At 37.8% G+C, this 121,896-nt stretch overlaps 1 protein-coding gene across 3 annotated transcripts; it reads left to right on the forward strand.

Moving 5' to 3' along the window:
- The first annotated feature begins 48,586 nt into the window (after positions 1-48,586).
- Positions 48,587-121,429, forward strand: ELL2 (elongation factor for RNA polymerase II 2). 3 transcript variants are annotated; one of them, XM_025436925.3, is made up of 12 exons: positions 48,587-48,877; positions 65,142-65,189; positions 90,945-91,066; positions 96,102-96,265; positions 103,050-103,309; positions 106,428-106,552; positions 106,708-106,795; positions 108,752-109,322; positions 111,853-111,919; positions 115,278-115,449; positions 117,389-117,433; positions 117,526-121,429. In XM_025436925.3, the coding sequence occupies exons 1-12, from the start codon at positions 48,731-48,733 to the stop codon at positions 117,640-117,642; spliced, it is 1,926 nt and encodes a 641-aa protein (XP_025292710.1). In that variant the 5' UTR covers positions 48,587-48,730; the 3' UTR covers positions 117,643-121,429. The 3 variants fall into 3 exon arrangements, with proteins under 3 accessions (XP_025292710.1, XP_048964154.1, XP_025292711.1); XM_049108197.1 differs by lacking the exon at positions 65,142-65,189; XM_025436926.3 differs by lacking the exons at positions 48,587-48,877; positions 65,142-65,189 and adding an exon at positions 90,360-90,380.
- The last annotated feature ends 467 nt before the right edge of the window (positions 121,430-121,896 follow it).

Genomic DNA, 121,896 nt, shown 5'->3' on the forward strand with positions numbered 1-121,896 from the left:
AAAAAAAAGACTACTGTATTTGGACTTGCTATTTAAAACACCTCAATGTAATTCTCTCCTTCATGTGTGTTTTGGAATTTTCCCCTATCAGAAAGCTTATCAGGGTCAAGATCTGAGAATTAAAAGGAAGGGAAATGTGGTTTACTGGAAGCTTATAACTCTGGTCACTTAAAAGTTCTTTTCTAGGGGCGCCTGGGTGGCTTGACAGTTGAGCGTCTACCTTCGGCTCAGGGCGTGATCCTGGGGTCCTGGGACTGAGCCCCACATCAGGCTCCCTGTGAGGAGCCTGCTTCTTTCTCTGCCTGTGTCTGCCTCTCTTTGTGTGTCTCTCATGAAGAAATAAATAAAATATTCAAAAAAAATCCTCTAATCTAGTCTTTAAGTAAAGATTTGAAACAAATTCCATCCAAAATTTTTTTTAATTCTACATAACCAACACCATTAACACACCCAAATAATCTAAGAACTGCCTTTTAAATAATCTCTCTCAACTAAAATACCTGTGATTTTTACTGTGAAATAAACATAGTTTGTGCAAGTAATCACAATGAGAATATGTACAAAAATTTGATGATTTGAAAGTTAATTTCAAGAACTGATGATGAATGTTAATTCAGTAAAAAGGCATTTGTTTGTAAGATCAAGTAAGTACTGTAAGTAAGATCAAGTTCTCTCTTGAGTTATATAGATCTTGAGATGGTTTCAAAGATAAATACGTATTGCAACATGATTAGTAGCAGCTTTAGGTTTTTGTGGCAAACAAAAGCCAGTGCTCTTTGCACTTAAAAGTGTTTAGTAACACCTTACCAAATGCAGTGGACATCTGTTGTTTGTGCCTACCTGGCATCTACTAGGGATCTGCTCTTCTCTCACCCCATGTGGATTTGGAGAATTTGTCAGAGATGGCTTTACTCTGACCTGACTTCATGAGCTGGGACAGCTCCAGGGCTAGTCAATCTTTATACCTTCTGTGTTCACAAATTGGTACATGGGGATGAACATATGACCCAAGAATAACCAGAGTCCCCTGATGAGAAGCAATATATGGACTCCAGAGTCTTCCTCTGAACTCAACTTATAAAAGACCAGAGGAGCCTGGACGTGCCAGTGGCCATCACTGACTACCACACACACAGAATCTGCTAAAGAATGATGTCAATACCCAGAGGAATATGAATTGAGTGACGGGTCAAGAGAGCCAAGAAGTCTGTCGAGTCCCTGGATTCAGCTGTGCCAAGGCTAGTTCCACACTGGGACTTTCTAGTGAAAAGAGCCAATAAGTTCTCTTTTTGATGGACTTAATTTGAGTTGATTTTCTGTGTATTGTAACCAAGCAGCCTGACTAACACACAATGGCAAGGCCTTTTCAAAACACAATGTATAGGTAAGGCATGTCTAAGTACACCTGAACTATGGTTGCCCCTAAATAGTACATCTACCAAGTAAAGATTATGAAGTTATATGAATGGAATGGAATGTTAGCTTATTTATTTTATAACTTTGCAAACATTTTCACTAATTACATACAAACAGCCCCAGACTATCTACTGTCAAAAAGAGAAAACATACATGTGTGTGGAGGTAAACTGGAAAACTGGATGATAAACTCAAGCCAAAAGAGCATAGACACCCCTAATCTGGAAAACTTTTCAAAAGTCAGAGGTTTCATGTCTTTACATTATGCAAAAGACTATTAGATAATTTAGGTTCAAGTCTGAAGGTACTGTAGTTATAAAGAGAAGTTTAGAAAATTTACTGAAGAATGCAACTCAGAAGCTAAAAGACAAGTCTTGAAAACAGGGGCATGAAGTTGATTTATATCACATTCATGTTCTTGCACTACATTAAAAACATACTTCTTAACAAAATGTCTCATACTATAGATTTGCTCTTTAGGAAAACCTGAGATACAAGAAGTTCCCATTATAATCTTTAGTACAATAAAGAGAATTACATACCAATGTCTACCAAGTTCTTTATGTAGTCCTGAGTGTTATATACCTTTCCCTTTTACTTCTCTTAGGGAAATAAATATACTTTTTTACCACAATGTAAAGAAATCTCATTGTACAAAGATAGGTTGCAGTTATAGAGTCTGGAACTCACCTGTCACATGTCTAACACGTGAATTCTTTCCTATAGAGCACATTCTGGAAGCTGATTTTTGGAGTTGTTTTCTGTCTTGTTTTATTTTCCCCAGTCAACTCCCCAGTCAGGAGAGATATGTAATTCTAGACCAGGGAAATCATAGATGTGCAACATTATCTTCTAATTTGTTTTCTCAGTTCTCTCTATAAAAGCATCTGGCTTCTTTGTCTTACCTTTTCTTAATAGTGCCTCACAGTGCCTGGCACAAAGTGAGTACTCAATAAATGTTAACTAAATGAACAAGTAGAACATTCCAAGGTAAAGAGCTTGAAAATGAACTGCCATGTTAAACTGGGAGCAAACTGAAGGTCTCAGATGTTCTGTAATGTTCCAACAACACAAAGCCATTAGGCTAGTCCCAGACTAACTCTCGATTCCTAATCTAATGTTCAACCACTAAACCAGAATTTGTGGACATTTTTTAAAAATAATGTCCAAATGGGAAACATGTTCTCAGGGTATAAACTGAGATGTAATGAATTCTAAAATATCACTCACTATAACCCCCACTATAAAAATATCAAATGTTTTTTTAAAAAAATAATTAGCAAACACATCTGTATCTGAACTTTTCATTAATCATAAATTTTTGGAGATACATCTTAAAACAGATGGTGACAAACTAGTGTGTTAAGAGATCAAAGAAGTAGAAATCATTACACTAGACTGGGCTAATATGTACAGGTCTTTTCCCTAAGGACATCAGAGCCATCTCCTTGATTTTAACTCTGAGTTATTCTTCTTGAAGTCACCAGATCTTGAGATGATGTGTTCCTCCATTCTATACTCCTTGGTTATGCTATATTCCTCCCTAGAATGTACTGGGAATTGGAAATCATATCATCCATTTTTGTATCACCAGTGCCTACCTTAAAGTCAAGTACTCAATAGAGGTCAGTTTATTTTTATTTTATTTTTAAATATTTTATTTATTCATTCATTAGGGACACAGAGAGAGAGGCAGAGACATAGGCAGAGGAAGAAGCAGGCTCCCTGTGGGGAGCCTGATGTGGAACTCGATCCCAGGACCTGCGCTGAAGGCACACACTCAACCACTGAAGGCACCCCTAGAAGTCAGTTTATAAGACAAGTTAGTACAATTAGTTATCCACATGCCCAATGATGAACTTAGACCCCCACCTCACACCATATACAACAATTAACTCAAAAGGATCACAGACTTAAATGTAAGAAATAAATAGAAAAACTGTAGGAGGAAATCTCTGAGACCTTGAGTAAGAGAAAAGAATTTTAGATATTATGCTAAAGCACATTCCATAAAAGAAAAAATTGATAAATGGACCTTAACCAACTTTAAAACTTCTGCACTACAAAAGACAGCTTTAAGAAAATAAAAAAAGACAAGGACTAGACTATAAGAAAATATTTACAAAACATATATCTGATGAAGAATTTATACCCAAAATATACAAATAACTCATACAATTCAATTATAAAAAGACAACTCATTTTTTTTAAGAGAGGGAAACAGTATGTGCATGTGAGTGGGATGTGTGAGGGGCAGAGGGAGAAGAGAGAGAAAATTTCAAGCAGCCTCCGCTTTCAGCATGAGGCTTGATCTTATGACCTCTAGATCATGACCTGAGCTAAACCTGAAAGTTAGACACTTAACCAACTGAGCCACCCAGGTCCTCCAAAAGACAGCCCAATTTTAAAATGGGCAAAATATATGAGTTGGTTTTTCACTATAAAGAAGATATGCAAGTGGTTAATGGCTAATAAAGTCATGAAAAGATGTGCAGCATCTGTAGTCATTAGGAAAATGTAACTTAAAATAAGAATGAGATACCTTTTCACACCCATTAGGATGGTTATATAAATAAGGCAGACGATAACAAATGTTGGTGAGGATGTGGAGAAATGGGACCCCTCATACACTGCTAGTAAGAATATAAAATGCTGCAGACACTTTAAAAAACACTTTGGAAGTTTCTCAAAAAACTAAACATAAAACTACCAAATTACCCAGCAATTCCACTCCTAGATATCAGTATAAGAAAAATTAAAACATATGTCTACACCATGACTAGTATAGAAATTTTCAGTAAAAAAAAAAGAAAAGGAAATTTTCATTGCTGAATAGCAGACCTGTTGATAATAGTCCCAAACTGGAAACAACCTGAATGTCAATCAACCAGTAAATGGATATGCTAAGTGTGGTACATCCATATAATAGAATACTATTTCACAATAGAAAGGAAGAACTACCAACACATGCTACATCACACAAAAACCTCAAAAACATTATGCAAAGAGAAAGAAGCCAGACACAAGAGACCACATATTGCATGCTTCCATTTATATGAAGTGCCCGAAAAGGCAAATTTATAGACATAAAACAGATTGGTAGGTGCCTGGGCCTGGGAGTATTAATAGGATTAACTATAAATGGCCATAAGGGATCTTGTTGGGAAAATGAAAATGCTCTAAAACTGATGTATGGTGATGGTTGCACCGCTCAGTAAAGTTACTAATAATCATTGAATTGTACACTTGAAATGGATGGATTTAATATGTAAAATACATCTTAGCAAGTTGTTTTTAAGTAGGAAAAGTGAATGAATCATTGCCTCATTTATAGCCCTTGCAAAGATCCTTCTCTTCATTGTTGTTTAGTATTTCATTAAATAGGTACATCACCAATTCCCAGAAGTTCTCTACTCTTATTTTTAAGGTTCTTACCCTCCTTCTCCCCAGCTCTCCAAAAAAAAAAAAAAAAAAAAAAAAAAAAAAAAAAAAAACCCTCTCTCAAAAGCCCTTAGTACATTTTAGCATATTTGTCCTATTCCTTCCATTCATAGCAGGAAAACATGGGCCCTTTGCAAGAAGCCCATTCACATTTTTGTGGAGTCCTTATTCAGTTCACTTACCTTGCCCCAGGATGCTAACAGTTTGGCAGAACAGATAAAGGATTCATAGAAATAACTATGAAATAGAGGTTTCTGACAAGATCCTACTGGATACAGATGTGGAAAAATATTTAAAAAGTCTTTCTTGTAAGAGGTGCCATCCAAATGAGACAATGCATGACGGTCAGAATCTCTACAAGTGGAAATGAACAGTATAAGACTTCCATGACCAGGGCCAACAATGAGTACACCCATTTCTGAGTGCTTTCAGCTATAGTTCCTGATCTTTCTCTTCTCAAGCCATGTTCACCTGCTATTGGCTGTTATTGTGCCTAACTAGTCAAACTTCAGCAGACAAAGAACCAAAGCTAAAGAAATAAATAAGCTTTCATCTGAGCCCTGTGATTGTCATCTCCACATCAATACATTAATGGTACCTCAGAAGTTACTATTTCACAAATGCTGTTTTTCTCAAACTTAAGCTCCTGACACCCAGAGAAAGTGTCACAGAGGGGAGGGCTAGAAGAACAGCAGGAGGCAAAGTCCTGCTAGAACTCAAGCATTAAAGTTCTAGGGAAAAAAAACCTTGTTCAATAATAAACAAATCAGATGTATGGATACAATCTTCCCTGATAAATATGCAAACCAAAAATTAGTATGTAGAATCTTATGTTTGATCATACATTAAAATTGAATCCTGGTTTTAGTGGGAAATCCACTGAACCAGAAGTTTAATGATAGAGAATCTGTTGAATCCCTGTACAGAAAAATATTATTCAATTTGCTTAATTCCAAAGCATTCTTAGGGAATCCCTGGGTGGCGCAGCGGTTTGGCGCCTGCCTTTGGCCCAGGGCGCGATCCTGGAGACCCGGGATCGAATCCCACGTCGGGCTCCCGGTGCATGGAGCCTGCTTCTCCCTCTGCCTATGTCTCTGCCTCTCTCTCTCTCTCTCTCTCTCTCTCTGTGACTATCATAAATAAATAAGAATTAAAAAATAAAAAAATCTTTAAAAAAAAAAAAAAAACAAAGCATTCTTAGATTTTGAGCAACATGTATATGTAAAGTGTGACTGTTTTAAATATTTCTGTCCTTTGTTATTCGTTATGCAGTAAAGAGATTCAGCCATTAAGCAAATACTTACAGAGTATCTACCATGTATCAGACATGGGACTAACATTGATGAATGAGGGTAGATACAGGTAAAGATGCGTAAGGAGTTTCAACTATAGTCCAATATTTATAAAAGTATGGTCTGTGGGCTAGCTGCCTCTGAATCAGCTGAAATGTTATTAAAATGCAGATTGTTGGGCCCCACATCAAACCAAACGAATCAGAATCTCTGGGTAGAGCTCAGGAATACACATCTTAACAAGCTCTACAGGTGACTGTACACACTGAGTTTTAAGAATCATTACTGGGCTGAGTCCTAGAAAGACTCATTCATATCACAAACAAGTATGATACAGTAGAAAAATAGATGTCTCCATTAGATTCAGTGGTAATTATGTGCCAGAATGATCTTGTATAGTATTCTCAGTTCCAATAATTTTTACATGAGCTTTTAGAATAAAGTTTGCAAAGAAACTAATATAAAATTATAAATATTATAAAATTAATTATCACTGTTAAAGGAAGGCACAAAAGAGGATGAGACTGACTCACCAGAGTCAAGAAATTTCGAAAAAAATTTTGAGTTGGGTCTTAAGTTAGAGCTTTAAGCTGGGCCAGTAGCACACTCAAGAACTCCATGAATGAAACTGCTGCTACCACTGATCCTACAAAGGGTTGGTTTCTGCCATCCACTCTAAAGCCAGCAAAATAATGCCTTGTGACCAGCCTGTTTCCTTCTACAGATCACTTATGACTCAAGGTCTTCCTTAGGGCATCAAATTCCTAACTTAAATTTAAGTTACCTATCTGGACATTAGCTATAGGAAAACTGGGGAAAGCAGCTTGTTTTTATGCTACCGTGGGAGAGGTAAAATTCACAACACAGGAAACTATCAAACATGGAGTGGATGGTCAAGAGATACTAAGCTGCCTTGATGTCATTTGTCTACCACACAGTCCATTTCCAGAACCTAGGCTTTTAGCCATTCTGCTGTCCTGTTTATGATGGTGGCCAAGGAGCCAGGGGAAAGCAACTGTCTCATTTACCAGATCTGAGTCATGCATAGAAATTAAGAGGTTTTTCTTACTCATTCTAGCTGTCATAACAAAAATACCATAAACTGGGTGCCATATAAACAACAAAAATTTATTTCTCACAGTCTGGAAGCTAATAAGTCCAAGATCAAGGCACCAGCAGATTCGGTGTCCAATTAAGAGTGCACTTCATAGTATTCAGACTGTCTTTCTGCTATGTCCTCATACCGATGAGGGATCATCCTGTGGTCTCTTTTATAAGGGCACTAATCCAATGCAGCCATCATGACCTAATCACTTCCCAAAGGCCCTGCTTCCTAATACCATCACCGTGGGGATTAGGATTTAACATATGAATTTTGGAGAGACATAACCATTCAGTCCATTGCAGAGGCATCTGAAAGTGGCAGGGATGAAGATTTCACAAAGCATATTCCAAACCTCAAAGGGATTTAATGTAACTGTTTCCAAATCCTGTACCTCTACCTAAATAGTCTCAACTGGGTCCTGACACAGGAGGTAGGAATGAGAGAATATTTCCCACAGGAAGTAACTGAATCTGTTGATCTGCTGCTTCAGAAATCAACAACAATCCAACATCAAGTATGCTAGGACCCAAATCTTCATTTTTCACATGTAAATTTCAGCAGCACTCAAATGGAAAATACTAAATAATTCAACAGGTCAACCAATGTCATTACCTAAGGTTATATCTTGAAGGTAACTTGGCAAGCTTATTAGGCTGCAGACCAGCCCAAATCAAAACATTGTACATGGTCCTTATTAGAGTTCTATCGAACAAGTTCTAACCATTGATTCTTATCAGTGGAATTTGTCTTCTCTGCTTGTGATATAAAAACTAGGAATTCAGGACACTGGATTGGCTCAGTCGGTTAACTGTCTGCCTTTGCTTGCTCAGGTCATGATCTCAAGGTCCTGGGATAGAGCCTCCCATCAGGCTCTCCGCTCAGTAGGGAGCCTGCTTCTCCCTCTGCCTGCCACACCCCTGCTTGTACTCATTTTCTCTCTCTCTCTCTCTCTCTCTCTCTCTCTTTCCGTCAAATAAATAAATAAAATCTTTTTAAAAAATAAAATTAAAATTAAAAAAATAAAAATTCAGAATTCAACAGAATGCTTGTCTAAACATTTAAAGACATAAACTCTACGCAGGGTGGGATGAGTTCTCCTGGGGTTAGGTGTTGAATTCTTATAAAAATGTCAACATCTGCAAGTTTCATAGATTATACACAGTCTTCCTCTGTGAACTTCAACATACCTCCTTCACCCTTGAGCTCACATAAACTTGTCTTGGTCAGATTACTGATATCTGAAAAGCTGCTCCTAAGGGTAGAATAACAAGAAGATACTTTGGCTCCTAGGGGGAAAAATGGATAACTCATGATCAATGTAACTAAGAATCAACCATACAATCATATAAAGAATATTTTCAACTTTTTCAACTTTTTCTAGTCCTTTAAAAAATACTGTCCAGTGTGGTATTTAATGTTCTGATGTGAAGATCCTCAAAAATAATTACTTTTTCCCATGTAGTCTTCAGACAGGCAAATACTCTTCCATTTATGACATAATAAAAAGTAAGTAGCACGTGAAGTTTTCATTTTTGTATTATCTACTAGGGAACTTGAAGCTAAAATTAGTGCTCAACTGCAATAATTACTGTTAGCTGGTTTTTAGATATAATTAACTTTTTCCTTTATTATTTTGCTTCTATTCTTTTAATAGTGTGTTATTAATTTCAAAGGCTCAAATTCTTTTTTTCAATTTACATTTCTATTGAATTTAACATAAAGTCACTTACTTTAAATGTAGTTTACGTTTTCACAATTGTATGTAATCATATAAACCATCACCACAATCAAGTTGTAGAATATTTCCAATCAGCCTAAAAAAATTTCCTCTCTGCAGTTGATCCCTTCCCAGCCTCAAGCAACCACTGATCTACTTTACTATAGTTTTATCTTTCCCAGAATTTCATATGAACAGAATAATACAGAATATAATTTTATGACTTCTCTTACTTAGCATAAAGTTTTTGAAATTCATCCATGCTGTTGTATTATCAGCATTTTGTTTCTTTTTTATTGTCAGCATTTCATGGCAGGGTTATATCACAACTTCTTTATCCATTAACCAGTTGATAGATAATTGGATTGTTTCATTTGAGGCTATAAATAAATAAATAAATGTGGCTATAAATATTCGCATATAGGCCTTTGAATGAATACATACTTTCATTTCTCTTGGGTATATTACTATGAAGTATCAATGCTAGGTCCTATGATAAGTATATGCTTACTGTCTAAGACAGCAGTCAAGCTGTTTTCAGTCAAGTTGTTTTCCAAAGTAGCTGACCCATTTTGCAATTCTACCTACAATGTATGAAGAGTTTCAGTTGCTCCAAATCTTTGTCAATACTTGAGGTTGCCAGGGTTTTAATATTAGTCTTTCTAATGAATGTGTGGTGGTATCTCATTATGATTTTAATTTGCATTTCCCTGATGACTAGTGATGTTAAGCACCTTTTCAAGTGCTTATTGGTCATATTTGCATATTCTTTTTTGGATTGTCTGTTCCAACCCTTTGCCTATTTTTTGTTAGGTTGTTGTCTTATTATTGGTCATAAGAGTTCTCTTTATATTCTGAATCCAAGCCTTTTGTCAGATATATGCTTGGCAAATATCTTCCCTCAGTCTATGGTGCCTTTTCATGGCCTCAACTGTGTCTTTCACAAAGTGGGTCTAAATTTGTATTTACAATTTTTATTTATTTTTATTTAAATATTTAGTTTTCTTTTAAGATTCATGATTTCTATATCTATTTAAGAAATCTTTGCTTAGGGCAGCCCCAGTGGCTCAGCGGTTTAGTGCCGCCTTCGGCCCAGGATGGGATCCTGGAGTCCTGGGACTGAGTCCCAAGTCGAGCTCCCTGCATGGAGCCTGCTTCTCCCTCTGCCTGTGTCTCTGCCTCTCTCTCTCTCTCTCTCTCTCTCTCTCATGAATAAATAAATAAAATCTTAAAAAAGAAAAGAAAAGAAGAAAGAAAAGAAAAGAAAAGAAAAGAAAAGAAAAGAAAAGAAAAGAGAAAAAAAGAGAAAAAAGAAAAAGAAAAGAAAGAAAAGAAAAATCTTTGCTTAACCCAGGGTTTCCCCTATTTGGGGGGAAGGAGGAGGTTAGGAGCATTAAACTCTTAAATTTAGGTCTACAGTCCATATCAAGTTAATTTCTATATAAGGTTGAGGTGAGGGAAAAAAAATGAAAAGTTCATTTTTTCCACAGATATTTAGTTCTTCTAACACCTTTGTTGAAAAGATTGTCCTTTCCCCCACTGGATTACCTGGGCACTTTAATTGAAAATTAATTAATCTTGAGGCACCTGGGTGGCTCAGATGCTTAAGCATCTTGTCCCAGGGTTCTGGGATCAAGCCCCATATCAGGCTCCCCCCTCAGAGAGGAGCCTACTTTTCCCTCTCCTTCTACCCTTACCCTGCTTGTGCTCACTTGCTCTTTCTCATTTTCAGTCTCTCTCTCTCTCAAATAAATAAATCTTTTTAAAAAATAGAAAATCAATTAATTTTATAAAAGGGGATATATTCTAAGCTATTATCTTCCATTTCTATGTGTCTACCCGTATGTCAATACCACATGGTCTTTGTTATTGTAGTTTTGTAATAAGTCCTAAAATGAGTCCAAATACTTCATTCTTCTTTTTCAAAATCATTTTGGCTGTTCTAGGTCCCTTGCCTTTCCATAATTTTTAGAATAACCTTGTCAACTTATTTTCTTTAATAAAATTTTCATTTTGGAATAATTTTATATTTGCAGGGAAAGTGCAAAGATAATATGAAGAGTTCCCATATACTGCTCACCTAATTTGTTTCCCAGTGTTACCATCTTACATTACTGTGGTATATCTATCAAAACTAAGAAACCAACACTTGCATATTGCTATTAACTGATGGCTTTATTTGGATTCCACCAGTTTTTAAATGAATGTCCTCTTCCTGTTCCAAGATACCATCTAGAATATCACATTGCATTTAATCATCATGTCTTCCCTTTCTCCTCTAGTCTGTGATAGTATTTAGCCTTTTTCTTGTTTTTCGTGCATGACTTTTATGGTCTTGAGGAGTACTGATTAGATATTTTGTAAAATGTCCCATAATTTGGTTTATTTGATTTTTCCTCATGATTAGACTACACTCATGGTTTTCAGAAAGAATGCCACAGAAGCTCAGTATACTCACCACATGATGTCAGGAGATATCTGCTATCCACATGGCATTACAAAGAAGGTTAAACTTGAAGTCATGCAACCTCATGGGTCTCCAGGATCACGCCCTGGGCTGCAGGCGGCGCTAAACCGCTGAGCCACCGGGGCTGCCCATCTCCCTACTTATTTAAGTCTTCTTTAATCTCCTTTGCCTCCTCCAAGCATGGATTTCTCAGCAGGATCTGTCTGCCTGTCTACTCTCCTGTACCTTCAGTAGCTGCTTTTTATTATTATTATCCACATATTCCAGAGTCTATAGTTATCACCTGGTAAAGATCAATTCAATAAGATCTAAGCCACTGAAAGAAAAATTTAACATTATCTCAGATACATTTTAAGGTACACAGGGAAAAATAATTTATATTATTATCTTTAAAATACCTAGAGAGACTAGAATCTTAATCACAATCTGTGCTACATCAACTTGCAATCTTAAAGTTTACCACCAATTAGCAGACATACAGTCTACTATCTGAAAGACAGCTTTTCTCTATGTCAAAGGAATTTGATTATATGAAATTATGACTTCATACTTAGTTAAAATTCCAAACTCTAAAAGATCAAACATGAGAGAATCATATTAAAATTTTAGTAAAATTATTCAGTGTTATCCAGTGTTATTCAGTGTAAAATGGGCATAATCCTATAGAGTAATAATATTTTTAATGATAATATAATTTTAACTATTTTGGAAAGCAAATGTATATGAGCCTTAAAAATATTCATAACTTTGACCAAGTAATCCCACTTCTGAGACTCTGCCCTATGGAAATAACGCTAAATAGAGTCAGAGGATAGAGTGACTCTTATGCACAAAGATTTCTATCAAAGTGTTATTTATAATGTGAAAAAAACTTGATAGTACTTAAATGTCCAATAAGAAATTAGTATATTCATAAGCCACAAGCTTTAGTAACCCTATAGAATTAAGCAAATGTGTATGTTGTATGAAGTCAACTCTTAATTTTTTTTATGTATGGAACAAAAACCTAGAAGTTAATATAACGTATTCCTAATGATGGCTAGTAGAACTACAGATGTTTTCTTTTTCTTCTTCCTGCTTGCTCTTTTTCAATACTGAGCCAAAAAAAAAAAATATATCTTTTTTAATCTTATAAATATTCACCTTATTCTTTAATTTTTGAACTGCAAAATTTAGAAAACTGGTTCAGCCTCTGTGCTTCATTGGTAAGGAAATTTTTGTTGTATTCCAGAGTCTATTTCTAAGGCTAAGGAAATGGCCACAGTTCACATTGGTAATATTTAATCAAAATGCTTTTTAAATTATTAGTCTCAAATAAGGTTAACTTTAATATGAATGGTCTAGAACCTGGAATATGAAAGAATTTTAAAGTTATGTTTCCAATGTCTTTTTTTTTTTTAAGATTTTTTTTATTTATTTGAGAGAGAGAGTGAGCAAGAGAGAGAACACTAGCAAGGGGAGAAGCAGAAGCAGAAGGAGAAGCAGACTCCCCACCGGCCAGGGAGCCTGATACTGGGCTCAATTTGAGGACTCCAGGATCATGACCTAAGCTGAAGGCAGACACTTAACTGGCTGAGCCACCCAGGTGCCCCACAGTGAATATTTCAAATACTGAATTTAAAAAAGTAGAATTGTATTCTAAGTACTTTTCTAGTTATGAGATTTAAGATGCCTAGTGAACCTGTAAGACATTTTATTTATTAAAAGCTCCTTGTTCCCTTGTTATGGTTACTACTATTTGTTTGTAGTTGCCCAAATAGAAATGACAAAGTACAATGTGATCTACATCAGGACTTTCTGTTATAACTAGTCCACCTTTACTGTTCAACTCTAATGAGCTAATGATACAGTACTAGCATTGCTGATTCATTATCTACTGAATCATACACTGAAAGTAATGACTTTTAACTTGGTTTTAAATATCCCAAACAATTTTGCCTGATACCTCTCTAAATATAAAAATAAATAAATAACATTTTTAGTTTAACATTTCATACTATTGGAAGATAATCTAGATGGAATGTTTAGGGTTAGTAGAGTGTTTATCTTATCAAAAGTGGTCTGGTCTGTTTGGGTTACCGTTTGGATTCCGGCTAATCAGGTCTATTTACTAAGTTTAAGAACTTTCAACAATTAACAGTGTTCAAACAGCACCAATCTGCTATGTTATTTCAGCTGGGAAAGCAGCTATATGAACCAGTACAGCTTCCTTACTAAAAATAAATGATAGCACTTTCCACTCACTGGGGAGTTAGTTTTAGGTATGTCACACTGTCACACTGCATAACAAAACAAAAGAGTGTGAAACATCTAAATATTAAAATACCCAAAAGACATGCCATGTTTCTGGATTTAAAAAAATAATAAAGTAACTTTGCCAATAGAAACATCATTGCAGGAAGACAAAACAAATATAAAGTGAGTTTAAGAGGCAAATTATGGTCCTTTTCTATCAAGAACCATGACTTTCCTTATTTTTAAAGACTGCTTAGTTATATTAGCAATTTTTAACACATGGTAGCTCAAATCAACAATACATTTGTTCTTCAGACTTTGACACTTCCCAAGCTGCTAGGCCTATGCTTAACCAAACAAGTACAGTAGCACAAGTGGAACATTTATGTAACACAGAAACTATAAATGTTCTTTGAGGAACAAAGAGGCCTACTCATTCTAGAAGATATGACAAAGGGATAAGAACATCAAATTTTAAAACAGATTTAAAACTCCTGAGGAGAATATACTTAGCTTATACTTGTTGTAGTCAAAAGTATCACACCACTTGTTTACTGAAAATATTCTTTCTTTTCTCTAAATAATTTTTAAAAATTCATTGATCTTTTATCTGGTGTTATACTCTATACTAAGGACTTTCATATATACTCTCATTGAATCCTTGTGATAATACTAAAAAGTGTAGATACTAACATTTATCTTCATTTTGCAGATAGAAAAACAGTCTAAAATTAAGTAATCTGCCCAAGGTCACTCAGGTAGTTCACACTGCAGTATGGTCTGAACACAGGAGGTCTAATTTAAGAGCCTGTGCTCTTACCCACTATAGGTAAATGAAAATGACACTAAAGAATTTTTAGGATATCAAAATACCTGAAATAAACATTCCTGCTAACAAAATCATAAAACATACTCTATCTGTAGCCTTTCTTTTCCCACTGACAGATATTTCCAGCTCTTTCTCCCCACTACTGCCCCTTCTTCTTCCACTTTCCAGCAAACACACACACACACACACACACACACACACACACACACACACCGGCAGTAGCTTTGCTGATAGTACCTGTGATACTAAAAAATAGAGCAGGAAAAAGTTAATATTCTACTTCAAAAGTAGACTGAATGGTTAAGTGAGGCCTCAGAACTGGCAAGGGTGAGGAGGGGAGGAGACACCATTATTTGAACAATCGATTGGATGTTCCCACTTGTTTGTTTACTTGAGGTAAACTCATTTACAGGTATATAGGAACATGAAAAAAGTCTCCATAGAAGAGGTGGTTCCCGGATTTCTTTCACTTTTCTGCTCAACCCAAAAAGCCTGCTGTTTACCTAACAGAAACGAATATAAAAGGTTTTCCACAACAGAGTTTAAAAGGACATTTCTCTGCACAAAGTTAGGCCTTACTGAAGCAGACATTACAAACAGTGTTTTCCAATCTATAGAACTTTCTACAATGAAGGAAATGTTTGACATTTCTAATATCTGATATGTGGCTGTTGAGCAGTAGGAGTTAGGGACAAATTTTTAACTTCCTCTAAATTAAATATTCACATATGGCTAATGACTATCATATTAGACAAAATACCTATAGTCTTATCTCAATACCTACTATTCATTGAGTATCTCCTATGCGTTACTTACCTCTGAAGAAGGTACAATTTTGTCCCCATTTCACAGATTAGGAAACTGACAGGCAGAGAGCCTCATGGATTTAAATTCTGGATTTTATACCTACATCTGTCCCTCTCAAGGCCTGATACTTTCATTACCAGTGGTTTTTAATACCAGCAGCATATTAGATGGCAAGCTTTTAAAAAACACTCATCCTCAGGTCCCACTTCCCATAATTTATTTAATTGGTCTGGGACAGGGTCCAGGCACATACATATCATCGAAACTGCCAGTGTGTAACACCACTGGTGTGACTGAAGCCCCCTGTTACTGGACAGCCTTTTCCAACAGGGAGCTGCAAAGAAGTTCTACCTCTACTTCTCTTAGGCATGGTTAACACTTAATGCTTAAAAAGAGTTCTCCTTCTTTATTGCATATCAGAGTAAATGACCAAGAGCAGCAACTCCTAGTTATGATATCACATAGCTGGTGTTTTGATAGAGCTGAGACCGGGACCCAGGTGTGGGTTCTATGTAAATGCTCCAGTTTCTGGAGCTGTAGAGACAGCAAATGAGCGAAGGTCAAGAAAGATCTAAAGCCCCATGCAGCAAACCAGAGGCTGCAGGTGCTGTTTGACTATTTCTAGAGGTGGGAACACTCAGCAATCCCAGTCTTGTCAACTTTTGTCCTCTCCACCCTGTTTGCCACTCTGAAAGTCCTCTGTGCAGTATTTTTCACTTAGCCATGGTTATTTCCAACAGATATAACCCCAACCTGTCACACAGCTGGTGCTTAAAATTGTTAACTGTGAAATGAATGAGTGAGGATTTTGGAATTCAAGAGGCTGGGACCACTCAGCTTCCAGACGGGTGCACATATCTGAGTATGTGTTTGATTCAAAAAATCAAGTCAAAAAGTCCCTTCAAACCAACAGTTACCAGAAAACGGGGATAGGAGGATAAGCCAAATTGGTGAGAGGGAGTGGGAAATACAAGCTTTCAGTTACAAAATGAGATCATGAGAATAAAAGGCACAGTGTTTTATGGTGACAGATGGTAGCTACACTTGTGGTGAACCTAACATAAGGTACAGAGATGCAGAATCACTATGTTGTCCACCTGAAACTAATGTAACTTAATGTGTCAACGATACTAAAAATAATGTTAACAAAAATAATTCTTTATTTTTTAAAAAAGAAATTCAGTGTCCAATATAAATAGAAAGGACATTGGAAATAAAGTACCTGGTATAATTATCAAAAGAGATCGGTCACCAAACAGTAACTTTTTAACAGTTAAAAAAATACTTTGTACTTTAAAATAAAAACCGGTTTTCAACAGTTAAAAAAAAAAGTTCCTTTAGAACCTTTGTACTTGCCTCAGAAAAGTGGGTAGAGAAGAAGACCTCAGTCTCCAAGACAGGATTATTTTTTGTTTCAGAGGCTAAAAGCTTGAAAGGGATGAAATAAGAAGAAATAAGAATATCGACAAAAAGTTAAACAGGAATATATACCATACCCATACATATTCCAAGAGGCCTTTCAAGCACAGGCAACCTGCATTTACCCTTGCTTGGTCTAGGAAACCACAAAATCAAGTTCTAGGGTTCAGAAAGAAAGTCAACAAAGCAAGGGCCTGAAGGAAACTGCCACAAAAATAGAAAATGCTGCTGTAAACATTACTCCTCAGACTAGCCAAATATGTCTTTCTCTCCTACAATGAAGGAGTAAAAATAAAAATAATCTGTGTTTGAGATTATGCTCAGGAATGGTGTGTGGCTATAAAACACACTGTGGAAATCATCTCTCCATTCAGAAACTCAGCACAGCTGCTCCAATAAGGAGCCTGTGTATGTTCTGAAGCTAAATGAACTTGTGTTCTAAGAATCTGTCTTTAGAGGTAATAGCTCTGGATGCCATGAGCAAAAATCTCAAGGATGATTGTAGCAAATGGCTTCAAACAGAAACATCTAGTCTGTTGGGAAGTGCCCTTTAGAATGGAGGACTTCAATTCTCTTGAAACAAAATCACCAACCATTCTTGCTGGCCTGCTGCTTATTAAAGTAGGGAAAACGTAGGTTTTTCAAGCTACAGCTGCAGATCAAGAATTAGTTTGCACCAGTTGATTTTGCTTTAGTAATGTAAAAAGTAAACCACCCAGAGAGAGCAGAAAGAATTAACCAAGGGCATCTAGAGATGTGAAAGAAGATAATGGTAGAAAAAGCCACTTCAAATATCTCCAAATTTGAATTTCAAACCATGGTTTCTTTTGAACCTTATCTATCTGCTTCATCCTCCATCTCAACCTGCCTTTTTCTTTTCTTTCTTTCTTCCTTCCTTCCTAGTAATATAAGCCCAAGTTTTTTTTTAATATTTTATTTATTTATTCATAAGATACACAGGCAGAGACAGAGGGAGAAGCAGGCTTCATTCAGGGAGCCTGATGTGGGACTCAATACCAGCATGATACTGGGATCACGCCCTGAGCCAAAAGCAGACTCTCAACCACTGAGCCACCCAGGCGTCCCTATATGCCCAAGTTTTAAAAATAACACAGAGGTGTGTAAAATTACATGTTAGTCTTCTAACTTCTATCTATTCTCAATCCTATTCCAAATCCCTAGAATTTTTTTTTTTAAATCATTGCCTAGCTCTTAAATGTTAAAGAAATATAATGTCCCATGGGTAGATGTCCTAAGGAAGTTTGCCTGCTTTCAAATTTTCCATCAGGAGCCAGCTGTGTAAGGAGATAGAGAATCAAAAGATGGAGGTTCTACTCCGTACTTCTTCCCAACTATGTGTGTGCCTTTGAAGAAATCTCTTTCCTCTGTGGAATTATTTTCCCTGTGTGGAATATAAGCTGACTTTGGTTCACCTCTAATTCAAACCTTCTATACCAGCACCATCTAACATAAGTGAGCTACAAGGGTGAGCCACACTGATAATTTAAAAATTTTTAGTAACTATATTAAAAAATAAGAAACAGATTAAACTAATTTTAATACTCTTTATTTATCCTAATATATCCATATTATTAACATTTCAACATAGAATCAATATTAAAACATCAATATTTTAATATTATTATTAATGGTTTACAACCAAAAACTAAATCTTCAAATCTGGTGTGAATTTAACACAAGACATCTTAACTGAGACTAGCCATATTTCAAGGGCTCAGTAGTCACATGTCAATTAGTTGCTACTGTCTCAGGCAGCACATTTTTATACTGGCATTGGGACATTATTCCAAAAAAGCTCTATTTCAGTGTGGAACTAACTTCTACATCTCTATATTTGATCGCCTCTGTTACCAAAAAAAATTATTATTATTTGTGGCAATATCTACCAGGAACAAATTGTTAAATCTACTTAGATTACTCACTAGGTACAGTATCAGAGCTTTGATTAATATCAGTGCTGCTTCTCTATAATACCATTAGTCTTTGAGTGAATTTTTATTGTCTGGTTGAGTCCTTCTTACTGAATTTTAAATCATTACCCTGAGCTTCATAATGACTAGGATAGAATATCACTGTTAATGAACAAGTTTAATTTTTATTTAAATTCAATTAATTAACATGTAATGTATTATTAGTTTCAGAAGTAGAGTTCAGTGATTCATCAGTCTTATATAACACCCTGTGCTCATTACATCATGTGCCCTCCTTAATGCTCATCACCCAGTTACCCCATTCCCCCACATTACTCCCCTCAAGCAAACCTCACTTTGTTTCCTATGATTAAGAATCTCTTGGGATGCCTGGGGGGCTCAGTGGTTAAGCGTCCCCCTTTAGCTCAGGGTGTGATTCCAGGGTGAGTCCTGCATCAAGCTCCTTGCAGGGAGACTGCTTCTCCCTCTTCCTAGGTCTCTGCTTCTCTCTTTCTGTGTCTCAAATGAATAAATAAATAAATAAAATCTTTTTTTTTTAATTTAAAAAAAGAATCTCTTATGGTTTGTCTCTCTCTCTCTCTCTCTCTCTGATTTCTTGTTTTATTTTTCCTTCCCTTCCACTATGATCCTCTGTTTTGTTTCTTAAATTCCACATGAGTGAGATCATATGGTAATTATCTTTCTCTAATTGACTTACTTCACTTAACATAATACCCAGAGTTCCATCTACATCATTGCAAATGACAAGATGTCATCTTTTTTGATGGCTGAGTAGTATTCCATTGTGTGTGTGTGTATTATATATATACCACATATACAATATATACCACATCTTCTTTTTTTTTTTAAGATATCATTTATTTATTCATGAGAAACACAGAGAGAGAGAGGCAGAGACACAGGCAGTGGGAGAAGCAGGCTCCATGCAGGGAGCCCAACGCGGAGCCTGATCCCGGGTCTCCAGGATCATGTTCTGGGCTGAAGGCAGGTGCTAAACCACTGAGCAACCCAGGCGTCCCTATACCACATCTTCTTTATCCATTCGTCAATTGATATCTGGACTCCTTCCGGAGTTTGGCTATTGTGGAATTGGTGCTTTAAGTATTGGGGTGAAAGTGCCCCTTAGGATCACTACATTTGTATCTTTGGGGTAAATACCCAGTAGTGCAATTGCTAGGTGGTAGGGTAGCTTTATTTTCAACTATTTGAGGAACCTCCATACTATTTTCCAGAGTGGCTGCACCAGCTTGCATTCCCACCAACAATATAAGAGGGTTCCTCTTTCTCTGCATCATCACCACATCTGTTGCTTCCTAAGTTGTTCATCTTAGCCATTCTGACTGGTGTGAGGCGGTATCTATTGCAGTTTTGATATGTATTAACCTGATGCCAAGTGCTATGGAGCATTTTTTGATGTGTCGGTTGGCCATTTGTATGTCTTCTTTGGAGAAATGTCTGTCTTCTGCCCATTTCTTGACTATTTATTTTGGGGGTCTTGATTGTGATAAGTTAGACACATCTTGAGACGTGCCTCTTTGGGTTAGGTTTATTCCTAAGAATCTTAAAGACATTTTGGTGCAAATGTAACTGGGATCAATTCCTTAATTGCTCCTTCTTCTCTCTCATTGTTAGTGTAGAGAAATGCAACTGATTCCTGTGCATTGATTTTATATCTGCCACACTGCTGAATTGCTGTATGAGTTCTAGCAATTTGGGGGTGGAGTCTTGTGGGTTTTCCACATAAAGTATCATGTCATCTGCAAAGAGAGAGAGTTTGACTTCTTCTTTGTCAATTTGAATGCCTTTTATTTCTTTTTGTTGTCTGATTGCTGAGGCTAGTACTATGTTAAACAGCAGTTGTGAAAGTGACATCCCTGTCATGTTCCTGATCTTAGGGGAAAAGCTTCAGTGTTTCCCCACGAAGAAGGATATTCACTGTGGACTTTTCATAGATGGCTTTTCTGATATTGAGGTATGTTCCCTCTATCCCTACACTGTGGAGAGTTTTAATCAAGAAAGGATGCTATATTTTGTCAAATGCTTTTTCTGCAGCAAATGAGAAGGTCATATGTCCTCTCTTTTATTAACGTAGTGTATCACCTTGATTGATTTGTGATTGTTGAACCCTGCAGCCCAGGAATAAATCCCACTTGGTAGGGGTGAATAATCCTTTTCATGTACTGTTGGATCCTGCTAGCTAGTATCTTGGTATTTTGGCATCCATATTTCATCAGGGACATTAGTCTGTAATTCTCCTTTTTGTTGGGGTCTTTGTCTGGTTTTGGAGTCAAGGTAATGTTGGCCTCATAGAAAGAGTTTGGGAGTTTTCCTTCCACTTCTATTTTGAAACAGCTTCAGAAAAATAGGTATTATTTCTTCTTTAAATGTTTGGTTGAATTCCCCTGGGAGCTATCCAGCCCTGGGCTTTTGTTTCTTGGGAGATTTTTGATTACTGCTTCAATTTCCTTGTTAGTTATGAGTCTGTTCCAATTTTCTATTTCTTCCTATTTCAGTAGTCTTTAAGTTTCCAGGAATGCATCCATTTCTTCCAGATTGCACAGTTTGTTGGCATATAGTTGCTCATATGTTCTTATAATCGTTTGTATTTCTTCAGTGTTGGTTGTGATCTCTCCTCTTTCATTCATAATTTTATTTGGGTCCTTTCTCTTTTCTTTTTGACAAATCTGTCCAGGGGTTTACCAATCATATTCTTTCAGAGAACAAGCTCTTAGTTTTGTTGATCTGTTCTACTGTTCTTTCGATCTCTATTTCATTGATTTCTGCTCTAATATTTATTAATTCTCTTCTCCTGCTGGGCTTAGACTTTATTTGCTGTTCTTTCCCCAGAATCTTTAGGAGTAAGGTTAGGTTGTGCATTTGAGACTTTCTTGGTTCTTGAGAAAGGCTGTATTGATACGTACTTCCTTCTTAGACCTGCCTTTGCTGCATCCCAAAGGTTTTGAGCAGTTGTGTTTTTGTTTTCATTTGTTTCCATGAATTTTTAAAATTCTTTAATTTCCTGGATGACCCATTCATTCTTTAGTAGGATGGTCTTTAATCTCCATGTATTTGAGTTCCTTCCAAATTTCCTCTTGTGATTGAGTTCAAGTTTCAAAGCACTGTAGTCTGAAAATATGCAGTGAATGATCCCAATCTTTGAATACTGCTTGAGACCTGATTTGTGACCCAGTACATGATCTGTTCTGGAAAATGCTCCATGTGCATTTGAGAAGAATTTGTATTCTGTTGCTTTAGGATGGAATACTCCAAATATATCCATATATCTGAATGCATCTGGTCCAGTGTGTCATTCAAAGCCCTTGTTTCATTGTTGATCTTCTAGTTAGATGATCTACCTCTCCATTGCAGTGAGCAGGGTGTTAAAGTTCCCTTCTATGTATTATTATCAATGTATTTAATTTTGTTATTAATTGGTTTATATAATTGGCTGCTCCCACATTGAGAGCAAAAATATTTAAAATTCTTAGATCTTGTTGGATACACCCTTTAGTTATGATATAGTGTGGTTCCTCATCTCTTATTACAGTCTTTGGTTTAAAATCTAATTTGTCTGATATACGGATTGCCACTCCAGCTTTCTTATGAAGTCCATTACCATGTTAAATGGTTTTCCACCCCCTCACTTTCCATTGGAGGTGTCTTTGGGTCTAAAGTGAGTCTTTTGCAGACAGCATATTGATGGGTCATGTTTTTTTATCCAATCTGATACTCTATGTCTTTTGATTGGGACATTTAGCCCACTTATATTCAGAGCAACTATTGAAAGATGTGAATTCAATGCCATTATTACCTGTAAGGCCAATGTTTCTGTATATTCTGGTCTACATTCGATGGGGCTCTCTCATCACTTACAAGATGCTCTTTAATATTTCTTGCAGGACTAGGTTAGTGGCCAGAAATTCTTTTAGTCTCTGTTCATCCTGGAAGCTTTTTATCTCCTGTTTTGACAGACAGTCTTGCTGGATAGAGTATTTTTGACTGAATATTTTTCTCATTTATTACCCTGAACATATGCCAGTCCTTTCTGGCCTGCCAGATGTCTGTGAATAGGGCTTGTGCCAGTCTAATGTTTCCACCTTTGTAGGTTAAGGACCTCTTGCCCAGAGCTGCTTTCAGAATTTTCTTTTTTCTCTGAAATTTACAAGTTCCAATATTATATGTCAAGGTGTTGACCTATTTTTATTGATTTTGAAGTGAGTTCTCTTTGCCTCCTGGACTTGAATGGCTGTTTCCTTCCCCAAATTAAGTAAGTTTTCCACTATAATTTGCTCCAATATACTTCCTCCCCCTCCTTTCATCTTCTTCTGGGATCCCAATTATCCTAATATTGTTTTGCTTTACTGTATCACTTATCTCTTGAATTCTCCTCTCGAGATCCAGTAGTTCTCTTTTTCTCGGCTTCTTTATTCTCCTTCATTTGTCTTCTATATCTCTTTTTTTTTTTTTTTAATTTTTTTTTTTATTTATTTATGATAGTCACAGAGAGAGAGAGAGAGAGAGGCAGAGACATAGGCAGAGGGAGAAGCAGGCTCCATGCACCGGGAGTCTGATGTGGGATTCGATCCCGGGTCTCCAGGATCGCGCCCTGGGCCAAAGGCAGGCGCCAAACCGCTGCGCCACCCAGGGATCCCTGTCTTCTATATCTCTAACTCTCTTTCTGTCTCATTTATCCTAGCAGTTCAAGCCTCCATGTTTTGTTGCATCTCATTATTCCGTTTTAATTTTGACTTGATTAGATTTTAGCCTCTTACTCTCCAGAAAGGGATTCTCTAGTGTATTCCCTGCTTTTTAAGCCCAGCTATTATCTTTATAATCATTATTCTGAACTTTAGTTCCAACATCCTCCTTGTATTCATACTGATCAAGTCCCTGGCATTCAGTACTGTCCCTTGTTCTCTTTTTTTGAAATGAATTTTTCCATCTTGTCATGCTGTCCAGAGAAGAATTGATGAACAAGAAAACAAAATACTAAAATGACAATGACCCCAAAGAAATATACACTAAATCAGAAGAGACCCCCCCAAAAAAAAACCCAAAAAAAAAACAAAAAAATAAAAATTTAAAAAAGAGAATATAATGAGATAGGTGAACAGAACAATACACTGGATCCTGTGTGTATTTTTGCTCTGTTTGTTAGAAAACTAGGTCCCAAAATTGTAAAGAAAGAAAAACTTAAATATGTATGAAAATAAGTACAATGAAAGGATAGAATATAACTATAAGAATGAAAACTAAAATACAAAAAAAAAGAAAGAAAAATAAGAATATAAACAGGTGGAAAAAATAAGAAATCAGTTGAAAAGGAAAAAGAGAAAATATTTAAATTGAACAACTAAAGAATCATGAGGAAAATACCATTAATTCTATAGACTATTTTCCCCTAGTCCTGGATTTTTATAGTTCTGTGTGATAGGTAAACTTGATTTTAGCCAAATGTTCTTGCTGATTTTCTGGGAGAGGGGCCTGTTGTGCTGATTCTCGGGTGTCGTTGCCCCGGGCAGAATTGCAACACCCTTGCCAGGGGGCCAGGCTAAGTAATCTGCTCCGGATGGCTCTATGTGGCTTTTGTTCCCTGAAGGCTTTCTGTGCAGCTCTACAGGATGCGTGTGGAAATGAAGGCCTCCCAATCTCCAGCTCTGGAGCCAAAAGCTCAGGGCCTCAGTCCTCAGTGCGCCCTCAGGAAGAAGCAGCCAATACTCCTGTCTCCCTGGTCTCCATCCCCACTCCAAGCTCATCCAGCCTGTGATGGAGCGTTTCTATCTCAGTCCCTAAACCCCGATTCAAGTCTCCAAACCCTGCAGCCTCCAGAGGCTGCACACCAGGGTCGCTCCTCCTGGTGGAGGATGGGGGTGGGGAGGGTTCTCACTGGTTCTGCTGCTTGCTTGGCCCTTGCTCAGAGAGTGGTGGCTTGACCATGCCAAGGTCATGGTTTATGGCAACCCCGAGTGAGAGCCCACTCCTGGGCTTGCTAATTGTAGCCAAGTTCCCTGCTCAGATGGCTGGAAACTGCCACACTCAAGCACCCCCAGTGTTTCTCTGATCCTGGGGCTCCCAAGGCCATACTGTCCCACATAGGATTCTGCGCCACTTCACCACCTGAGTGCCTTTCAAGGCAGGGATGTCCCTCACTGGAGCAGACTGCTAAAAGTTCTGATTTTGTGCTGAACTGGTCTATCACTTTCTGGCAGCTGGCTTATGAGCCCCCCACCCCCACCCCACACAAGGTTTATCTTCCAATATATCAGCCTCAGATTCACTTCTCTGTACTTCCTACCTTGCAGAAAGTGGTGGTTTTCTATTTGTAGAATTGCAGCAATTCTTAGAGCTCAGTTGACTTCACAGGTGTTCAGAATGATGTGACAGCTATCTAGCTGCTGGGACCAGATGAAACTAAGGTCTCCTACTCTTCTGCCATTTTGAAACTGTCAATTAACAATCTTAAAAGTATCCTAGGCTTTTAAAAACCAGACTAAAATACTAGCTGACCTAAATGCTAGTATTTATTTCCCCAGAAATGACCCACTTGCATGTCATCAATCATGTTCTGCACCTCTCAATCCTCTCACCAAGAAAATTTAACGTGTTATAAAATAAAGTATCAACAAGTAGTGAAGCTTTAGTGCATGAAGTATCATTTAAATACTGCATTGTTCTTCAATAAATTCAACAAATAATTAATGAATACTTTGCATAGGCCAGGCCATGCTTGACTTTAAGGAATTGTGTCTTAGTGATTTAATTTCAAAGATTTCTATCAGATTAGCCCAGGGCCTCTGGCCTATGTGTGAAGGGGCAGGGGTTTAGATTTGCATTCCAGCATATCTCTTCCAATACATGAACTTTCTCCCCAAATAGGACACATTTTTAAGTAGACCCTTTCCAGCCCTCTAAGTCCATTCTGCCTAAAAAACAAAACATGCTGGAATATGCTATATACCACCTTTGGTGTGTGTTTTAAATTTACAGTTCTATATTATTTCAAATGAAAAAAAATTTAACACAATCCTCTTGATCCAGCTATTTTTCCATTTTATTTATTTTTTTAATTAGGATCCACACCCAAAGGGGGGCTTGAACTCATGACCCCAAGATCAAGAGTCACATGTTCTACCAACTGAGCCGGCCAGACACCCCCTTCTTTTTTTAAGATTTTATTTTATTTTTATTATGTATGCTATAAATTTAAAAGTAGCACATGTTCATTGTAAAAGAATATATTCAAACTGTAAGTATATAAAGTAAAAAGTGAAAGTTTTCCCCTCTCTTAATTAACCCAGGTATATCCCTCAGAGGTGACCACTGTTAAGAGTTTCATGAGTATCACCCCACAATTGTCCAAGCATATATTAGTATGTATATACAACATACACGTATGTATACACATGAAAATTTGGAAAAAGAATTTTTTAAGTAACATGATTATAAACAAAATTCAAATAGTACAAAAGCATGTAAAATAAAACGATCTAGGGGTGGCTGGGTGGCTCAGTCAGTTAACTGTCCAACTCTTGATTTTGGCCTGGTCATGATCTCAGGGTCCTGGGATTGAGCTGGTGTTAGGCTGCTTGGAATTCTTTCTTTCCCTCTTCCTCTGTCTCTCTCCTGCTCATGCAATTTTGCTGTCTCTAAAATAAATAAATAAATCTTTAAAAAATAAATAAAATAAAATGATCTATATTCACATACAATATTTGAGGGATTATTTTTAAATAAAATAACAAAGGATTATGAAGAAAATCCAAATTATAAATTAAATGCAAATTGTAAAATGCAAAGTAAAATGTTCCTATCCCACATTCCCACTACCCAATGGTAATAACAAATGCCCACAACTCTTGTGTGTGTCCTTTGTGAAGTTTTCTACGAGCACACAGGAATACACTCATTTTAGATAGATAGATAGATAGATAGATAGATAGATAGACAGACAGATATAAATATAAATAAAGAGAGAATATGTATATGCCTAATGTAATTATGAAATATGTTTTTGGTGGTTTTTATTATGAAATATAATATATACATAGATAAGTGTGCAAAATAACGAAGTGAACCCCCATCCAATCACTGCCCGGATTGAGAAGTAAACCACTACCAGCCCCTTAGAAGCTCTCCTTGTAACTCCTCCTAATTACCACCCTCTTCCCCCATCCTTCTCCAAGGTTTCTAGTACCCTGACTTTCACTAACCAATTCCTTATTTTTCCTTTTAATTTTACTGCCTAAGCACACAACATTAAGAACTATAACTTCTACTGTTTTCAGATTTTAAATAAATGGAGTCACACCAAATGTATTCTTTTGTCTCTGGCGTATTTTTTTTATAGTACTTTATATTTTTAGCTTAATACATCTTGAGTATCTTAGTCAACATATACAGAATTACCTCATCCTTGTAATTTGATGGTATAGAAGTAAACAACCTGATATCCAAAGTATTTTCACTCTTTGGGTCATTATAAAAAACAACATTGTAAAGAACCTCTTAGGCATTCATTTTAATAAATTTTTTTTAAACTTAAAATGTAATCATACTGTTAATGTAAAATGAGGTGTCCTGTTAATAATTTCAGAATTCTTGAACAGATTTCAGTTCAAATACAATAAAATTTTAACAGGTCTATCTTCCAAATTCTAGACTCGTTTCCAAAACTTCTATTTTGCTAAGAGATAATAAGACATCTTTGAAGCACATTAGTGTTGGTTTTTCAAAGGATAGTCCCTGGATTGCTGGCATCATAGTTCCTGGAGGATCTTATTAAAGTATATCTTTTCCAGCATTCAACATCTTTGGAGATGGACCTCATAAATTAGTTAAGATATAGTCTAAAGTGCTGTAACCAAGAGACTCCAAAATACAGTAGCGCCAACAAGATACAAGTTGACTTCTTTCTCATTTAATAGGCCTGTACTATACAGGGAGGCCAATGGGAAGAAGGTAGGTCTATTTAAAGTGGTTCAAGGAATCAAATTCATGTTGCCTTGTGGGTCTGTCAGTCTAAGGGTGCAGTCTTGCTTGCATGGTAGAAAACTTGTCCTTTACCTTGTCCATGGACTATCACACTCTTAACAGAGGGAATGGGAACACATGGAAGTAGGGAGTAATCAATCCGTCAGGAAGTGCAGAAGTTGTATACACTCCCATTGGCAGAAAACATGGTCACATATAGTTACAACACAGCCCAGGGAAATGTAGTTTCCAGCTCTATTGGCCATGTGCCCTCCTAAAATTGACAAGGGGCAGGGTTCAATTATTGAAAGAAAGAAGAGGATGGATATCAGGGAATAGTTAGCAGTCTCTGTGGCACCTGGGAATCTACATCGTTAGGAGCTCCAACTTCTCTGTCCTTAAGGTGTGACTGAAGCTATGCTTGTTCATATTTGGTTTTGTATCACTTCTCCCAAGTACCCCTGAAAGTCTGTGGACTACGTACACTTACAGAGAAAACCAGAAATCCACGAAACAAAACAAAACAAAACAAAAAACAGTGACTATCAACAAAGTGCTAATTACATGCCAAATGCCTTACATGAACTGTTCCATTTCATCTTTACAAGTTTATGGGGGAAATACTGTTACTATGCCCCTGTTTATAGATAAGAAAACTACAATTTAGAGAAGTTCCTTGTCCAAGCATCACAATTACTCTGCAGTTAGTAAGTACTAGAACTTGAATCCAGAGTCTATGTGCTTAACTTTAGTTTATACAGTGAATGGTTATATTTAAAAGAAACTCTAATCTTAAAAATCTACACATGTTCAATAAAAAAAAAAGTTGTTGGGGTCAATAATTTGGATATAAAGAACCAAAATCTGGGGAAATTGTTAGTAGAAGGCACCCAAGGCTGGCCTAATCCTATTATTAATGATACTATAACTGACTCTGCTTACACTTTGCTAGGCACTGTTGCATATGATTTACCTATGCAACAACTCCATGTGTTAGGGCCTATACTCACTTCCAACTTATAGAAAAGAAAACTAGGGCACAGAGATGTTAAGTCACTTGGCCAAGGTCACACTGTTAAGAATAATGTGTTTAACCACTATGCTATACCACCAAAATACAAAGAGAAGTTGATAATTATGAGCCATATTTACCAAATCTGACAAACGTTTCCATTTACAATGCATGTAATAGGTAAGAAGTCTTATTTCAGTGGCATTATAAAGTAGGCTTATTATTATAAACATGTGTGAAGTTTGAAAGCTGTCTAATGCATAGAATAAGCAATTAGCAGGTCCACCAAACAGTATGATGATTAACATCTTACTCTGTCATTATCAATTAATATTTATCAATTTCCATACTGAGCCCTGGAGATCTACTGGGTATATCTGGTTCTTATTTTCCTTATGTCTCTTTTTTGTAAAGATTCCCCCAAATTTACATTTGATTTCGGTCATAGCACAAGGAATGTTGTACTTCCTCCAATGAACATTGTTAATTTTGCCCCCAAAGCTTCATCTCACTTTATTGCTTCATTGAACTTAAAACTGCCAAGCTCATGGTTTGTTGGATTATGGGTACAATTCTAACTATGAGAAAATAATAGGAATTGTTATTGTTTGAATTACTGAGAATTCCTAATGAATTATATCCATCGTCTGGGGTGCATGAATTAATTCTCTTTGGTAATACAACAGTTCCATATCTTGATTTTGGTGTGACATAAATCTATACATGAAATGAAATTATATATAAGTGTACAGACACACACACACACACACACGTAAAAAATGATGAAAATGGAACCTGGTCTGTAGTCCAGTTAACAATACCATACTGATAAAGTTAATTTGTATATCAGGACCCATAAAATGGAAGACATCCCAGGGGCCCAGTCCATGTCACAAATATACACCTAAGTCAGCCTACATTCATAGGAAACACCTATCAAGGAAACCTAACATACACTAATAATAATCCTCTAACTCTGCTTTAGCTAGCTAGCTAGAAAATAGGACCTGCTTGTCTTACAAGAAAATCCTCAAAATTCTAGCGAACCATGCCTGCTTCCATGTTGCCTCTCATAACATTCTATAAAACTTGCTCTACCTCAAAGTGTCTCAGGAACAATGTTCTACTACTTGTGAGGCATTGTATTTCTCCAATTCATGAACTGTTTTCCCTTTAATAAGAGACATCAAACTTGTTGCTAAATTGTATTATTTTTTTGTTATTTGACAGTATCAATGTTAGTTTCTTGGTTTTGATATTATAATAACAGTCTTATCACATATTGTATTTGCATTACATGTAAGATGTCACCATCGGGAGTTAAGAGAATATTTATTATATAGGAGTCTACTAATTTTGCAACTTCTTGTGAGTCTCTAATCATTTCCAAATAAAATGCTTTTAAAGGAGTCAGGTGTGGAAGAGTGGTTTCCAGACCAGCTATGGATGGCATCCGCTTGTTAGAAATGCAAATCTCAGGCTCCAGAACTCCCTAATTAGAAAACAAGAACCTCATATATAATTCTTACGCACATTAAAATTTAGAAGCACTGTTATATAAGAAATAAAAGTGATATTCAAGTATTTTTCATTCTATCAAAAAAAAAATAGTTCCTTCACTTCGGTGTCAGGAAGGTTATTCATGAAGCTCAGGGTCTGCTTCACTTGTATGCAGCCAGTTTAACTATGTAAGTATTGGTTTAGAAGACCTTCTTCCAACATGAGGTTTAATACTCCACCTTGAAATTCTTAATAATTTTATCTTTGAGTTTCCATTTTGTAAATGAAGTCCTATGAGACCACAGAGCATGCCCTGGGAGCATGGAGCCTCAGCTTACAATCAGCATACTTCCCTACCTTGCTGGGATGGGTTCTCAGCTGCTCTGACACTTTGGGATCCTATTCCTTCAGGTTCTCATTCAGCAATTGCTGCTGCCCTCCAGCCCCAGCAGGGGTCTGGGCACAAACAGAAGGGCTCCCTTGTTCTCTGAGACAACTCAGAGAGGTATGCTGGCAACCATCCGCATCTCAGATTGGCAGCACAATGGAGTGTTCACTGGCAACTGGTGGGTGGAAGACAGTCTTTCACCTACTGCTGATCCAGGTACCCACCACATTCCAGTAGGGAGGTTGCCCTACCCTCAGAGGTCCCTCATCCGCCATGGGTTCCCACACAGGGCAGGCCTAGGGGACACAGGGGCACATCCAGCGGCTGGTGGGAGGGGAAACCAAGCAGCCAGTGGGTGGTATGTGTGCTTACCACCCACAGGATGGTACCCTGTGACAATCTGCATTCGCTGGGCAAGTATCCCCATGCCCAAGGCCATAAAACATTACATAGAAAATAAAAACACCATTACAGATAGAGAAAAAGACAGTGGAAGAAAGGAAAAAGCTTTATATTTTAATTTTCTTGCTTTTTGAACAGGGGGCTCCATATTTTCACTTTGCACTAGGCCTGGCAAATCATGTAATCAGTGCTGCAGAGGTCACTAGAAATCAAAAGATGAACTTCCAGCATCTGCATGGCAGGGGCATGGGCCCAATGGTGAACTCTAACGGGTCCCAAAAGCAGTCTTCATTACAAGATGGCTCCAAGAAACCCTCAGCAAGATAAGCTTTGCCTGTCTCTCTCTTTAAAGGAGACTTTCCACCATGGAATATAAGCCAAGACTAAGAATTGTAAGCACCTATCTCCTAATTCTTTGTGTTTATATCTACTATTACCCAGGTATGCTTCCATATTTTCTACATTTTAAAAAGGAAGGTATGACCAAGAGTAACACTTTCTATATTTTTTAAAATTAAAATTCCTAAACGGCAGAATGGGGGAAAATACTGGGGCTTTGGAATAAGTCTGGGGAGAGAAAAACAATTTAAGGTTTTGAGGACTATTTATGTTTAATTCTTCCTTAACTCATTCATACAATTATTACTTATTGAGCCATTCCCTAAAAGATCACTAGTGAACTTAAACCACTTCCCTCTGAAACACTTTTTCCATAAATAATTTATTAATGAGTAAAAATGAGATTCAGAAATAAAACACATTATTCTTCATTGTCTTGTTTCTGTACCCTGGGCAGAATCAATCTTCCTTTTACTTGCATCCTTTATCTTGAACCAATAATATTGTTGAGTATATCTCATGTATAACTTGGGAGAAAGCAAAGTTTAAAAACTGTTTTGTCTGGCAAGATGCTCTCAGTGAGTTTGTTTAATGGGATAAATGCAAAACTTCATCTGTAGTATGATCATACTTTGAATCTTATATATAATTGTGGCTATAAAAAGATGGTATATAAAGTTCTTAGTAATGGGTGTTTTACGGTATGGGCTTGCTGGTGGTTTTATTTTTCTTCTTTCTATTTCTCTGTATTTTCCCAGTTTGTCTGTAGTGCATATTATAGGGAACATTAGTTCCATTACATGATAGGTCCCTAATGCCTCTCATACTTATTTTTTAATAGGAACCACTCAGATTTTTTCAGAAATGCACCTTGATCCTTTGGATACTGCCACCAGTTCACTGACAAAAGTGACAAAACTTGAGTGTGAACTTCCCACATCTATGGGGTGTTAATGCATTCAATAGCTAATTAAGTCACCACTTGATAACCCAGTTCATTATAACATATCAGACTCTAAACACCAATTAATTTACTCTTCTGCTCTACATGAGCATACATATCTTGATTTTGTTAACTGAATCATGAAGTTATTTTTTTTTGAACAGTGATTTCCATATTTTGTTGTAGGACGATAAGTTAAAACAGCCTAAAAACTCCTTATTACAGTTTCTGTTGAAAAACTGCTTGACGTAGAATCATGAGGAATTTACCATAATAAAGTATATCCAATATATACACACTAAATAATTGTAACTATTAATTTGTCATACTCTCAACAGCCATCAAGTAAGTTCTGTCTTCCCATAGTATTTTCTAGACAGAACTTAAACTATGAAATGAAAGGATAGGAAGCTTAAGTATGTAAGCCTGTACCCTGCTAATTAGGCTAGACTGTGAGAATCATCTAGTCTAGTGGTTCTCATTCCTCACTGCACATTAGAGTCCCCCTAAGAGTTTTTAAATATACAGAGGCCTGAACCCCACTCCAGATCAATTTAATCAGAATCTCAGGATGGAGCTTGGGCATGGTATCTCTTTTATGTACTAGTCATCATTTTGAGTGCTTTTACATATGTTAAATCATTTAATGCTATACCTCATTCCAAGTGTACTATTATCATCTCCACTCTATCTATAAGAAATTGAGGTTTGTGAGGTAAAGTGAAGTAAGTGGCAAATCTGAGATCATAACAGGCTGCATCACAGCCTATGTTATGTTACACAATCTCACAACCCTTTAAGCCTCCTTCCCAGAGCCTAGATCACTGCCATTCAATTCTTCATATTGCAGAATTCTACTGGACAAAATATAGCCAGAAATGAATAAATGCAGAAAATCAGACTGATTGTAGGGTTAGCTAAAGACACCAGTGCAAATAGAAGAAATAACAGAAATCTGAAATGATTAAAATGCAAACAGCAAGGTCTGCTGGTAGTGATGAGGATCATGCTATCGTTTATTGAGTGCCATCTTACAGCAAAGAAAACTAAGGCACAGAGAGGTTAAGTAACTTGCCCAAAGTCACACACCTGGCAAGAGACAAGGCAAATATCTAAACTAAGCCAATATGGCAGCCAAACCTATGCAAGAGCAAAATAGGAAGTGAAAAAAGCCATCTGCCAACTTATTGATTGATCAAATTCAAAAATATTTATTTGGCCAATTGTGCAAAATGAAACCTTCTTCCTCAAGAAGCTAAACTTGATTATTAATAAAATCTCATGGTATTAAATATGCAGACGAGTAGGAAGCTTTTCCTTATGAAGCTAACCATTTAGTGGGAGAGTTAAAATAGAAGCAAGATGAGATTCAAAAATTAGGTAAGAAAAAAAAATAAAAAAAAAAAATAAAAATAAAAAAAATTAGGTAAGAAATAGTATTGGATATTCTTTAATGTACCTTTCAACTCTGGAAGATTTTGTGAAACTCTTTGCCTTGTTAAAATTTTGCTTTGAAAAGTTAAAAAAGTTTCATATAAGCCAGATGCATTTATAAACCACAAGCTAAAGGCTTCAAAGGAAGAAAATAAGCTCTGGCTTAGGTGTTTTAATTTTGTAAACTGCAGTACTTTGTCTGAATTTAAATACCAAGTTGGCAAATTTGATTCCCTTCTTATGTACAAAAAGAACCAATTTACATCGCATTGTATTCACTTCTATAGTTGCTTTGAGTCCAGTAACTAGAAATGCTCCGTTTTACCTAAGTATCAACAAAGGAAGGGAAAAAGCCTGTCCAAAACATATTTATGCTGTTCATATGGGCAGGCAGAAATGATGCCATGCTAGGTCTATAGAATACCTGGTAGAAAATTGGGATTTTGATTGCTTATGTTTGATGGGATTTTCAAATTACTTTTAAAAGTAGGTCATAAGTGCTTGTCTGAATTAGACAAAGATTCTCTAGGGATTCCTGCTGTGTTTTAAGAAATTTCCTTTGGCCCACAGGTGCCTTGTTCCCAGAAAGAAAAGTACCCTTACACAGGCAACAATTTCTATCTTGTCTCCAACATAGCCAAAATGGGGTGGAGGGACAGGATTTGACACTCCCTGGCTATTGTCAAGGGACCAATTAGTATATTCACAGCTAACTTAATGGGATCCTGAGTAACATCATTAAGGGCACAGTAGGCAATAAATGATTATAAAGAACCCTGTGAAATTCCCTAGATATCTATGCCTGGTCTACCTTCCTTATCCAATACCATCTGTGGAGGCACAGATGACCTAGAAATGGAAATTGTGTAACTAATAATTTCTAATTGAAATAAATCTAACTTGAGGCTATACATACTGCTCATTGCATGTTTTTTTTTTCATTGCATGTTATATCTTACTTAGTTTATACCTGGGGAATCTAAACTAGTTATTGCTAATCTCTGAAACTCAGAGATTAATCTATCTAATCTAATCCAATCTATTGGAACTCTGAAGCTCAATGATTAAATTTCATAACACTACTGTGCTAAGTGAAATAGTATTGTAAAATTCAGTTGAGGGGGCACCAGGGCTCACTCAGTTAAGAACCTGAGTCTTGATCTCAAGGTTGTGAGTTCAGGCTACTTAAAAAAAAAAAAAAAAAAAAAAAAAAATCAGTTGAGAAACAACAATTTTCCCTAGGAAAATTTTGCAACTTCTTGAGAGATGACTCAGGGTGCCAAACTGAGTGAAGTTGTTGTTGAAATGCAGATTCTTGGCCAATTCCCAGACCTACTAAATCAAACCTTTGAGGGCCAGAGCCCAGGAACCTAAATTTTAACAAGTTCCCCAGGGGATTCTTATGCACACTGAGTTGAGAACTTTTGCCCGAGGGTATCACCAATCCAAAGCTAAAAATCACTTATTACTACCAAATGTTATAAAATGTTGAACTTCTGGCATGACTTCAACTATAGGAAACTAGTATTTGTTAGTGTTAGAAAAATTCCAGCCACAATTTGACTTTCTCATATTTAGGGGCATGATTCAGCATGTAGCACAGATGCTATACAGCATTGCTACAGAAATCTGCGCATCCTGTACAAAGCTGCAGTAACAGGCTCTATCCCAGTCCCTGCACAGGACTGGTACTACAACTGCTATGTCCCCAAATTAATCACTGTCATTCTCCTTCACCAGGATGCTCTCTCATATTCCCAGAAGTACGGATGATGTTAATTTGAGATCACTCATAAAGCCTAGTACACTTTTCCCTTACCAATATTTTGCAATGTATTTTTCTTATATTGTTCTTCTCAGTGTATTTACTGACTGACCAGCACAAAAACTTGTCCCTATGGTTGCAAATTTCTTCAACCTCCTAACAGATATTCTGCTTTTAAATAATATTCATAAGTTCATCTGAACTAAGAAACTGACCAAAGAAAAGTGAAGAGGGATGAAATTGGCTCCAACATTCCAAGAGAAAAGCCATGTCATGTCCTCACAGTATGTGAGGTTATCCCCTTAGGCCATAAGATTTCTTTCACCAAATCCAAAATGTAACAAGTAAGATCTTGGGCAGAGAATTTTTGCCTTTTGGATGACATCAGAAATATAAAAGCTTGTAAAACTATTAAAGAATTGGTAATGCAAGAACCTTTTTTATAGAAGTTTCCATGCTTGTTTGTTTTTTTTTTAGGAAAAAAATAACAGCCGGTATAAACACTTGATGAAAACAACATTTATCTATATAACTAAGCTCATACATACTCTAGAACCTGGAATGTACCTGTTAAAAAATAAAAATTTCAATTGCTGAGTCACTAAAAATCAAACCTCTTTCATAAAATTTGCCCAATCAGACACCATTCAGCCTGGCTCTATAAGTGTCACTTCTGTCACTAAGACAGAAATCTTAAATGGGATGAATCATAACAGCTGGTTTCCACCAACTGTCACTCCACCAGACAGGAAGCTGGTTGTCCATGGGTGTTACGGTTCAGGCAGCTAAGGCTGGGTAGTGGGTCCTATAAAAAAGAGGGCAAGCCCATTTAGGGAACTTCTACAGAGGAGTAGCTTAGAAAATGGTGCTTTTGAAAATATTTCATTGACTGATTAATTTGAGAGAGAGAAAAAGAGAAGGTGGGGAGGGTCAGAAGGAGAGGGAGAGAGAGAAACTTAATGAGGGGTTCAATCTTAAATAGAGACTGGAGATCATGACCTAAACTAAAATCAAGAGTCAGAAGTTTGACTGAGCCACCCAGGTGCCCCAAATTTTTGTATTTTGATTGTGATGTAGAGAAAGCCCTAACTGAATCCCACAGTCCATGGGAGTCTTTTTCAATCCACAGAAGGAATATAAGAAGTATGACTATGGCCTATTCTGAATTTATAATTAGTATATAACTGAATGAAGACAGAAAACATTAAAATTGTTGAGAAGTGATCCATTTGCTTGGAAGAAAGTCTCAAAGGAATTTGACTAGTGTACTGCAGAAGACTGGTTTCTTTCTAGCAAAGATGTTTGAAAGTTAATTCTACTATACAGCTACAATAATGCCATCACGTGATATCATTGAAAAGATAGACACATATAGAGCAATAAAGAATAGAGTGTCCAGAAATACAATCACATAAATACTATGATCAGTTAATTTTGACATAGATATCGCAATTCAGTGGAGAAAAGATCATCTTTTGTACATATCCAAATGCAAAAAAAAGGACGTAGACATATACCTCATATCTTACTCCAAGATTGACTCAAAATGGGCCACAGACCTGAATATAAATGTAAAACTGTAAAACATTTAGGGAAAACATATGCAAAAATTTTTGTGACTTTTAGCTAGGCAAAATTCTTAGGTATAACACCAAAAGCACTATCCATAAGAAATTGATAAATTGGGACTCCATCAAAATTAAAAGTGTTTTCTTTGTCCTATAAAAAGACACATTTTACTCTGCATAAGACAATATAAAAGAATTTAAAATATGCCACAGACTAGAGTAAAACATTTGCAAATCACATATCTGACAAAGAACTTCTATAAATATGTGGAATTATATATATATGGAATTTTCAAACCTCAACGATATGAAACAACCAAATGTTTTAAATGGACCAATGATGTGAAAAGACAATTCAGCCAAGAAGATATGAGGAAAGCAAATAAGCACAGGAAAAGATATTCTATATCATTAGTCATGGAGGGAAATTCAAATTAAACCACAATATGATACTAATATGCACTCTGTAGAATAATTAAAATTAAAAACAAAAAGAATAACAATATGAAGTGCTGGCTAGTATGCAGAGAAACCTGAACTCTCAAATGCAAAATGGTACGGACCCTTTAGGAAAATAATCTGGCAGTTTATTATGAAGTTAAATACACACTCACTATAGGCAGTTAATTCCACTCTTAGGTATTTGCCCAAGAGAAATAAGACTTACATTGACTTCAAAACCATTGTGAATATTTGTAGTGGCTTTATGCAGAATCACCAAAAACTGGGTACAATGCAAATGTTTTTCAATCGGTGGCTAAAAACACTGTGGAGCATCCATACAATGAAATATCATTCAGCATGTGTGGGAATTATCAGAAAGGGAGACAGAACATAAAGACTCCTAACTCTGGGAAACGAACTGGGGGTGGTGGAAGGGGAGGAGGGTAGGGGGTGGGGGTGAGTGGGTGACGGGCACTGAGGGGGACACTTGACGGGATGAGCACTGGGTGTTATTATGTTGGTAAATTGAACACCAATAAAAATTATTTTATTAAAAAAAAATATATCATTCATCAATAAAAAGGAACAAACTACAGATACACACAACAACATGGATGAATGAATTTCAAATGCATTATGCTAAGTGAAAGAAGTCACACTAAAAACGCTGCATCTGTATGATTCCATTTATGTGACATTCCAGAGAAGCAAAACCCATAAGGATAGAAAACACATCAGTGGTTGTCAGAAGAGTCAAGGAGAAAGGTATGAAGGAGTTTTTCGGCAGTGATAGAACTGCCCTGTTTATTATATACATAAAACAAAAAGAATAAATTTTACTGCATATAAGTTAAAAATAAATTTTAAAGAGCTTATTCTGAGCTAACACTTGAATATTTTACAGTAAACTTTCAGGGATAATTGTCATTGCATACCAAAAAGGCTCTCAAATTTTCTTTTTTTTTTTGTTTTGTTTTGTTTTGTTTTTTGAAAGAGAGCACAGAGGGAGAGGGAAAAGCAGACTCCCCAATGATCAGAGAGCCTGATGTGAGGCTCAATCCCAGGACCCCGAGATCATGACCTGAGCTAAAGGCAGATGCTTAAATGACTCAGCCACCCAGGTGCCCCCAAATATCTATTTTTAAAGTAAATTTCCAATGGCATGTTTCTGTTTTGGCAAATATTCAAAAATAACATCAATCGATCTGTTCAAACCTATATGCTTACAGTGAGTATGTAAAAAAAAAAAAAAAAAAAGCTTAACTTTAAAGTCACAAAATAAAAACTTTTTTTTTTTTTTTTAAGATTCAGGAACCTAAAAATGAGGCAAAAGTACTGATCCAATCAAGATTACGTAGGACATAGATCTCTTCCTCCCTGCATGATTTGTCAACATTGGACAAAGCTAAATCATGCTGCTTGGCTTTCTATACTACTGAAGTTTAACACAATCCGCTGACTCCAGTACCGGTATTTTCACCAGAAGTCAGAGTTGTAACAAATCATTAATATTTTGGACAGTTCTTGTCTTTAAGAAATGTATCTTTGTTAGAGCCCAATATTCTTTGGCAGGTAAATCATATCATACCTTATACTTTTTACATTTTTTTATGTTGGCTCAGTTGAGAAATATTGAAGAGAAATCATAATTCAAATATCTAGAGCATTTAAGTCACCTAAAATCATTTTACACATAAGAGAAGGGACTTATTCAAAGTAAAATTAGAAGGACAGAATCAGAAACAAAGAGCAACTTGCCTTATTCTCAGTTTTAATGGCCCTGATTTCAAGGTAACAAACACAAACCAAAAACATTTCAGTTAATAAATTATCTTTAAAATTATTTTGCTATGACAACTTAAAGGGGGGCATTATCACTTTAAATACCAATGTACACCCAGTGAAATTTATTCAATGAGTATGTGGCTACTACCAACAGCAAAGATCTCTTACTAAATTCTTTTTGCACATTATCACTTTAGCTTCACACTTTTCATTATTTCCACTGATGGTTACCCTATTTCAAACCTCCAAATGATACAGAGTTATCTCTGATCATGGTCTTCCTGCTTATCCTCTCCCAGTACACTCCTGTTTCCGGTACATTTCAGATCAAAGTGCCTTCAGGCTCCCCCATTACTGACTGCATCACCTACTTTCTGCCATAACATAGCCAATGGACAAAGTGTGCAAGGCCAACACATCTTCATGAGTGTACACTGAATAAATGCAATGCCTAAGAAACAACTGTTAATTTTCCATCCCTTTTTCTCCCACTCCAAAATATTTGAAGGCAAGTGACTGAGAATGATGCCACTATTGGGAAAATCTTAGAAATATATACAGGGATACATACATATCTCAGGAATAAAATATTCCTATCGGTAACAGTGGCCCAACATGGTCATGATTCTTAACGGGAAAGAGGTGGACAGCCCTTATGGTGGGTGTGGTTTGGGTAAACTTCCCAGTACTTTCACTTCTCCTCTTCATTTCTCAAAATGTCCCTCAGAAAACTTGTCCAGCTCTAGGAGTCCTACTATTATTTCAATGGGATTGACTCTGAGGCCGAAGGACCACATTTCCAAATGCCTGAACATTTTCACTCATATATTATACCACTACTTCTAACCTAAACTAGCTCCCTTTCTGGTTTCCTTATTTCCTTTTTATACCAATACTATCGACAAGCAAACAAACGTGAGACTAGTACTTATTTTTGATTCCTTATGCTCACTCACTTCTCATACTCAAATAAAGCTGTCAAATCAGTGAACTCTGCCTTCAAAGAGTCTTTCATATCCTTCTCCTCTTCTTTGTTCCCATTATCAATACACAAACACAGGCCTCATTACCTATCACCTCCTAATTCGGCTTCCTCTTTCTGGTATTCCTCCATTTCAATGCGTTACCCATACTGCTATCATCTAGTTAATCCTAACATATAGATTAGAGTATGTCACTTCCTGGTCAGAAGCCTCCAATGGTTCCCCATTGCTCACAGATAAAAGGCCATAACTCCTTCATCCAATATTGAAAGTTCTCTTCACAATCTGTCTTCAACCTGTCTTTTCTATCTCTGTTACAACTACCTTCATGTGCCCCATAGTCCAGTTAAACCAGATTACAGTCTTTTGCCAAAGTACCTTGTGATAGCAAACTAGTGCTCCTAGGATCCCAAAATTTAGAAAGCTCCAATGCTCTCATTATCACAATTACAAACCTTGGATTTCCTAAAGCTAACTCTTCCATGAAGCTTTTCCCAAATGAGCTGAAATATGTCCTAGCGACCCAGAACTTCCTACACCACTGAACTAGTGCCTGTATAGTACTTCTCATCTAATATCCCTTATCTTCATATCTTGCATTCTGTATTAAACTATACTGTTTTGTTTCCAATTCTGTAAATATTTTAACCTATAAGAGTCATGTTGACTCTTAAATTTCCAAAACTCAACACAATAGTGAAAGCTCCCAAACAGTAGGCCATAACAGATCAAAAGATCAAAGATGATAAATACGATACTTGATTGAAAACAAAATGCAATCAAGGTAGCTGCAATTCTAATCCTATAAGTAGAAACACAAAAGCCTTCTGTGTTCATATGTGTGACACATTTATTCTGTATTTTTTGCCATAATATGTTCTAGAAACCAGGTCATAAAATATCATTTTCCCATGGAAAGAATGATGTTATTGGGGATTGTGCTTTTCAACAAAGACTCGTTATCAAATAAATCAGAGAAAGGAACAACATGCAATAAAAGTAAGGATAACAACTGTAAATCTTTACAATTTAAAATTATAATATGAGTATTTTCAAATGGGCATCCACATACTATGCATATTTGTTATACCAAGGGTTCCAATATATCACAAATTATCTATGATGATATAAAAATAGCTTTCATAAATCTCACTAAAGTCAATATGCTAGCTATAATAAACCAAAAATGAATTAATCACTTTGTCTTCTTACTATTAGGTTATTTGATATTTGTGTGGGGGTGTGGAGGGGATTCAAATCACTTAGTCTTACTTTCAAGATCAATAACAAAACCAATCCCTAAGCAACTCAAAATGGTAGAACCAGCCATTTAAAAAAAAATTAAGATTTTATTTATTCATTTGAGAAAAAGAGAGCATGAGTAGGGATGGGGTGTGGGGGGGAGAGAATCTCAAGCAGACTCTGCAACGAGCATAGAGGTGGTACAAGGTTTGATCTCCCAATCCTGAGACCATGGTCTGACCTAAATTCAAGAGTCAGACACTCGGGCAGCGGTTTAGCGCCGCCTGCAGCCTGGGGTGTGGTCCTGGAGGCCCGGGATCGAGTCCCACATCGGGTTGCCCTGCATGGAGCCTGCTTCTTCCCTCTGCCTGTGTCTCTGCCTCCTTTCTCTCTCTCTGAATAAATAAATAAATTTAAAAAAAAAAAAAAAAGAGTCAGACACTCAACCTACTCAGCCACCCAGATGCCCCCACTTTTCTCTTTAATAATTTTACTGTGACAACCTGAGCATTCAGTATAATTCCTCAGACCTTAGAGCTATGTTCAAAGATAGAAGTGCTAGATTTGGAAAATAAAATCCTAGGTTGGAACAAGCTCTGTCACTTAACAACTGGGTGATACACAGTCTTTGTGAGTCTCAGTTACCTCAAAGGTAAAATCAATACAAAACAAAAGCTACCTCACAGAGTAGAGAGAAAAGTCAGAGACAATGTAACTTGGATGCTTTTAAACTGTAAAGTTCCATCAAGAATAAGCTATTACTGGGGCACTTGGTTGGCTCAGTCAATGGAGTGTACAGCTCTTGATCTCGAGGTTGTGAGTTCAAGCTCCACGCTGGGTATAGAGATTACTTGAAAATAAAATCTTTTTTAAAAAGAAAAGCTATTATTATCAATATCGTTCTTAATATTGATGGCATTTGGCTCACCATTAGCATGTTTATAAGTGAGAAGCTGAAGAGGTATTTTGTCTCCTCTGGTCTTCCCATGTCCTCAGTTTATTTAAATACATGTGTTCTTTTTTAGTACAAAACAAGACAGAAGTCACCATTAGTACTCTTCCCATTCTCAGAACTTATTTAACACCTTTCAGGGCACCTTGCATTACAATGAAAAGCCATAAAAATAATTATTATGTGCAAGAAAGGGATACTTTGGTCACTATCGTGTGCAATTCTATGGACAGGACAAGTTTCTCAATCAGCATGGAAAGGAGAACTTTCTTGGCATGCAGGAGAATTCAACCAGAGTCTTTTGCTTTCAAAGAATTGTACAACTTGCCCAAGACTGCTCCTCAAGTAGGGAAAGGCAAACAATAAAGAGGGAAAGAAGGCCAAAGAAGTGTTAGTGAGTACTGAGTACTACCATCTTAGGAAGCCAGAGTTGTGTTTTTGATACATTTGAAAAAATAAACGATAGCTCTACTCACCTAGCCTTCTCTACTCAGCTCCACCAAGAGTAAAGAAGGGATCTGAACTGGAGGGGAGGATGAAAACATGGGTATGGGTGTGTGGGGGGAGGGGTGGGGGGTGGGGATAGTTTCCTTACTCCCATATCATAATTTTTGAAAAGAATCATCAGACTGTCCTAAGAAGAGAAAAAAACTTTAGAGACTAAGAGAGTGTAGAGGTGGAAGTCTAGAGTCAGGATAGCTTCCCCAGGATTAGGAAGGGCAAAGGATGCCAATTCCAGGAAGAATGCAAATCAAGTCCACTGTCTTTTCACCATCCCTAGAAAGTGCACACCTGGAGAGAGAGGCTAGATTCGATACAAAAAGCTGCCAGTCTCGGAAAAGTTCCCAGATGTGCTATACCTTCCAAGAAATCATGTAGACTACCACCATGAAATGTTTTGTGCCAAGCAGTACTTAAAAAGTTTCAGCCTCCTTTCTCATAATCTCCATCAGTGCCACTGTCAACCTCACTACCAAACAAACACACAATCTAAATAAAACCAGTATGGGGATCCCTGGGTGGCTCAGTGGTTTAGCGCCTGCCTTCAGCTCAGGATGTGATCCTAGAGTCCCGGGATCGAGTCCTGCATCAGGCTTCCTGCATGGAGCCTGCTTCTCCCTCTGCCTGTGTCTCTCATGAATAAATAAATAAAATCTTAAAAAATAATAATAATAAAACCAGTATGTTTTTTACGTAAGCCCAGTTTCAATTCAGGTCATCTGGTTCCTTCTATCTAGATTACACGCAATCACAAACCATTCCTAAAGGGAAATTCTTGAGCTTCCAGTGGATAATATCAGCAGTGATGGAATAGACCAGACAATCTTCCTCATATATTCTGGGACCTTTGTAGCACCTCTGGATTTACTGTTCTACCATACAGTGAGATGGCAACCTCAGAGTCAGATTTAGCAAAAATAATGATTAAGATGATAACACAATGTGACATTTCTTATACTTAAATGGAGTGAAGTAAATAATAATCACAGGTTTACAATAATTGTTTAGCTTAAAATCTGTGTTTAGGCAATAAATATTTACGTGCTTTTCTTGTAGGTATTGCACTTTTATTCTCTATAAATATTCAGTGAATTTCTTTTAAAACTATCAAACTCCCATTTAACTTGTGTCAAAGGAAAGGAGGAGATTTTTTTGCACAGAACTGAAAGTATAATGGTACAAGGTCAAACCCAATGGGGACAGGAGCCATCAAGGAGAGAGAATTCCAGGGAGAAAGAATTTCCATGTGGAAAAAGAATTGCCAGAGAGTTCCTGCTGTAACTCTATAAGATTCCGTGTTCTCTTTTCCTAACAGAAGCCAATGCATTATATGAAGACATTAGCAGGACTTTTTTACAGGCAGCTTTAAGAAAAACAAAACTACTAAGACAAGTATAAGACAGAACAGCCTTGTGCACTGGAAATCACTAAAGCAGAGGTTGAGAACTAGAAAGCTGGGGTTAACTCAGGCACAATGAGGTTTTTTATGTCCACAAAATGTTTATGGCAAATTTCAGATAGGATGCCAACAAGTAAAAATCAGAAAGCTCACGTAAAATCTGTGATTTCCAGCTTTCTTTAAAAATTAGAAGACTGGACAACACTGGGCCCCTGCATGTTCACCTTGCAACAATCAGCTGGACCAGGAAATTTGCTAAACCCTTTAGACACCCTCAGCTTACCACAGTCCAGCACCTTCAGTCCCTGTGGCACCCTCTGGCCCGTTTCATTTATTTTGAGTACTTAATAGCCCCTGAAGGCATCTGAACTAGTGAGCTCAGCTCCAAAGGAGAAGTGAAAAATGGTCATTATATACATGGCAACCAGGAATAAGGGGTGGCACACCATTTGAAGACCAGCAAAGACAGATGTTCATAGTCCTTTGCCCATTTTGTACACTAGATATCACAAATGGAGCAGACCCGATGTCAGTCTATTTTGCCTTTTCCTTGTGCTGAATTATCATATAAGACTTATTTCTTCTCATTTATTAATTCCAAAAGACTATTTAATGTATATAGTGACTAGAAGAGGAAGTCTCAATTAGAGACTTACCTCTCCCGGTTGTAATAGGTTAAACAGGTTGCTTTTGAATGAACAATGCCTCAGTTTACTCACTCATAAAATGAAAGGGTTCAGCTAGCATAATCATTCTGATCATTTCAGTTGGCCTCTCCCCATCTATACCACCTCTACTTATCTAGAATCCACTCAGCCCTCCAGAGATATTTGAGTCCAACCGCCTCTACAAAACCTGTCCAGACTTCTTTTTCTTATATTTTTGAGCTAATCACCACTAATCCCCCAAACTAGCATTTTCTAGTTCTCTAACTGCTCTGCTTAGAGTCCTTTGGTTCATTTGCCATAATCCTACAGAACATTCCTTTAAATAAGAGACTACACAGTTTAATTTTAAAATCCACAGCATTTTACACTTAATTGGCATTCAATAATTGTTATTTACTCTGAATGATACAAAAAATATCTCTAAACTGTAAAACTTCCCAAAGAGCAACTTTCATCAGATCCCTCCACACGAATTACCCGCATGAGCATCACAACTTGCTCCTCTGATTCAGGTGGGCCTGAGGTGTACTATGTAATGAAGACATGCACTACTAGAGGACTGTACTACTTTGCACCTGATCATTGCTTCCTTCCTCAGCTGAAAAGCTCAAAAGAGGAAAGCTATAAACAAACAATAACTCACTATAATAAGATATCGCCCAGTGAAAGATTATGTTACCCACTGAAATAGGACCTGAGAAATTTTCCCACCACAATTAAGAAAATCAACTACTACTAAGGTGCTGATCATACATAAAGTCATATTTTTCCCAAAAAGGGCAGTGACAAACCATCCTTGATCCTATCCCATTCCTTGGGTGTCATCACAAGGCCTGAGTAACAGACCAACGTGACATGTGGGCAGGGATTTACCCACTTTCACCAGAAAAGTAATGAGATATAGCTTCTGCTTGTTCTGGTCAGATGCCTCCTCCCCCCCCCCCCCCCCCCCACACACACACCAAAATAATTAGGGTCTTAGCTATGCGGTCAGTCCTTCTCTATTAAAGTAGAGCAAACATGAGGAAAGAATAATTCAAGGAAGACATTTTTTGTGACTACTGTTGGGCCGGCGGGATCGAGGGGGACCGGGGGAGGGGGGCACCAACAATATGGCGGCGGACCCTCCATCTTGTCACCCCCGCCTCAGGACTTTCCCGCCACCAGCAGACCCCCGAGGACATGTCATCATGGGACAACGGGAGCTAGCAGGAGACGGAACCGCACCTTACCCAGGCCCCATATAAGGGCATGGGCAGTTATCGCCCCATACCGATTCCGCCAGTAATACGCCCCAAAACCTATCACCCCACATAGACACAACCCCTTACCCTCCCTTATAAAGCCCGCATTTAGGGCGGGGGGGATTAGGGTGGGGATGGGCCTCAGCGCTTTAGCGCCGCCTTCGGCCCAGGGCCTGATCCTGGAGCCCCAGAATCGAGTCCTGCATCCGGCCCCATGCATGGGGCCTGCCTCTCTGTGTCTCTCATGAATAAATAAAAAAATTAAAAAATCTTTAAAAATAAATATAAAGCCCGATTCCCCTGTCTCACCCCCTTGCGGCCCCCGTACCTCACCGGACAGCGCGTCCATTAAAAGCCTGCCTCCCGCAGGGCAGCCAGGTGGCTGGGGGGGTTGGCGCCGCCTTCAGCCCAGGGCGTGACCTGGAGTCCGGGGATCCAGGCCCACGTCGGGCTCCCTGCATGGAGCCTGCTTCTCCCTCTGCCTGTGTGTGTCTCTGCCTCTGTGTCTCTCATAAATAAATAAAACGTTAAAAAAAAAAAAAAAAAAAAAGCCTGCCTCCACCGACTTTTGCCTGGCCTATTTCTTTTCTTTTTTTTTCTTTTTTTTCTTTTTTTTTGGCCTGTCTATTTCATTTCACTACCAACCCGATCAAACCTGACAATTAACCTTAATTTCTTTAGTCAATGCATTTAAGGTAATTTACACTCTAGTCAACGGAATTGACACGTGTTAATCACGTCTTAACAGCTAGCAAATTCCAGTGGATGCAAATTGTTAACTTAAAAAAAAATGGTCTCCTGTGATGTAACCAGCAGCTAATACAGATGTTTCCACTTACCCCATACTCGGTGGACGGAGAATTAGTTCTATAATTCCTATTACACACATTCGATGCTCACGGGGCAGAATCAAGAGGCGGTGTATCTGTAGGATGGGGAAGGGATTGATTGGGGGGGGGGTGAGGGGGGGATGAATCGTTAAAAAAAAAAAACAACTCCCACTTGGATCTTTGGGGAAAATCTCAGCCCTACCCAATTTAAAAGGATGGGCACTACTGCTTAAAAGCCTTTCCATTTTTCTAGGGAATCCCTATAAAACGCATCAAGGGTTTCAATCTGGGGGAAACAAATTTTTTTTGTTTTTTTTTTTTTTTTTTTTTTTTACATACTGCCTTGTAAGGGTTTCGATCCTTCCAATGCTTTCTTTCTCCCTGGTGTTCTGCATCACCTGGTTAATTCGTCCTCCCCGACAGGAAGCCTGTCTGGCCACGCAAGCACCGCCTGAAGGGGGCTCCCGACGAGGCTCGGGGCTTAGCCACGCCTGCCCGGCCCGCACGCCCTCGCCCCCTCCGCGGAGCCTCGGAGCTGGGCCTTCCCACATCCATGTAAAGCGAAGTGAGCAGAGCTCAAGCAGAAACCGAAGAACGACAGGTGTCGACGTTTCTCTGAATTTAGGTCAATCCCAGTTCTACTCTCAAATGGTCCTCGGAAGGGATCATACTCCACACATCCCATAAAAAGACCCAACTCTGGCCCTGGGGCGAGCCCCGGAGCGACGGGATTTGTCCCTCTGGGGTCAGAGCCGGGCACACAGTGGGAAAGACCTAGAAGTTCCCTTTTTCCATCGCGCCGTGCCCGGCACAGCAAAGGCACGTACGCCTTGGGTGCTGTACCTCGGGGGCTCCCCGTGTTCCAGCGCAGCCCCCAAAGCCTAGGGGCGGCTCGCTAATTTCAAGGTTCGGGTGAGACGCCCAAGAAGGGCGTGCTCCCCAATGTCACCGGCCCTCCAACACTAAACGGAGTTTGGAGAAGATGCTCTACCAGGGACTCCGCCTACCTCGCCCTGCCTCACACGCACACACCAAGCTCCACAAGCGTCCGCGACCGTCGGGGGACGAAGGGCTTACTTGGTCACACTCTGGGGGTGGGGGTGGGGGTGGGGTGGAGGGTGGGGGTGTCCTCCTCTCCAGGCGCCAGCGGGGCAGGAAGACTCCCCTACTCCCCCGGGTCTCCACTACTCTCCCCCCAGCGGGCGGGGCTCCGAGTCCAGGTTACCAGGCCAGGCCACCTGGACACCCAATTAGCCGGGGAGCCCCCGGGCCAGCCTGGCCAATCGCGGCCCGCGAGCCCAGACGACCACGCGTGACGTCAGATGTGATTAAGTTGGCGCGTCACCTCGACGTCAGCCTCTCTCACCTCGGACGTCCCGTCCCGGGAGCGAAACTCCGGCGACTTTGGGCCCCGCCCCCGGGAGGGTGGAGGGCGGCCAATGAAGGCGGTCCCGAGGGGGAGCGCGGCCAATGGGACGGGCCCGGGGGCGGGGCCAGCGCCCGGGGGCGGGGCCGGCGGCGGCGGTGGCAGCCCGAGGTCTGGCTGCGCGCAGTATATGATAGTACGTCAGCAGCGGGATGGCCGTAGCTGTGGCGGCGGCTGCAGAAGCCCAGGCAGCCGCGGCCGCAGTGGAGGCTGAAGCCCGAGCGGCGTCGGCGCCGGCACCCCGGGGAGTTTAAGATGGCGGCGGGGGGGGCGGCGGGCCTGCGGGAGGAGCAGCGCTACGGGCTGTCGTGCGGGCGGCTGGGACAGGACAACATCACGGTGCTGCATGTGAAGCTCACCGAGACGGCGATCCGCGCGCTGGAGACCTACCAGGGCCGCAAGGTGAGCGGGCCGGCCGGGGCGCCCGCGCCTCCCGGGGCTCGGGGCCGCCGAGCCGTGGCTCCCGGCGCTCCCGGCGCTCCCGGCGGCGGCGGCGAGGCCGGCGGGGCAGGGCCGGGCAGGGCCGGGCAGGGTCGCTGACGCCGCCGTCCCGGGCCGGCCGGGCGCCGGGGCGTCGGGAGGCGAGCGGGCGGGCGGGCGGCCCCTGGCGGCAGGGCCGAGGCAGCCGCAGCCCTGGCCGGGCCGCGCCGCCGCTGCGGGACTTTCCGACGGCGCCCGCGGGTTTCCTGGCGCTGCGCGTCCCGGGGCGGGAGGGGAGCCCTCGAGAGCCGGCGGAGATGACTCCGCGCTCTGGGACGGAGGGGGGAGCGGGGCGGGCGCTGCGCCGGCCGCGAGCTGCCCGGGGGCCCCGCAGCCCCGCGCGCGGAGGCGGGACGCACCTTGCGCTCCAAGGACTTGGGGCCGCAGGTACAGCGCCGGGCGGGGGGCACGCCTTGTACCCGCAGAAACTCGGGGACCCCGGAGAGGGACCAGCACCGTGCCCCGGAGAACCACACACACACACCCCGCGCTCCCCCCGGGAGCGACACAAAGGTCCGCGGAGGCTCCTCGGACCCAGACACCGGCTGTGTCTCGGGCTCGCGCCCGCCCGGCGCGACGGATGAGGACGCGGGGCGGGGGGGAGGGGATGGGTCCGCGGCGTGCGGGGCAGAGCCCCGGGTCTCGGCCCCCCGTGCACCCCGCGCTCGGGAGAGCCCCCCGCGTACGCCTAACACGGCTCCAGGACGGCTGGGGCTCCTAGAGACGCACGCGGGCCGCCGCCGCCGGAGGACAAGCCGTAGAAACGCGTCTTCTCGTTGGGGGAGGGAAAAAAAATCATGGCATTTAACAAGCGGCGGAGGAGGGTAGGGAGAGACCCGAGAAGACACGCCACGACCCAGTGTGCCTGGGGAAGCCGCTTACGGACAGGAAGCGTATGGATGTATAAAGCGGAGGGATAGAGACCCGCCGAGAGATCGGTAACGCTTACAACTGAGAGGAGGGAGGAAAAAAGCAAAAAACAAAGCAAGACAAAACAAAAAAACAAAAGCCACCCCACGGGGCACACTGACAGTCCAGTCCATACGAGACAACATGCTTCAGTTAACTGAAACAGGCACAGAGGGACACCCGGACGCAGACTCACATAGTTATTCAGATAAAAAGTGGAGAACGGAATTAACATCTGTTGAGCTCCCACTAGTGCCAGGTACTTTAAATGCATAGAAGGAAGACGGCTTTGGAAGCAGAGCTGCCAGAGAGGTGTGAAACCTGGTGGTTTTCAGTGGGAGCTTGTGAAGCTGGGTGAAGGGAGACTCCTCTTGCGAGAGGCCCCCTGCGCGCAGAGGGAGGCACATGGACTCCTGAGGGTGTAAGGTGTACATACAAGAGGCGCGCAGAGGTGGACTTGCTCAGGAGGGCACTCAGAGAATTGAGTGGGCACGTATGTTATCCACCAGAAAAGTGGAAGGTGGAAAACACTCAGACTTGGGGGGAGAGGGAGGCGTTCGTGCACAGGGGCGGGGGGAAGTACCTTCAGACGCACTGAGAAATCCAGGCAAGAAGCCTCATTTGGGGCTGGGGAGTGCGTGTGCACCCGCTAATAGGAACGCAAGGAAACAGAAATACAAAACTGCGTGTAGGGGATCCCTGGGTGGCGCAGCGGTTTGGCGCCTGCCTTTGGCCCAGGGCACGATCCTGGAGACCCGGGATTGAATCCCACGTCGGGGTCCCGGATATGGAGCCTGCTTCTCCCTCTGCCTGTGTCTCTGCCTCTCTCTCTCTCTCTCCCCGTGTGTGACTATCATAAATAAATTAAAAAAAAAAAAAAAAAACTGCGTATGTCAGTAACTGCTCCCAGACAGGTACACCTGCCGGGGAGAGATCAGGACCAGCATGGAGTGGGAGGCCCATATGGGGAGGCCAGATAGGCAAGCAGAAGGACAGATGCAGACAATGGAGAGAAACTCAGCCCTGCGAGATGGAGAGATAAGCTTGCCAGTTCCAAAGGGAGGGCGTGGGAAGGAATGACACTGGGAAGAAGGTAGGTCAGGGTTGTGAAGAGAAAAACACACAGGCTGAAGAGGAAGAAGCCAGCAGGAGAAGGCCAACTTTCAGTCAGAGACCGACAGACACATGGAGCGTAGGGAGATTCATCTCTGGGGACAGTAGGTCACCAACCACCTTGAGAGGACGAAAGGCAAACTGTACAATTGATTACAGCAAAATTGACAGACGCTCTACACTTGGCAGGGAAGAGGTCGGTGAGGAGACCCATAATGGGAAGGGATGGTGCCGGTGGAAAGTGAGGTGCCAGGAGCATCCAGTGCTCAATAATCCAGGCTGAGGCCCACAAAGGAGATAATTGTTTTTCTACCTTCGTATCTGCCTTCTACATTTTAGTGCGATATGCTTGGGATTAAGGTTAAAATACTTTGACTCCAAAAGTCCTCACGTTTATATGCCAGTACCTTCCAAGAAACAGGAGATCAAAAATTCTCTCTCAACCCACCATTTAGTTCTTGATTCTTTTTCTTTTTACTTTTTATAGTCAAAGGTACTGAAGTCAGTGGGTTTTGGGGTTTGTTTTGTTGGGGTTTTTTTTGTTTTTGTTTTTGTTTTTGTTTTTTTTTTGGTCCTAACTACCTCTTTGCCGATTAATGTCATTACTATATTTTTCCATCTCTCTGCATGCAAATTAACGAGTCTGGTCACTGCGTATTGAAGCAGAGAAGAGAAAGGGAGAAGACTTTTCCAAGTCCTTCCACCTTTCTGAGGGCGGAGCCAGGTAGACAGAGTTAGTCCTGGCATTCCTTTTCTCCTGAAAAGCTGGTGTCAGAAGCAGTGACAATAAAAAGAAGAGAAAGAAGAAATAAACCGACTGGGCCTTTGCAATTGGACACTGCTTTGTTTCTGACTTAACCAGCTTCTGACCACAGGCCTCACTGTCATTTCAGCTACAAAATACTTTTTTTAAGGGTCTTGGAAAAGTGGGAATTGGGGTGAGAATATTAATCCCAGGTGGTTGAGAAGTGGGAAGAGGCTGTAGGAAAAGAAATGAGGGACCTTTCAGGGGACTGCAATGTTCATACTTACTCTAGTGTGTTCAGCTAAGTCTCCTACAGATGTGTTCTCCGTGACCTTTCAGGCCAGACTAGGGCTCTCCCATCATGGAATTGCTAGCAGTAAGCATCTGGCTAAGCTTTTATCTTCCAATAGGAAGATAACTTACTTGGTTTTTTTTATACCTTACGCTCTTATCAGAAGTAGGACCCAGGACTTGAAATTGTAGCAGCTGTTTAGAAATACATTGGCACATATTGGCCAAATGGGAAGAAGTTTCTGGTGGTCAAGCCTATTCCCTCTTGAGGAAAAATGGCTTTATTTTTTTTTTATTTTTTTATTTTTTGGGCCTTAATATTCATAGAAAACTGTCCCCACCATTCCTGTGCTCAGATAGGAAGGTTGATGCTTGACAGGTGGCCTTCAACTGACTTTGGCCTGTACAAAGTTATGACTATTATTCCTCATATTTGGATGACTTTCTAAGAGCCAGAAATTTCAAGTTTCCTAAATTATGCATCAGAAAGTTATTTTTACTCAGATTACTTTGCCCACTAGATTTACTCTTCTAAATTAATCCGCTTGACCTAAGATTTCAGGGAGGTAAATTCGGGGATTTTAGTAAACTACGATTTAAGCAGAATGCAAAAGTTCTTTAGATATAATTAATTAACTAGTATAATTAATTTAACTAGTATATGAGGTTATTATGGTACAACAGAATCTTCAATTGGAAACAATTCCTCACTGTTTCAAAAGACAATCAAATCTAATTGACCATCATTATTCAAGTTTTCTATTTTTAGAGAAATGAAAAATGCTATCTTGAGAATCTTTCAACACAGGGATTAGGGGTAGGGGAGAGAGGAGAAATTGTGAGTCCAAGAATGGGAGTTAGAATTGGAGTAAGTATCTCCTAAAAGTTGTTTTCCACTCAATATGAATGCGGAAACAGTTTCAAATTGATCGTATATTAAAAAGTGTCAAATGGAAAGTAAATTTAGGCATAATAATACAGATACCTAGGATATATTGCAAAGCTACTTTTTTTTTTTTTGAACTGTAGACAGGTTATTTTAAATGAGAGGAAAGTTGCTAAATAAAGTTACAAATTACAACTTTATATTCATCCTAAATTGATGTTTGTGATTGCGTGGTCTGTATAAGCGCTGCATACTTTAAGTGAATATATATTACTGTAATTACATATTTCTTCCAAATGTATCCTAAAACTGTATTTAAAATTAAAGCTCTTGATTCTACAATATATTTTAGCTAATTCAGTAATGTGTAGCTGGCTTATTCTGACGTTTATAGTAAGAAAAAATATCAAACTGTTATCAAATTCTGTCGTTGCTGAGCCTGTCAAATTATTTTTTTTTTAATATTTAGTCTGTTTCGAAGATGGTGGCTCAAATAATATCATCATGTTTACCTATTACATAAAAACCCTTGCATAGGTGTGTTTGGCAGGGACTTTACATTCCCCATGCCTAAAATCAGAAAGCGGATGTGTTTAAGAAGGTGTCTGTTATATTCTCTTGGCAACTCTAATTATTGGCTTTAAATGAATTTTCCTTCTTTGATAAGTGTCTTCTAGGAAAATTATAGTGTTTTGAAATTTTGTACAAATACACTTACATTTAATTTTGCATGAAAAACTCTCAGTATTGCCCGATACTGTTATTTCCAATCAAAGCATAAACCTCCAAAGTTACTGCCCTTCACAATAGCTCCGTTTGTATGTTACTTGATCTTTCAAAATCACTGATTCCACAAATCATGAGGCAGGTGATTTCCTCTTAACTGGTCTTTCTACCAGGTGAACTTTTTAGCATTTGATTTTATATTTATGGTTTAAGGCATAGAAAAGATTCCTACCTTAAACTTTTTTCTCATCTCCCATTTTTCTGCCTGTCCTCAAACAATTTTGAGTGTGTATGTGTTCAATAATCTGCATTATAAATATAGAAGACCCTGTTCTTAAGGCATTACTTGAGGATCCAGACCTGCCAGCACAGAATTGTCACTGCCATAGGACATGTTTATTAACCAAAACAAAGAGGCTTGCATCATCACATTGTTTTTCTTGCACTTTTTAATTGTTGCCAGGTTTAAGTTTAAAACATTAATCTTACTGACTTCTACCTTAGACCCATCTTCAGGCTGAACTTGATTTTACATGCTTTTTATTGAGTAAAGTCAAATTTGTACCTCGTGTTGCAGTTAAGTGTTTGGAATTTTTATTCAAATGATCAGGTGCTCAGTGCAAAGAAGAGTGCTCCTCCCAGAGAAAAGCAGTAGCCAGATTGCCTAAAAAGATAGACAGGGAACTTTGGCACCCGAATTGGAAGGAGAAAGAAAGAACATATGTGAAGGATTGGAACATGTTCAAGAAAAGAGTTTAAAAGGAAAGGGGCGTATAATTCTTGGAATGATTTACAGGAAAGCTTATGGAAGACAATCACCAGATCCAGCCTTTCCATTTGCTCCATTTGCACTTGTAAAAAAAAAAAAAAAAAAAAAATTCATGAAGGCAGTGCTTACTAGGTAAGTTGTGATAAAGCCAACAGAGGAAAATTAGAATTTCAGCTGAACCAATCCTGGGTCATTTTTAACAATTTGCAGTGACCACAGAGAGGCTCAGGAGCCTGGCACCAGAGTCCAGGTCAGGTATTTGCCCACTGGGCCAAATGTATTTGGAGTATTTGAAAAGATGTCCCTGAAATGTGATGATCTGGGCATTTGTACATTTAAGATCAGCTAAGTTTTAGAATAAAGAAAACGATGTGTATATTACCCCACATTTGACTGTCTTGCATATCTCAGTTCCATACTACATTTTCCATGACTTAATGCAAAAATGTAGAAAAGCAGGTCTGGAGTAGAATATGGTAATTAATAGCCATATTTCCAGAGCCAAATTGAAACTGAAAAAAAAAAAAAAAAGACATAACTCAGCTCAAATTTACCAAGGAAAATTGCTTTCTTTTCTTTTGCTCTCACCCTCTCTTTCTTCCTACCTATTTATAATTTCTGTCATGGCATTATAGCCTTTGAGAGCCCTGTTAAATATTTAGGAAAAACGAGTTTAAGAGCCTTCACTAATACTTTGCCAACAAAAGCCAAATCTAGCATTTCCGTGGCTGGCAGTTTAATATAGGCTATAAGAAGAGAGAATCTTATAATTAATTAGGCTGCCTGCTCCTTAAAATTCATGAGTCAAATTAGCACCCGGAATTGAACTCTATAGTCAGAGCATTTGGCTGCTGGTTTTATAGTAACTAGTTAGACAAATGGTATAAATGTCCTTTCTTATTGGGGATCCTATATATTATTGGTCTAAAAAGCATCCTCAGGTCTTAAAGGATATTTGCAAGATTTTAGCAGGCAAGGACTAGGTGGGGGACTACAATTCCAGCAGAGGGAAGGACAGCGTTAGAAAAGTTACAGCAGGAAAAAAAAGACAAGTTACAGCAGGGTCTGAGGAATTCCAAGGAATACCATATTCTACTTAACCTGAAGTTAATATAGGAGAAAAATATAGTTGAATTTAAGAGAGGAAAGGGAAATTACAGAAGGTTAAATTTTATTCTGTCAACACTGGGAAGACACTGAATAGAAATATAAAGAGATTTGAGCTGTATTTTAGGATTATCCTGGCCTCAGTGTTGCATGATAAATAGAACATGAATCTGGAAGGAAGTAGACAAGTTAGGATGAAGTATGTACTCCAGGCCAGAGTAAACTAGGATGCTTATGGAAGACATTAGAGATGAATACAGTCTCTAGACTTTAACAGGTTTTAAAGGAGTAAGATTGAATTGAGATTTCTAGCCCTCAGGACTACAGGTATTCTTGGTAGAAAAAGGGGAAATCAGAAGTAGTTGGGAGAGTGGGGTGGGCACAGAGAAGATGAGTACCATTTTAGTAAATGTTTAATCTTTTGTTTGGTGACCAAGAGACTTAGATTTGATTAGGTGTTTTATATTTAAGAAGTATATTCGGGAGTCTGACACTAGACTAGAACAGTGCTAAATTGTTCACATATCCTATAAACTTTGACATTTGAATGAAAATTTGGGGGATTGGTGATATTTGGGAGGAAGCTGAAATTATTAAGTGGGAGAAATTTTTGGTTTTGAGCAGAGATTTTTTTGTTTATATTTTCATAGATTTTATTTAATAACCTCTATAAATTGCACTTAAGACCATCATCAAGCACAGATAATGTGAAAATATAATTTGATTATAACATGAAGATCAGACCTGTGTTTTCTGTCCCTAGTGACTAGAAACATTAAGTAACACTGTATAAAGTACCTGAATTTACATTTCCAACATCATTTTGAAATTATTTTGGAGGCCTTAAAGGAGGCAATGTGTTCACTTCCACTTTACCTCCATTTCTGTTTTGGTGTTTTGATTCTCTTTTTTGTTGTTAGTTTCACTGGGAAAAATTAAACAAAAAAATAATGTGACCTCATAAAGCTTTGGTTATACATATACATTTTAATGGACTAGGTATGGTTGCATGGTCCTTGGAGATAATCTTGTCTAGAAGAATTTCCACTTATTCAAAGGTGAAGCCAGGCTTAAATTTACTGATAAGATTCACTGAGATGTTTAAGGATCTAGATATGCTTACCTAGAAACTTAAGTGTTGGCATGTTTAAAAATAACTTAGTATCATTGCTTTTGATTTCCATTATCAGAAATCATGATGCCTCAGAACCAGAAAACATATACATGTAGTAGAAACTCAATTGAGTATCTTAAGATTTTTTTTTTAAGATTAAGAGGTAAGAGTCAGAATTATAACTGCCAAATATTCATTTATTCATTTAGCAAACACTTAGTAATTTTCTGGCACGTGCCAGGCATAGAACTATGCACTAGAGATAAAAAGCTGAGTAAGTCCTAGATGGTCCCTGCCATCAAGAAAGTACTTGTGCTTTAATACAAACAGGCAGATCTGTGAACAAATAATTGCAGTAAAGTCTTCGTTCAAGGGTACACCTAAAGAGAGAAGGATTATGTTTTAAGGATGTGTTTGAAAAGCAGTGTCTACTTCTTTACCTCCCATCCTCTGCTCAATTCACTCTAGGTTGTCTCTGTCACACCTCTTGAGATTGCACCTGACTAGGTCCCTTCATTGGTCCTCTCTCTGTTCCTCCCTTACCTGACCTCAGCAGCATTCCAATCTGTTAACCACTCCTTCCTGTTACGGAAACAGTTGGCTGATTTTCTTCCTACGTCTCTGCCCATTCTTTTTCAGTCTCCTCTGCTGACCATCCTCTTTTTTTGACTGGTCTTTGAATGTTGGAGATCCCAGCTCCCTTCTCTAGCTAATCATTCTCTCCAGGTGAACTCATTTAGTTTTATGGATTTAAATGTCATCTATATGTTAATGACTTCCAAATAATTGATCTCCAGCTCTGACCTTCCTCTAGCTCCTGGCACTTTTTTTTCCAACACTTCATCATCTCATCAAAGTTTAACAGGCATCTCAGTCTTAACAAATCCAAACACAGTTCTTGATTTCACTCCTTAAACCTACATCTTCAGAAGTGTTCCCCATCTCAGTAATTGGCAGCACCTGTGTCACCAGTTGCGTAGTAATTGGCTAGTAATTCTTGATTTGTCTCCTAATTTCTTGACTTACTGATCTATCAACAAGTCCTGTGAATCTCCAAATATCCAAAATCTAACCCCATCCTTCACAAATATTTCAGTCCCAGCCACCATTCTTTCTCAAGGACTTCCATGGACTTGCAACTAGCCTCCAAACTTCCATTCTTAACCGCATAGTGCGTGCTCTACACAGCAGCCAGTGATCTTTTTAAAACATTAGGTATGATCATGCAGGTTCCTGGTTTTGAGCCTTCTTATGGCTCTGTTTGTTAAAAAAAAAAAAAAAAGATTGTATTTATTTATTTATTTATTCATGAGAGACACGGGGTGTGGGGGGGGGGCGGGGGTAGAGAGAGACACAGGCAGAGGGAGAAGCAGGCTCCATGCAGTGGAGCCTGATGTGGGACCGGATCCTGAGACTACGGATCACGCCCTGAGCCTGGGGCAGGTGCTCAACCGCTGAGCCACCCAGGCGTCCCTGTAAAAATGTTTTAGATGGTTTATTTTATAAATTTCTTTACTTTAAAGATAAATCTTCCATTCCAAGTTCCTTTTACTGTTTCTCCTTGTGTTCTAGAGATCATGATCCCAAGAAAGAACTCTTCATTTGCATTTATAGTCAGATTTGACATGTGAGCTTTTTATATAGTCACAAAGCCTACATTAAGCTTTGTCAGAAAAGAAAAAAAAAGATGGGATATTAGGCTTCAAGTATTGTTGTTTTAACAAGCCTGGGTCGCAGCAACTAAAATAAATAAATATATATATTTTTGCCTCATCAGATAGCTACAGTTTTTCAGAAGCTATCATTTAAAACAAGGATTATATTAAATAAATCAGATTTTAACCTTTTCTCACTACTGTTTTGGGAATCCTTTTATATTTCATTCTTTTCTGTGTACTCTATGACTCAAGAGACTAGGAGTCTTTTCTATGCTACAATGACTAGAAAGACATTATTCTTTATTGCACATTCACTTTAATCTGGTTCTTCCAAATTTGTAGAGAAGTTTCTCATATGTGAGGTTGGATTGACTAATGAAGCAAAGTACTAGATTTTGTGAAGCCTAGTGACTCTTTTTTGGCATTTAATAAAATATTGAGGCAAAGAAGGAGATACTGTTTAAGGTAGCTTTGATTATCATTTATCAGTAACTTTTGCATGCATGCTATCATTCTAAACATTACTTTAGAATGTAGCTAGCTTTTGACTAGGGCTAAATATATTTGATTTCTCTAGGAGCAAGTGTCTGATTTCCTGCACTATTTTCTGCTTTTGCTCCAGTTTATTTTCTGCCTCTTCTCTCCCTACCTAGATAGGTTTTAATTACACTGGTTAAAATATAATTATTAAGTGGTCTTTGGTTTCTCTATCAGGTTAAGTTTTTAAAAACAATAAAATGACTTTCTAAATTAGAAAAAAAAAACACAACCACAAGTTCTTAAAATCTTTAAAGAAAGACGATTTTTATACAAATTGTATCCCAAGGAAACTCATAAATACTTTTTATTATTTGTGTAAGTGACAACAAATTCAAGTACCTGATAGTATCCTTAAACTGTAGTGCAAAACAAAAAAAGCTGTCAGTGCTTATCAGTTCTTATGAATTCTTAATTTTCTAACTTTCAGATGTTTCACATTTTCTATAACCATTGTTAAAAGAGTGGCAGGAGAGGCTAGCTTTGTAAAGTGGTGGTTAAGACCACGTTTCTTAAAAAAAAAAAATAAAACAAAAAACAAAAACACCACATTTCTTAAATTGAGACTGGGTTTGAATCCCAGGCTACTTACTAGCTGTATAACCTTTGGTAATTCCTGGGGCTTAGCAGAGAATTGAAATCACAAAGGTGATCTCAGAATTCCTGGAGGTGATAGTAAGAATGATTATAGTGCCTGACATGTTTTAAGCATTCAGTAAATAGTAACTAAGTAGTGAGAAGCAATTCCACTTAAAGCAGTCTCTTGACCCATTACCATTTCTAGAAAGTTTTCTGGGTTTTGGCAAAGTTCCAAAATTATATTTGACTTTGGAAATTTTTTTTGCGCTATCTTGATCATGACTTAAAATGCAACTTAGGCATTCAGATAAATACTAACTACTTAATAAATGCCTATTGATTGATTAAATAATTGAAGTTAACTTTGAGTTGAGTCAGAGTTCCATGATGGGCTCAGAAGAAAAGCTAAAGATGTATCAAGTATGTATCTAATCTGAGGGAATGAAGTTAGATCTCTATAATGTGTTTCTTAAGAGACTCTTTTCTAGGCCCAGAATGCTATTTGTTATGTTTGTATATTCATAAAACCAGTGGTGGTTGGTAAAGTAAAAGTAAATCATATATTTAATTTGTCTACATAGATAAGTAATATGTAAATATTCAAGAGATAGTTATAACAACTTTCATAGAATAAGTAACTTTCTTTTATTCAACCCCAGAAAACCTTAACTCTGCTCCTTCCACTATCATGTCAGAAATTATTATTACTCAGCAAAATTGAGATTACTTAGTAACATTACTTAGTAAATTACTTTTATAGTCCTGATACATTGTGAGGAATAGTTTCTGGAAATAAATGGACATAGATTTATTTGGTCATTGAGCAATTTTTGTTGCAGTAGAATTGGCTTGTAATGGCAAATGTGAAAAGTGTAATGACACTTTTGAGCATTTTAGTATTGCCCACACTTCTATGCTTAAGAATGTCATATATTTCCTAAGAGATCAGAGAGTTAATTCAAGGAACTCTAATAACAGTGAAACAACTAAGAGTTGAACAGAACCTTTTGACTACAAAACACCACCTTTATCAGGTTGTTGAAGCATTTGTCAAAAGGAGTTTCCCTAGTCAGTTTCATTCAGTCTGTGCTGTGTTTCTTGCTGGATGAAGATGCTAGATCACTATCTTACTTAGAGCTCAACTACTATTCAGTTAAACTCTAGAGTTACTTGATCTTCAAAGGAGCTATTTGGTGCAATATTTAATTAAAGCTAAAAATCAAAATTTGAAGCCTTTGTTGAAACTCATTTGTAATAGAAATGTACTTAGTAAGTCAAACATTTATTTTAAAATAGACGTCCTTATCACCTATAATTACATTATCTTTTAGAATTGAATTAAATATATATATATTATCAGTTGAGGTCATGTTTAGACTAAAGAACATTTAGACAAAGAGCTAACATGCATGAAACATTTGCTCATATTGGTATTGACTTTCAGAATTCCTGGTAGCTATCCCATTAACACAGTGGTCAGATGCATAATAAGTGATATAGAGTTCTAGCTGTCTCTTGTGCATTTTTAAAGCATTCTAGAACTAGTAACATCTTCTTGTCTAAAATTGGGATTAAAATCAATGAAGCATTGGACTTTCATGTATTTTTCTCTTCTGGGTTGTCAGATAAAGGAGTTTTTTAGTAACAGTGATCTTAGTATGTATGTCCTATTTGGCTAAGCATGCATAACTATTTCATAGAGAGGGTTTTATTACTTTTTAAATGAAGAATGGTAACACATTTATACATATTCCTTATACATGGTCCTTAAAGCAAAAAAAAAAAAAAAAGTTATTGTTTAGTTTTTATTTAATCAGAAACTGAAGCCTGGAAATTGTAATCATTTTTTGAAATTCATTTTCCTTGGAAACAAAATGCTCCCCCACTCCCCCAAAAAAGAAAAAGAAACAAAATGCCAGAATTGAATGAGCATTGAAGGACTTTTAAATGTTCAGCACTGTGAGGTAACCTGTTACAGAGGCAAGAAAGGAAAGTGTTCTGTGTTTAGGACTTCGGGGGCTGGCTTTCAAGTCCCCCTTTCAAGTCCAGCTTTCCTAATCACTAGTTTGGTGTTCCTCCACAATACCCTTTACCTGTTAGAGACTCGTTTATCTCCCTCTGAAATGGGCGATAATGATGCCTTCCTACCATCCAGGACTGGTTTTAGGAAGCTCACTAGAGACAATGGATATAAAAATGCCCTGTACATTACAAAACTATGTAAACAAAAATGATCATTTCTGTTGAGGAATCAAACAACAGAGATAGAACTGTAAGCATATTGGAAGGTTAGATTCTAAATTCAAGTCCTGAAACAAAAAAATCTGGTTAAAGTCAAAGCTACTCTTATAAGTCCCTAAACTAAAGTGAAGTGTGGTTGTATTATTTTGTCTACAACCATGAATAGTAATGTGTAAAGTATATGTATATAGTAATATGCTGCTATAAAGTAGTACAAAAAGAATATGGCCAGAATGATTTTACAATCACTTTTTTCTTTAGATGAGCATAATGTAGATAAATACTTTAAGTTAAATATGTGTTAGACTCCTCTGTGTCATAACAACTAGGAGTAAGACAACCTATGAAAATAATACACCTCCAATGTAATGGAATCCTAGACAGGCATCTGGTAAAACAGCAGCTGACAAGAGTTAATTCAAAGTGGGCATAGGTGAGAGCAAAATGGTGGTATCCATGTTTGGTTTGGCTGTGAAAGGTTTAACATTTTAAAATTTGAATCCTTTCTCAGGTGGGCATTTATTCTCCAGGTACTTGCCAGTCCTTGTTGCTTTTATATCAGTCTCTTTAACATTTACCTGCCTTAAACACATTGAGCCTTTGATTCCTGATTTTTCCAAAGGAAGGCCTACCTGAAGAAACTGATCTTAAACTTGAATGTTAAGTAAGTTATTAGTATGAATTGACAAAATAGTGTTTGAGAAGGCATACCAGCTTGAAGGAAAGAAAGGAAGTAGAAATAGAGGAAAGAGTGCCTGGCTGGCTCTGTCAGTGGAGCATGTGACTTTTGATTTGGGGGTTGTGAGTTTGAGCCCCACACTGGATGTAGAGATTACTTAAAAGTAAAATCTTAAAAAAAAAAAAAAAGGAAAATGTTTACATAACAAAAAGGGTTAACAACAGCTGAGGCACAGTTGGGAAAAAGTAGAAGATGAATTTGGTTAGTCCTGTCACGTGGACGGCTTTGGTTGGCTTTGATGGAACCCACTGCAGCCTGTGTGACATGCTGGGATGGTATCCGAGAGAGGCTCTGTTAGCTCTTTGAACAATGGGCAGTATTTGGAAGGAATTGAAGGGAGGAAGGAAGGCCTTTATCTAGGTGTTCAGTGATAGGGGCCTGAAACAGTCCAGAGGTTTTCAAAATAGAGACTAAGAGCCTAATTTGAGGGAATCTGGAGCTGACTTGCCAAAAATGATGATTCAGAGCCATGAAGCCACCTCTGCTTCATTTTTCTTTGATGCCTGATATTCAAGCTTTCAGCACATTTTATCATTCTTTCTTGAGAAAGTCAGCCTATTCCCCCATCTCCTGTTTGCTCTGGATAAAATCATACTAATTTAGGCCTTATCACTAGAGTATTTCTAAATAAAGCATCCGCTGGAGCTAATGTCTAATCCTTTTCCCTAGCCCCAATCCATCTCTTTCCCTCTTTCTTACACATGACGGAAAGAGCTGCTTTCCCTGAAACACTTCTTTCAGCAGCTCACTTTGTTATTCCAAAAATTAGAAGGCCCTCCAATTGTTGATCACGTCAAAGGCAAGACTTAAAGGCCATCCCTAAGGGGGTAATGGAGGAGATTAGGGCAGGGTTATTTCACAGGATGATAAACCTTTTGAAATCCTGAGATCTAAAATTTAAATTACTGTCCTATTTATTCTGTAGTGTATAGAAACTAAAACTGAAGACAAATTTTGAGGTCAAGGAAAGATTAGGCAGGGATCGCCAGGTCCAATTCTCATCCTTTGTGTTGTGTTTCAAGTGTGAAAGAAATCTGTACACAGACACAGACCTGCCCTTTGCTCACACAGCGTCTATTTCTGTCTCCTTGCTTTTTGGCTCAGGGCATTCCCTTTCCCTGGAGTTTGTCTTTTCAAAATTGCTTCTAAGGACCATCTTTTCCATAAGCCCTTTGGCTTTTCTAGTATTTCCTCTAACCCATAGTCTTCCTTTTGAGAATTCTTTCTGCACCTCCCAGTAGCACTTAGCCTAGTATTTAATCATTCTCACATGTTCCCCGACTAAAATGTGAACTCTGGCATGAAGGAGTAGGCCTCCATACTCTTGAATCTTCCAGAGCAGGTGGTGTAGAGCACAAGGTAAAAGAAAAGCGGCTTCGCAGAATAGGAGGATTGAGTCCTGGGTTCTGGTCCCAGCTTAGTTATTAATGGGACACATGGCCTGTGGGGGGTAGGCCTTGGCTGTATTATCTATGATTCGGAATTCTGCTAATTCTAGCATTGTGTAATGAATGGCCTAATAGAATATGGTTGGGGGAAAGGAAAAACAGGCTGTTAATTAAATTTAAAGTTGTGACCCTGGGGAGCCAAGAAGATTGAAGTACACTTGCCAGAAAAGTATGAGAGAGGTGCCATTTTGGTTGAGGGAGGGGTGGGAAAGGGAAGTATAGTGTTTGCCAGTTTTGCTGTTGTTGAGTTTCGAATGCAAAATGTCCCTAGACAGTAATAGTAATAAGTACTAGGCTGTGGAGAAAGGGAGTTGAGAAATAGAGATTCAAAGTCATCATCAAACAGGTGAAGTGAGCCTCCAAGAGGGAGTGGATCTAGAAAGAGCAAAGTGAAGGACACTAGCTTTTGAAATGAAAGGCATGGTACAAGAGCTAAGAGGACTGCGTAGAAGGAAATTGTGATAATGACAGAGAAGTGAGCAATTTGAAAATTGAGAAAAGTTAGCATTTGACCAAGAAGAATTGATGAAATTGATGAAGAATTTCAAATTCCAGTGGTGAACTTAAGACAGCTTCTGAGTTGCAGAAAGTCAGAGAGGAAATTATAACCAGCCTCAAAGGAGTTTGGAAAAAGCATTCTCATAGAGAAACATAATGGTGACTTTCTATACAGGAAATCATGACTGGGATTATGGCAGATACTTACAGCATTTCTTCTAAATACATAACTCTATGACAAAATATTAAAGTTATGAAGAGGGCAAAGCTCGTTATAAAATAAAATGTTCAAAAATTATATTCTCCTGGTGAAAATCTTGTAAGAAAACTGGTAACCTGTTTGACCCTCAGCTAGAAACTAACCTGTGGTAAAATGTGAGAATCTGGAAAACCACAGTTCATTATCAAGTACTTTAATTTTCTATTTATAGTATCCTTTTAGAGTTTTGTAAAGTTCCCCCAATTATCTCTTCCCTCCCCCTACCCTTTTAAAAACCTATTAAGAAACTAAGCAAGAATGTGTTTTAATGTGGCATTTAATTAATATGCTAATCATTTTTTTTGCCAAATTGCATCATTTTCAAAAACCTGAGTACACTTCCAAAATATACCTGTGGTTGCGTATTCAGAGAAATGTCAACAAGATGATCTTGCTCTAATTAAGGCATCTTAATATGAAAATATATAAACCTAGGTAATTACGTAATGAAAAGATATTTTCATAGACTATAGCACTGACCAGATGCACAGATTTAAAGTTTAAAAATTTAGTTCTGTGACACATTAACAAGGTTGACCTGTTTGTTTCTTATATTTCTTTTAATAGAATTTAATTCCTTTTCGACCTTCGATTCAGTTCCAAGGGCTCCAAGGGGTGAGTACTCTTGTTGATTCAGCAAGAAAATCTAATATTCTTCTTACATACTATTATATTTAATCTCTTAAAATTTATTTTAACTCGTGCCTCAATATAAGGTCACTCGTACTTTGTGAACTTCATGACTAAATGTAAATTTAGTAAATGTAAATTTGAGTTACCTTTTCCTGATTTATTTAAAAATAATTTAGATAATACTTATTGAGAGTAGTTTTCCCCCAAAATCATGAATAATGGCATTTTTTTTACCTTTTTTGAAGTAAAATATGTTACAGTATTATGAGAAATTTTTTTAACCACAGTTAAGCAACCATAAAGAATTATTTTCAGCAAGTTATAATTATGTGATTATTGTTACTATTGAACTTTTGCTGTCTGCAGACTTAATTTTTTTTATTGTACATACTAAGAAATGAAATGTATAAATAGGAGTTTTTCCAGGACACAGAATAAATATTATGTATCTTATTGCTGCATTTAAAAGCATAATAAATAATAACTCAAAATATACCTATGAATTTTGTTTATAATAAACTTTATAGGAATAGTGTCAGTATTATTTTAAAATTATTAACTATTAGAGTTTAGTATTAATAAAAAGTCTCCATCATTCCTTCCCTGAATATGCATTTCTGAATTTGTGTCTATATATTGACTGTAGTATGGAACTTTGGAATATCTGTAAATGGATTTTAGCACTCTAGAAAAAAAGACAAGCGGAAGGAGAGAGATCATATTCCTGCTAATTATGAATCTACCTTTGTAAATCTTTATTATGTCACAAAATGAAAATATTCAATGTAAATCAGTACAGTCTTTCTAAACTTTATAACTTGAAAATATTTGAAGCATCAAGAGTTTTAATTATATCATTCAATACCATCTTAAGAGTACTAGTAAATAATATTGCTAACTTGAAGGAGGTGTTTGTGTGGATGTCAGAAGACTATCTGTGTGATAGCTTTACAATTAAGTCTGTTTTTTTTTCTCCCCTAGTAACTGAGCGTTTATGAATGGGATCCTAATTACAGCAAGCATTCTTCTGCGTTTTGTTTTATGGCTTGTTAGGTAGTCCTTAGCACCTGCTGGCACTATTTTTGAGGTATTAGTTTTGGTGGTTTATTTAAGGCTTCTTAAATTTTCTCACAAAATTTAATGGCATCGGTAATCTCTGAAACAATGATCCAGAGGCAAGCTTGAGTCCATGAACCCTGGAGGGCTCCAAGGATTTTCAGTAAACGGTTATCTGAAATGAGAGGTCAAGACCTAGGAGAATAGTGAAGGTTTGAGCTGCTTTTCCCTCACTAGCAGCTGTTACCTTGTTTGGGATCTGCCTCTTCCCTTAAATCTCTGTTTTCCCAGTTAGGACACAGAGGCTAGGGAAATGCAAGAGAACATTTTACTAGGAGGCATCAGTTAGATGGAATATTGAGAAACCAACATGTACAGGCTTCAAACTCTTGATTCAGACACACGCAGCTTTTAGCAGTCTTAGAATATAGTTTTCTCCGGCACACTATTTGCCCCCTAGAGGCCCCAGGCACCATTGTAAAGCTGGCAGTTTATATTTGAGACCTTGCGTGTCCTTTTCTGGATTCTCTTACCTACCTCCCCCAGGCTTTCCTGTCTTATGTGTCCTGGCTTCCTCAGTTTATCTTTGCAAGCTCCATTCCCCCTTCTATTCCATTCCTTGCCTGGGTGTAGTTCACTGATAAAGATAACTTAGAGGTGAGTGACTGATAGGATTAAATCTTAATGGGTGTTCGAATTTTAACAGATAAGCTATTTTAACCCAAATGAATGGTTATTAGATTTTAGTAGAGTGGGGGAGGGGCAGGAGGCTGTAGACCCAGAGCGATGGAATACTTGGCCCTACCTTGCTTACTTTGCTTTCTGTCTCCTCTACCCCTCTACACCCACCCCCACCCGCAGCCCCCTTTTTATTATTCTAACTCGGAACAAAATATATGGACTCAGCATTGTTTCTGAGCCTGCAGCTGCATTCCATCCACCCTTCCCCCCCTTCTCTTTGCAGAGCTCTCACCAGCCCTTTGGGACTTAGTAAAAACAAAGAGTCATTACAGGGGAGAGAGTGGGTTGGCACAGCCCACAGGGAATACGCAGAGCCACAAATGTGAGGGTCTTCTGTACAGTGCTCCTCTGTTATTCTCGAGAGCCATGATAATTTAACATTGCCTTGCTGATTGCTTTAAAAGCCCTGAAGAAGTATGCTTACGGTTTTCCTATGTGGAAAATGTTCAGGACTTTTAAGAAGACTTTGTTTCAAATTTAGGTTTCCCACAAAAGATAGTTTTTCTTAATGAGAAATGCTAATACAGTATTTCAGGAATTTTGAGTTTTTCTGGAAAGGATTTGGCAAATCTAACAAATGTCTTTTACATCAAATGTAATCAAAAAAGGACATGAACTGTCATGATGGTGTCATATTTAGGCATATTTTAAATATAACTGAAGTACTGTTAAAATATCATTTCAAAAGTGTTAAGAGTATTTTATTTTCCTCATGCTAAGCACTGCATGGTTACTGCTGTTCCTTGTTACTAATTATAGGATTTTTCTTGCCTCAGTAATGTCTTTAGAAGGTCAGAATTTGGGTCTTGGCAGGTTAGCTTTTAAGCATATTTACTTTTATGCCTGAACATGTTCTCTTAGGTTGAAGTCTTCCTCTAAATAAATGCAGCCTGGAACATTAAACAAACTATAGCAGTATGCTGTTAATGAGTGAAACTGCTAAGAACCATTGACTACCTAGATTTTTATCATTGCAGTTAGCCTGCAGCTTTTATAGCATTAAAAAACTGTAAATTGTATCTTTCACAATCCTCACCCCTTTTCCTTAGTGGAAGACGGTGCTCAGTAAATTGAGTGATCATCGAAGGTATTTTCTAGAATCAGAAAGATTGAGAAAATACCAATGGGAGCAGTTGAATATGATTTCTAAACTCATGAATATCAGGAGCTGAATAAATGAGTGAAAAATGCCTTGTGGATTCTGAAGGGTATGGGTCAACAAATTATCCTCACAGTTCTAATCACATCATGGATGCTCATGACTAATGGTTTATTAGGATTACAAATTTCAATAGATCATTCTAATTGAACTGAAAAGGTAGCTGGTAAGAGGCACATGAGCTACAGTAACGAAGTGTTACAGTGTTGTGAGGGTTGTATTGGTAAAATGCACCTGGTTTCCAAAAGCTGTCAGGTAAGCTTTATAGAAATCATTTGTATATTTATAGAAATATAGTTCTGCCTCTTGTATTTTAACTGGATACTGAAAATGTAGCGGGTGAAATTTGCCAAAAATATGTGTTCCAGTAAAGTTTTTAAAAATACGCTCTGAGGGATCCCTGAGTGGCGCAGCGGTTTAGCGCCTGCCTTTGGCCCAGGGTGCGATCCTGGAGACCCCAGGGTCGAATCCCACGTCGGGCTCCCGGTGCATGGGGCCTGCTTCTTCTCCCTGTGCCTGTGTCTCTGCCTCTCTGGAGACCCCAGGGTCAAATCCCACGTCGGGCTCCCGGTGCATGGGGCCTGCTTCTTCTCCCTGTGCCTGTGTTTCTGCCTCTCTCTCCCTCTCTCTGTGACTATCATAAATAAATAAATAAAAATTTAAAAAAAAAAAAAAAAAAAAACGCTCTGTAAGGGCACCTGGCTGGCTCAGTGCTTAAGGGTCTGCCTTCAGCTCAGGGCGTGATCCTGGGGTCCTGGGATCGAGTCCTGCATCAGGCTGCCTGCCCAGAGCCTGCTTCTCCCTCTACCTGTGTCTCTGCCTCTCTGTGTGTGTTTCTCATGAATAAATAAATAAAATCTTAAAAAAAACACACTGTATTTTTATGTTTGTTGAAGGTTTCTTGTGTAAAGACACAATAGAGACAGAGCTGTAATTACAGTCTGTCTTCACACTACCAGGGGAAAGTTCTTCCCAGTATACTGTGCAGTTTTGAAAGAAGAGGTACTGGAAGCAACTAGACTCATTGTTTTCAAGTAATGGCAGTTTTCTACTGACCTAATTATTCTTCACAATAAATTTAAGCAGGTGCTTAATCAATGGTTGTGCTAATAGGTTTGTTGTTGTATTCGTTTCTTACTTATTGCATAAACATTCTTTTAGTCCTCACTGGTGCCAAGTACTTTGCTAAGTGCTTAGTGTGCAGATACAGGGATGTGTAAGACGTGAGTCTCGCCCTCAGGGAACTCAGAGTCTGACAAGCACACACAGACCAGTACTCAGGAAAGAATTAATAATGTAGAACTTAACCCAGAGTTCGCCACTCAGAACTTCTGTGTAAATAAGACTGTCAGGAAGGAATGAGGCTCAGGTGTGTATTTCTGATTGGTATGAATCAGCATTTTAGACCAAGATTTCAGTGCGTGCAAAATACGTCCTGGTGGTAGATAAGTAAAATCCCTGAAGGCCTATTAAAATCTGTGTACACATATACAAAAAGGTAAATCTGTGGTATCATTCAGATAAAAACTGAAATGGCAAGGTTTTCAATAGTAAATAACAGCCACCTCTGCTGGCCTTTGGTGGCCTTGCGGAGTGCACTTGCCTGCAGCCTCAGGGACTCCTGTCCAGAGAATGACTATCCCCAGAGCAGGGAGAAATAATGTTAACTTTGTCACAGTAATTGGGATTCCAGACCTCAGTATTTATGAGAATGTTGTTCCAGAATTTTCTAATTTAATTGCTTACTTCAGACTCAGCCATCCCAGAGGCTTTAGAAAATAGAACTTAGTTTGGCATATATAATTCAGAAATTATTTTTAAGAAGAAGACTGAAAATAGAAAATATTTTCTATAAGTACCGTGTAGTGTCTCCTACAAAATAGTGAGTCACACATACGTTTCCAGGAATGAACAAGGAATAACCAGCCAAACAAGTTTTAAATGTATGTCTTCCAAAAGGCACTGTGACCTTCTGAAGATTAAATCAGCATTTAACTGCTAACTTTAAAGGCTTGAATAATGCTATAAAACTCTTACAGTAGAGTCATTAACTGAAAAGAACAGAGGGTTGCATTTTTCTTTTAAGCATTCAGAAATATTTTATCAATTGCTTATTTTCCTTTGCAGGATCAGGGAAAAGATCAAGTATGAAATACTAAATTATACAGTATTTGAAATTAGTAGGCAGTTTCAACCCACCTACAGATACTTTCTGCAGACTACCCTTCTCTAACCTACTTGATACCTGGGAAGCAAAGATAACTATCCGTTTTAAACAGCAGGAGAGATAAAAATAAATCACCAACACTGCCATTCCTTCGTAGATGATATGCCTGTGCTCCAACTGCTTTCCCCTGCTGTTTTTGGTTTGGCTACCCCATTGATTTTGCCAATGGTTGTGTTTAGTCAGTCTGCTCAAAGGTTGCTGACTAACAGTTACCTTTAGACACTCAGCTCTGAATGTAATTAATACTAGAAGGATGTTAGAATTATACCTTTTTGTAATGGCAGTTCTGTTTTAATTTTTTAATATTATGGTGGTTAACATGTATATAGATAAATTTTAATATTTGCATTGAATTATGACTCTTATCCATCTATTAATATACTAAGGTATCAATACAATAGTAAATAGCCTAATTTGAAAGAAATATTTAACTTCAATATATATCCAAGATTATATTATATATAACATAATTTTATATGTCATATAATATATAACATATACTTTATATGTATAAAAGCTCATTTGGCCAGGAATATGGGCTGACATTGTAGAAACTCATTTTATCTTAAAAAATAATTGAACCATAGTTTGAAGTTTGAAGCTATTGTATATTGCCCAATCTGTCTATTTTATGCTGCCATACACTGCCCTCCTTTTCTTCAGGATAAGAACTAACAGCAGGGTTTCTAAAGAAGGAGAGCAATGGGCTAAATTCGGTGTCCGTTGTTTCACACCTTGGGTAGGTAACAGGACAGGCACCAGGGGACACGGCCCATCCCCTGTCCTGGAAGAGTACAAAAATGCCAGAGGGTGGGAGCATGACTTTGCCTTTGTGTCTGTGGTGCCTGCAGAAACTCTCTCAAAGTACTTGCTGACCACACCTTCACACAGATTCAGTGTGGGCTACAAAAGGACAAGCCTCCCAAAATACGAGCACAAACAGGAACTGATGGCATTTTGCTCTGTCCTTCACCACACTGCAGTCACTTTGGAAAGCAGCTGGAACTATGAGTGAAATCTGAAGCAGCCACAAATACCATAAATTGCATTCTTAGCAGTGAGTTATGCTGTCTACATTCAACAAGCATTTATGAATACTCACTGTGTACCATGCTCCACGATAGACACTGTGTAGACAAAGGTAAATAGGACTTTGAAATGCCAGCTCTTGTTCCTAACTGACATCATCTATTTGTCAATAAAATCTGCCTTGATGGCTTTGCCTTTTTGCTTCCCACCAAAACTGAAACTTGTGAAATTGAGTCGCCTGTGTTACAGAAATTTTCACTTTAATAGCACTCACTTATTTAAGCTTGGATAATAATATTTCCCATTCTATAGTACCTTGTGTTTCCTATAGTTAAACCACGCCTAAATTTGAACCATGAGCATTACTTCAGTATCTTTTGACCTCTTACTGTGTCAAGATGATATTTTAGGCACATAAAATGAGTTTATAAGAGCTTTATTCAAAAGAAAAGTCAAATTTAAATAAACAGGAAAAACAACTTAGAATATGGCCAAGCCCTAGATCTTATTTCAAACAATATTTTGAAATTTTCATTTTAACATTTAATGCCTTTGGAATTGGAATGCATCTCATTATGGATGGCATCTTAGTATTGTCATAGTTGGTTAGCATTTTATATTACGCAGTGGTACATAAAATCAGTCTTACATTGCTGGCATCGTAGATTCAATGAATTACAGCACTGCAATGGAAATATTTAGAGAGTCTGTGTGTCCTGTGATAAGATTTTATCTAATAAAATTTTTTCAAGTTTTCTTTCCTGACCCCACCCTTGACTAGCTTGCTCAGTTAGCTCCATATGTTAGATTATCTGGGAGAATTTACAGAGAAGGTATACTTTAATAACTATTCTTGAATTGTGATCTAACTGAAAAGAACAAAAGTATGAAATTATAATGTTCTCAGATTTGTTTTTAAGCTAAAAACCTCCCCTATTAAAGTAACTTGTTTTGAAAACAAGTTTGTTTTTTTGGGGAGGGGGTGGTGTTTGTTTTTTGAAAACAAGTTTAGAAGAGTTTTACTGAGCTAAAGACTTCATAAATCCAGAGACATGCCTTGAGGCTAATGAATTTGCCCTTATCAGGCTAAGAATTTTCAAATTTCTCTAACTCCTCTTATAATTTATACTATATTTAGCATACATGTATAGTAATCTATTCAATTATTTTTCAATGATTACAGATAAAATGAAATATTTACTACATGCTAAGAACTCTGTACTAAGCACTTTACATATATCATTCTCATTTAATCCTCACAGGAATGCTGTGAAGCAGATACTCCCATTTTGCTGATGTGTATACACACCATGGCTCTGAAGTTAGTTTTTGAAGCTCACACAATTAGTGGGTAAAGGAGCCTACAATCCACTGTAGCCTCTGATTCCAGAGCTTGTTGTCATCACTACAGTGATCCCCACCTGCCTATAACAAATGTTCAATAAGCATTTTACTTATTCTCACATTCATGTAGACATCTATTGAATACCTCTCCAACTAGCAAGAGGAAGAGCAACAGTTAGGAAGGTCTCAGAGAAGTAGTTTGAACTGGGCTTTGAAGGATTACCAAGAGTTGGCTAGGTGAAAATTCTTTTCAATCCCATACTGCAGCATGAGCAAAGTGGCAAAAATGGTTTGTCAAACGTTCCCACCTTCTTAAGGAGTTTGAATTTCACTTTGGAGATCAATACTTATTTGTAAAATTTTCCTGGGAGTCTCTGATGAAGTCTGAAGAGCACAACTTTAAAATATGATAGCTAGGTTTGCTTTAATTAGGAATATTATAAGAATATGCAAATGTATAGGTGTATGTACATTCTGTTCTCTGAAGGAGGTTTGCAAAGCACATTGAGAAACAATTCATGATAAGGAAAAACATTTCACATTGTGACCCTTTACACAATACCTATACACATTCACCCAGCTTAAAACAGGAGTTTCATAGCACAGTATTGTTTCTTTATCAGTGTAGTCTGATATATTCTATTTCATTTTAAAGAATCCTGGTCATTATCCGCTAAATTAATGTTGTGACCTTCCAGTGGGTCACAGTCTGTGGTTTAAAAAAGCACTGCAGGAAATTATCTATTTAAAAAATTTTAACCAGGGAGTCGTGGTCAAGTTTGCATTTTAATATGCTTATCCAGTAGCTCCCCTAACTTAGTTACTCCTTTTATATGGAAAAGAGGGAAAGAAAGGAGTCAAGGTGGCTCCATATTTAGGATGAATATTTGGTTGGGCAGTTTATTAAATCTGAAATAGATGAAAAACATTGAGGCAGGAGGCAAGGGGTGTGTTTAATTTGGGACATGCTGTACATGAGATGTTTAGGTGATACGCTGTACCTTGTTCTGTCAAGATGGAGCTGTCTGGAAGGCAGTGGCATCTGGGAGTTTGGAACAAAAGGATTTTTGAGAAACAACTCCAAAGGACATTTTATAGGATTTAATTATACATGGAAGTTCAGTAGTAAGAAGACAAAAAGGTTTATTTACAGATGGAATTGTGGTATTAAGCTATATTTAAGGAGTTTTTTTCAACTGTTAAAAATACTGATTGACTTATGAGTGTTGGTACTTTTAATTATTAACCGGGAATTTAAAGCTCCTTTTGCCAAATTTTGTTCACACCAATTTAGAGTGGTAGCAAATAGAGGATAAACTCTGCATATTGATTCAGTGGAAAAGTATACAACAGTGAAAACTCAAGTGGGCAGAAGATAGCATATGGCATTGCACCATTTTAATTAATTTTTATTAACCAACAAAATATGTTGTATGTATGCACACGTGATAAAATTATTGAAAACAAAAGAAACAATTGTGAAAAAAGTCAGAGTAGTTGTTACGTTTGGTAGAGAAAGGCAGGCAGGCATAAGGGATTGGAATGGAGCACATGGTTAGATTATTGCTAATGTTCTATTTCTGAGTTGGGCAGTGAGTTCATAGGTATTCATTATATTGTCAAGTTTCATAACTCCAGCTGCATTTTGTAGAAGTGTATCACATAAAGTTTGTTCTCATTAACTTTAAATATAATCTGTCATCTTATCTCCATGGATTAAAAGAGAAAAGCCAGACATATTTCAGTAGCTGTCAAAAAAGGCATTTGATAAAAATTCAATATTAAATCTGTTTAAAAACTTAAGGGCATAAGTAAATAGGGAACAGAAAGAATTCTTCCATAGCATGATAAAAAAAAAAAATCTTTATGAAACTAATAGCCAGTTACATACTTAGTGATAAGACAATACAAATACCTTTATTAATGTTAGCAATAAACACACATGCCCACTATCATCTCTCTAGTTTAACATTGTTCTGAGAATGCTCAGTAATGGAAAAGAAAATGAAATAAAAGCTATGGGTAATAGATAAGTTTGCCCATATCTGCAGATAATCCAAGTAAACCAAGTGCAAAATTTAAGGATTTCTTAAGGTAGTCACTTCAGAAATAACTTTCAAAATCTAGCTTAATATTCAGCGGTTGGAGCAGAAAGACATTTCTTTCAAAATCAAAGAAAGAACAGGATTATTTTTTTAAAGACTTACTAGAGAGTGGGAGCGGTCCAGGGGGAGGGGAAAGGAAGAGAGAATCTCTCTTTTTTAAAATTGACTGGTCCCCCTAAACACTAGCAGTTAGAATTTCAGTGTAAAAATGATCTCATTTATGATAGCAACCAAAAATTACCAAAATGAAATACCAAAAATTAAGTGTAGGTCATGCTCTTCTAGACCTGTCTAAAGAGCTTTATATTACTTTCCTGATGGGTATAAGAGAAAATATAAGTGGTAAATGGCAAGACTGTCCATTTAGGTAAGAAGCTTTTTAAATTGTCGTTTCATCTCCTTAATTAATCAATAGGAAATAAGACATCATATATACCATTATACTAATTTAAAAAAAATACAGAAAACACAAATGTAAACCTACAAAGTAAATATGAAATGCTCTACACCAAAATGTCGTTGCTAGTAATCTATATGAGATTTTTTTTTACATATGTATTTGTCTGTTTCCTAATTGCTCTATATACATAAATGTTTTGAGATGCTAAGTTTAAATATGTCAGGAATCTAGGAGAAAAACTAAATACTAAAGGTTTAAAAAATTATGTTGACAATGAACATAGAGAAGGCACGTCTTAAGAAGTTATCTAGAGCTGGACACCAGCTAAATATCTTGCTAGTCAACTACTTGATAGAGCTGCTTTGTCATCTATCAATGGAAAAAGAAAGTTTCCTCCCTGTCTGTGATCTTTCTCCCCATTAGAAGGAAGGTAACAAGCAGAGTCACTGCTGTTAACAAGGGTATGAGAGGAAAGGCCACTTTTTTGAGTTAACAGTTGACATTTTGGAGCAGTGGTACCGTGATGTGCCCTAGGAATGGGTCTCGTCTCGAAAGGACAAATGGGAATGAAAAGAAGTAGTCAGCTGAATTTAAAAAGATAAAATTCTTAGGGACTTAAGAGGTAATATAACTCAAAATGCAGAAGACGACTAAAGAAGGATAATTAAGTTGGGCCCGCAGTATTAGAGGGTTGGTACTTAAATTAGCCTTAGCAAAAGGGCAGTCTTTTACAATACTTAAACAGCTTAGTATTTAATAATCATTTAGTAAGTTATATTGGGGATATCTTATTTTAGACTGAGAATATAGGGCACAGTTATATTTATGAATGTAGTAACACTACTAATCGATACTAAGAAATTCTTTGACTCATGTGAATGCTCTTTAGTTTTCTCTTAATCTAATTGTGTTAGTAATTCATTGAAATCAGTATTCACAGATTAGGAAAGAACACTTGATGGTGTTCCATTCCCACTGAAGGGTAAGATGATGCTGACTTATATATCCACAGCTACTTAGAGGTTTTGTATTTGGCTATAAAGAAAAACTTTGTTCTAGGAATGCTTGGTATTTTGTTTTTGTTTTTTTAAGTAGGATAGTGTTTCTGTTCCTTCAGAGAAAACTTGAAGCATAAGATAATCATGATTCCACGATTAACTTTGGATAGTCTTATGTTTCACAATTTCTGATCCTGTAAAAAACAAAGAACCTCTAATTTTTAAAAAATAAGTTGATTCTTTAAAAAAAAAAAAAAAAAATAAGTTGATTGAGTCATGAAAGGCAAATGTGAAAGTGATTACTTAAAATCTAATTACTTTGTAAAGCAGTCTTTATTGCTTTTTGATTGAAAAACTAATGAATATACATTTTAGCATTGTATGTAAAGTACATACAAAGATGAATACATGTCTTAATAATAATGAAAACCAGCTAGTGTAGGATTTCTTCTAGTCTTTTTTTCATATTCACACATAGGTTGTAGTCACTGTGTATTTACTGTTTTTTTATATCCTGCTTTTTCCATTTAACATATGAGCATTTTCCTATGTCATTAAATAGTAAAAGCTATTTCTAAATAACTACCTAACATTTCATTTTATATATAAACATTTATTTTAGCTATATTCCTATTACTTATATAGTTTTTATGTAACAGTAATGGTAAATTCTGTGTGTAAATTTTTACTTTCGTTTCTAATGATTTCTTCAGGCTAGATACCTAGATGTGGAATTACTAGGTCAGAAGCATGAATGTTTAGATTTTTTGATGACTGTGGGCTAATGCACTCATGTACCCCCCAGTCCCAGAAAGCCGCTGCTCTTTCCACAGCTGTTTGAAAGTGCCTGTCACTAGGTGTTTTCCCTGGCCAATACACATTTTCTTAATTTCAAAAATAATCATTTGATAATGTTTAAAAACTGTTGTACATTGTGACTTGCTTGATAATATCTGGCACAGGTAAAACGCAATATTGTTGAAGTACTATCCAATGTTTACTGTCTCCACTGATACTGCTAGGAGTGGTTTTGAGTTTTTCATTTAATTTCATTTATTTTTCCCAATATAGTGTGGAGAGGTTTTTATTTTAGTAATTCAGGGACTTTCTTTGAAATAACTGTTCTACCTTTTAAAATAATTACTCTATTTTTTTTATATTTTTTACTATTTCTTTACAATTGCTGATAGTTGTAATAATTTAGTGCTTTTGAGTTTCCACTTTCCTCTTTAGATGCCTTTCTTCCTTAAAAGAATATTGCAAACTTTCATGAAATCTACTTGTATGAATTATCTTTTTTATGGGGCAGTGCAGTGAATTATTGGCAAGGGGATAAAATGTTTTGCTACTTCATATAATTTTAGTGTTCTAAAGGAACCTGTGGTGTGTGGTTCTGCCTCTTAGAATCACATAACTCTCTAGAAGATAATTAAACAACAGTTTTGGTTATAAACTATCCAAATATAATAATTGTCCATATGTAAATCTTTGCCCTTTTTTGCCAACATACATTCTCTTATTTTAAGGCAGAGGTTTGATGGCTTTTCCAATAGCTTAAGTATAGTGTCCTTAACAATGAATCTTTTTAGCCCTGTATTTTTTAGAATTATAAATCAATTTTCTGAGACTTTATAGGTCCTCTTACTTACATTAGACCTGTTGAGTTTCTTAGAACTGCAGTTTCTAATTTATTAGCTCTTGATGCACTGTTATATCAATAGCTTTAAACATGTTAAATAATTTTACTTCCTTTATTATAGTCCTTAAGAAAACTAGCACATGAATTTGACTTATGAAAACTGAATAGAAATAAATTTTATGAAGTGGACCCCATCTCAGGAATGTATTTTCAGGGTAGATATTTGGAAAGAGGTCTATAAAAATTAAAATACTATATAGGCTTTATTCATTTTTAGGGCTACCTATAGCTTTGACACTAAAAATCACAAACTTTAAAATATGTTTTCATTTATGAAGATTGTAAACTTTCAAGCCGCAAAGTTGTGGTGTTCGAGAACTCTTAATTCTGTTTTCTTTGTTTCTTTGTTGTGCTGTAGCTACTATCTAGGGCTCTCAAGGTGGCATATTTTTTTATGGATAAGGCATTTGGGAACAGTGTTTGCTCCCCTTCTTGAGTAGCGGCAGGCATCTGTAATTTTTCAGCTTGCATGGACACTTGTGGACCATTTGTTCTTGTACCTAATTTCTCTGTACTTTGAGTTTGAAACATTTAGAAATACTGCTAGTCTTTTTAGTTGTTTCCCCAGATAGTTTGACTTCTTTTTAAGCTAACACTGAAATTTGACCTTGAAAGTTTCTAGTTCCTTACTTTTTATAAATACTGAGGATTCAGATTAAGTATTGTCAGCTTTTTTTTTTTTCAGTATTGTCAGCTTTTGATGTTCCATGAGACACTTATTATCCGTCCTGTGCCAGTTGAAAATTACTTCAAAAACCAAATACATCATTATGTATGTGTTTGGAGGAAGCTAAAATCAGTGGAGCTCTCCAATGGTGTCTTTTATATCACTAGGGCAAACATTTGGGGGCACACACTACAGGCTGGACATTGTGCCAGGCACCTTTAGAAGAGTGATTTCTTTAAATTTCACAACAGTCCTATTAGATAAATAATATCATTGCCCTCATTTTGCTGATGAGGAACCTAGGGGTTAATCTGGTTAAGTTATTTGCCCAAGGTAACACAGAGGTAGAATGCAGAGCCAAGTTGGAAACTGGGCACCATGCTCCAGAACTCGTTATGTAGCACACTAGAGCTGGTCTGTTTGCACTGCTCCCTTTTTCCTCTGTGTGTAAGAGTTCTCACTTTTCTCAAACAATTGAGGAAGACCTGGCGTAGAACTGGAAGTACAGAGGGATCCAATAATAAAACATTTTAAAAAGCAAAGAGAACAAAGCAGCAGAACACCATTTTTTATCTTTAGTATCCTTCTAATATTTGGCACTAATTTCCATTTAAAAATGGCATGTAAGAGTTTATATTCTGTACACTCTTCTGTAACTGTCATTTTTAAGAAGTGACTAAAATTTAATAAATAAAATTATAGCCCCCAACTGTACTACATCTTGTAGCTGTTTCTCTTTCCTTAGCATAGAGCCTTGGTTTTGTATCTTGGGTCCCCAGAGCCTAGAATTCTGTGATGTCACCACAGTGACTGTCTCAGCAGTCCCAGCCCCTCATCATCCCTTTCTTCAACCAGAACAATACTGACTCTATTTGTAATACGTGGTGGGTTTTCCCATAATATTTATTCTGAAAAAGATTTGGCTTTAAAAAAAAAGTATGATTATTGTTGGTGAAAAACAGAGAATTAAGAGTTGAACATACTTCCAAATCTATATGAAAATATTCCTCAAGCTTTAATATTATTTATGTTATTGAATTTATTTTATTTTTTTTTAATTTTATTTATTTATTCATGACAGACACAGAGAAAGAGAGGCAGAGACACAGGCAGAGGGAGAAGCAGGCTCCATGCAGGGAGCCTGATGTGGGACTCGATCCTGGGTCTCCAGGATCACGCCCTGGGCTGAAGGCAGGCGCTAAACCACTGAGCCACCGGGGCTGCCCCTATGTTACTGAATTTAATGAGCTTTCATGGTAACATTGATTGGTTTGGAAGAAAACCATGTGTTTTGTGAAATCTAGGACTTTGGCCACTTTTAGCAGTTTATGTTGATCTTGAGGATTCACATCTGCTAAGTAACAGTCTCCTCTAGATTTACACAGCTATTACTGATAGCCATCCATGATTCTGTTCTCACTCATATTTTGGCCACAGTTCTTCCTGGCATTTGCAAAAAGTGCTTTCCTCAAGGCTTCAGGAGAGCAAAAAGGAGAGAAGATTGGGAATGAATTTGGAAATTGACATATTTAAGATCTTTTTTTCTTGTAGAATTCAAGTTTGGGCTTTGTTTCTGAGAAAAAGAAAATTTTTTAAAAGAAAATTCTGCTTTCTACTTGATCAAGAGAATTACTAAACTTAGAATTATTTAGTGTGGTCTCTCGGTAAATTCTTTAAATGCAAAATGGTCTAGAGGCCACTAATATGTTCAAGTGGAATTTGGTGAGAACAAAGTATTCTGTGAGTATTTTAATAAAGATGAAGATACTTTTTAAAAAGAAAAATGTATAATGTAAATGTAAGTTCCACAAATCCGGGCAGCCACTTGGCCTGGGTTTCAGGGCTAAACATAGCACAAGAGAGGTCAGAAATTTTCTCATCCTGACGTTTGTACCACACAGCATGCAGCTGTGTGGGACTTTTTTTTTTTTTTTCCTCCTTTCATTCTGATATTTATTTTTGCCTGCTCTGGGGAGCCCAGGTTTTCCATAGACTCTTAAGTGATCTATTTCACTATTTCAGATACAGCTCTAATTTTTTAGTATTCCTAGTGTAAAGCTTCATCTAAATGAATGTAATCTTGTTCCATGTTTCTTCAGAAGAATCCAACAAATATTTATTAGGTATAAATTGTGTTCCAGATACATATGAAAGTAAGACCATGGTCCTTTCCCCCAACTAACCTGGTAGGGAAGAAGACACATAAACAATGACTTTAGCATGCAGCATAGTAAAGGCAGCATTTAAAGGTAAGCCCAAAAGGTTATGGAGACCCAGAAAAGGAGCATTTTTTTTTTTTTATGGTAATCATTTCTGATAAATTACTCAGGACAAAGTTCCTTTCTCAAGTGTAAACACGCTTTCTGATAGAAGTCTCTTGTTAGGCCAGGAATTTTGTTTTCTTTTTTTTTTTAAAGATTTCATTCATTCATTCATGACAGACACACAGAGAGAGAGAGAGAGAGAGAGAGAGAGAGAGGCAGAGACACAGGCAGGGAGAGAAGCAGCCTCCATGCAGGGAGCCTAACGTGGGACTCAGTCCTGGATCTCCAGGATCACAGCCCAGGCCGAAGGCAGCACTAAGCTGCTGGGCCACCGGGCTCCCCAAAAAGGAGCTTTAAACTGGAGAAGGAAAGGCTCCCTAAGAGAATGGCTCCTGAGATGAGTATTTAAAATAAAGAGTAAGTTAGCACAAGCCAAGGCAAGAAGTGGGGACATAAAACATAAGGTGGAGAGTGAGGGCCAGGTCTGTTGGGAAGGAACCTCATATGTCCTATTAAGGAGCTTAGACTAAGAGGTAGAAAAGTGGTAGTAGAGAGTCATGAAGAAATAAATGAAACTTGGAAATGACATGGTCAGATTGGCATTTTATGAAACTAGTTTTGGCAGCCAAATGGTTAAAGAAGGAGCTCCAGAACAGACAAAAGTAGAGGCTTAAAGACAAGTTGTCCAAGCAAAAGATGATATTGAGTCAAAGCAGAGGAGGGAGAGGAAAACATACATTTGAGAGACCATTTAGGAAATGAAAGCAGTAGGACTTGTGATTATCTGGATTTGGGGGGCATGAGGTGGTATGAGAAAAAAAAGAGTCAGAGGGTGACTCACTCCCCAGGATGCCAGCAACCTCAGTAACCAGTTAAATGGTGGTTTATTAACTGGGAGATAAACATAGTTGGGGGGTGGGCAGATTTAGGGATAAGATGAGAATTCTTTTCTATATTAGCATTGATTCTATGGAATATATTTAAATTTTAGAAGGGACTACTTAATAAAAGGAAAATGAAAAGCAGCTTTATGGTCAGAGTTATGGAACTCAATGGGAGATTTTAGGTTTTGCTGCCAAAGAAAGACTTATGGATTAGCCCAGCCATGAAGTTTGAAAAACTTCTGAGATTCTCTATGTGGTTGTCTAACTTTTCTTCTAAAAGCTTCTTTGGCATTTTCTCAATTTTGTAGTAATCTTTTTTTAAGATTGTATTTATTAGAGCGAGCACAAGCAGGGTGAGGGGCAGAGGAAGAAGCAGGCTTCCCATTGAGCAGAGAGCTCGGTGTGGGGCTCCATCCCAGGACCCTGACATCATGACCTGAGCCACCCAGGTGCCCCTGTAGTCATTTATAAATCCATGTTTTGTATTCTGTTATGCTTCATAGTCTGTATACAGTATCTCTCTAGTACCTGCTGTTTGCATCTTTCCCCTGCCAATAACTGTCATCCCCCCCTTTATTCTTGGAAATACCCAGCTACCAACCAACTATACCCAGCCACCTGGTCTCTTCTAAATTTTTAACCATGAAGCTACAAAATGAGTCATTACAAAACTCACTGTGAAGCCTCTTTTTTAGCTGGTGAAACCAGCAGTGGTCAGCTGTATTTTAGTGCACTTAGCTAGTATGTATTGTGTTATATGAAGGTACTCACATCATATCCCAAATACCATATACTGTGTGTATAAATATATGAGTATATGTGTACATACATATATATAGGCATATGTGGACACACATATACACAGACACATGCACACATACTCATTTTTTTAAATTTTATTTATGTATTCATGAGAGACAGAGAGGCAGAGACATAGGCAGAGGGAGAAGCAGACTCCCTGCAGGGAACCCAATGTGGGACTCAATCCGGGGACTCCAGGATCACACCCTGAGCCAAAGGTAGACACCAACCGCTGAGCCACCCAGGTGTCCCACACACTCATATTCTAAAACAATCCCATTCTACCAGGGAAAAACACCTTGGTATCATCCTTGATTTCTCTCTTTCATTCTTCACACTTAGTATATCTAGGAATCCTGCTGCACCTACCTGCAAAATATATCCTAAATCCCTCCACATCTTCCTATTTCTTGATCTTGTTCCTGGATTTCTAGACATAGGTGCTATAAAGGCAGAGATCTTTGTAGCTTTTGTTCATTATTGTGTCACAGAAACATAAACACAGTAGCCACTCAATATGTTGTTGCTTACTTATAACCAATCAAAATTAGTTTTGAAATGTTACTCTCAATGGTGTTTTCCCCAAGATGGCCATAAATTTAAAAGAACACTTTAGAGATGAGAATGCAATTCTCAAGAAAGATTTTTCTAATAAGACTATATATCCCACAGAAGTAACAGAGCCAAGGGAGCTAAATATTGGCCTACCCTACCACTTCATCGACTACTTTTTAAGGAATTCTAATACTGGATCTAAAGCAGCTAAGTGAAGAAAAATAAAGAAAGCTATTCTGCTTTACTTTTTTCTGTAATAACATTTTGATAGAGGAAGGATGCAGGAAATAAATAGATTTATTTTGTCCTGAATTATTCATATTAATTGCTACATGGCCTGAATTTTTTTGGATAACTGCCAGTATTTCTCTTTGTGCTAGATAAAGTTAGCATTTTGCAGTACTCTCTTCAGTACAGTATCTATCATGTGGAAATTTCAGATGTTATCTTGTATGCGTGAGATCCTTTCCAACCCTTGCTATTCCTTGTCAGTAGGAATATTTAGCTGTTACTGATTTCCCTAATACTTAACTTTTTCTATTGCTAGTAAAAGATACCCTTCCCTCCTACACCCCCATATCATCCACCCCGGTATTGGTTTTCACATCTGGGCAGCTCTGACAGGCTTTTTTTCCTTCCCTAACCCCCATAATGGTAGGCCAACAGTCATAACTGCCGCTCTGATTTGAAAAATAGGACTTGTGGCTTTCAGGTTAAGGTTTCTATTTTCTGTTCTGATTCTAGATTATTCATTTTGCCCCTCAACTCTGGAACAGTACATGCAAATACATTTCTCTAGCTAAACTGAGTTTTCTAGATTTTTAGGAAATCACAGAATCATGAGTCTGGAAAGGGTTTGAAAACAGAGAGAGGGCAGCCTGGGTGGCTCAGCCATTTAGTGCTGCCTTCAGCCCAGGGCCTGATCCTGTCGGGCTCCATGCATGGAGCCTGCTTCTCTCTCTGTCTCTCTCTCTCTCTCTCTCTCGTGAATAGAATAAAATAAAATAAAATCTTTAAAAAAAATGAAAACAACAGAGAATTTTAATGTTTAAATGTTTGTAGCAATTTTTTTATCCAAGCTAAGACATATAGTTTATATATAGGAAAATAACACATGTATTAGTAATAATAATATTAAGAGATCAGCTATTCCACTAAGATACTAGAGGAAATGGAGTAGGTAGGTTCCGAGGTTTTAGAAAATGGGAAACTATTATTCAGTATGAAAGGACCTACAGCAAAGAAAGTCATTTACTTAACCTAGCATTTCCCAAATTTATTTCAGGATAGAACCTTTTCCATGTAAGGAAACTTTTCAGCACACTTTGGAAATATTGGTGAAAAGAAAGCAGATACTTTGGTTCTAGTCCTGGCTTAGCATTAATTAACATTAATTAATGTTAAAAATTAACATTTTTATTCATTCAACAAACATGTATGGAGTGACTGTTTTGTGGCACACTCTTATTTGGGATACTGGTGATACATTCAGGTAACAAACCAGACAGACCTCTGTCCTTCCAAGGATTGTATTCTGGTCAGGAGAGAAAGACATAAACATCATCTTTAAGTAGTATAGTTACTAAGTGTTTTAGACAAACATGGAGCAGGGTCAGGAGTACAGGGGTTGCAATTTTAAATAGTCATAATCTTGAGCAATCATTGAGTGTCTCTGTTTTTCTAATCTATAAAATGAAGAAATTCAAAGGCCCTGCCAGAACTATGGGTTTGCTTTAATCACCAAGGGTTGTCATATCCAACTGTGTTACTGCTGGGTCATGAGCATCTTCCTGAGCATTTATAATCACCAAGGGTGGATATTAAAATTCAAAGAAAAGTCTGTAAGTTCAAATCATTTGTTAATGCCCACAAAAAAACAATGCATTCATTTTAAATAAATGCAAAAAAAAAAATCATGATGGTCCTCTTTTTAATCTAGCATGTAACTCAATCCAGTATTGAGTAGATAGTACATAAGGGTAAGAAACCTCTGCTGTAAAGATACCAGTGGCCTCTAAGCAGATGTTAGCATGTCTATGAAAATATGCATCAGTGTACACATTGTGCTACTGCCCTTCATCTTTATGTAAATAAGAGGTCTGTGACTCGCTGTTAAAATGACCTAGACAGTATTCCATTTCTATATGCCTGAGCTTGTATCTCAGAATAATTAGAAGTTTTGACTTAAACATCTTGGTATACAGTGTTTATGTAATTATAAATGTCTGAAAGTTTTCCTGAAACTTTCTTTGTAGCTTTTTATCAGAGACAGACTGGAGTTTGGAAGGAGGGCTACGGAGTATGGTCCCAAGCCTTTGTTTTTCAGCCCCCTCATTTTTGGAATAAAAATTATTTATTTTTCCAATTGCCCAGAACATGGTGGTATATTTTTATATTGTCTTGAATAAGAAACTGTTTGGAATCATGGTCTTTGATATTTTTAAGTAATATTTCATTAGGCATTTAGCTCAAAATTTCAATTAGACCATGTGTCCCAAAAATATAATGGTATTCCACTGACCTGCAGGAAAAGCTTAAAATACTATAAATAAACTTGAGAAATTCCTATCAAACAAAGGGTTGCTCTTCCAAGATTGTTTCTAAATCAGACCCCAGTTATTTCTTTTCCTGTAACAGTAGCCCAGTCCCCCAAAGCTGACCCTAGGGCTTCCAGTAATAGTCATTTCATATTGATCCCCCTCTCTTTCATATTCCATAATTTTAAAAGCCAGTTGATAAGAAAATACTTTGTAACCATCCTGGAAGAAAGAACTGACTACTGACTACTGCTTTACTACCTAGACAAGCTGTGGAGTAGGCTCCTATACAGAGAGAGGAGTGATGAGTATCCCCAAGTTCCCCCGAAAGTCTAGTCTCTGAAATGGCCTAGATTTGACAAGGTATCGAATCCTACTTTAGCTGTGGCCTTCAGCAGTCCCACAGGCTCTGGTCCACTCAGAGATCCCCATAATTTAGTTCTGAAGTTCCCACTCATCCACCCTCATCTGCTCTGTCATACACAACCTGCTTTTTTTATTAAGTCTCTTGCATTAGTGCCCATGGGGACCAAACTGTTATGCAGACTTACCAGCTATGAACATAAGAGCACCTTCCTATATCTTTTTCATTTTTAAGTATATAGTTATTGGTAGAAATAAAATTTGTATCTAATTTACACCACCTTCCGGAAATTAGGCTTTTGAGATTTTAAAGATGTGAAAGTTGCTTGGCAACATCTTGCTCTCAGATCTTTTACAGGAAAAGCCTGAGATTAAGTCAGGCTATACCATCTGCATTGCTGCTGCTCTGAAAACCACTGAGGAAAGGTGACATAGAAATTCAGAACTCTGTTTCATTGTCATTCCTTAACCTCCATCCCCACCCCGGTTCCATAGCTGGAAAAAATACTATGGTATACATCAAAATTCACCTCTGGGTCCCAAAATGAATGTGATTTGCTTTGAGGCCTGTCTCTGCCCCAATCTGCATAATACTCACCTAGACACACACCATAGAATAGTGGAACAGTGGTTAGAAGAAATTGTTGAGAATCCTGCTGTCATTCTCTGTCATGCTCCCTTTCTTCCAAAGACCTGAGGACAAAGCTTGCTTGTCACTGGTAGTTAGCAGCCTGAGACCCTTATCTACCTGTGAGGTATGTATATATAAGAATTAAGGGGGAATGGTGAGGACTACAAACACTCCAGATTAGTGTTACTTTGTTTTGTTTTTCTTTTAGGTTGAAACCTATACCAAATAAATTAAGTAAGTAGGGTAATGGACAAAAAAAAGAAGAAAGAAAGAAAGAAAGAAAGAAAGAAAGAAAGAAAGAAAGAAAGAAAGAAAGAAAGAAAACTATACCAGTCTTTTCTCATTGTTATTGCTGGTGAGGGTTTTGGAACTCATTAGGAAAACTGAATTCTCAGAGACCATAACTACAAAGGTTCATTTTCTTTTTTTTTTTTTTTTTAATTTTTTAAATTTATTTATGATAGTCACAGAGAGAGAGAGAGAGAGGCAGAGACACAGGCAGAGGGAGAAGCAGGCTCCATGCACCGGGAGCCCGACGTGGGATTCGATCCCGGGTCTCCAGGATCGCGCCCTGGGCCAAAGGCAGGCGCCAAACCGCTGCGCCACCCAGGGATCCCAGGTTCATTTTCTTTATACTGAACCAGTCCTTTCTCATTTTGAGAGTTCTTAGTAAATTATTATCTCTTTCTAAGCACTGTTTTTTAATTGATATATGAAATAGGCATTCCAAAAGAAGTACTTTTGCTTATTTGCTGACTTTATGATCTTTAGAAGTTGAAGAAATTAATTTTCCGTAGGTACTTAAATCTTCATTCCCTCTCTGACTAAATATAATTTAAATATGGCTCAGGTGCACTTATATGTCTTTTATTATTGTCTGATCACAAGTTTTAAAAAAGGTATAGTGTTGCAAATAAGTTGGTTCCTTCCATTTGATATGAATTGGGAACTTTTTATCCTAAGATATTAATTTTCCTTCTACTTCATTAATATTCAATAGTCACTAAAGTCAGAATTCTCTGACTTCTTTCCTAAGGGATCTACCTTTGTTTTTAATCTATGGTTTCTAAATGTTGGCCCTACTGACATTTTAGACTAGATAATTCTTTGTTGTGGAGGCTATCCTGTGCACTATAAGGTGCCAGTAGTACCCACCCAGACCATATGTCCCCAGCGGGGCAAAACTGCAAAACTGAGAGCAGCTGTTCTGATCCATGTGTAACACATACTTCCAAAAGCTTCAGTGGGGATCCAAACGCTTTTAACTTTTTAAATCTGATTCTTCTGTATTCAGTTTCTGATATTTTTTAAATGACTGCAGTGTTTTGGGTTTTTTCGATTCAAGACACTTTTAAAGAAAGTATGAAAACCCTCCATGCCCACCATCAGGGCAGACCCTATTATTTTAAGGAGCACCCACAATAATTAATTCACACAAGATATTTTTGTTATTGAACTTTCCATATTTACACAAGATACTCTGGTTGTGTGTTTAAAAAATTTTTTAATGTATAGGAAGATAATTTTTACCTTAAAATGTATAAGCATTACTTCAGAAGAATCACAGTTTAGAGGATGAGAAGAAAGGAAAAGTCTACATTTAATTATTATAAAGGTTTGATAACAGCTTTCTTGAAATGTTCTGTTTCATATACGTCTAAGCTTAAGGACTCCTGTAATTAAGGTAAAAGTTTTTAGTGAAAGGATACTGAACATTTATAGAATTTTACTAAAAAGTCTAGTCACTCTTGAAAAGTAAAGATAGAAAAAAACTGTATAATTCCACTTTTTAAAAATGTAATTTAGAAACTCCTCAAAGGGCCGGTCTTCCATACTTTGCTGGGTGAAGTGCTTCTGCATCTCCAGGCCTGGGCTGCACAGGAGTTAAGACCTTAGACCTCCAGTGAAACCAGAGCCTAGCCTGGAGAGGAGCCTGCAACTACTGTGGAAATCTCCCCACCCAGGTTAGGCACATCTATGTGAGGCTTAAGGGGGGAGGAAAGTGGAAGTTAAGTGTGTGAGAGCTGGAGAAAGGATTCCATTCAAGTGTTCACACCTTCTTTACCTGTCCACCTTCTCTCCTGGGCCTTTAAGGAGGCTTGACCTACAATACACATTCCTTCTCTATCAGCAGAACCTTGCTGTTCTTCAAAATATAGTAGCAGACAGATGTCAGGGAGTGCTGTTACACACTAGCATGAAGGTGGACTTTCTGTTCCCTTATGTCTCACACAGCTCCCATTCTCCCATACCTCTATAGGATTAAGAAGTAATACATCCCATTCTGCTTCACCAGTGTATGTGTGCCAACTAGGCATTCAGTTTGCACACCCTCAAACTCATAAGACAGCCTGATGAGAAAAGTAAATTAAGACCTGCTCACAAAGTTCCACCATTTTAGAGCTAGGGGAAAATTTGAGAAATAAATAAAAGTAACTTTAGGGACCAAAAAAAGGTATAATTTATAGAGTAGATGATAAATGTAGAAGCTTATTACTCTAGCAGTTGGGGGATCCCTGGGTGGTGCAGCGGTTTGGTGCCTGCCTTTGGCTTAGGGCGTGATCCTGGAGACCCAGGATCGAGTCCCACGTCAGGCTCCCGGTGCATGGAGCCTGCTTCTCCCTCTGCCTGTGTCTCTGCGTGTGTGTGTGTGTGTGTGTGTGTATGTGTATGTGTATGACTATCATGAATAAATGAGTAAAATCTTTTAAAAAAAAAAACTACTCTAGCAGTTGGAACTAATTTAAAATAAGGAGTCAAAGATAATTTAAATTCATGGATGACAGAGGTTGTATGGAGTATATTATGTAATATTCATTACCTACGGTAAAATCTTTATGTTAGTATTCTAAATCTCCTCTGAAGAGATGTTTTTTATTTATTTCTACCCCTTGTTCATTCATTCCTTCAAACATTTATTGCATGTCTGCTATGCACTAGACACTGCAAATTATCTCCCTTCTTAGTTTACATTTTGGTTTTGGTTTTGGTTTTGGTTGGGGTGGAGAAGGCAGGTGGGCAGTGGTGGTTGGAATTGGTAACTTCAAACAAACTCTTTTCCTTAGGTCAAAGGTTAGGTGTCTTTTAGAATGAGCAAGTAAGAGTTGCTTGTAGGGTGTCCTGCGTGGCCCAGTTATACATGCTAATGCTTAGTAGTGCATTCATGAATGTCTGTCTGTCGCAGCCAGTTAGTTCTGAGTCTTAATCTTACCATAATGGAAAGGGCAGCTTTTGGGGGTGGGGGGGGGATGAGAACTGGAGAATATCCCCCTCCTCGTCTCCTAAATTACTAAGACTCTGTGTCTGTGTATTGGGGGGCTGGAAAACAGGAAATCATATTTTATATTCTTGCCAATGAATCCTTTTTATAAAATTATCACCTTACACCAAGGTAGCCCCTATAAATCCAAAAGAAAGGTTTTAGGAGCTGGAAAGGGTGGAGCCATTTAAAGACAGAAGTTTTCAGTTCATTTATTCACAGATGTTTACTGAGGTCCTACTATGTACCAGGAAAATATGCCTAATACAGGGGCTCAGTGATCTAGAGCAACCCCGTCCTTTCACTTTGGGGGCTACCCATCTAATAGAGAAACAACCTTGAGTAAGAGCATAAAAAACATTTGCCTTTTCCACAGTGTTGCATGGGGCTCAGCTTTGGAATACCCCACAGAATCATCTTTCCAGGCTGCTGACCCTATTCTGTAAACATGAGGGTAAGAGAATCTTAAGGCAGAGAAAAATACCCCTCTGTGTTTTGGTGTGAATGTTAACTATGGCATTCACCTTATGCTGCTAGTAATTCTTGAAAAATACTACTCAAAGAAGCAAGAATTAAAATGAAATGTGCATATAATAAGAGGGTAAAGATTGGGACATAGACTCTGTTCAGAGATCATTTAAATATCTAGAAGCTATTCATCAGGAGGAGCATGCTAGCCAGAGACAGAACCTTGCAGCTCAAAAGAGAAAGAGCTTTTTTAGCAAATTGATGAATAACTCTTCCCTGTGAACTGTAATCATTTGCTAGTTTGAAATGCGGGTTTCTCTTATTGATCTGAAGTGATTACTGACACTTAAGGGTAGAAAATGGAAATAAGAGTGATGTGGTGATTTTTAGGTGTACTTGCTTGATTCCTTCAATGATTTGGTAATTTAAATGTTCAAGAGGGCCTGCATATTAAAAATGAAGGTCACTTGAAAAACAGTTAAGTCAGTTATCAGATCATTGTTTGTCAGATTTATATTTTGAGATGTTTCTCTTTTTCCCCTCACTTTAGCTTGTCAAAATTCCTAAGAATGATCCCCCCAATGAAGTGCATACTTTTAACTTCTATTTGTCAAATGTGGGTAAAGACAACCCTCAGGGCAGCTTTGACTGCATCCAGCAAACATTCTCCAGGTAAGTGCCTTTCAAGATATGCTGAAGGGAGAGTAATTTTTTGAGAGTTTTTTTTTAATTAAACTATAAAATATATAATAGTCATTCCATAAATGTTTATTGAATTGAATTATAGAGTTCTTTTATTTAGAAATAATTGAGCACCTACTATGTGCTGGTAGTTATATTTGTCACTGTGGGATACAATCATAAAAATTGTAAGGTTCTTGCCTTCAGAAATTTTTAAGGTATAGATTTTCTTTTATCTATACAACAGTTTTTTCAAATAAAAAACAAGCTTAAGAATTTTTTAAGTTTTTATTCACTGTATTTATGTAAGAGTACCTTAGTATATATACTCAGGGTTCATACTCAAGAGTAAAGGAGTAAAAAAAATATGTACCTTGTATATGCCTTTCATCCCTGTGCAAGCCTTGTTTTAAGATAGATTTTCAGAAATGGCTCATGCTGCAACATAATGGAAACTAGAAATTAACCTCAGTATAGCAGTCACTTCTAATTTAAAAAGAAAAAGAAGGAGGGAGGAAGACAAGAATATACACCCACATCCCAGGGTACCATGGAACCCTTATCTACTTAGGTCCTCCGTAAACAATAAGCTACTTGTTTGACTCATCTTTGCTGTGGTTGTTTCTGATTAAAGAATGGGTGCCTTGAGTAGGGGGAATTTGTTCTGCCAGTGGTTAAAGACAAGGCCTTAGAACCCCCAACATCCCGAGAACATTGAAATTGGCCCAAAGTGCCCCAGGCTATCCATCCCTATCTCTCATCTGTGCAGTACTTGAAACTGTGCACGCTTGCTGTGTGTGTGGGAGAAAGGAAAGGAAATCTATGTTGCAAGGGAGCTTGGGAGGCAGAGGTACAAAATAAGATACTTCACTAAAAGAGTTCTAAATTTCTGCTCCCATTTAGGGTAACTAAATAAGTTTCTGTTCTATCTTATATGCCATTTTCCCTGAGTAAATGTTAATTTTGCTTTTTAAAAGTTGCCCACCACCAAATAAAGTTTTTGGTATAAATTGTGTATGTTATAGATTATATAGGCTTCTCTATACTATCTACTGTGATAGCTATTGGCCATATGTGGCTATTTACATTTCAATCAATAAAAATGAAATAAAATTTAAGATTTAGTTATTCACTCAAATTTACCACGTATTATGGACTCAGTAGCCACGTGGCTAATGGCTATCATAATGGACAGCACAGATACAGAACATTTTCACAATTACAGAAATTACTGTGGGACAGCATCGCAAAAGATTACAGAATCATCAAGTATAAGGGTCCTTGGTGATTGTGTAGTTCAACCCCTTCATTTCACAGATGATTTATTCATAGTTACACAGCTGGTTAGTTGGTGACAAGGCTGAATAAGAACTGAGTCCAGTTCTGACCGGTGTTCTTTACACACCACAGGACACACCGATTTCAAATTGTTGTGGTGCTATTACTTATAATGCTTGTCTTTAGAGAATTACTTTATTATAGTGAGAACACTTTGACCTCAAATTCAATTATGTCCCATTAGAAATTTTATTGAGGAACAATCCCCTCTTTAAAACAAGTGATAGGGCAGCCTGGGTGGCTCAGCAGTTTAGCGCCGCCTTCAGCCCAGGATGTGATCCTGGAGTCCCAGGATCGAGTCCCACGTCAGGCTCCTTGCAGGAAGCCTGCTTCTCCCTCTGCCTGTGTCCCTGCCTCTCTCTCTCTCTCTCTCTCTCTCTGTGTCTTCCATGATAAATAAATAAAATCTTAAAAAAACAAAACAAGTAATAGCATCATAGGTAATATGGTTTCTTCCTTAGATCATAAACACCCTGTGTGTTTATTTCTACCTTGCTTGTTTGGAGAAAGATTTAAAGTCACTTACAAAATGCTACATGATGCAGCAGGAAAAATGAAACCGTTATTGTGAGAAAATTGGGGTAAAGACAGTAGTATGATCCAAGTGTGTTTTATAAAAGTATGATCCAACTATGAAAGTGTGATTTAAGATGCTTTATAAAATGGTTTTATAGAAGTATAAATTGAAATTTGCCACTGTGAAAATAAAAGCCCTGAAACTTTGAGTTCTCAACCTGGCAAGCAAATTTTTTTTATGATTTTGTGTTCCACCTTTTCTGTTCAATTGAATTTTTATTTTCCCCATGGATCTTGTCTCTGCTATAGTTCAACTTCTCCTTGAACCTCACTTTTATCATATCTAAAATGGAGGAAATCCCAAAGTTAAAATTACCTTTCAAAAATTCTTTAAATCTGTCCATTCACAGCCTTGTATATGCCTATTATAGGAAACTGAGCCAGGCTAGATAAAGACTCTAGGAATGCTTACATGCATATGTCAAAGAAATTAAACTTCTAAGGTAACTCTGTTGAAAGGGGATGAGTGGACAGTCCTAGAGAGTATCTTCTTGCCTACAGGGTTTAGCTCTATTTTGTTTAATAGATCTGTTTCTTGACTTTGAATGGTATAAGCTGTAACTTCATCACGATTGGCAATAAGTTGAGCTTGTTCTCTCTATTTAAATTACTCAATAAATAAATTAATAATTTCCGGGGAGGAGATGGTGAAGTTCAAACTTCCTGCCACCAGAACTTCATACCGTAATCTTTTTCTTCCCACTTCTCCTCCTCCATCCCGCTTCCTCTGAGGGTTAGACCTTCCTCCTTCGCTTCCCTGATTTTTCAGCATTCATACATGCTCAAGTGTGTTGCATAAAAAAATGAAAAGAAAAGCAAAAGCAACTTCCATTGCACTTACTCTGAAATCTGGCTTCATGCTTCATTCAACTGAAACATGCTCCCCCAACAGGGCCTTGACCTCCTTGCCACTGAATCCACTGGATGCTTAGTGGGTCCTTATACTCCTGGACTTGTTGCCAGCATTTTACACTGTTGACCACTCTGATTCTTGAAGCATTCTATTCCAGTGGCTTCCATGACACGTTACTCTTTGAATTTCCCCTTACCTCTTTGGCTATACCTTTTCAGCCTCCTTGGTCTTCTTTTCATCTTCCTCTTGCTTATTTTAAATATTAGTGTTCTTCACAGTTGGTTCCCTCCTTAGACCTCTCTTCATTTCCTCAAAGTCACCATGTCCAACACCGCATTCATTTTCTCTCTTCCAGCCCTACCTCAGTGCCTCAATAAATGGTAGCGCCACACACCTAGTAGACTGGGTATGATCTTTTAACTTGTTTCCATCTCTACCTGCAGCTAATCACTTCCAAACCCTGTCAGTTTTTTCTGTTCACTATGTCTGGAATCCGCTTACTCTTCTGCATTCATATTGCCCCACACCAGTTCAAGCTCTCCTTGCCAGTAATCCATCAGTAGCCTCCTAAGTGGTCTCCTGCTTTCCCTTTTGTGCCCTCTATCTCCCAATCTGTTCTTCATCCAAACTGATCCAGATATTTCATCCAGGATGAGATATTTTCTCTCCCCTGTTTTCAGCCTCTGTTTTTCTTGGGACTAAGTCCAAAATCCTCCATAGCCCTATGTGATCTTCTTCTCATGCCCTTCAGCCTCATCTCTAATTGTCCTTTTCACCTTTCTTTGGCCAAACTGAAAACTTCCTCCTTGCTTCTCCTAGGGCAGCACAGGTTAGTTCTCCTCCCAGAAAATGTCTTTCCCTCCCCACCCCACACCCCCACAGCCCCTGTAGACATCTCTCTAGATCAGCTTCGGCATCACTCCCTCTAGGAAGCCTTTGCCTTGTCCATGATCCAAGTGAAGTACCTTCCTGGGGGTTCCCTGCCCCCCTGCCATTTGCCACACTGTGTCATAATTTCCAGTATGTTCATCCTTGTCACGCACTAGACAGCTCCTTGAAATGACCACATCTGTCTTAGTCCTGGTCTCAGTCTGACCCTCACATATTGCCTGGCCTAATAAATATCTTTTGAGATTTATTCCCTGCCTAATGAATATCTTTGAGATTATTGAACTGTTTTTTTAAATAGCATTTATACAGTTATTAGAAATTTATAAAAATTTTATCCTATTTCTTAGCATCATAACAAAGCTAGTTTGGAAATAGAGTATCAGAGCTATAGTGACATTTTCATTACTTCCATATTCCAGTCTGTTTTAAGGCCTAGTAATTTCTTTTTAAAATACCAGTGTAGGGACACCTGGGTGGTTCAGTCAGTTGTCTACCTTTGGCTCAGTTCATGATCCCAGGGTCCTGAAATTGAGTCCTGCTTTGGGACCCCTGCTCAGCAAAGGAGTCTCCTTCTCCCCTCCTCATCTCTCCCTGCCGCTGCTCATGCTCTGTCTTTTGCTCACTCTCTCTCAAATAAATAAAATCTTTAAAATAAATATATAAATTTTAAAAAGATAACATGATCCCTTAATATTAGCGTAATACTTTGAAATAGAGCCATCTTCTGGGCTTCATAATTTTTTTAAATAAGAGTTTTTCAAAAAATATTTATAAAAATCTCTTGACCAGTACTTTCTTTAATATTACACACACACACAAACAGGTCATCTTATGTAGAGATTTAACAAAATGGTAAATAGAGTCTACGAATGTTTAAGATATTTGGGCTAATAATAAATCGTAAATGTTTGGCAATATTTTGCCTGAAAATAAATTATCTTATTAAAGATAGCATTACAGTGGGTCTGTTTCATCTAGTCAGTTCTAAAGCATGCATATTATGGTTCCTCTAAAAGTAAACTTTAAACATTTTTCATATCAGTGGTAGATAATTTTTTATAAAATGAAAGATCTACAGTGCTCATTGAGTCTGTGGTCCTCAATACAAATACTAATTTTATCCAAAATTTTACAGATTGGGCTTCTAAGAGTTTTACCTATTAAAAGTGTAGGGGGAAGGAAGTGGTTATAGAATGGAAAGGAATTTAAATATTTTACATTTCAGCATTTTGAATTATTAATATTAGTTACTTCCAAATTGCAAAGCTATTATTAGGGCTACTGATTTTAGAATTATACAGTTCTCACTTGCCTTTATTGTGGAAAATGAGGGATATCTCATAACAAAGCCATCGTCTTACTTGACAGCTCTGGAGCCTCCCAGCTCAATTGCCTGGGATTTATACAAGATAAAATTACAGTGTGTGCAACAAACGACTCGTATCAGATGACACGAGAAAGAATGACCCAGGCAGAGGAGGAATCCCGCAACCGAAGCACAAAAGTTATCAAACCCGGTGGACCATATGTAGGTTTGTATAGATATCGTTCTCCTTCTCACTGATTGATTGGAATAATTCAAGACCACTGTAGGTAAATACTGGTAATACTAACTTAATATTAACACAGAATTAGTTTCCAGAACATTTTGAATAACATAGTCAAAAATCATCTGTTCTCTTTATACCAATAATAAACTGAACAGATAGAAAAGTTCTACTTTCATAAATCTGGAATCCTTTGTTACTTTTACAATGTTGGGATCCGGTCCTGTTACTTTGCTATGTAAGTTTGTGATAGTGGTACCGTTGTGTGTTCTTTGACACTGAACAATGTATTCAATGATGGACTGTATAGGTCTTGTTTGGCATATTTGTAGGGTTATTTTTACAGTAAAATCTATTAGTAGATTTTAAGGTTAAGAGTTTTTCCATTAGTAGAATTTCAGAGGATCTCTGCACAAGGAATTCTTATTGCAAAATATAAAACGTGCTTATAGCAAAGCACGAGGGTGATGCCTTTTTGGTACCTAGCTTGTGATGTCATTCACGGATTCTCATCTTCATCTTTCCATTAATTAAGAAGCTGCCCCAGCCCCATCATCTTTATCATCAACTCACTCAAATATCCATCAGACTGAAGGGTAGTAAGACCTGACCAGCAAGATGAGTCTCTCCATTATGAGCAGTGACCCTAACAATTTTAGAGTTGATTGGCAGTGACTATTAACAGTAATAGGAAGAATTATCAGGAGTGAAGATGAGCTCTTTGAGGCTTTGGTCAGCTTAATAACATAAGTCATCATAGGTAAATGATAGAAAGATAGTAATTTGAAAATATAAATGCATATAAAAACAGTCTCTTGAATAACCAAATTCTTTAATCAACATCATTCCATGGCTTGGTATAATTTTACTTCTGTATTTTCCCATTGCTGACCAGCTACAGTACATTCAGCTTTGAGAAACTCCACTGGTGTCTTTAATAAGTATTTCTTTGGAACAAAGCCAGTGCTCCTGGGACTTGGTGCTTAGCTTAGATACATTTAGTTTGGTTTAACAACAATTCATGGCTTCCCCAGGTATCTGTACCCACGGGGTCCAGTCCCAACCCAGTAAGTTACCAGCAGTGAGATTTTTCATCTTCCCTTTCCTGCTGAATGAGGTAACAACTTCCAACCTCCTTTCTTGCTCTTTATTCTCACAAGTAACTTTTCTCTGCAATAGGCTAAATCTCAAATTGTTTTTGAAATGTACAAGATGTACCACAGTTAAATTTAAGTATGAACAATGAACTTGCTGTCCCTATTGCTTTGAAAGTATTTTTTTATTCTGTCCAGTACCACCATTTTATAAACAGTGAGACAAGTTGGTGTGTTTGATAAAGGAATAGAAGACTGAAGCCATCAAAATGATATTTTTGTCTCAACAGAACTAGCTGAAAAACTTTACCTTGATTTATTCCAAAGTTTGCCAATCAGCAGTGACCACTGTATCTTTCTACTGAATGACCCTTGGGCATCCCCTCTGGTCACGAATGTGTCTGTTTTGATAGGGTCAGGTATAGTTTATCTGCACAGCATGTTACACAGCAGATTTTTCCACACCCATAATCATCTAATGCATGCTCTTCTTAATAGTACAGGAACTGTAGAACTTGCAGGGTTTCTTCAAGGCACTACAATTTTTTTACATTTTTTAGGAGTGACCATGTAAAATTTGAGGTTATCTAAACTTTAAACTTGAGCCATATTACATCCATCCCATTCTCAGACAGGTTAGCCTGCCTTCCTATGCACACACATGCATTTGCCCCATGAGCTGTCTCTGCCGTAGTCCCTGCCAGCCAGTATACTGCACTCTGCTGGGTTCTCGGTGCCCTGGTCACTCACCAGCACAGTACATCGATCTTCTCTGGTCCTCCATCTTGTCTTTAACCTCTTTGGCCTTTTGTCCTATGCGTCACATAACCCAGCTCCTTTTAACTTTTCTTAAGATGGTCTGTATACCAACCCTTTAATTATTTTTATTGCTGTCCCTGGACTGCCTTCATTTCTTCACCTCAGAATTCAAAACTTTGATTTTTTTTTGTTTTTACTTTGTTATGGCATGTTTTGACCTTTTTCTTCTAATCTTACCCATTGCTAGTCCTTTACCATGTTTCTTTCCTTTGAGGTGGCTCAATTTGTAACTGCCTGCTTTTTTTTTTAGTACCTCAGGACTATATGACTCATTCATTTCTTTTAAATGCTAGTCATTCAGCCTTCAGTACTATTACCCAACACTTAAGGAGAGCTTGCTGTGCACAAGACACTGGTTAGCACTATACATGAAGTTACTCACTCAGATCTCAAAACCATCCCATGAGGGAGGTTATGATTACATCTCCATTTTATGTGTCATGTAATTGGTATCAACAAATAGCAAATGATACAGATTTGGCCTTTTAACAAATTGTATTATTTTCTTAAGACAATAGGAGATACCTCTTTAGCTCATCATTGAGTATATAATATGAAATGATACCAGGAGCTCACCTTTGCCACCTTTAGAAATATCAGCAGAACAAGGCTTCTCTCATCAGTGTCAGCCCAGGTAGAAGACAAATAGGAATAATTCTGGTCTCACTGAAAGGTTGTGGTTGACATAATTCCAGGCCAAGCCTCTGGCAGTTGAATTAGGGCACAAGCCCTGTTTAAGGGGATAAAGACTATACTCTAAGGGTCACCCAGGAATATGAGCTTTTACAACTCTTGTAGACTGAAAAAATACAAACTCTATTTTGCATGTGTGGGGGGCAGGAGAGTCTTTAACCTGGGAAACACCATTAGTCCTTCAGAATATTTCCACTTCTAGTCGTGACATTTATATCAGTGGTGAGTACTGTTGTGTTACAATCCTTTCACTTTGTTTTAAAAAAAAAAAACTCCTATCACTAATTACCACTGCTTCCATTTACCAATATGTCTGCTCACTGATTTCTACCTAAATTCTGGAACTTTATTGAATTATAAATTTTTATTACATGCTAATATTTATTTAGGTGTATAAACAAAACCCAAACAACCTAATTTCTAGGATTCTTTTTCCAATTTTCCAACACCCCCCCCCAATCCTCTTTATTTATAATGGGTTGATACATGTGTGAATGACCTTGGACAAATCATTTAACATCTGTGGACTTTAATTTTCTCAATTATTATATAAGGGGTATTTGAACTGGATAACATCGAAGGTCCTTTGTATTTCTAACATTTTGTGACTATTAGGTATATATATATTTAGATAATGAACCTTTCACGGGAAAAAAGAGCATAAATGTCAAATGGTGGAGATGATTTCCTTTGCAGTGGATTATGTATTTAATGATGACAGTCACCCCATCATCAAGGTCCTGCCAGTTTTTTTTAAAGCATTGGGTCAGTGTTGCCAGGGCTTCTGGTCAGGTTCCACAGAACAGAAAAAACAACCGCAGAAGATGGCTACAGCCCCTGCTCTCTTTCTATTGTACTGTTTTAACAACTTCCTTTTAGATTGTTTACTCAGAGCCTCTAGACAGAGGGATAAATACTTTTACCATCTCATATTAAATGGAGATGCTAGAAGTGGACTCCTTGTTATGAAACAGTGGTTCAGATATAGTCCCAGGTTACCCAACTGTCAGACCCACTGCTGCTGTTTATATAAGGAGCCCAGGGAATTGATTAGCAGTTGGGTCTGGGAAGAGAATTAGGTTCTCCCACCGGCTTTATTAGAAGGTCTTTTCTGAGGCAAATGTAAAAAAATAAAAATAAAGCTTTCTGCCCACTTTGAACCTGACATTTTCTTGCCTTTTCTATTTTTCCTTTAGCATCTCAGTTCTGTAACTATTTAGAGCACTGATTTTTTTTCATCTATAGCTTGTCTTACCTTAAACCAGAGGACTCCTTCCTGGTTGAATAGGCACAGACTAATGGGGAGGCAACAAACAAGTGATCTTTGCATAAAACTCATTTGGCCCAGTGTGCCTGGATTGCTCTATCCATTTAAAGGAAAAAAGAGAGTGGGGCATCTGGCTACCTTAGTTAGTAGAACATGCAACTCTTAATCTCTGGGTCCTGAGTTCAAGTCTCAAGTTGGGCATAGAGCTTACATTAAAAAAATAAATAAATAAATAAAAGATAAAAGGAAAAATGAGATAAAGGTAGAGTGAGGGTACTAGGGTTTAGGAGATTCATGTACCAGTAACAGCTTAGCATTAGGCCCCAGGTGAGACTCCACTGCTGTCATATCCCTGACCAGATTCTAATTTCTTGTTGAACATTATACTTACACCCATCTTAGGGGCAAAATGAGCCTCCCTTATTTGTCTGCCCTGTGCTTACTTCAGAGAGGGGCCAGGGTAAACTCAGGAGACCTTGGGGGCTCTCCTGAGACTGAGGATCAGAGGTGGGTCAGACACACAGAGGAGGGAGGGCAGCCTGCAACACACTGGTAGTACTGTCAGTTTTTGTTTCTATTTTTATTTGCCTTCCTTTCTGGCTTAAATTCATTCTAAAAGATCAAACATGGTATGTGTGAGCCTAGCTAAAAAACATTCTCTGTCCACTCCTCCCTAGAGAAGAGTGGTGGGGAGGGTTCCATAGTCAGCTTTGTTTGGGGAAGTAGAAGCTACAGGTCTCAAAGAGGAGGGAAGTGTGGAATTTATAGGCATTTCCTAAACTTTTGTGACCCTGGCTTTATTCCCCCACACACAAATTTCCTATTAAAATTCCAGGGAACAGTACTGTTTGTTAATACCGTTACAACTGAGAAGTGGTAGACTGAAAGGTTTGCATTTGTCACATTAGAACTTTCAGTGTTTCTTCAGATCCTGGCAATGTGGGAATACCACATTGATTCTGGCTCCTCTGCTGTCTACTTGTTACCTTACTGACATTCACTTTGACACTTTGCTAGTCATCAAATACTGATTCAAAGTCTGCTAGGGAACAAATCAGCCACAGCCCTGCCCATGTGCAGCTTACAGCCTAACATGAAGCAATGGCAGACATCAGGTGTTTGTTCATTAAAAAAAAAAAAAAAAAAAAAAAAACCTTTCCCACAAAGAAGTACATGTAGGAAAACTAGGATACTAATAACAGGACCCTTTCAAATGCTAATTGAGCACTTTACCATCTGAGCTTATCCCATTGAAAGCCTCAGTTTTCTCATCTGTGACATGACCATGCCTATTTTGTCAGGTTACTGTGAGGCTTAATGTGTATAAAGGTTTTTAGCACCGTGTCCCCACACCACCACGTAATTGGTTCATGGTAAATATTAGTTCCCTGCCCATCTGACACTGATCTAGCTATCTCTAAATTAAGAAAACTACAGAAACCAGATCTAAATCTTAGGTACCTTAATAACTTTTCTTATCACTGGGCAGTGTTCCTTTAATTTTGAGTTCCTTTGTTGTGCACTATTTTGATCCGATACTTGCAATTCATTATGTCCGGACAGTAGAGAAATACAAGAGCCAGTGAGATATTTCCTTTCCCCTTTATTCTAGACAGGATTGTGTCAAACAAACAGCACCTCTGGCTAGGCCTCAGGACCCCAGTATGGACAGAATTACTGTTCAGTAAAAACTCCTGCCCCATTAAGCCGTTTTCACACCAGACCAGACCAGACAGACCACAGCACTTAAGAGACTGCTTTTACTTACCCATTGATTCTACTTGCTAGTATTGTTCCAGATGCACTTGCCCTACATTGTATGTCATTACCAGCTCCCCTTACTCTTTAACCAGAGGGCACAGCTGGAGGTTTAGAGTGTACTAAAGGTGCTAAAAGATTCCACCTTAGAAACTATAAAATGAGGGTCTTAAACATTTTAATTCTGGTTTTTTCTTCAGCAAGCAATGGTTACCAGGTTTTGTCAGTGACAAGCTATGTCCTAATGGCTCTACACATCCACATAGTATCCAGGTCACTTCAGCCCGCAAATATTTTCTAGAAGTAGCCACTTGCCACTTACCAATGTTAAGTATAAGCAGAAAATGGGTTAATTACCAAATGGCAGTTGCATGGCAGGAATGATGTGAAGGCCTCCTTTTTGCCATTTTCTGTTGCTCTAATTCACCTGTGTAGTCTTAGCCCTGCAGTAGAGATGTCTGCTTGTCTGGCCCTCTCAGACTGTTTTGAGGTTGATTGGTGTTGGTTTTGGTTTTGGTTTTTGACTCCTAAAATTTGTTATGGCTTATTAAAAAGGAGTATGTCTAGCGTATGCCCTTCTGGGTGTTGACTTCAAATAATGCCCTGACTCCCCTCTTTGTGGTTTCTGAATCCGTGAGATTAAAGTAATTTCCCAGCTCAGCCAAAACTAGGTTCTTAGTGAAATACAAGTATTTCTCATGTTTCACATTTGCTATATTCATGTCTGCCAAATAAATGACATATAATATGTAGATTTAAGTTCTGTAAATAGCATAGAAAAACATGGAAATTACTTTATTTCCACTTAATATGAACTACCTAGGACTTTAAAATTTCTAGTCTGTTGCTACAGTGTGTTTCACTAATGCACCATATGTAGCTAAGTGACCAGAATAAGTCTATATACATATTTATTCCAATAAATGGTTCTATCAAAACAATGTCAAATCCATAATTTTAGGCCATTTTTTCAAAATGCTTTCTGTTTGTATACTCTCTTTAAAGTAAAAACTGAAATAAAGTAGCCTTAATTCCCTCCAGATATAAAGAAGTACCTAAATCAGAGTTGAGGAAACTGAGATGCTCATTATGTTCTTACCTGCGAATATGTAACAATGTCATTTCCCCTGGACTTTAGGGAAAAGAGTGCAAATTCGGAAAGCACCTCAAGCTGTTTCAGATGCAGTACCTGAGAGAAAACGGTCAACCCCCATGAATCCTGCAAATACGATTCGAAAAACACACAGCAGCAGCAGTGTTTCTCAGCGGCCATATAGGGACAGAGTGATTCACTTACTGGCACTGAAGGCCTATAAGAAACCTGAGCTGTTGGCTCGACTGCAGAAAGATGGTGTCAATCAAAAAGACAAGAACTCCCTCGGAGCAATTCTGCAACAGGTGAGACACATGGAGAGAGTTCCTTCCCTGTACCTTCTTGTTGAGAAGCTCATTTTAAAAGTCTTCTTATTGTTATTTGAGGTAGAGAAATTTCAGGATTATCTTGATCAATGGTGTATTAATTATAACTCTTGAATACTAAGTCATCTTATTTTAAACATTTAATTAAAAACTAATTGAACTGTAGGTATCTCTAGTAGGTTTTATAAATTAGAGGGTACTGAATTGTTGAATTTTAAAAAAAAATTAAGTTCAAGTCATTTTCTTCATTTGGATTAAACAAATTTTGTGCTTGCTTCGGCAGCACATATACTAAAATTGGATTAAACAAATTTTGCTCTGAAATTCCATAAAAAAAAGTAAGAAGTTTTTGTTGTCTGTTTTTTGGTCTTGAATCACCTAAACTATTGCTGTAATATTGATTCATTTATGTATGTGAGGTTGTATCAGTCTTTGGTTGGTATAAACTAGAATATTTTTACCTACCAGTTTTAAATGCGTCTTGCCCTGCACACTCTTTCTTTACTCTGCCTTTTCCTACCACTGAGAATGCTGAGATCATTCACTTGTCTTCATTAAGGGATATGAATGAGTATTAGCTTTGATCAATTACCTTAATATCGCAAACTTCAAGTGTAAAAGCAGATCATGAATTTTTTTTTTTTTGAAGTCACTAATTTGTCAGACTATAACTTCCTATACTTTCATACTGATTTTTGGTCATAAATGTTGATTAGCATTCGAATCAAAAGATACTTTTCTCCAAAGCAGTAACATTTCCAAAGTTCTTAAATTTCACCATTAAAAAATACAGACTTACAGGTTTTCATTAATTCAAAAAATAACACTTTTAAGCCTTTTTTCACCTATTCCCTTACATTCAAGTCATGATACTAAAATGTTTTGAAAGAATAAAACCAAAATTTCCAGTTCTGGATTAATCAATCTCCAACATCTTGGGCATTCTCAAGGATCTTAATTAAATTACTTGAGTACTTTTTGGAAAAACTTAATTTAAATCCATATGTCACATAACAGTTTTAAGAGCTCAAAAGACAGGATGAAAGAATGAATAAAGATGAGAATGCATGTGTTTTCTTTAAATTTTTTATTTGGGGACAGAGGGAGGTTCAGGTTACAAATCACAAAATACCTGGTGACTGAATCTACAGAAACGTTGTAAATGATCTCCTAGGTTGGAGGATAAGATGACAAAATGATGGCAAAGGCAATTTTTTTTTTTTTTTTTTTTTGGCAAAGGCAATTTATTCACGAAGAGGCTACTACTGGTGTCAGTAGTTATGTGATTATGTATATGTATGTAGACAATAAAGATTTTTAAAAGTAGGTGTGCTTAACTCAGCCACAAATGGGACATAAGTATCATTAGTGTTGATCATTTGGCAGAATCTAGAGCACAGTCTCATCCTAACTGCAAGTTAGAATCTTCTGTAGAACTTTTTAAAAATGCCAGTGTGTGCACTCTTACCCAGCCCACTGACTATACATTGGTCTGGGATACCCAGATACTCAGACTGAGCCATTGACTGAGATGAGAGGGATGGCAAAGGAACAAGTGTATGGAGGGGAATCAGGAATTCTGTTTGGAAGGTGTCTCTTAGACATATCCAAATGGTGATAGATGTTCATTAGTTACATGTAAGGGTCTGGTGTTCGGAAGATAGTTGGAACTGGAGTTATAAATTGGGAGATAGCAGCGTATCAATTGGCTATTGAAAGCTTTAGAGCTGGGGCACCTGGCTGGCTCAGTTGGAGGAGCATTATGGCTCTTGATCTCAGGAGCTTGAATTTGAGCCCCACGCTGGGTGTAGAGATTACTTAAATAAATAAGAAGAGAAAAAGAAAGCCTAGGGCTGAAGGAAGTATCTTAGGAGATGATGACAATGAAGAAAACAGGGCAGATAATAGGTCCTAAGCATTCCAGCATATAGAGAAGAATGCACAGAAAAAGATAAGGAAAAAAGAGGGAAGAGGAGGAAAGCAGGGCAAGGCCCCATTATGAAGCTTAGAGATGAGGCTGGGTGTTGTTGGTCTATGTAGTCCTGAGGATAATAAGAAAACTAAGCATTGTTGGTATTTTTTCCACTTTGAGAAATCTGGTTGTGTCTCATCTTAATGTATTTGCAAATTTGAATCCTAAGCCTACTATTTTCTACTTTATTAAACAGCATTAACATTAGCTTAATGTTAAGCTGTAAGAAAAGCATAAACTACCATGATATATTTGATAGTACTTTATTTTTAAAAAGACACAGAAACAAGTGAAGTTATTTAAAAAGACCATTCTGGTAGGAAATGATAGGAAGGATGCCTTTCTGCCAGACTTAAAAAAGGACTCTTGGTTTGGCACCTGAACTCATACATTTGTATCGTTAATGGAATCTAGGCCTGGACACTCTAGGAATTGCAGTTACACGATAGAAAAAGATTACACTTAAGATTAAACTGGCTGACTAATGACAGTAGTTTGGGGGTTGTTTTGCTGTATGTTCCCATTTGTTGGTTTTCGGGAATTTCAAGGACTTTGAATAAGTGGATCTTCAGGAGAACTGGCAACTACAAGAAGCAGCCTTAGCAAGCCAAGAAATGACAGACAAGGACATCAGAATTGATACTATTTATGGAGATAATTTCTGCTGATTACTGAAGGGAAAGTTTATAACCCAACATTTGGGCACTCTTTGGTTTCTACTTAATACAAATGACCAAGGATTTTTACTGTGATTCAAAAGTAATGGAGTTAAAGACCAGAAGTTAATAATGAAGTTGTTAAACCTAACTCTAAAACTAGAAAAACCTGATTTAAAAAAGTAAAAATAAATAAACCTCCCTCCACTCTTTGCCTAATGTAGGCTGTTGGAATAGAAATATGACATGAAGTGGATGTTCAAGGAAAAAATACTTAGCTACTTATACAAAGTTTTAATTTCCCAAATGAAGTCAAACAGCATTTATTGAGATCTGGCATATGCAAAACTAGCAGTCCCTTTGGAACCAATTGGTACAGTTATTTTCACTGTAAATGCAAAAATGTTGCCTGTTTTGGGTTAGAAAGTAGCAAAAAGATCTAATGCTGTGTTTTCACACCATGTACCAGGTAGCCAATCTGAATCCAAAGGACCTCTCATATACTTTAAAGGATTATGTTTTTAAAGAGCTTCAAAGAGACTGGCCTGGATACAATGAACTAGACAGACGGTCATTAGAGTCCGTGCTCTCAAGGTAAGTTTTTTTTTTTCTTTAAAAATGGTGCAAATAAGTAATTATTTTAGTCGTTATTGTAAGACATTAAGAAGGAAGAGAGAAGCAAAGGTAAACTTTTTATCATGAGCATTTGAAGATTCTCTCCATAATTGGAACCTGTGTATCCTTTACAGAAAACTAAATCCATCTCAGAATGCTGCCAGCACCAGCCGTTCAGAATCTCCTGTATGTCCTAGTAGAGATACTGCATCTTCTCCTCAGGTATTCATAAAATTATATAATCATAGCCCTGAAATGAACCTCAGAGGCCACCTACTTCAGGTAGTCTGATTTGTGCTCGAGAGAAGTGAGGCCCAGAGAAGCAGCATAGCTTGCCTACCCAAAGTCACATGGCTAGTTAGTTCACGGCAGAGCTCCGTCTAGAATTCAGGTCCCGGCTCACAGCCCAGACCTCTTTTTCCTTACACAAGCACTGTTTGACAAAGTGCTTAATATCTACTTTGCTTTTCTATATTTAAAGTTTACATTGTATTATAAGATTATCTCCTTTTCTATTAGGTCACTAACTAGAAGATTTACCTAGTCCCATATCCTATCTCAGATTATACAGAAAATAGAAGATATTTAATACTATCTGAAACATGTTCAAGAAAACTATTTTGGGGGGAAAATGTTTTTAAAACAAGCAAATAAAAAAAAAAAAATCTCTCTTTCATACAGGTCTCCTTAACATACTTTCTTCAGTTAGATCCCAGTCACAGTACTCCATTTAGACCTCAGCTCTTTCCAGCTTAAAGTTTCCCCTAAGTGATTCCTTGGTTCCCTGGTTCGGGGACTGACAATGAGACAGACCTATCTACTCCAGTGCTATTGATCAAGTGCTCCTCTCTCTGGACCCTCCTCCCAGGGATTAGGAGATTGAAAACATGTGTGAGAACAGTAAGCATGCTGTGGGCAAAAGGCTATTGATACATTGAAAACTGTTAGAGGGGATCCCTGGGTGGCGCAGCGGTTTGGCGCCTGCCTTTGGCCCAGGGCGCGATCCTGGAGACCCGGGATTGAATCCCACGTCGGGCTCCTGGTGCATGGAGCCTGCTTCTCCCTCTGCCTGTGTCTCTGCCTCTCTCTCTCTCTGTGACTATCATAAATAAATAAAAATTAAAAAAAAGAAAGAAAGAAAGAAAACTGTTAGAAACCTATTGTGAGGAGCAGAGGAAGAACAAAATAAAAGCAATTATGTCCTTGTGTGTACATTGTCTATAGAAGCCTCACTTTTAATGCCAGCTACCATGAAGTTATTTGTACTCTGATCTAATTATGTAATGGCTGCCAAATCGATGATACTAAATTGAAAACAGAATAAATTAATGGGATGATTAGCTATTATTTTCTTTCAGCTGAAGTTTAGGCCACATCTTTACATTGGATATATGATTTGTACTTTTCAACTATCTGAATTTCCTTTTCAATTTAAATATTGTTGCTGGATTGGGCTAGCACTAGCATAATTTTTTTTTAATTTTTGAAATTAATTCCTTATCATTTTAGTGGACTAGTCATTGAGACTTAAACTTTCCAATCCTTTGAAGAGATATACTTACAAAGGAAGAAACTGAATAGCATTGCATCAACGATGGAGATACTTAGAGAAATTCCTTTGAAAGTGCTGCCTGTTCCCATTTGAAGACAAGTGAAATAATAAATAACAGCCAAAATATTTATAACTGGAGCATCTTAACACATTAGAGGAGATTAAATAAGTGTAAGCTTTTATTGCCCTTTGCCTCCCCTTAGTTCTGACAGCGTGAAATGGTACAAACTGCTTTCTCCGCTTTCTCAATATAACTAGGTCAGCTCTGGCTCACAGAGGAAGGAGGTTACCTCTATTTAATACTCTCTGAAGTGGTATAGTCCACATAGATTGGCATAGTCTCTCGAAGAACTTAAGAGTGCAGCTCTATGATCAGAAAGTATAAAGTACTCCAAGAAACATATTTGCCAGATTCTGTTTTTTTATGTTAGACGTGAAAATTTATTTCCCTTTTGTTTTTGTGGATTGTCTGTTCCTGCTTGAGCTTGCAGAATGGTTAACACAATGCCGATGATAAACTTAAGAATGAATAAAATCGTTCCGTTGTTCATGTGGTAACTGGTGATGCATGTGTTGAGTTGTCATACAAACTGGCTCGTTTTTTTTCTCCTTCCCTTCCCCTACAGAAACGGCTTTTAGATTCAGATTTCATTGATCCTTTAATGAATAAAAAAGCTCGAATATCTCACCTGACAAACAGAGTGCCGCCAACATTAAACGGCCATTTGAATCCCACCAGTGAGAAATCTGCTGCGGGCCTCCTGCCGCCCCCTGCAGCCGCTGCCATCCCTACCCCTCCACCGCTGCCTCCAACCCACCTGCCTGTCTCTAATCCTCCTCAGACTGTAAACTCTAACTCCAATTCCCCTAGCACTCCAGAAGGCCGGGGGACTCAAGACCTACCTGTTGACAGTTTTAGTCAAAACAGTAGTATCTATGAGGACCAGCAAGACAAATATACCTCTAGGACTTCTCTGGAAACCTTACCCCCTGGTTCAGTTCTACTACAGTGTCCAAAGCCTATGGAAGAAAACCATTCAATGTCTCACAAAAAGTCCAAAAAGAAGTCTAAAAAACACAAGGAAAAGGACCAAATTAAAAAGCATGACATTGAGATGACAGAAGAAAAGGAAGAGGACCTTAAAAGAGAAGAGGAAATTGCCAAGTTGAACAACTCCAGTCCAGATTCCAATGAAGGTATGTTTTACACTTGTAAAGCCAACTGCATGTGTTCAGTGGATGGGCAGTGCAGACTAATGATTGTGAGAGATTATGCTGTTTATAACTAGTATTGCTTTCTTATCAAATGACCTTCTGTTATTAATCTTAGTGTTGTGCTTTTGAGCAGATTTTTTTCTTGCATTTAACAGTGGTGGATTTCTGTCTCTTTTTAGCAAACTATTAAACAGTTTCTATATTTAAGAATAAGACGATAACATTTGAAAATGACTTTATTATCCTCTAGAGACCCTCTTCTAGAAGGTAGGCTATGTTGCTTTTTTCCCTGTCAGGGTACTGCACAACCTCAACATGACCTATTATATGCCAGTCTTGAACTAATTTAACCAGACATGCAATTAGTGATAAAAATAATTCTTTTCCTTCTTTGCCAAAGAAACAGGGTCACCCCTGCCTTAATTAATATTAACACAGGGGAAATGTCAAATTCTTTATAAAAACAGGCAAGGTAAGATTGCGTATGCAGATCCATCACATCATCTTTATTCAGAGCGAAAGCAGTTTTTCTTATGTAAGGCTGTTGGCAATTTGCTTGATAGAACTTAAATTCCTTTTTAATTTTAAGAACACTGTTCTAGTAAACTAGTATTAATTGTTACTAGTAAAATTTAACCATTTCAAGCTTTTGGAAACTTTAAAAGCCAGATAGCTAGAGATGCAAAGAAGCTTGTAACAATGCTTTATTTCTAAAGGAAAGCTAATCAGAAAGACCACTTACTTGAGGTGTAATGATCTTTGACACCTAGTGACAAAATTTTATTTTTCTTATTTAAAAGTTATCCTCTAAAACTTAATATCCCCCTGCCAGCACATCAGAGATTCAAGCCCATCATTTAGCGTTGTTGCCGGTTTTAAACCCAGCTGAACTAAAGCAAAATTCTCTAGGAAAATGCAACTTTAGAAAAGTTACTTTAATGAATAGAGTTTAAGGAGTGTTACATTTCTGTAATTTTCCCATAATACTAGAAGTCTGCAATCCTTAGATTTAACTGACCATTTTTACCACATGAGAGAAACTTTGCAGAATAGTATGATGCAGTGTCTTCATTGACCTGGATTGAGTATACTGCACATCAAAGCTTATCTGTTGAAATATTTAGATCAGTAGGGTACTGTATAGTGGCCCAAAAGGTAGCTGTAAGCTTTTCCCCTCAAATACTATCGTACTCAAATTTGCCAGGTCAGGAAAAGGCAAGAGGTAATAAAACTTTGTGTTCAGAGTTGGCAAGCCGTGTTCCTGGTTATATCCACACTTTCTACCCTGAGGTGGTGATTCTGAGTCAGCCTGGTGGTGCTGGGAGGACTGGATCCCATAAGTTGAGACCTACAGTAGAGTTTGAGTGAGACCTATTCTCTGAATCTGTCCCTGAGAATGTAGTACTTCTCAAAGCCAATTGAGATTATCACAAAATACTGAGGATGGATCCAGACCCACATCCCCTGAATCTGTTGAAATTTATCTGATGTCTGTGACAAAGAGGAAGCCAGGTGACATACACTTAATGCCTTTTCCTTTAAGACTCAGGCTGTCATAAAAACACAGACTCAGGCTTTAGTTGCACATACACGTGCACGCATACATGTGACTATGAACAATAAGCCCACAGTCTGCATAATTTATTTAGTATTTAGTTTAAAATATTAAACCAAGAAATGACTAAATTTTCATTTTTGTTTACATTGAACATGTATGTTTTGCCAGCAGGCAGGGTTAGGATTTGAGTTATTAATTCTACCATGAAAGATAAAAAATTACCCTATAAAAGTCTAAATATACCCTCAGGAAATGGAGCATTCCCACAAACAGACTACTGACTGAGGGATTTTACACACTTTCAGAGCATAGCTCTGAATGACTGGCAGTCTACTTGTTTGTCTATTTATTTATTTTGTCCTCTTAAAAACGAATCCATAGTATTATGAGATGTAGAGATGAGAGGAGTGTAAATCGGGATTCAGTAATGACTTATTTTAAATTACTTTCAACTGATAGGGGAAGACTTGCTCACTGCTTCCTCTGTCTGCATACAAAAAGGGTAGGAATGAAATACAGTGACCAGAGCAGACTGCTACCTGACTTCATTGTCTCATCTGCCTTGTTTGAATCCTATGAAAAGTAGATGTTGATGTAAAATTTGTATCTTCCATTGTCTGGCTGCATCTGCCACCACAATCTTTGAATTGCTGGGCAGATGCCACAACTGTTATGGAAAGAATAGAAGATTGACCTTGGGTTAAGATGGAATTCCTTTATTGTGCAGACACTGCAGTAGCCAGGGCGCTTTCAATGCCTGGCGTCAGTTCTGCTGGCCCTGGTCATAGGGCCTCTATTGTTTGTGTTCAATTGTATTCCTTGCTCACTGTTGCTTATTGAGATGGAAGAATAGAATTTGAGGAAGAGTGTTCCAGATGTTTCTGATCTATTTTAGAATTATAGGCATTTTATAACCATACTGTTTGGTGAAAGCTAATTTTTTTTTCGTTGTAGGAGTTAAAGAGGGTTGCACTGCCTCCACGGAGCCTTCTTCAACAATTGAACTCCCAGATTATTTGATGTAAGTTCAGATGTCTGCCAATGGGAGAGAACTGTTTAATTTTAGAAAGTTTGCAAATTCTTTTCCCATAATTTGCAAATCAGAAAAGAGGTTCCAGAAATAGAGTCCTGGAGCCACCCCTGCATTTGAAAGGCTGCCATTAAGCCTGCTCGTCCCAAATCCACCCCTGTCTGCCTGAGCAGGTTGCGCCTCCCCCTGCTCTGAGCTCTGCTCCATGGCCTTTAAGTATAGAGAAGCCTGTCCTTTGTTCTGGGGCCAGGCCAGGCATTTGATTATGGAAGATTTCAGGGATCTGACTCTTCAAAGCTGACAGTCTATCAATGCACATTCACTTGTTCCCCCCAAAGAGAGAGTTTATTACTGATAAAGAGCTTAAACCTCCACAGTTCATACAAAGTGGAGATAGATGGATTTTCATTTCAATAAAACTCTGCCATCGAATTAATTTTAAGAGTAGAGAATAGTAAAATTTGATCATTCCACTTCAGTACTGGTTATAATGTTTGTCCTGTTATGGCAACAAGTTGCTAAACGCTGAGCTGGGGACATTTTTGTAACTGGTTATCACAGAAATTATAACTTGTACACATAATTCTAGCTTTTTCATAGACTCAAAGGCTTCTGGAAGAAGAAATAATTAAGTTGCAAGAGCCTGGAAAAATGGAGATTGGAAGAGCAAACAGATTTGGCTGTAGATAGCTTTGAAAATCAACAAATGGGCAAAATAATTTGAATGTAGATTGGAAAATGAACTCTGAGCTATATGAACACTTTTTCTCTCAGTAGCATCTCATAGTGGACAAAGTTAAACTATGCCGTTTAGCCCTCCATGTACCATGAAATATTCATTTCTAGAGTAGAGAACATTTTATACTGATAATGTGTTACTTTTGCTTAACAGTAGTGCGAAAGCTATACTTAATGGGGAATGATACAGCATGAAACCATAATGCTGGTTATCATCTCTTAACTAAAAAGAACCCAAGAAACCATGCTGAGTACTCTCTCATCTGAGGTGGTATGGTTTTAGAGTTCTGGGAGGGAGCTTTGGAAAGCAGCCGCCACTGAATTGGCCCAGGAAGGGTTGGTTGGGGGACAGCTCGTGGCTCCACCGATGAGGGGTCCCACTTCTCCTTAAAAGTCTTATGAAAGTTGGTCCCCTCCAAATGACAGCTGCAGTACTGTGCTTTCATTCTCTTATGATGGATTTTAATTCCCCTTTTTTTTGTAATGGTGATATAGATTGATTATATGTGACAAAATCACAGGGGGAGACTAAAAAATAATTCTAATCTTTTCCCTATGGATTTAGGATGTTGCTGTGTTTTGTCAGCTTAACCAGTTAGTTCTATATTTAAAAACTTGTTTTTAACTCCCTAATCTTAAGGATGGTTGCTGCATCTGCTTCAGCGTGTTTTGATGTTTGTCATGTTTCTGGCTGTTAAAAATCATGAAAGTACGTAACCTCTGTGATTGCTCAATTTATTTTATCCTGAAACTGATATAAAAACAGCAAATTTTCTTAAAATGGTGAGAAACCATGAATTAAAAAAAAAAAAAACACTGAAATTACAGAACTTAAACTTCCGGTTGTTTCGTAAGAAAACTAAAAAGGACATAATAAAACCTTAATGATCAGCCTCTGAATAATTCATACTTAAACTACAATATTCCTAATTTTTATATAATAAGAATACTTCTGTTACTTTTGTTTGTGAAATAGCCAAACCCTTTAAAAGTTTATTCCATCACTGCATAGGAACCAACTAGAGAACCGTAACAGTTTTTGTTAAAAACAGTGAAATGCTTTTCGTTAAAATGCCAGTATAACCAAATAATCTTCTATAATAGCAACACAGCTGTTGGCTAGTTTGGTATTTTTCCCTAAGGAAATTAAATATAATAATGAGGGTATAGACTTGGGTCTGATTTTGAGAAAGCAGGATATTTTATAAAGCAAATTAAGCCTAGTTTCACAAGCACTTTAGCCATTTTGCTTACATACACTTATCCCCAGGAACTTCTTTTCCTGCCCTGGGCTTCCTCTGGTGTGTAGTCAGGACAGCCCTGTCTAGGAGAGGACAGCTTGCTGCTTGGCTGGCCACGTTCCTTTTACAGCAAAGACACCAGCAGGACGCTTTAAATCAGCATACTACTGCTGTCTCAATTACACTTAGAAAAATAAACCTCCACAGTGTCTAACTCAGCATGAATAAAAATATTAATGGGGACATTAAGGTTGCTCAGTTGCATCACTTTTCTCACATTTCCAACCAGACATTTTGCTGTCTAAAACCATTTTTGTAGAGGACTGAACTCCAAGGTTTTCCCACAGTCAAGAATATATGTGCATGCCTGGGGCATGCTGAACCACCTGATACCTGCCTGAAAATTGCTTTCAAATCTCAATTTTTAATCTCAAAAAGTCCAGGGAATTTTGCATTCTGTAATAGGAACACAGAGTACAGAGACCCAGGCCAGACTTTGGTGTGATCCCACTTCCCAGAACCACAAATAATATTAACTTTGTCGTAATAATAAAATGCAGTTTTAATTTGCTTACTGCTGAGTAAACTGACACTGGGAAAATGGCCTTCACTCACCAGTTTCGTAGAGTTATTCACAACCTGAAGTAAAACAGGTTTATGACATTTTTATTAAAGTAAATTAGAATAATAGTAGACACTGTTCAGTTACAGACTATGATACTTAAGTGTTGAAAAAGAACTAGAGAAATATGCTTTTTTTTCTTTCTTTTTCTAGTCTCATTTCAAAAGAGACAATTACTCTTTTGTATTTTATACATTTGCCTAGTCAAACGTGGGAGGAAAGAAGTAGAGGGAACAAGCCAGAGGCACCTTGCTGGCAGCAGGTGTAAACGGTCAAAAGGCAGACTTCCTCATATAAAGCAGCAGATCTAGAGAGAGCTTTGACTTCAGCATTTAGTGACTATGTGACACTCTCTGGTTTCATGTCACTCACCAACTCCTGTTTCCATGTGACGCAAAACAGATGGGTTGACCTCTGCCGCTAGTGTAGTAGTGAATTATTTTGGATAGAGAAAGGCTTAGAAAGCCAAATCTAGGTAAGTGTTGTTTTCTAGTCACACTTCAGTTCCACTGCCAGCATGTCTTTTTCACATTTACTTTCCTTCACTGACGGTCTTAAGCTCTCCTGTGGGATAATTTCACCTGGAGGTTGTCTGAAGGAGTGACATGGCACCAAACAGTGACAGACCAGCATTCAATGTAGGGAAACATGCTTGGATGCAGTTTCTAAGTATTGGGTTTAAATGTAAGATGTGAATGATGTTGACTATAGTCTCTTTTCATTTCTCTCATTTCTTTATTCTTTTTAGAAAATATATTGCTATTGTCTCCTATGAGCAACGCCAAAATTACAAGGATGACTTCAATGCTGAGTATGATGAGTACAGGGCCTTGCATGCCAGGATGGAGACTGTAGCTAGAAGATTTATCAAACTAGATGCACAACGAAAGCGGCTTTCTCCAGGCTCAAAAGAGTATCAGGTAAACATGTTTGCTCCTAGATAGGCTGACTTCCATATTTTACCCTATTGGTTCTCTCCTGGCCCTTCCCTAGGCACCCTATTGGCCTTCAGAGCATGTCTTCCGGCAAACCAGCCTCTCTGCAGCTTTTGGTCTTCATTTAAAATTAGCTAGGAATGAATGAATGAATGAATGAATGAATGAATGAATGAATGAGATTAGAAAACTAAAGAAATAAGTTAATACAGTGAACTGTATTTCTGTCAGTGGAAAAAAGTAACTTTTTTAAACAACATAGTATGTATAAAATATATAACATGCTTTATATTTATATGACATAATAAAGTATTGAGAAAAAAAGCAAACAACTAAATAGGAAAAAAGTTGGATTTGGGATTCACTGAAACATTTGATTGCACTACCAACTCAGGCTATAGCTGCTAGAGCTGGTGCTGTTCCCCAAATTGTTATATCAAGTACATTTTAAAAAAACAAAAAAAAAAAAAACTCAATCTGGCATATAATAGGGAAGATAGAGATATAGAATATAAACAGGGTTTAATACCACAGAGATTTGGGGTTTAAATGAAGAAAAGTTTGGTATTTCCAGCTCTTCCAGAGACTGACATATGTTAACACATACTAATCTGTTTTCACTTTCAAACTTTAAGTAGCAGTATTACCACAACTGACAGACAGACCCATGTACTCGTTGTTCTCATAGTTAATAAGCAAAAGGATTAATACAAATGAATGTTCCCCTCCTTGTGTAAGCCACATAACTTGTTGCACTTCACAACCATAGATGGTGCCTTCACTCTGGCCTCCCACTGTTGTTCTGACAGGAATCTACATGAGAGAATGGGTTTCCCACAATGGGGAAAACAGACTACTTAGAGTTATAGAAGACTTTGTCAGAGGAATTAGTATTTGAGGGTGTAGGAGGTCTTGATATGGTGGTTTGGGGTTTATTTTTTTATAAAAAATACTGGTTTATTTACCAGTATACTATGATTATATTTAAACTAAAATATAATTCCAAGGACTACTTGTGGTTAGGAGGAGGCTCCAGAACTAGACTGGGTTTGATTCCCAGCTGCACCATTTAATATTTGTGTGACTTTGAGCAAGTTATCTAATCTTAATCAAAATCCCCATCCATAAAATAAGGTGATTAGAAAGTGCAGAATAAATGTCAGCATTTGGTAACTGCTTAAATCCATACTATGTAAGGTCACATTAGTATTAACCAGGTTCTCCTAACAGCTACCTAATATTCCTCTCTAGAGGCGATCAATAGTACTTGTTTCCAGTGTATTCTTTCAGAGGTCTGTGTATGTGTTTGTAAGATATATATACACAAAATTCACATGTGGGCCATATGTAGTTAAATTTAGGATGTCATCAATCACAATATGTACCATTGTCTTAGGTTCCAGTAAGTTAAACTGTGATACGTTACTTATCTCATTAAAATGAAATGTGCATCTTAGAAGTAATGAAGTTCTTAGAATATGTCATTCTGTTTCTAAACAAATAATATCAAACTGTATTAATCATTCTGCACTTTGCTTTTTTCACTAAACAATATAATGCACCGTAGGGAACTTTATATAAGTATGGGAAGCACTTTTTAATGACCTCTTAGTATTCCTCTGTATGGATTAACAGACATTTAGATTCTGTTTACTGTATTTTGCTTTACAAACAGTACTGCAGCAAGTAACCTTGTACACACAGCGTTTCACTCAGGCACAAGCACATTTGAAAGAGAAGTATAAATGCTGAGTCAGTTCTGCATTTGCTATTTTGATAGCAGTTGCCAAATTGCCTTCTTTAAAGATTGTACCAATTTACATTCCCATCATCAGTATTTCCCACACCCTTGCTGAATGTGTTAGCTGTATATATTGCCAAAAACAAAAAAGTTCCCTTCTGATTTTAATTTTTAATTTTGTAGAATGTTCACGAAGAAGTCTTACAAGAATATCAGAAGATCAAGCAGGTAGGAATCATCACTGTGGGTTTCCTGACCCCATAGTTGGGAAGTATTACAAATTCTGCAACCTAATTCCTCCTTGTTTTTTTCCTCTACAGTCCAGTCCCAATTATCATGAAGAAAAATATAGATGCGAGTATCTTCATAACAAGCTGGCTCACATCAAAAGACTAATAGGTGAATTTGACCAACAACAAGCAGAGTCATGGCACTAGATCTCTGCTTGGACCGGAAGATGTGAATAAACTTAAGCTTATTTATTTAAAATTCCAAATGAGTTGCTCTAAGATTCTAAAAAAATGAAACTTTGCTTGTTGAAAGTTTCAGTATTAGTAAACTTGAGTTATTTACTTTTTTTTTTTTTTCCACTTTACTTTGCTTCCCTGCATTTTTGAAGCTGCTTTTTCTGGTCCTTCTCTCCCCACCCTCACCCTACCCCCCAAGACTTATGTTTGTCAATAGGAATAATTTTTTTTTTTTTTAGATATTGGGGATCCAGTGTCTATACTTTAAATCAGTTCTTTTCCTTAAAAACTTATGTTTGTCATTAGAAATGATTTTTTTAAGATATTGGGGATCCAATGTCCATACTTCAAAGTTGTGTGTTTAAAAAACAAGTCATGTGCAAAGTGAAATGCTTTTGGATAAACATAAGCCTATTTTCTGACCTTTCTTAATGCAAACTCTTTGCCTTAAATGGTAGAATATTTAGAAATTTGCACAAAATACAAAAAAAAATTTAAACATTGTTTTGGAGGGTTAAGAAACAGAAAGGTGTACATGTGTGGGTGCATAAATATGCACCCACAGATGTACATACAGCCTGACTTGATCTAGACAGTAAATCCGCCCTGCAAGTTAACCCCCCATTGCAATGGTTGCCTTAAGGTGTTTGCTAGTTGTGTACATAGTGTGGTTAATCATTAGCTACACTGCTTCCCACTTGGTTAGAGCAATGGGAAGCATACTGTGGCCTACCAGCGTCTGAAAGCGTGTGCTCGACCTGTATGTGTGCAGAGGTGGTGTGGATGTGAGCGTGCATGGAGGAAAAAAGCTGCTACTCTCAGTAGGCCAAACGCTCAGGTTAAACAACTGACGAGTGTTACTGTAGGGGTATTGTTTTGTTTTCCTGTCAAATTGCTACTTCTATTGTAGAAGACAAAAGCATTTCCATTTCAACAGTCTGTCAGCTTTATTAATGTTGGGCAAAATCAATATGTTATGAAAATGAAACAGATCTATAGTTTTGGGGCAAAATTATAAAAATTAAACATGTAGGTAACCTATTTATATACTGCTATAAAGTATTTTTTGAAGAGAGATATGCAAAGAAGCTATTACCTACATGAAATGTATATTTAAAGATTTTTTTTTTCATCCTGGGAGCCAGGAATATATAAAAAAAAAAAAAGAGAGCGGATATATTTAACCATAACATACTGTGATTCATCAAACAGCACAAACTTTCATTTCATGGAGTTTATCTGTTGACGTTGATTTAAACTATCATTTGTTTTATCATGTGGGAACATAAGTTATGTGGTCAAAAATATAAGGATTTTGAACTAATGTTGATTCAAGTTGTGTTGTCTTATCGTATTGTCTTTTCAAAGTGCTGCCAGTTGAAAAGGGAAGCATTATGTTTACAAATCTGTTTTGAAATGTTTGCCAAAATTTTGGTAGTATCTTTAATAAAGATGTTTGTCTCCAGCATCCAAAAAATAAATAATAAATAAATAACTTTGTTGTGTATCAGTGTAAACCAGAAAATGTTGGTATCTAGAAAACCTGAGAGAGCATATAGATGAACTGTTCTCTTTGCAGTTATCCTAAAGCATTAACTGGAAGTGTGGATACTATAGAAGAGTTTACAAAAGTAAACAGACTATGCAAAGACTGATAAAAGACCATGTGCACTATAACTCTATAACATCACTACAGAAATGAGATTTCTATATAGCGTGGACCTCTTAAGGAATTGGTTTCTTTTCACACTGAGATCCCTGGTGCTCTTCCTTTTACCTCAGAATGGGTACAATCATTACTAAATGTTCATTGATTTCAAATTTTGAGTTGTAAAAAGATAGGTAAGGAAACTTAATTGGGGATAACTTTGTTCCATATGTTATGGTGGAGGCTCCTGAGGGATTTGTCTGTAGGTAATGACCTCACTGGTGTCGTTTCTTGGACATCTTGGCCTTTTAATCAAAGATTTCTGCTGCTATTTGCTATGAGCAGTGTTTCTCAAAAGCAAGGTGCTTAGACCATTTGCATCACCCAAATTAGAATCTCTAGGTATAGGGCCCAGGTATCCACACTTTTGTAAATATCCTCCAGGTGACTTTTGCAAGTGAAGGCATGAGAACCATTGGCTTAGGTAAGGTGTTAAATCTTTGGGTCTTGAGATATCAAAGTCTTGAAGTTGAACTATTGGCTTTTTTTTTTTTTAACCCCATCCCTGTCAGCAGGTACAAATCACTCTTCCCCTCTACAAGATTGTGAGGCACCCTCTCAACTCTTTCACTGCCAACTCTTATTTCAGAACTTGTTTAGGAACAAGCCTTCTAGTTGGTCCTTAGTCCTTGGAGCTCCCACCGACATACATCAGCACATCTTCTGGTTTACAAATTGGGTAATAATGGAAGCTGGAGATATGTTATGAAAATCCAGCACTGCACATTCATAGACTTGACAACCTACCTATAAAAGCCTTAATTTAGATATCTGATGTGCACATTGGGCAGATCCTTGCAAGATCTGTATCAGTTGCAAATCTGAGTTATGAATCACTCAATCTGCTATTACCTGAGGCTGCATCTCTTTGAAGATGAGCATGAGCCTGTTAAAATGCTTAAAATCGCCCTTTACCTAGTACTGCAAAACTTACTCGCAACTGCTGCAGGAATGAGTGGCCACTTAGTGCCAGTTACTCTGGTAGAAGAATTTCTTTAGTCATTTTGAGAGATCCAGTAAGTATAAAACAGCATTATCAAGGTGAGAGAATGCATTATTTATCACATTTCATCTAAAATAATTTGAAACACTTTTGGAAATTTTTACCAACAGCAGATTAACTCCAGACTGAATGAGCAGCCTATTTAATATAAACCAAAAGGAACATTGACTAGATGTGATTTTGTTTTTTAAGTAGGGATTCTGTTTCCTATCTTGTCATGTATTTCCCTTGGAATACTTGAGAGGGGGTAACGTCCAACTCTAGTGATGGATGTTTAGTGCTTGCTCTCACAAAAATAATTGGTGTGATCAGTTTATGTCATTGCTCCATGCACACCGATCATTAAAAAATTCAGTATTAACTTTCCTTTCATCTCTAATTGATCTTCTAAACCTTATAGTTTTCTTTTTCCTTAAGTATTTCACCTTATTATGTAAAACAAATGCATACTTGGATGTTGGAAGCAAGACGCTGAAATGAGGATTAGACACAAGTGGTTCATTAGTTCCAGCACTCTCCTTGGTTGCCTTATCCCTTCCATTAGTGCATTCTTTGCTTCTGGAACTTGGCTGAAACCCTTCAACCAGTCCATGGTGTTTCTGGCAGTGTGAGTGTTGAGTCCTGTATGCTTGGTATATGCCCTTACTACTTTTGAAGTTCATACGGTTTATTTCTTGCCTGAGTATTACTAAATCCTTTTCTTATGTATACCAGATGGGGGAAAAATTAAAGCCAGCATTACGAGGAACCTTTTGTAAAAGGATATTAACTGACACTACTAAATGAAGGCAACAGAAGATGTTATCATTGTTCTTTGTAATCTGAAACTAAACAAGGCTGGGAGGCTCATTTCAAAATATTTTGAAGTGGAGTGTGTGTGTGTATACACACACACACTTGTTTCTCAGTTGTTACACCCAAACCATGTTAGGACTCTCAAAGGTAAAATGTCACAGGGACTTTTCAGTTGTTACAAAGCTCAGCAGCTGTGGTGGTCCCTTTTGTTCTACACCAATTTCAGTTCAATAAAAATGTTAACTTTGCAATTCTGGTAATTGTTTTTCCTTTGTCTCATTTCAAGGCTCTTAAATTTATCTTTAAAAAAAAAAAACCCACAACAAAGTGCTCTCTGATGCTCTACTGTAAATGATCCTCCTAGAACAGAGATACTTCTTGTTGGTGACTCTAGGAATCCGGGGCCAGGTATCTGCTCCAGGATCCTGCCTGGTTTTGTGTGTGTGTGTGTGTGTGTGTGTGTGTGTGTGTGTGTGTGTGTTTTAAGATTTTATTTATTCATGAGAAACATACACACAGAGGCACAGACACAGGCAGAGGGAGAAGCAGGCTCCATTCCACGCAGGGAGCCTGACGTGAGACTCAATCCTGGGTCTCCAGGACCACACCCTGGGCTGAAGGTGGTGCTAAACCACTGAGCCACCTGGGCTGCCCAATCCTGCCTGTTTTCTAAGTGTATCGCATGCCCTCCAGAGGTGATATCTACTCAAACAATAAT

This window comes from Canis lupus, chromosome 3, assembly GCF_003254725.2.
Source record: "Canis lupus dingo isolate Sandy chromosome 3, ASM325472v2, whole genome shotgun sequence".
NCBI classification, from domain to species: Eukaryota; Metazoa; Chordata; class Mammalia; order Carnivora; family Canidae; genus Canis; species Canis lupus.

What these genes read in the sequence shown, in the direction of transcription:
- ELL2 (XM_025436925.3), top strand. Translation starts at nt 48,731, where the DNA reads ATGGCGGCGGGGGGGGCGGCGGGCCTGCGGGAGGAGCAGCGCTACGGG. An exon ending in CAGTCCAGATTCCAATGAAG is followed by an intron (nt 109,323 to 111,852) that starts GTATGTTTTACA and finishes TTTTCGTTGTAG; the next exon opens with GAGTTAAAGAGGGTTGCACT. An exon ending in CAGGCTCAAAAGAGTATCAG is followed by an intron (nt 115,450 to 117,388) that starts GTAAACATGTTT and finishes TTAATTTTGTAG; the next exon opens with AATGTTCACGAAGAAGTCTT.